Source organism: Geotrypetes seraphini, chromosome 2 (assembly GCF_902459505.1).
Source record: "Geotrypetes seraphini chromosome 2, aGeoSer1.1, whole genome shotgun sequence".
NCBI lineage: Eukaryota > Metazoa > Chordata > Amphibia > Gymnophiona > Dermophiidae > Geotrypetes > Geotrypetes seraphini.
Window position 1 is genome coordinate 41,102,034 of NC_047085.1, and position 144,179 is coordinate 41,246,212.

The 144,179-nt window shown below is 44.2% G+C and overlaps 1 protein-coding gene across 1 annotated transcript; it reads left to right on the plus strand.

Annotated features, from left to right (window-relative positions):
• The first annotated feature begins 28,402 nt into the window (after nt 1-28,402).
• TMEM65 (transmembrane protein 65) lies at nt 28,403-105,172 on the plus strand. The gene is made up of 7 exons (XM_033929747.1): nt 28,403-29,455; nt 73,573-73,617; nt 87,011-87,078; nt 92,026-92,080; nt 96,805-96,847; nt 100,567-100,672; nt 104,932-105,172. The coding sequence occupies exons 1-7, from the start codon at nt 29,212-29,214 to the stop codon at nt 105,028-105,030; spliced, it is 660 nt and encodes a 219-aa protein (XP_033785638.1). The 5' UTR covers nt 28,403-29,211; the 3' UTR covers nt 105,031-105,172.
• The last annotated feature ends 39,007 nt before the right edge of the window (nt 105,173-144,179 follow it).

Below are 144,179 nucleotides of genomic sequence, written 5' to 3' on the forward strand. Positions count from 1 at the left end.
TAAATTGGAGGCGTTCTGTTCGGTTCAGTGCCATTTCCTGCTTTGTCAATCCTTGCTGTGCCGGATGATTTGGATGGTCACAGCGCAGTCCAGCTGTTCCTGAAGAAGGGGGTGTGCACCCCCGAAACGGAGTCCCATTGGACGAAGAATATCTTTGCTGGCTGTTTGTCTTCACAGAGAAGCTAAGTACTTCCTGTTGTTTTTTGCTTAGCTGGACTTGGACGTTTTCTGGCCCCCTGGACAAGGGGCAGAGACAATCGTAGTGGATGGTAAAGTGTGTTTTTTCGATTTATGTATATCTTTTTTCACACTTAGCACTGTTGGGTGCACTTTATTGTAAAAAATACGGAGTAGAGCCCGGGGATGTTTCACAGTTAACACTCGTTTGGCTGTAAGCCATGTGACAGCCTTTTCCACTGGTTCTCTAGTGGGTGGCTGTGTTACTGAGGGCTCTCCCGTTTAATCTACTTACATCTTAAACATCATTGATAGGTTGGTGAATGTAGTTGAGCCGTCTCTGCTTTTGTCTCTCTCCCTTGTCTAGTTTCTATTCTTGGGGTTTGGGAGGTTTTTTGTTGTTGGATTTGTCTATTCACCTTCCAATTTTTTCGGGTTTTTCTGATTGCTTTACTGAGAGGAACAGTTGACTCCGCTTAAGTGCACGCCCTTCGGACCTGATCTCCACGTGCGCTTAAATGGAGTGTACGCTTAATAGGAGTGGGGGGAGGGGAGGCTGTAGTTAAGCTGGCTCAGTAAATATGGCACTTGGGCTGCTGGAGCCTAAAGGACAGAAAAGCTATGCCCTACAGCTTGAGTGCACTCACTTTTCCAGCTGTCCCAGCGCTTAAGCTGCTGTGTGAAACCTAGCCATTCCCAGTCAGAATGTGATTGCGTTTAACTGGAGTGAACATAACATGAAAGAATAAAGGTTGGACCTATGACATCAGTGCGCATAAGCAGTTTGTGTGCATATCCGAATTGCAAATATCTGGAGTTTACGTCCATTGACTTTAATGTAAAAAAAAATAAAAATGGGACCGTGGTGGTAGGGTGCGGATAACTGAAGTGTGCACTTAACCAACGTGCACTTAGGTACACAGTGGCCCTGCAGCACATTGTTAATACTATTACTATTTATTATTTCTATAGCGGTACCACATGCATGCAACGCTGTACATTAAACACGCAAGAGACGGCCCCTGCTTGAAAGAGCTTGCAATCTTTTTTTTAATTATTATTTCTTTATAAATTTCATAATACAAACACAAGAATTCTCTTGTTACAGTAACACAGAGAAATAATGCAAGAATAAAAGTAATATATATTGCATACTAATATGTATAAATTCAATTAAAGGAAATTTTTTTTTTTAAACAATAGAGTCTCGGACAATATGCAATATCCAGAAGTAACGAATCACTCTTTCTTAGACCATTATAACCCCCCTCCCCCCCCCTGGAACAAGAACTTAAGAGATAAGGAGATCTCCAACAATACTTAGTAATTTACCAAAGAAAATGGCTTAACATGTTTTTATCCGGTTCTATTCTAAATACATCTCTTACATATGAATTAACTTTTTTTTCATCAAGAAAACTACGAAGTTGCTCCGGTACAAAATAACATATTTAACCAACCATCTACAGGGGTAACTAAGTAGAAAGGTAGCACCCATTTTAATTGTTTCCTCCCTCATAGACAAGAATAACTTTCTCCTCTCTTGAGTGGACTTAGCTACATCGGGGAAAATCCATATCTTTTCTCCCAAAAATAAACTCTGGGAGAAACGAAAGAAAATTTTCATTATCATATTTAAGTCCTGCTCAAACACAAATGAGACAAGCAAAGTGCCTCAATATTGAATTTCTTCCTGGGATGTTTCAAGTATTCCAGTTAGATTTTTTTAAGTCTAATTCCTTACAAGAGGGATTTTCCAGCTTTTTTGGTAAATAGTATATTTTATTAATCGGTGGTATCGATTCCGTAAGAATTTTTAAAGTCTCCATCAAATATCTTTTAAAGGCATCAATTGGTGTAGCCAAACTTAGTTTGGGAAAATTCAATAAACGCAAATTCAATCTTCTATTAAAATTCTCTAATCGTTCAATTTTGCGTTAAAGAAAAGTTCTATCCTTGACCATAGTGGCTGAAACTGCCTGCAACGACAAAATATCTTTATCTACTTTTTCAAATTTTTTATTTGTATCAGTTTTTAGATTTTGAACGCTAGTTAAATCTTCTAGCTTACTTACTACTTTGGAAATATCTTCTGCTGATTTCGTTGTAGCAGCTTTGAGTCTCTGGAGAGTCTTCAATATATTTTCTAACACTGCCACTGAGGAATCAAATTGCACAGTTCCTCCTGGAGATGTCGACTCAGCGACCCGGTCAGCGTATTGACCCCCTCCATCTGGGGACGCCGTACTGATCAAACTCTTGGCGCTCCCGTGTCATACTCTGCCCTGCGCTGGATTCCGCAGTGATCGAGCTGTTGGGGGCAGTGGCGTACCTAGGGTATGTGGCACCCGGGGCCCATTATTTTTTGACCCCCCCCCCCATGTAAAATTTTTTTTTTTTTTTTTTTGCAATAACCATGAAATGGAATAAATGGTCAGAATAGAAACAGGCAGTGAAAATTTTCTTTTATTGAACCTCATATATGTAACCATTATTCCAAACATAACAAAACATAAATTATGTCTAAATTGTCATGACATTAGAAGTACATATGGAGTAGTTGCAGGCAGTGGCGTACTTAGGGTATGTGGCACCCAGGGCCCATCATTTTTTGACACCCCCCCCATCTATATGAAAAATATGATTTTAGTACCAATCTACATATCGCACCACAAGAGTGTACCTAGGAAAAGGCTGCATCTTAAACACTGCAGTGAGCACTAGAACACCAACACATACATTGTAAAACTAAACAAGCCAGATCCCGCACAGTCAATTGGTCCTGTAGTCAATGCCAACTGAAAACTATGTCTTTTTCATACACACAGAACAGAGATATACCCTCGCCCAAAATGGAATAATCACAAACTAAAAATAGAAATATGTAGACAAAAGTTAAACTGATCCTCCAAGAAACCAGACCCTGGATACAATGCAACACCACAAAAAAACAGTAACACATGTCCTCTAATACAGTGCAAAATATAAAGACAGTAGATGTAAATTTGAAAAAACTGATACATAACAATCACCACTTTATAAATTAACAAATAAAAATAAAACAAATAATGAGATATAAAAAAAATACAATTTTATTGGACTAATCCCCGTAAGCTCGGTCCCCATCCCCGCAAACCACCTGATTCCATCCACACAAGCCTTGAATTGTTTATATTAAAGTATAAAAAGAAACAATATTCTGTACAATTGTCAATTTATAAATCAGCGTCTTCTCCCCACTCTCTTCCCCATTTCCCTTCAGCATCCTCAGCCCACTCTCTCTCCACTTTCCTTCAGCGCACGCACATAAAAACAAGCAAGTAATTTTATATCATTTTCATTCTATTCATTCATAGAAATTAATGTCTAGATAATGCCAGTCACATAACAAAACATGATTTTACAAAAATAATTCCCTGCAGTCAAGCCTGCAAGGATTATTAGATGTCTTTCAGCAGTTCCCCTCCCTCCCTCCCCCTTACCTTTGTGGCCAAGTCAAAATGATCTACCAACAATAAAATTTTAAAAACACAAAGCACGCTGTACGCAGAGAAAATGTTAATTATCATTTATATTCCGCGGGTTTTCAAAGAGGTCAAGGCAGATGACTTTATGCAATGTCACCTCAGTAACAACTATACAAAAATAGACAAATATTCCCCCTCCCTTTTTACTAAACTGCGATAGCGGTTTTTAGCGTAGGGAGCTGCGCTGAATGCCCCACGCTGCTCTCGACGCTCATAGGCTCCCTGCGCTAAAAAACTCTATTGCGGTTTAGTAAAAGGGGGCCATAGTGCAAAATATAGACAGCAGATATAAATTTTCAAAATGGACACATTTTGATCACTAAGTTGAAAATAAAATCATTTTTCCTACTTTTTTGTCTGGTGATTTCATGAGTCTCTGGTCCTTCTTCTGATCCTTCTTCTTTCTCTCTCCCCCTGGCTCCCCTCTTTATTTCTGCCTTTCTTTCTCTCTCCTCCTGGCCCCCCTCTTTCTTTCTGCCTTTCTTTCTCTCCCCCTTGACCCCCCTCTTTATTTCTGCCTTTCTTTCTCTCCCCTTGGTCCCCCTCTTTCTTTCTGCCTTTCTTTCTCTCTCCCCCTGGCCCTCCTCTTTCTTTCTGCCTTTCTTTCTCTCCCCCTTGACCCCCTCTTTATTTCTGCCTTTCTTTCTCTCCCCTTGGTCCCCCTCTTTATTTCTGCCTTTCTTTCTCTCCCCTTGGTCCCCCTCTTTCTTTCTGCCTTTCTTTCTCTCTCCACCTGGCCCCCCCCCTCTTTATTTTTTCCTTTCTTTCTCTCTCCCCCTAGCCTGCACAAAGCCATCGTGCCGATTTCTCCACTTCCACGATTCTTTCCCTACCCTCACCCCCAAGCCAGCAGCCGATTTCTCCCTGCTCCTTCCCCGATGTCCTGAACTTCATCGGGCAGCAGCAGCATTCACAATTCACTGATGTTGCCCGCTTCAGGCCTTCCTCTCTGTCGGGTCCTGTCTTCATGAAAACTGGAAGTAGGCAGGACCCGGCAGAGAACAAGGCCTGAAGCCGGCAACAGCAGCGAATTGTAAACGCTGCTGCTGCCCGAAGAAGGTAATGGAGCACCGAGGCAGTCCGCTTCTCCCCCCTCCCAGCCGAACCCCCGCTGACCCTCCTATCTCCCCCCCCCCCGTGAACCTTTCCGACCTTCCCAGCGAGAGCAGCAAACCTCCTTCGCGGCTTTCTCCTCCCTCTGCCGCGTTACTGATGACGTCATCAGTGATGCGGCAGAGGGAGGATAAAGCCGACGCTACTGGAGGGAGGTTTGCTGCTTTCGCTGGGAGGGTCAGAAAGGTTCACTTGGGGGGGGGGAGAGAGATAGGATGGTCAGCGGGGTTTCGGCTGGGAGAGGGGAGAAGCGGTCTGCCTTGGTGCTCCAAGGCCTGGCGCCATTACCTTTTTCGATAATGGCGCCGATGCTGCTTTCGCTGGGAGGGTAGGAGCGCGATAGGGACCGGGCCAGCTGTGCACCCCCCCCTAAGGCGGCACCCGGGATGGACCTCCCCCTCGCCCCCCTTGGTACGCTACTGCCCTGGGGAAACAGCCTGCAACAAGATCGCGCGATGCCAGAGATTTTTGCCTGCTTCGGCTGTTTCCTCCGCCGCGGTCCCGCCCCTCCTCTGACATCAGAGGAGGGGCAGGACCGTGGCGGAGGAAACAGTCGAAGCAGGCAAAGATCTCTGGCATCGCGATCTTGCTGCAGGCTGTTTCCAGACGCGACACCCGGCGCAGGGGGGGGTAACTGGACCGGACCGGGAGCACCCCCTCAGGGCTTGGTACCCGGGGCGGACCTCCCCCCCCCCGCCCCCCCCCCCCTTGGTACGCCACTGGTTGGGGGGGATAACGATGTTTCGAGGCCTAAAGCTCCGGTGGCTCCTTCCAGTGGTGCAACAGCGGGCAAAACTCCCCCTCCTGCTATAACTGGCGAACTTGTTAGAAACCGGTCCATCAGCGCTTGTCCGGGTGTGGAGAGGTCTCTCCGAATAACGCCCTTGTGTTTCATGTGAGGCATGATTAAAACCACGCCTAGGAAAACTTCAGAACTAAAGGTAAGACAGACTCAGGCTTTAGCAGCTCTCATGCCGCCGCCATCTTGTTCCCGAAAGAGCTTACAATCTAATTACAATCTAATTATGACAGATACAGTGGATAAAATGGTAAAATCAATGACTTAACAGCTTTCATAAATGCTTCTTTCCTTTACCCTGCATCTGCTGTGCGGTTTTGTCTTAACTGGGCCATGGATCACCCTCGGATCACCCAGATCGGTGAGTTTAATGAATCTAGGCCTAAGACGGGCCATGTTGGTTCCAAATGAGCTAAAAGAATTGCAAATAAATCTTTCTATGTGAGGCCATGACACTGTTGAATAGTGTGTGTCAATGACATCCATCCCTTCTGGCCTGTCTTCAAGCTCTTTATTGGAGGCATCCTCAAGGAGGTTTGCATTTCCAAATGTATTATCTTTGTCTTTTTAGAAATGTTTTTAAGATGGCTTTAAATTTAATATATGATGGCTCCAGGGCTGCCTCTATGGTTGAGTGGGTGCAAGGTAGATGGGGATGCAAAAATTTCCACAATTATAGGATGTGACAAACCCAGGCCCAGTCCTATTTTTGTCCCAGGGAAAAGAAGCAAAAACATCCGTTCCCTGACATGAAGAGCTGACCAAATTAATGGAAAAAGTCAGGAGTTAGCCGACTACTCTTTTGATAGGGAATCTGAATAGGATGAAGACTGGTTTTCCAGCAACAGGCAGAAGAGCACAGCACAAAATAAACACATTATAAAGCCAGCAAGATTTACTGTTTATAGGGAAAAAGCCTGTTACCTTAAGACAGCCTCAGTATAGGCAATATAGGGAGAGCCAAGTCCCATCCCCCTTCCCAGGTACAGGGAGGCGTGGCTCTGACAGATACAAAGAGCAAGACCTGAGTCAGGAAAAGGAGGAGGAACAAAGCAGGTAGGAACCAGAAAGGCAGAGTGATTCACCAGGACCTGGATTAGGACGGGAGGAGGAAATGCAATAAGAAGATCCATCCCTGTCTCAACATAGTGTGTGTCCTGAGGCTTGGGAGGAGATGGATGTATCAGAATGGCCAGTGAATCCTGAACCCTTCTCTGAATGCATGGAGCCACTGCAGGAAGATTGTGTCTTTGTGTTTCTTTAACAAAACTGCTTTGACTTGCCAGGTATTCATGCAGAAATTGAGACTATTTTTCAGTTTAGGAAAGTTCCTGCATTTTATTTTTCTCCGATACTTAATTAAACTTGCTCACAACCTGGAAAAGCTTAATTTCCACTTGCAGTGAAGGTAATCAGGATTTTCAGTTGCAAAGCTGAAAAGCACTGTTTTTTGTTTGTTTGAAGGAAACTTGCCTCTGTGGATTCTTTTTCTTGGTGAATTGCAAGGACCTGTGAAGCACTGCCTATGTGTATGATATTTAACCTGTTTGGCCAGGACAATAAAACCACTGTGCACCTTGCATGTCTCAGCAGAAGAAAAAATGAATTCTGTTTGTACCATAACTTGCCTGAAGTTTGAACATACTGAACTGAGTCCAGTTAAAGGACAGAATAAACGTTATTTTTTGATATTGCCCACTGTTTCTTTTGCTTGGTATATGTCTGACTGAAGTTTCTTAAAGATCCTAGGCGATCGCCTGAATCAGGTACACCTGAGGGATTACCCCATTCCTAGGGAACACGCGGAGTCTCTCGAGGTTCACTACTAGAACCAGTGGCGTACCTAGGGTATGTGGCACCCGGGGCCCATCATTTTTTGACACCCCCCCCCCATGTAAAAAAATATTTTTTTGTAATGACCATGAAACGGAATAAATGGTCAGAATAGAAACAGGCAGTGAAAATTTTCTTATATTCCAAACATAACATAACATAAATTATGTCTGAATTGTCATGACATCAGAAGTACATATGGAGTAGTTGCAGGTGATGCTTGGGACAGTTCTGATTGTGTTAGTTCGGTTTTATGTGTTTTTTTAATAGAAGGGTTTTTATTTCTTTTTTGATGGTTTTGTAGTCTGTGGTCGAGGTCAATAGGTTGTAGAGTTGGGGGTCGAGTGTTGCAGCTCGATTGGCTAGGAGGTTGTCGAACAGTTTTTTTCTTTTGACGTTTTTGGTTGGAGGGTGTGTGAATGGTGCGTGAGTTCTCCTATGTCTGGTTGAGGTGGATTGAATTATTTAGCTGAAGAAATTAGTTACCCCCTCATCCCACACACATTAATTCTCTTCCATTTTTGTTCCCATTATAAAAAACACTGATAAGTTCCCAGAAAAAAAATACATTAAAATAAGAAGTGAAAACAAAGGCCCCTACAGATGAGAACATAACATAAGAATAGCCTAACTGGGTCAGACCAATGGTCCATCATGCCCAGTAGCCCATTCTCATGGTAGCCAATCCAGGACACTAATACCTGGTCAAAACCCAAAGAGTAGCAACATTCCATGCTACCGATCCAGGGCAAGCAGACACTTCCCCCATGTCTTAATAACAGATTATGGACTTTTCCTCCAGGAATTTGTCCAAATCTTTCTTAAAACCAGCTACACTATCTGCTTTTACCATAACTTCTGGCCACTTCATTTTTAAGTTTAGATCTTTCCTTTCAAACAGAGACCTTGCTAGATGTCAAATACAGCACAAGGTAACTTCACATGGACTTAGCTGTGCAGGAAATGTGAATCTCCTCATACACCCACCATATAGTGCAAAAATGTGCAAAGGTCTGTTTTTTTCTTTCGATCACTACATAGCCTAATGCCACACAAGCAGCGCTGTTACAAACATATTCTGTAGGTCAATGCTAAGGATAACAAAGTTTCCTTCCTTGGACCAGAAGGAGATACTGATAAACCACTGGAAGAGATCCCAAAACAACACCCAAAGACCCACTCAGTGTGTGAACCAGTTGAGTGGAGTGGACTAACTGGGGGGTGGAAATGGGCCCGGAGTTTGCACAGCAGAATTTCCCAGACCACCTCTTCCTCTCAACACATTGACACGCTGCCACCACCACCACTAGGAACACCTCACTGGGTAGGCCAGCTATGCTATAAACTTTATAAAACACATTATTATATTTTCTTATAAAGCACATATTTTAACTGAACTCTCTGACATCCTCAGCCTTTCCATTCACAAAAATAGAAGGAAGAAAAGTTCCCATTTCCTGCTGTCTCATGTCCCCGGCCTATACAATATTTTTTTTCTGCAGACCCTTCAAAAGTCTGACCAAATCCTCGTTTCACTTGCATTATAAAGTACTGAGGATGCCATCTCTCCCCAATCCCAGGTCCTAAAGTCTAAGACAGTAGCGCAAACTAATGCTGCCAGATTCAGGAAAAAAAATTTTGATTCGATTCAGCCTATTGAATTGGTTTTTCAATTCGATTTTCCTGCCCAGTTGGGTGATTTTTTTCAAAACTCCTGGTGGGTTTTAAAGCTTTTTCACCCCCTTTGGCTTCTCCTAATCACACTGGCGCTGTGGTGTAAATAAAATAAAGAAACAAAAAGGACTTTTCCTCTCTCTGTTAAATCCTAGCTCACGTTTGCAGTCCAACACCAGCTCTGGCAGGATACACATTTCAAATCTGACATTATAATCACAAAACAGAAAATAAAATTAATTTTTCTACCTTTTGTTGTCTGGTTATATTTCAAATCTTGTTGGTCCAAGGCTCTGGTTTTCTTCTTCTAACTTGGGGTCTCCTTCTTTCTTCTTTCTGCATGCTAACCATCCATCTGCCAACTCTGTCCTCCCTTTCCATTTCCCTTCCCTCCCCAGGAAGTCTGGTATCTTTCCTTTTTTTCATCTCCCTCCACAGATCCACCTTTTCTTAACTACCCTTTCATCCGGCATCTCTCCCTCCTTCCCCACCCGAGTCCACCATCTCTCCCTTTCTTTTCCCAATTACCCTCCATTCCAATATCTCTATCCCTCCTCCACACCATCCCTTGTGTCCAATTTCTCTCCCTTTCTGTTCCTTCCCTCCCTAAATCCCATGGTCCATCATCTCTCTCCCTCTCCTCTATTTTCAGACCCATTATTTCTTCCTCCCCCCCAAAGTTTGGCATATGCACGTCTCTTTGAACACCCCCTTCCCTCCATGTACTTCTAAGCCAGGGTCCCCCCAAAGGCCTGTCCCCCCTTAAAGGTCTGCCTGTCCCCCCTTGAAGGCCTGCACCCCCCTTGAAGGCCTGTCCCACCTCCTTGAAGGCCTGTCCCCCCCCTTGTAGGCCTGTCCCCCCCTTGAAGGCCTGCCTGCCTGTCCCCCCCTTGAAGGCCTGTCCCCCCCTTGAAGGTCTGTCCCCCCCCAAAGGCCTGCACCCCCCCGAAGGCCTGTCCTCCCCCCTTGTAGGCCTGTCCCCCCCTTGTAGGCCTGCCTTCCTGTCCCCCCCTTGAAGGCCTGTCCCCCCCCCTTGAAGGTCTGCACCCCCCCCGAAGGCCTGCACCCCCCTGAAGGCCTGTCCCCCCTTGAAGGTCTGCACCCCCCCGAAGGCCTGAACCCCCCCGAAGGCCTGCACCCCCCTTGAAGGCCTGTCCCACCCCCTTGTAGGCCTGACCCCCCTTGTAGGCCTGTCCCCCCCTTGAAGGCCTGTCCCACCCTTGAAGGCCTGCACCCCCCCCGAAGGCCTGCACCCCCCCAAGGCCTGTTCCCCCCTTGAAGGCCTGTCCCACCCCTTGTAGGCTTGTCCCACCCCCTTGTAGACCTGTCCCCCCCCTTGAAGGCCTGCCTGCCCCCCCTTGAAGGCCTGTCCCTCCCCCTTGAAGGTCTGCACACCCCCCCAAAGGCCTGTCCCCCCCTTGAAGGCCTGCCTGCCCCCCCCCTTGAAGGCCTGTCCCCCCTTGAAGGCCTTCCTGCCTGTCTGTCACCCCCCTCCTCCTTGAAAGCCTGCCTGCCTGCCCGCCCGCCCCACCCCGAAGGACCGCTCGCCCCTGGCCTCCCCGCACCACTATGAAGCAGCACTACCTATGCTCCCGGCCTTGCCGTTCAGTCCCCCCCCCACCCCCGAAGGACCGCTCGCCCCACTGACCTTCCTGCACCACCTATGAAGCAGCCGCAGCAGGATCCCGACGTCAGCGATCTCTGCGCTGCTTAGGCGCTGCTTCCTGCGCCGCGTTCCCGCCCCTCCTCTGATGTCAGAGGAGGGGCGGGACCGCGGCGCAGGAAGCAGCGCCCAAGCAGCTCAGGTATCGCTGAAGTCGCGATCCTGCTGCGGGCTGCTTCACAGGTGGTGCAGGAAGGTCAGTGGGGCGAGCGGTCCTTCGGGGGTGGGGGGGAAATGAACGGCAAGGCCGGGAACACCCCCTCATGGCTGGCACCCAGGGCGGACCGCCCCTCCCGCCCCCCCCTTAGTACGCCACTGACTAGAACCCTCTGCTGGCCAGAACAGAGGCAGAGGATAAACTCATCTATCATATAAATACACCATCTAAGCATAAAGCAATTATATCCAACCAGATTAGTCTTCAAAACTCATATTATACCAAAAGTTTTACTGTATAACTTGAATATAAACTGAGAATTTTGGACTGAAAAAATGAGGATCGGTTTATATTAGAGTCTTCCCCCTCCACCACTGCAGCAACCCCTCTGAACAGGCAGACTTTTGTTGCCGCGATAAACACATGCCTGCAACCCTGCCCATGTCCCCACTGGAATGTCAGCTAGTTCTCCATCCCTTTATCCCTCCCAAGCAAGAGTATTGCCCGCGCCCCAAACCCCACCAGAATATTAGCTACTGTTTCCTCCCAAGTCAGAGGAACACCTGCATCCCTATCTGTGCATCACAGGAACGTCAGCTAGTGCTCCTTCCTTCCTAGTAAGTGAGACTGACATCCTCCCAGGCCTACCGTGATCTCCTGGTAGTCTAGCGGTGTGTTGGAGTAGTAGTGATTCCCACTCGCTCCTGCCCATTTTTCCTCCACAAAAAATGGCTGCTGGGACTTCCAGCAGCGATCTTGTGAGGCTCCCAAGGAGGGAGCACTAGTAGACATTCTGGTGGGGTTGGAGCATGGGCGAGTTATGGGCATGCCCTGATCGCAGCAGCAAAAGTCTTCCGGTTCAGGGGAGGCTTGCAGCAGTAGTGAAGTGGTAAAGACTACTAGAAGGGAAGATAGTAGGCCATCACAAGGGAGGAATGGTAGATTATAAACCCTTGGTTTATATTCAAGTTACCATTTTTCCCCTAAAAAGGGGGCAAAAATGGTACCTCGGTTTATAGTCAAGTATATACGGTATATATATACACCATTGAAAAAATGTGGAGAAAAAAGCCTCAGTCTAAAAGAGTTAGTCCAATAATGCACAGGACATGCTCACATTCTATCATTGGCAAAAAAAAAAAAAACCTCCACATACAAAAACATTATCCTGAGTTGTGATTGTTTATTAAAATATTTATATTCTGCTACATCCACAGTTCTGAGCAGATTACAAATAATCTAAATAACCTCAATTTAAGGCACATTAAGAAAAAAACTTCCCTCTCTGTCTCAGATGGGATCATAATCTAAGCTAAAGTGCCTGGAGGAATAATGAGAATGAGCAGGATTATAAATATGTACCTATATGAGGAAATAAAATAAGAGGAAAATAAAACAAAAATATGCAAGAATAAATAAGTCTCAAAAGAAATAAAGCAGATTAAAATAGAAACACTAGACCACTAGGCCTGCCTGTTCTGTGCCCTGCCCCGGCTTACCACTAGACCACCAAAGGGGGGGGGGGCAGGGTACAGAGCCTGGCAGGGAGAGGAAGGACAGGATGCAGAGCCTGGCAGGGAGAATTTGGTTCAGAATGTTTTTTTTCTTGTTTTCCTCCTCTAAATCTAGGGTGCGTCTTATGGTCAGGTGTTTCTTGTGGAGCAAAAAATACGGTATGTTGCTGAATTTTGAACGCATCACAATTCCTTGGTTAAACAGGAGTCAATTTCACTTGTTTTTGGACCCTGCTTTATTATCTCTGGGGTCAAAACCTCACACTACTCTCCAATCCTGCACCAACATTTAAAAAATTTAGCTCTGTGCACTACATACTTGACCCCAGGATCCTTTCTGCATTAGATTGGTCAGTAGAAATTGAAATTCATCAGGAAGCCAAAGGAGGAGCAGTAGTTAAGAAAAACCCACATAGTAAATTAGCAACACTGTGTTCATTTTATCAAATGAACGTGATTTTCTTAGGAACCGCTGAGCTTAACCACATGACAACCATGGCATAAAGTATCAGGCCAACAATTTATGTGTAGTGTAATGCACACCACTTTATCATAAACTCAAACAAACAATGCTCTGCTGGCTGCCAATGGGGCTCGGATACTAAACACCTGTGCTAGCTTACACTCCACCTATTGCTAACGTCAGGCAGGCTTTTTAGCCAAACCGTTGCAAAAGAGAGATAGAGAGAGACAAAAGGCACAACCCTGATGATTATGCTCATTTCCCTTCCCCCCACCCCACCCCACCCCAGCGGGTACTGCAGTTTGAATATCTGAGCTGCCTTTGACTTCAGTCAGTGGCTGGCTTCCAATCTGAGCGTGCCTATGCTTTGTTCTTGCCAAACTGATTAAACAACTAAACAAACCCGCTCAAATGCTATCAGAGTATAAACAAGACTGCTGGAATGTGTACAGAAGGATGCGAAAGGGGAAGAGATTTTTGATGAGAAGCCTTCTGTTGCAGTGTGGATTGTGGAGAGGTGCCATGCTCACTCCCTTGTTAGAGGACTGTGAGCATAGCCATGAGCCAGTCCCCAGGCATTATTCCAGCTGAGCAACAACTCCCCAAACATGTAATGCCCCTTGAGTTTGGAAAAGCTTATCTGACAATCCCATACATATGGTAGTCATCAAAGGTTCACTTACAAAAACCTAATTATGTTGTTAACATGGCCACTGAAGAGCACCCCATTTCAAACCCAGCCTTATCAAAATGTAAGAGGGAGAAAAAAGCCTCAAGTTAATGTAGCAGCTCGTACTATCAAAGTCACATTTCAACTGCTATCAATGCTTTCATAGGCAGAAAAAAAAACCTCCCATATAACAAAGCATAGGTTTAGAAATGAGAACTGCCGCTCAGGTGCGCATTCAAGGATCCATGTGTGCACATTGCCAGCTGAGTAGTGATATGCACATAAGGATCCTCCATATTTCCCCTGATGAGCCACAGAGATTGGCGAAACAAGGTCGCCTGTTGGGAAGTCTGAAGAGACGCGGCAGCGTTGGAGCTGATGGAGTCCTTGAACGTGCCCCTGAGTGGCAGTTCTCATTTCTAAACCTATGCTTTGTTATGAGGGAGTTATTTTCTGCCTATGATAATATTGAAAACAGTTGAAATGTGATTTTGATAGTACTGTACGAGCTGCTACATTAATTTGAGGCTTTTTTCTCCCTCTTATATTTTGATAAGGCTGGGTTTTAAGTGGGGTGCTCCTCAGTGGCCACATTAACAACATAATTAGTGAGGTTTTTGCAAGTGATAGATACTGTTTGTTGTTTTCCTTCGTGAGCGTGTATAGTCATCAAAGGCTCCCATACAACTGGGAATAGTCCAAACAGCAGGATCCATACACCAAGCCTCTATAACTAGTCTTACCTGTCATTAGCAATCTTCTTTTAAGCTGTTCATCCTCATGAGACCCCCAAAAGGTCTACAAGGTAGGTAAGGGTGTGGGGTGGGGAGGGGTCTGGCTTCCATTCAGATCCTCAGTGGTCTTCACACTCAAGGCAAAATGGTCAAAGTCAACACCAAAATTCTAATAGGGATCTATACCTTGTATCTCTTGGAAAAATGAAAGGAGGCCAATTATGAGGACAATCCCCCCTTCTATAGGGAGGATTCTCCTTTCTCCCCTTTGCATCAACATTCCTACTCACAAGCAAACCAGTATGCAAATTCAGTCCTCCCAGAATGCCCCTCTTAGTCTCCAGTAACCTATCCCATTCTCTATGAGGTTAGGGAATCCAATGTACAGTAATTTCCTTACCATCCTTCCCAGGGTATCTGACAGCACCACCCCTTAGGATAGTTCTTCCTCCTCATAGGGTCTACCCCACCACTCCATGTTGTTACCCTGAGGAAAGGGGGAAGTTGGGAATTTCCCTTTCTTCCACCTCATACCAATTCTATTTCTTGGGTCTCATCTGGGACCTCTAAACCATCCCACTCCATGCCTTTGGGGGTCTGGATGAGCCTCACATGGTTCCTGTGGCACTTTTATCTGCAAGGGAGCCTCCTCCTCTATGGGGCACCTCTTCCATCTCCCATGAAAGAACTATATATTGCCTGTAAATCCATGAGGGTTCATTTTTCTGGATAGTTCTGTACCTAGCAGAGTGTTTTGGGTCTGGTCTTGGGAAAGGGTCTCCCTCTCCTGATTATGACAATATACATACATAGTATCTGCTGTCTCCACCTAAAGAAAAAGGGATATTCAGATAATATTTTGTTTCATTTCCCTCAGGAAACAACAAACTCTATGTGAATTCAGCTCTTATAATCTTTCACACCTCTCTAATCTGTATTCTGCACTCACTGAGCAATTCCACAGAACTACTAACAGAATTCACTCACTGATGTTCCCCCCTTAGATAACTCCTCCCCTTCCCCCTTAGATAACTCCTCCCCTTTTCCCCAAGCAACGGTTGCTATGGAGAAAAGACACAATTCTGTGTCAGCATACTGTTATTTCACAAACAGGCCTCATGAAATACTTCAAGCCGAAATGCCAGTCTGATCAAGTCACAAGCCCATGTCCCACATCAAAAGTGAGTTTTGAATTGAGCATTTTAAAAATGCTTTTGGCTCTTTCAACCTTTGCTGCTATTCCTCACTGACAGAATTCAATCCTCACATCCTCTCAAGGGCATGTTTTACTTTTTCAGCTATTGGCTTCCCACAACTTGGCTTGTTTTTTAAAATTTATTTCTTCATCCCTTCTTCGATTTGAAATATATGCTACCAAAGTGAAGCAGAGGAAGCGAGCGAATCTTCTCTTATTTACTAAGAAGAGAGAGAAAGAGAGAAAAAAAAAGAAAAATTTGAAGATACTTCCAAGGTTGTTTGTCTCCTGGGCTGCAAATTGGATGCTACTGCGCTGGTTGGGGGTGCCGGGCTGTGACTGACTAGTGCTGGAGGGATTTCATCCCCATCTTGACTGGTGCCTATAAGGGGGTGGGGGGGTTGAGAGAAGAGGAGTCCGGAATAGCCATGCTGCCCTTGCTGTGCCGGATTGCCCTGCGGCCTGCTGCCATCTCCCCGAAGCCCTGGAGCAGCCTGACAGCGAGAGTAGCCCTGACAGGCCGGGCACTGGGCACGCGTCCAAGCAAAGACGTCATGGAGCCACTGAACACTATCTCTGGAGCCAGGGATTTCATTTACAGTCTGAACTCCTCGGAGAGGAACTGCTTGCTGCAGGAGCTGCAACAGTTTGAGTCCATAGCAAAACAAGGTAAGGGCAAGGAGGTGGGCACTGAGTCTGGTTCACTGACAATCCCATGACATTCTCATTTCCACAGAGGCAATTTGGTGTATGGGTGCTAGAACCAGGAGTGTGGGTGTGGGTGTGTTTTGTTTTGGGGGGTTTTTTCACACGCCAAATTAAAAATAAAAAAATCATTGTACAGTACTTTACAAAAACAAAAGTTTGGTCCAGTAAGTACCCTTGGTGCTGTGCGATCAGGGTTGGTTAAAAAACACCAGAATGGGCCTGACCTCAGGTGACTGAGAGAGTTCATCTGTTTGAGTTGCTCTTCCAGCCTCTGCAGCTTCCCTACGGACTGTTTTTGGCAGGGACAAAACTACCATTGAGCAAAACTGGCAAAATGCCTAGGAATATACAATGACAGAGACTGCCTGCAGCTGAATCCTTCCTTCTGCATGCCCAGGTCCAGCACCTTTGCCCCTTTGCTCAGTTGCTTACCTGCACGCCAGGTCCTCAAAATGCTACAGCGGCAGAGACAGCGCTAAAGGCTGCCTCTCTGGTCAGCGGGGTTTTTCCTCTGCCACATCCCTCTCACAGGAAGTTGCATCAGAACCGTAGGGCATGGCAAAGAAAAGGCACTGCTAGACAAAGAGGTAGCCTTTTGTGCTTTTTCGGATGCTATAGCAGTTGGAGGACCCAGCAGGTGGGTAAGCAGCTGGACCCAGGGAGGAGGAAGAGGTGCTGGAAATGGTATGTGGGGATGGGTTCTTCTCTTCCAGGGCCTGCCAAGTCCCAGCTACACCACTGGCTTTTGGTGTGGCTTACTGTTAATAACTGAAACACTCCTTAATTAGAACCCCCTCTTCTTCAAAAAATCATCAGCAACATAAAAAAGGTTCTACTTGTCCTTTCTGAGAGAGTGTGAGTGAATATGTTTTATGGGAGCTTCCCAATGTGGGTGACTGATCATGTGATCATGTGACCACTCAGCCTGATCATGTGATCAGGCTGAGTGGTCATTACCCATCATCTCTCCATTTCCAAGGTGCTTCTGGTCTTTCTCCTCGCCACCAGGCACTGTTAAAACAAGAACACGAAACACACACTTCATTCATATTCTTCTAAAAATCTATGACCAGGTCCCTCCAGACTCCTCCTGGTCATCACCGGTCCTCCCTGGACTCCATTCTTCTCCAGGTCCTCCACAGTCCTTCATTATTCCTCCGGGTCTTCGGGTATCTTTCGGTATCATTTACCAATCTCTCCGTCGGTAACCACTAGCCCCACTGGTCCCTTGCCAGTCACCTTTAGCTAATGCCCTCAAGGTCTACAGGCTGCTTTCTACGGGGTCTTCTGACAGCTTCCGGTACCATTACCGGTCTCTCCGCTGGTCACCACTGGTCCTGCCGGTCCCTCCACCTGTCACTCACCAGTCAGCTTAGAACCTTGGACTCCCTTAGCTCTTTTGGCTGCTTGTGGGGCCACCACCGGTTCCTTATTCCCAAACCTCTTGGGTCCCAGACACTCTTCACCAGCTCCTTTGCTGGTTATCAAGCTTGAGCCCTCCCTGGACTCGAAGCTCTACCAGGCCTTGTGGCTACTCCTTTTTCAACACCCTTTGTTGCTCAGGTATTTTTTCCTGGACTCATGCCCTGAGGACTCTCCCAGTCCCCCCGTCATCTTTTCCTGAACTCATGCCCTGAGGACTCCTTTTAGTCACTCAGTCTTCTCATGCTCTGAGGACTTTCCCAGTCTCTCAGCTGCTCTTTGTGAGGACTCTCCCATTTGTTCACTCTCCTGGTCACACACACAACTCCACCAGGCCCCCTGTTGGAAAGGAAATGGAATGACTTCCCTGAGGAAAGGCTACAGCCACTAGGACTGTTCAAGCTTGGAGAAGAGTTGGCTCAGGAGATATGACAGAGGTCTATAATATACTGAGTGGAATGGAATGAGTAGAACTGAATCGTTTGTTTATCCTTTTCAAAAATACAAGGACTAGTGGGCATGGAATAAAGCTAGTAAATAGTAATTTTAAAGCAAACCAGTGAAATATATCTTAACATGTATAATTACACCCTCAAATTTGTTGCCAGAGAATGTGGTAAAAAACAGGTTTCGGTAATTTCCTAAAAGTCCAAAGGCCATTATTAAGATTGACTTGGGAAAAATCCACTGCTTATTTCTAGGATATTTCTGTTTTATTCTTTTGGGATCTAACTTGTGTCTTGGATTGGCTACTTTTGGAAACAGGATACTGGCCTTGTTGGACCTTCTGAAGAAACATCCAAGTCCAAAAAGAAAGGCATTTTTATTTAGACCTGTTTCAGTCACATCCAGGGTTTAAAAAAGATGCTCTGATTGAGCAGCTGACCAGTAGAGGATAATGGTTCCTCATGAACCACTCACCCTTTGGTTGCTGTCCCCTTTCTCTCCCCTGAAAATGAAACTAAAAGGAATATCAAATAAAGAATATAAAAAGAGACATAAGCACTGGCAAATTAGATGCAAAGCACTGATAAAGAAAGTTTAAAAGAATATGAAGAGAAACTTGCTAAAGAGGCATAAACTCATAGCAACAATTTTTTTAAAGTTATATCTCTGTTTGAATGGTTGTATGTATTTTGTAAACCGCTTAGGTTTAAGTGGGTTAGAAATTTTATAAATAAATAAATAATACATTAAAGACACGGTGACAGAATTTGTCCTCATCCCCGTGGATAACCGCAGGAAATCATCCCCATGTCATTCTTTAAGGAGAGAAAGAAGAATCAGAGTATGAATGAGCACAACCACTGACCCTCAAGCCTTGCAATGCTGGTGTAGAAGGACTGAGGTTGAGTCAGACACTGAAAATGACCCAGGATGATTTCCCGTGGTTATTCATAGGGATGGGCACGATGACAAATTCTGTCACCGTGTCATTCTCTAGTTTTTTTAAGGCTTCCTTGTGAGTTCCGTTTTTTGTAGGTTTTGACCCCTTTGTTTCTCCATAGTTTGTCTCTGGATATTGATGTCACATTTTTGAGACCTCTTTTTGCTTATACCTGCTCTCTTGTGGTGGTTTTCAAGGTTTTTCAGAGCTTCGTTTTTTTGTAGTTTGGTCCCTTTGCTTGTCTCCAGATAGTGACATCACACTTTTGGGTCTATTTTTGATTACAGCCAGTTTCCCCACAGAGTCTTTTTAGTTGTGTTTTTCAATTCAAGAGAGCACATGTTCAATTTTGTGTTTATATATGGGTTACTTTGCCTATTTTATTTTTCTCAGTCCTGCAGTGTTTCCGTGGTTTGTTATATATGTTTAGCCCTCCTTTTACTTATGGATCATTTTATGTTTTTATAATTAGTCCATACATATTGGTTACATTTTACTTTCCTATTTGCTCTCATTTATGCATTGTTTTATGTTTTCTTGCAATGGTCATTTTACATTTAGCTAACATATATATATGTATGTATATATATATACTAGTCTTATAGCCCGTTACATTAACGGGTGCTAGAATATATGTGTGTGTGTGTCTGTCTTTATTTATTTTTCTCTCTCCTTAGTCGCTTTCTGTGTTTTTTTTTTGGGGGGGGAGGTTTCCTTGGCTGTCCACAACCACCCCTTGCCTGCTCCCCATCCATTATCCCTTCCTTTTACCTCCCCTGTGTCCTCCACCACTCCATCACTGCTCACCTTATCCAGCAGCAGCCCCTTTGTTTTACATCCCCCCTGTCCATCATCACCTTACATTAACGGGTGCTAGAATAGATTAGTCTTATCCAGTATGGCTATTCTTCTTATGTCTTACCCCCTCTATTCAGGCTCCCATTTCCCCTTTTACCCTCCCTATTTCCACCTTTTTTCACCAACTTAAAAATCTGTCCCCTTTCTCTGTCCTTCACCTCCATAGAACTCCCTCTTCATTCCCCCTTCACTTATTCTTCCAGCTCCTGTCTTCAGCCCCTTTCTCTCACATGCCCCCTTTTGTAGCCCCCCTTCTCCCATCTCATCCTTTTTTCATCCCCAGCTCCCTTCTCTCACATATTCCTTTATAGCCCCCAAACCCAACCCCCTTCTCATACCTACTCTTCCAGCCCTCAGTTCTCCTCGAACGGTTGGGAGTGATCTAATGTGTGCAAGCGGCTGTAACACCGGCTTCTCCACCCGGACCCTGAGCACGCGCCGCGCTCCGCCCCTTAGCTACCCGGAAGTACCGGGCTTCACTCGCCTGCTCCCAGTGGGCCAAGAGAGAGGGGGGAGTGGCTGCCGTGGTGATCTGGTCGACTCCCTGGTGACAGGAGCCGCGGCGGCACCTTTAAAGTGAAAAAATAACTGTGGCAAGGGAGCCGGCCAACTGGCAGTTCAAGTTGGAGCTTTGGTCTGGCCTGCTCCCTGCCCGCCTTGCCATATTGTATTTTTTTATTTGAAAGACGCGGCGGTGGCTCCTCTCATGATCCCCACCTACGTCGGAAGTCTGACCCAGGCGGGGATCGTGAGATGAGCCACCGCCGCTTCTTTCAACTAAAAAATACAATACGGCAGGGAGCAGGCCAGACTGAAGCTCCAACTTGAACTGCCAGTTGGTCGGCTCCCTTGCCACAGTTATTTTTTCACTTTAAAGGTGCCGCCGCGGCTCCTGTCACCAGGGAGTCGGCCAGATCACCACGGCAGCCACTCCCCCCTCTCTCTTGGCCCACTGGGAGCAGGCGAGTTCAGCCGAGTAGAGGAAGCATTGATTGAGTTTTTCCCTATGTGTAGAATAGAGAGTTGCGCGGGGACAGAAATCCCACCCGTCCCCACCCGTCCCCGCCAAAATCCCACCCATCCCCACCCGTCCCCGTGAGGAATCCCTCCGTCCCCACCCGTCCCCGTGAGGAATCCCTCCGTCCCCACCCGTCCCCGCGAGGAATCCCCTCCGTCCCCACCCGTCCCCGCGAGGAATCCCCTCCGTCCCCACCCGTCCCCGCGAGGAATCCCCTCCGTCACCATCCTTCCCTATAAACTTCAGAAATAGTTATTTTATTTAATTATGCTACTGAATTAAAGGCTCTGGTAGAGACCCATTTACAAATAAGCAAAGAGACTATTAATTTGGAAATATTAATTGGGAAGAATACATACTTTGTAAATGGGTTTCTACCAGAACCTCTAATGTAAATATAAAATATAAATACTCAGCTGATGAGAACCCACAAACTGTCAGCTGAGGACTTCCTTTGCAGTTGGCCTGGGGTCCCTTTTGCCAAGCTTGGCAGGCAGCAGTAGCGTCCCTGAGTCACAGATGCTGGCACCTCAGTGGCTCATGGATGCTGCCAGCGACTGCTGCGCTTGGTGGAGGGGAGTTCTGACCATCTCTAGAGGAGGTCCTCTGCTGGCGGTGCTTGGGGATCCCCACCAGTCACAGCAAGGGCCAACAAGTACTTCAACACTGTAGAAATAAAACCAGAAATGCATTTCCTTTTCTTTTGAACACAAAACAAAGATATCTGCCATATACATTTCCCAAGGCAGATGACTCTATGCAATGTCACCTCGGTAACAAAATACAAAAATAGACAAATACACCCCCTCCCTTTTTACTAAACCACAATAGTAGGTTTTAGCACAGGGAGTTACGCTGAATGCCTCGCGCTGCTCTCAATGCTCATAGGCTCCCTGCGCTAAAAAACAATATTGCGGTTTAGTAAAAGGGAGCCATAGTGCAAAATATAGACAGCAGATATAAATTCTCAAAACAGACACATTTTGATCACTAAATTGAAAATAAAATCATTTTTCCTATCTTTGCTGTTTGGTGATTTCATGAGTCTCTGGTTGCACTTTCTTCTTCTGACTGTGCATCCAATCTTTCTTCCTTTCTTTCAGCCTCCTGTATGTTTCCTCTCCTCCAGACCTCATTCTCTCCCCCAACTTTTTCTTTCTGTCTCCCTGTTCCCCCTTCTTTCTGTCTCTCTGTTCCCCCTTCTTTCTGTCTCTCTGTCTGCCCCCTTTCTTTCTTTCTCCGTGCCCTCCCCCAAGCCACTCGGTTTGCTGCCACCGCCATCGGGGAATAGTCCCCAAGCCACCGCTGTCCCAAGCTTTCCCTGCAGAAGCGTCGCGCTGACCAGCATTCCGCTCCCTGACGTCAATTCTGACGTAGGAGAGGAAGTTCCGGGCCAACAAGGCATTTCTCCTCATTCCATCCAGCCTGAGCCCCATCTCTCCTTGATCCAGCATTTCCCTTCTGTGTCTGTCAGAATTACCATTCCACCTATTTTCCAGCATCACCCTTCTTTGTGTCCATCTCACCTATATCCGTATCTCACCACTTTTTCAGAATCTTCATTTGTCTCTGTCCTTGTCTTTACCCCATATTCACCATTTGCCCTTTCAATGTCTTTATCTCCCCCCCCCCCACACACTTTTTCAGCATTACTTCTATGTCTCTATTTCACCTCCTCTTCATGTCCCCTCTGTATCTCTATCCTTATTCAGAAGGTCCTGCTTACCCTTTCTCTTCTTTGTGTCACTATCTCCATTTTCAGCTTTCCCCCCTTTTCCTTTGTTAATGCACCCGGTAGCCAGAATCTTTCCACTCCAATCTTTCACCTCCACTCCGGCCCAGCCCAGTATGAAATATTTCCTTTTGTTTCCCTCCCCTCTCTCTCTTCTCCTCCCTCACCCACGAGTCCTGCATCTGGCCCTCTCCCTTCTACCTGCACCTGGCAACACCCCCCTGCTCCGCGGCTCTCTTAAGCAACTCGTCAGCAGCGGTGATCAAGACAAGCTGCCGACATCGAGGCCTTCCCTCTACGAGTCCCACCTTTGTGGAAAAAGGAAGTTGAAACAAGCGGGACTCGCAGAGGGTAGGCCCCGACGCCAGAAGCTTGTGTCGATCGTTGTTGCCGAAGAGAGCCGCAGGTAGAAGGGAGAGGGAGATAGGAAGGCTGTAGAAGCTCCGGAGCATGACACCGAACCCGGCCAGGATGATTTCTTTTTCAGGCTGCTGCTGCCGCTGCCGCTGCCGCTGCCATCCCCCACCCGAAATGACAAAAAACAGCCTAATGCCCGCGTCGGGAAATAGCCATGCTGAGCAGTGAGCTCAGCACGTACACAGATGAAAGCCTTGCTTGCTGATTGGTCCGGCGGCACGGTGGGGCGGGGCCGCCGGACCAATCAGCAAGCAAGGCTTTCATCTGTGTACGTGCTGAGCTCACTGCTCAACATGGCTATTTCCCGACCCGACGCCAGACTTGTAAGTGCATGCTTGCATCGCCAGAATTTAGGTAGGTTGTTTTCATCCCCGTGGGAGTCCCGTGGGCAAGGGGGCGTCCCCGTGGGAGTCCCGTGGGTCAGGGGGGCATCCCCGTGGGAGTCCCGTGGGCCAGGGGGCGTCCCCGTGGGAGTCCCGTGGGCCAGGGGGGGAACCCGCGGGATCCCCGCGGGACCCGCGGGATCCCCGCGATCCCCGTTCCCGTGCAGACCTCTAGTGTAGAAACCGCCGTGACAGGAGAGCAGGGAGTGAGTTTTTCCTATGCGGTTGTTTGGGGGGGGGGGGGTTGTGAACAGGAAGTCGAGCAGAGGCGGGAGTGAGCTGTTCAGCTTCCCCTATCTGGGCAAACCGCTCTGGCGAAAATGGAGTGAAGTGCCGCGTGGGGCCGTAGTAAGCGCGGGGCATGCTGCAGTCTTGGCGGCCACGGACATACGGATTACGGAAGCACGCTGATAAGACTGCGCATGCGCCGCCTACGGTTTTATTATATAGATATATCTTTAGCTTACACATATGGTTTGTTCATTTTTTTATCTGTTTCACTTCATTAGATATTCATATTGTAATATAAGATTAAGTAACTTCTTGCTAGCTTTAGTTTTTATTTCCCTTCATTCTAGACAACACAGCATTGATTTTTATGGATTATCATATCACATTCGGATTAATTTTATGTGGAATCAGTCAGTGGTTTTCCTTTCTTTTTTTCTTTGTCTCTCTCTCTTTGGCCGCTGTCTGTATGTCTGTCTCTCTGGCCCCCTGTCTGTTTGTCATTCTTTCTTGTCTTGTACTTGGTAATTTGATTTAAATAAAATTATTTTGTTTCTGCATCCAGTCTAGTATTTCATTCCGGTATGGACTTTCATTATTCACTATGTCATAGTTTATTCAATAATTTGGTACAATTTCTCAGTATCAATTGCACTTGGATAATCCAGTCATCACTTTTTCACATTCACGTCTCACATTATTTCATCACTTGCTGCACACATTTCCATAAAAGACATTCTCACTTTACCCTTTTCACTAGTGAGGTTTCATTTTCTATTCACTATACACAAGTATATTTCACATATTAGTCTTTAAGCCCGTTACATTAACGGGTGCTAGAATAGATGTATCTGTCTGTCTTTCTTTCTTTCTCTCTCTCTCCTTGGCCGCTGTCTGTCTCTCTGGCATTATTTCTGTCTGTGTCTCTCCCTGGCCCCCTGTCTGTCTTTCTCTCTCTCTCCTTGGCCTCTGTCTGTCTGTCTTTTTTTCTTTGTCTTTCTCTCTTTGGCCGCTGTCTGTATATCTGTCTCTTTGGCCCCCTGTCTGATTGTCATTCTTTCTGTCTGTATCTCTCCTTGGCTCCTTCTCTGTCTGTCTCTCTCCCTGGCCCCCTGCCTGCCTATCTCTCTCTGTTGCGCCATGCCTGTCTGTCTCTGTGTGGCCCCCTTCTATCTCCCCCCGAGCAAACCAAGATTGCTGCCTGCCCCCCAGCACACCCTTCCCCCCAAAGCAGCCCCCTTTCCCTCTCCACTTCTCTGTGCAGCAGTAGCAGCTGGATGTCTCGCAGCACCCGCACCCTGTCCATTTTGTCCAGGCCGAAGGACATTCTCCTGCCATTGTTCTCACCGTCACATGCGCCGCACGCGACACAAATTGAACATGGCCATGGAAGCACACAGCACGGCGGCAGGGATCACGGCCTCCTAAGTGCGCATGCGTGCTTAGGATTTTATTATAGAGGATTAGCACCTTATATGAACTTTATGCAGATTCATATATTGACATATACGCATTTTCATAGGACCCCCGAAGAAGGCGATTGTAGCTGAAACACAGACCATGTCAGGTCTGCACCACATCCAGACTGTGTTTTACTCCCTATTGATTTTATATTATCTGCATCATTTAGATAATTGATTGCATATCATTTTTGTTTCATCAATACATTTTTATACCAAGAACATAGTTCCCACAGTGCTATTTTTTATTTTGGGTTTCCCTGTTTTGCCCTGTGGAACTCAGTGTTGTTGTTGATTGATAAGGAGGACCAGAATTGGGAACAATATCCTAGCAGAGAGCAAAAAAGCATAGACAAGAGTTGGTGAGGCATGATGACAGCACAGCAGATGAGATGCACAGATAGAATGGGGATGGTTGAATGAGAGAAAGAAAATGTTGAAGATTTTGAGCCGAGAAGAACATAGAAGGCAAAAGGGAAAGTGAGGTGATGAATTCAAAAGGTGGGCAATGTGGTCTTGAGGAATGTAGTAGTTTGAGATGGAGAAAGAGATTAGAAGTCAGCATTAAAATAAGAACGTGTACTGGAGACAAGGATAAAGAAGAAAAGGAAAAGAAGTAGAAATAGTATGTTTCACACATCTAATAGCATCAGATATCATCATTACATTAGTGACTTTTATTCTGCCTTGAACCGCAAGGTAATGGCAGAATAAAAGTCACTATCTGGATCAGGGTGGATCTGGAAATCACCCTCAAGAATACTGGGAGAACTATACAGATAGGCTGCAAAACCTTCGCAGTATCTGGAGCAAAGGCCTTAAGTGGATTGGGGTGGACTTGGGAGTCACCCCAGAGAATGCTGGGAGTAATATGCAGATGAATTAACACAGTTCTTCAACCGCCAGTCCGCAGAAAATTCCTACCGGTCCGCACAGGACCGGCGAGATCAACCTCTCCAATTTCCTGCCGGTCCGCGCAAGACCGGCAAGATCGACGACCTGTAGTTCGCGCAGGGCTGGAGAGATAATGGGGAGCCTCCGACAGTGTGCTCTCTCCCCTCCCAGCGGCTCTCCTTACTTACAAGCGCAGCGATTCAGGAAGGAAGCCTTCGGGCTTTTGCTGAGTCGCGGCCGCCTCTGATGATGCAACTTCTGCTTTCCTCAGAGGAGGTGCGACCCAACAAAGGACCCGAGGCTGCCTTCCTGAATCGCTGCGCTGGCAAGTAAGGAGAGTTGCTGGGAGGGGAGAAAGCCACTGTTAGAGGCTGGGAAGCTGCTGGTCATGGTGAAAAAAAAGGGGCAGCTGCTACTGGACCTGGAGAGGGATAAGGAGAGATGCTGCTGGGAGGGGAGGAGGGAAAGGAGTCTGGGAAGCTGCTGGGCAAGGGGAAAAAGGGACAGCTGCTACTGGACCTGGAGAGTGATAAGGAGAGATGCTGCTGGGAGGGGAGAAGGGAAGGGAAGGGAGTTACTGCTGGATAGGGGGAGGAGGGAAGGGAGAAGAAAAAAGGAAGGAAACAGCTGGCAGGGAGATTAGAGGAGGGGAAGGGGAGAGACAGGAATGAGATGGGAAGGGGGGTCAGCAGAGAAATTGAGAGGGACAAAGATGTTAGATCTGGTGTAGGAGAGATAAAAATGAAGAGAGCAGTGAATCTGGAATGAATCATGTAAAAAGGAGAGAGGGGCAAAGGCTGGATGGAGAGGGGCATAGAAAGAAGACAAATACCATATGGAAGGGGGAGAGGTCAGATAGTAGATGGAAGGGGCAGATGCTGGATTGAAGAGACAGAGAAGGCAGACGCTGGAAGGAAGAGAGTGAAAAGAAGATGAAAGCAGAAACCAGAGACAACAAAAGGTAGAAAAAAATAATTTTATTTCTAATTTGTGATTAGAATATATCAGGTTTGAAATATATATCCTGCTAGAGCTGGTGTTAGACATAACTGGGGACTGCAAAGTCCAGGCAGTGGCTTAGGGCTCTCTCTGACCAGAGGGGCAATTGCCCTAGTTGCACTCACCTAACCCTATTCCTGCTATGTGTGACTGCGGTATTTTGTTAGCATGATATTTCTGTGTAGCATTCTGTAATAATTTGGCTTATTCAGTTTTCTTGATAGTAGAGGGGATATATGTGAAGGGGAGGGGAGACAAGGGTTTTGTTGATCCTTGCTCTGTATTATTTGTATTTATAAAATGACAATTGTACAGAATATTGTTTCTTTTTATACTTTAATAAAATACATTCAGTATAAAATCATAACTGAGGCTTGTGCGGATGGGATCAGATGGTTTGTGAGGACCGAGCTCGCGGAAACGGGGTTTTTAAATTTCAGTCCTAGTAGTTTGCTGGTCCACAAAATAATTTTTTTTTTCCACTGGTCCATAGGTGCAAAAAGGTTGAAGAACACTGAACTAAAAGACCTGCTCAGCACATTTACTGACAGTCATACTTTATCACTCCTGGGCATTCATTTGCTCCCTCCTTTATAGAGCTCAGCTAGCTCATAAGCAGAGCAAGGCACCTTCCCCTTCACTATTCTGACTGTCTTGTTTTGCACATCTCTTGTCCAGGGTCTTACCATGCTCTGCACTAGAAGGCCTGAATTGAAAGGCAAAGCATCAAAACTCTTGGGTTTAAACAGGAACCTACTTCTACTTGTTTTTGGACTCTGCCTCCATCATCTCTGGCGACGAAATCTCACTTGCACACTGCTTTCCAGTCCTGCTGGACACTTTGAAAACAACCTTAGGGATGACGCTGGAGGTGCACAAAATCGATTTCTTTTTAGATCTGTAATTCATCAAGTCGCTAAGACTCTAACACTTCCAGTCCTGCACCAACATTTTTAAAATTTGGCACAGTGCATTAAAACCTGATCCCAGGACCCTTCCCGCATTAGACCGATTAGTAGAAACTAGTATTTATCAGGAATGCAAAAGAGAAGCAGTGATTAGGAAAAATAACCTACAGAGCAAATTAGCGACACTGCGTTTTCCCAAACGAAGATCATTCTTAGCATCAGCTGATCTCTAACCACGTGACAGCCCCGGACTAAAACAGCAGAGCTGGCAATCTAGGCGTAGCCGAACACACCACTTCATCACAAACTCTAACAAACAATGCGCCGCCGGCTGCCAACGGGGGTGCAGGAGACTAAACACTACTCACGCCCGCAGACGCTCCACCCACCACCGACGTCAGGCAGCCTTTCCAGCCAAACAGCTGCGAGACCGAAAGAGACAAAAGACGCAGCCGTGATGACGTTGCTCATCCCCTCCCCCCCCCCACTCTCCCATCCCAGCGGGCCCCGCCGCTCGAATTGGTGGTTCTGTCAGCGACTGGCTCGGAGTCAGAGCATGCCTGCGCTTTGTTCTTTGCCGAAACAATTACAGCCAATAAAGAGCCCGCGCAAACGCAATCAGAGTAGGAGCAGACTGTTGCTGGAGGGTGTGCGGAGGGATTTGAAGGGAGGGGGGGGAAGAGATTATTGAGAAGTCCCTTTAACTGTGGGAAGGGCAGAGGCGCTCTGCTCGCTCCTTTCGTCTGAGATTTGCACTATTTTTTTTTAACATTGCTGCTCCTGCCTTTTGGGGTTGGTTTTTTTTTTGTGTGTTTTTTTTTTTTAGTGTTTTGGGCATTTGCATATATTAAAAAAAAATGTTTTTAGTGGGTTCAGCCCTTGCTGCTCCTCCTCGCTGACAAGCAACCCTCGCATCCTCCCAAGGGCACTTTTCACTTTTTCTACCGCTGACTTCCCGTGACTTGGCTTGTTTTTTTTTTTTTAATTTATTTATTATTATTTCGCCCCTTTTCTGATTTGAGCTATCCGGCGCCGAGGCAGAGGGAGTGCGTTTTCTCTTATTTACCGAGAACCCCCCCACCCCCAAAAAGGGAGAAAGAAGTAAAAGCTACTTCCAAGGTTGTTTCCTCTCCTGGGCCCGCGGATTCAATGCAGCCGCGCTGTGACTGACCTAGTGCCGAAGGAGTATCTCGGGGAGGGGGGGATTTTACGCCCGCCCCCGACCGCTGCCTGCAGGGTGGGGGGTGGGGGGGGGAAGGAGCGGAACGCGGCGTCGCTATGTTGCCCTTGCTCAGCCGGATCGCCCTGCGGCCCGCCGCCGCCTCCCTAAAGCCCCGGTGCGGCACGAGAGCGGCTGTAGCGCTCTGGTGCCGGGCGCTGGGCACGCATCCGAGGAAAGAGAGCATGGAGCCGCTCAACACCGGTCCTGGAGCCCGGGATTTCATTTACAGCCTGCACCCTTCGGAGAGGAGCTGCCTGCTGCGGGAGCTGCATCGCTTCGAGTCCATAGCTATAGCACAAGGTAAGAGGGGAGGGGAGGCGGGGGCTCATCGCCGATCCGGTGACCTTTATTACTAGGTAGCCAGTTTGGTGTATGAGTGCTACAGAACCAGGATGTTTGTGGGGGAGGGGGAGGGGCTTTAAATACAACAGATTAATAAAAAGAATTATTGCACTCTACAAAAATAAGTTTGGTCCAGTATCCCGGATGCGATCGGGATTGGCTACAAACCACCAGGATTTGCCTGACCTCAAGTGACCTCTTTGTAAGCTGCTCCTTCACCCTCCTTAATTTGATCTCTCTCCTCCATCACAAAACAGTCGTAGGCAGCAGAGAGAGAGGTCTTTTCCGAGGTGCCATTGAAGCTATTTTTATGGGATCTTTCCAACGTGGGTGTGACCATCATTCGGAAAGTTTGAAGCATGGAGGGTGTGGCTAACGAGCAGCTTGTTTTCCTTTTCCCTTCATCCTTTGAGGTCGTTTTGTGAGTGAAGGAACGGGGCAGAATTCATCTGGAGATTCTATTGCCATTCGGGGAGCAAAACCTTTTGGCCAACTAAGCATCTGGCTGTCGACCACAAGGGAAAGCAATCATGTGCGCATCTCTTACTTTTGCATTGCATTAATGGCTTCTATTCCGCCCCTACCTTGCAGTTCTGGGCCGATTACAAAAGAAATAGCTGGACATTTCCAGGAGAATTACAAGAAGATTGGAGAATTACAATTTAGGGATTAGGATACAGAAAAGATGACTGGCTATTCCAGTAGATTTACAATATGGGGAGCTGTACAATTAGGGGATAGTGCAATTCCAGTGGATTTACAATTTGGGGAGCTGTACAATTAGGGGATAGTGCAATTCCAGTGGATTTACAATTTGGGGAGCTGTACAATTAGGAGATAGTGCAATTCCTTACTGCAGAACAATATTTGTTCGTTGCTCAAGATTCAGGCTATATTGTAGTCGCTTGATTTCTATTTTAGGGCGGATTTAAGTTTACTCGCCAAAGAAACAACCAAGAAAGTATAACTGCATGCAATTTTTTGGGGTTAGGTCTTTTGCCTTTAATGGAGTCATATAGTAACGATTTGGATTCAAGTTGTTCGAAATCGATATGGTCATGTGGGAACAATGGGCGTGCAGTATTTTTGAGGTGTCAAAAGTAATATCACGCTCCCATTTCTCCTTATTTTGAAAAGATACGAGGGGAGGCAGTTGCTCATTTAGAGACTATGGGAGAAACCCTTCTAAGTAGGCTGATGTTATGCAAGGTCATGCCAAGTCTTTTTGAAGTTCAGCAAGTTTGTCCTTGTTTTCACTAATTGGAGTGAGAGGTTGAGACCCTCATTGGCCAGCCTGACCTGTTCTTTTTAAATTTATTTACCTTAATGAAAATAAGGACTGGTTGCAATTATTGTATAGATATTTTACAGGAATTCAAGGACCCATGTAGAAAACTTCCCATGCAGTTAATGCGGGCGTAGTATAGTTAGAGTGTAAGTAGTAGTGCAGGAATGGTTTCTGTGTGAATGTTAACTTGTATGAAAAGCCTTACCACAGACCTCATTAAAATGCATGTTAATGCGGCCATTGCAGAATTTTTTCTTCTGCTAGGTCCAGGGCAGCAAAGAGTATCTAGTAGCATTCCCCTGACCATATGCTTTGAATATAGTGGCCTCATTAATTTCTCTCCCTGACCTGATGTGAATCTGCCCCTCAGTAGATTTAAAAAAAAAAATTATATGGTGGTTTCCCCTTAATGATCTGATTTCACTTCTACCCTCAACCCCAGATCTACATAAAAGACTTTGGTGATTGTGTTCCCCTCCAATCAGATCCCCTTTTCCAATTTTATAAAGAAAATAAAGAAAATAATCCCTGGTGTCTAGCTGTACCCCTCAACCCTTCTTTACCCCCCTCCCTGATCATACCTCAAAAGAGGCAGGAGTGATATCCACTTGCTCATGCCTATGTAATTGCCCTCTTCAAACTGGCAGAGCCCTTCCCCATGTGGGGGGCACATAATGAAGCAATTAAGTAGTACATTTAAAACAAATTGGAGGAAATATTTCTTTGCTCACTGTGTAATTAGACTCAAATTAATTTCCAGAGAATATTATAAAAGCAGTTAGCTTAACAGGGTTTAATGAGAGGTTTAGACAAGTTCCTAAAACAGAAGTCTATAAGCCATATTAAGATGGATCTAGGAAAATCCACTGCTTATTTCTAGGATAAGCAGCATAAAATCCGTTTTATACTTTTAGGATCTTGCCAGGTACTTGTGACTTGGATTGGCCACTGTTGGAAATGGGATACTGGACTTGATGGACCATCGACCTGTCCTAGTATGGCAATATTTATTATATAAGGGAAGGGAGTTTTTCCCTTATATGGCAAATTGATTGATTGGCAAATTTGGGAAGGGTTGAAGATACTAGTTATTTTTGTTTTTCTTTTAAAAATGGGGGGTGGGATCTGGTTGGGGAGAAGGGGCACTAGACCACCAGGGACTTTTGTGTAGATGTTGGGGACGGAAGGGGATTGGATTGGTGGAGACCATTGGCTAATAACATAGCACTCCATTTGTATATGGTAAACACCTCGCAGTTCTATGCAGTTAACTTAAAAAGAACTGTGTATTACAAAATATGATTTAAATTACAAAATAACAATGGAAACATTACATCATCTACATCAGTGTTCTTCAACCACCGATCCATGGACCGGTGCTGGTCCACAGAAATTTCCTGCCGGTCCTCAGAGCCGACATGTGCACCAGGCCCAAAACTGTGTTCTTCAACTGCCGGTCCGCAGTGCGATTGATGCGTTGTTAATAAGATTATAATGTGTGTGTATATATGAAAAATGAATGGAAAAAATAGTGTTACAATTAGGACTAGGGGGGGCAGGGTCTGGGGTGGAGATTGGGTAGAGATGGGCAGAGTCTGGCCCACGACTTAGCCCAGTGTTCTTCAACCACCAGTCTGCGGACCGATGTCAGTCCACAAAATAATTCTTTTATTTCTTTCGGTCCATAGCTGTAAAAAGGTTGAAGAACACTGATCTACATTATTCACCCCTAAATTGCTTAAATAAGTAAGTTTTAAACATTTTCCTATAATGATCATAAGATACAGATGCTTTTATTATAGGGCCTAATTTTCTCTCCCAACCAACAGCCTGAAAAGGGAGAACCTGCTTCTGTTCATTTGATTAAACCATCAGTAATCACTTTGGATGCAGTTTAATTAGCCCTAGTTCAGATGGACTTTTAGGACTAGATTCACAAAGCTTACCGATCATGTACTGATTGGTTTGCAACCCTGACCCAATTCACTAATCTCGTGGTCGATCCGCTTCCGATCTGCGCATGCAAATGAGGGGAAGTGAGGGGAAACGGCATGCAAAGCAGGAAGGACACGATTCACTAAACTTTTTCAGGAACACTGGGCTGGCCGATCAAAAAAGACCAGTCGCTCACGACCTTTCCTGCTCTCTGCCGACTTCTCCTGCCTTGCCGCCCCACTCTCTGCCCTGATGAGCCGCCCTGTACCCCGAATCTGTCTTGCCGCCCCGACTCTCCTGCCCTTCCCCCTCAGTGCGAGCCCGTGGCTTTAACCCGCGGGTTTAAAACGGATTAAAACCATGGGCTCGCGAAGTATTAAAAAATTAAGAGGAAAAAAAAAAGCAGCTCGCAGCTCTGTAAGCATGCACAGACCATCTACAGACAAAGAAGATGGTCTGTGCATGCTTAAGGATCGCTCACTAGCGATCCATGTGGGGGGTGTTCCTACGATCGCCCCCATTTGACTGCTGACCCTTGGTGAATTTGTTGGCCTGCCGCGGTTCGGCTTTGGATCAGGCACGATAGGGTAGGTTAGTGAATCTAGCCCTTAGTTTCTAAATGTTCTGGAGATTTTGTCACGCTTACTAATAGATATGACTAAATTTGGATACTAGGGAGAGAAGCATGGCCAGTAGAAAAAAGGAGGTATTGAAGCCCTTGTATATGACCCTGGTGAGACCTCATTTAGAATATTGTGTGCAATTCTGGAGACCTCGCCTTCAAAAAGATATAAAAAGGATGGAGTCGGTCCAGAGGAAGGCTACTAAAATGGTGCGTCATAATGCGTATGGAGACAGACTTAAAAGATCTTAATACGTATACTTTGGAGGAAAGGCGGCAGAGGGGAGATATAGAAATGTTTAAATACCTATGTAGCGTAAATGCGCATGAGTCGAGTCTTTTATTTGAAAGGGAGCTCTGAAATGAGAGGGCAAAGGATGATGGTAAGAGGTGATAGGCTCAGGAGTAAATCTAAGGAAATACTGTGGTAGATGCGCAGAACAGTCTCCCGGAAGAGGTGATGGAGAAAGACTGTCTGAATTCAAGAAAGTATGAGATAGGCACGTGGGATCTCTTAGAGAGAGGAGGAGGTAATGGTTACTGCAGATGGGCAGACTGGACGGGCTATTTGGCCTTTTATCTGCCTTCATATTTCTGTTACATCCCCTTCCCTCTCCTCTAAGTCCCACTATGATTGTTAGCATACAGTTCCAAGAAACCTTCTCTTAATGCAATGTAATATTTCTTATTTGGATGTAAAAAAATATGTCCAGATCTCAAATTTAGTCAGTTCCTTCATTTGTTTCAGATACTGTTGTGTGGGAGGGAGAGGATGGGGGAGGGGGTTCTGACACCCGATATGTCAGTATCAATTTCTTGATCGTTATCAGCACATTATAGATAAACTCGTGTTGGAGAGCTGATATACCCTTTGTTATCAATGAAACTTAGAACAGTGGAAACTTAGAACAGTGGCCAACCTAGGTGCTAAGTATCTAGCTAGATCCCAAGTAGAAAAACAGATTTTATGCTGCTTATCCTAGGAATAAGCAGTAGATTTCCCTAAGCCATCTCAATAATGGCCTATGGACTTTTTTCTCTTTTAGAAAATTATCCAAACCTTTTTTAAATCCCGCTAAGCTAACTGATTTCACCACATTCTCTGCAACAAATTCCAAAGTTTAATTACACATTGTGTGAAGAAATATTTTCTCTAGTCTGTTTTAAATCTACTACTTAGTAGTTTTGCATGTCCCCTAGTCCTTGTATTTTTGAAAAAAGTGAACAAACGATTCACGTCTACCCTTTCCACTCCACTCAATATTTTATAGACTTCTATTGTATTGCCCGTGAGTTGTCTCTTCTTCAAGCTGAAGAGCCCTAGTCGCTTTAGCCTTTCCTCATAGGGAAGTCATCCTATCCATTTTATCATTTTGTCACCCTTCTCGGTACCTTTTCTAATACCTCTACATCTTTTTTGAGATATGGTGACCAGAATTGCACACAGTATTTGAGGTGTGACCATACCATAGAGCGATACAAGGGCATTGTAACATTTTCATCTTTGTTCTCCATTTCTTTCCTGATAATTCCTTTTGAGGTATCTGCTATAATAAAACCTGTGTTCAGGTGGGAAACCTCATAGGCACAAAAAACCTCCTACGGCTTTCTCAAGATGCTGTGCAATGCCATAAAACTGTGGGTCAAAACGGTGATCAGAGTGATACAAGTGGCAGCTTTACTAAGATAAGTCAGAGTTGCATGCCACTTGAGAGACCCGCGGGAGGTTTTTTGTGCCTATGAGGTTTCCTGCCTGAACACCTTAAGCCACTGCTGTGAGGGTGGGAGAGCTTGTCTGACGCTTTCTCCTCCCGTTTGGGTCTGTTCCTTACTCGTGCTTAGCGATGGTCTTCTGTTGCACTGCCATTTGTGAATGTGTGTTTTGTAAACTTAATCCATAAAAGGACATTACCTCCAATCCCATGACTCACTAACTTCCTCAGAAGTCTTTCATAAGGTACTTTGTCAAATGCCTTTTGAAAATTCAAATACACAATATCAATTGACTCACCTTTAACCACGTGTTCATTCACCCTTTCAGAGGAATGCAGTATATTGTACAGTTCTGCGTATGCTTTTCAGAGCTATGGAAATGATAAATGGTAGTAGTAGAGCCAAAGAAGAGTACTCCATGGTCATAGAAACATGATGGCAGATAAAGGCCAAATGACCCATCCAGTCTGCCCATCCACAGTAACCATTATCTCTTTCTCTATAAGAGATCCCACGTGCCTATCCCAGGCCCTCTTGAATTCAGACACAGTCTCTGTTTCCACCACCTCTTCCAGGAAACTGTTCCATGCATCTACCACCCTTTCTGTAAAACAGTGTTTCCTTAGATTACTCCAGAGCCTATCACTTCTTAACTTCATCCTATGCCCTCTCATTGTAGAGTTTCCTTTCAAATGAAAGAGACTCGACTCGTGCGCATTTACATTACGTAGGTATTTACGGTAAATGTCTCTCAAATAAATAATAAATGGTAGTGACAGAAAAACAACAACATATGAAAATGTCACCCACCAGCAGTGGACTCAATTTCTCAGATTCCCCATTCAATCTAAAAAGGTGGAGAGAGAGCCTCAAGAAATACTTTATCACGTAGCAATCATTGATGATTTTTAAGCTAGTGTTGTTTTTGTCATTGGCAAAAAACTCACACCAAAAGGAATGGTTCCATCATATCTCAGGTTTCAGGTTTATTTAAAAATTTGATATTCCGCCTTATCAAAATTCAAAGCGGATCTACATAATATAAGAACAAAATATAAAAAGAGCGTACGTTAAAAACAAATTACAAATAATGCTACAAACAATCAAACGCACTGACAAACATTAACTTACCGATACAGGATGGAAAAGGGCGGAAATACAATTTGTAAAAAGAGAAAGCGGGGGAGAAGGACCAGAACAAAAGGAAGGGGAACAATAAAATAGTCTAGTATTTTGTAAAATAGGCTAAAGTGATTAAAAAATGGCATGGAACTGGTTTCCATTACCGTCCTTAGAAGGACTATTATATCTTTAAAAAGAAAGGCCTGCAAGTTACTTTTAAATTTATCAAGAGATGTAATACAGATTGAGATCTTTAAGTATGTCCCCATACGCCTTATCATGAAGACCACACACCATTTTATTAGCCTTCCTCTTGACCGACTCCATCCTTTTTATATCTTTTTGAAGGTTCAGCCTCCAGAATTGTACACAATATTCTAAATGAGTCTTATATAGAGTCACCAGAGTCTTATATAGAGGCGTCATTACCTCCTTTTTCCTACTGGCCATGCCTCTCCCTATGCAACCTAGCATCCCTCTAGCTTTCACTGTCACCTGTTCAACCTGTTTGGCCTCATTAAGATCATCACATTAAATCACCCCCAAGTCCTGCTCTTCCGTCGTGCACATAAATTCTTCACCTCCTAAACTGTACCGTTCCCTCGGAGTTTTGCAGCATAAATGTATAACCTTGCATTTCTTAGTATAAAATTTTAACTACCACATTTCAGACCATTCTTCAAGCTTTGCCAGGTCTTTCTTCATGTTATTCACCACATCCAAGGTGTCGACTCTATTGCAGAATTTGGTATCATCCGTAAAGAGGCAAATCTTTATAAAAATGTTAAAAAAAGATCAGGCCCAAGAACAGAACCTTGAGGCACACCACTGGTAACATCCCTTTCTTCAGTGATCTCCAACAATCACTATTCTCTGTCGCCTTCCACTCAACCAGTTCTTGACCCAGCCTAGCTCTTCACTTTGGGACCCATCCCAAGGGCACTCAGTTTATTTATTAGACGTCTGTGTGAAACACTTTGCTAAAATCTACCTCTAGCGCACATCCTCTATCCAATTCTCTAGTCACCCAATCAAAGAAATTGATCAGATTTATCTGACAAGACCTACCTCTAGTGAATCCATGTTGCCTCCGGTCCTGTAATCCACAGGATTCCAGAAACTTCACCATTCATTCTCTGTTTTTAAAAGCGTTTCCATTAATTAGCTTACCACAGAAGTCAGACTTACTGGTAAGCAAATTAATGGAAACGCTTTTAAAACAGAGAATGATGAAGTTTCTGGAATCCTGTGGTCCCACTCCATTGGGCAGTGTATGCTTTGTTCAATCATGGGTAATGCTTCCATCCATATGGTCAACTTATAACATTGTCTGCGCTTCTGTCACTGTATATTCTTACTTGGCAACATCTCTTAATTGTTCTTTTAGATTATTTATTTATTTAATTTTTTTTAGTTTCTTGAAATTCCATGTTTATATTCATAGGCCTGACCTAATGGAATCCTCTTCCATGACTTTTGTGTACTGTACTGAATCCTCTTTTTAAATTTAAAGCTCTTTTGAAGAGTTCTCTTTCAGAAAGCTTATGTTGTCTAGTTCTGCTGTTAGTGGACACTGAGTAGGGACAGTTTGCCACTGGGGGTTTGTGACACAGCAAGTGGGAAAGTCTATTCTTACTTAATTATTGAGAATTTCTTTTCTCTCTTGGCTACCTTGGAAAGATGTATGGAGGAAAAGACCAATAGAGCTATCTGTTTGGCACTAGAATAGGTTCAAAGAAGAGCAACCAAGATGTTAAAGGGAATGGAACTCCTCTCATATGAGGAAAGACTAAAACGGGCGCTTCAGCTTGGAAAAGAGTTGGCTGAGGGGAGATATGATTGAAGTCTACAAAATTCTGAGTGGAGTAGAACGGGTATAAAGAGTAGAGGACCCTCGAAGTTACAGGGAAATACTTTTAAAACCAATAGGAAAGGGAGGCCTACTGCTGGACAGGGGGAGCAGGAAAGAGGTGCTGCCGGACAGGGGGGAGGTAAAACAAAGGGAGAAGAGCTGTTGCTGGATAAGGGGAGCAGTGAAGGGGTGGTGGTAGACACAGGGGAGGTAAAAAGAAGGGAGAATGGACAGGGGGAGCAGGCAAGGGGTGGTGGTGGACAGCCGAGGAAAAAGAAATACAAAAAGCGGCTAAGGAGAGAGAGAGTAAGAAATAGGTAGACACACACACATATTCTAGCACCCGTTAATGTAATGGGCTATAAGACTAGTATATATATATTTAACCAATATGTTAACCGCATAGTTTTATTCAGTATATAAATTTTTAAAATAAATACCCAAATGATAAAAGACAAAATCAAATCCGAATTTTGGTGAAACAATAAGAGAATGATGCCTGATAACAATAAAGAGCTTAATGTACATTGTAAATACACAAAGCTTCCAGTGCAGGTGATCGAGGCAGACAGCGTGCCAGACTTTAAGAATAAATGGGATACCCATGTGGGATCCCTACGAGGGTCAAGATAAGGAAATTGGGTCATTAGGGCATAGACAGGGGGTGGGTAAGCAGAGTGGGCAGACTTGATGGGCTGTAGCCCTTTTCTGCCGTCATCTTCTATGTTTCTAAAGCCACATGACATAAATATCACAACGTAAGAATATCACTCTAAATATATGAGTAGAATGGACATACATACCTAAAAGATAAAAACAAGCCACAAGTTGCATCCAAATTCTGGTAAAAACAATGAAACAATGATGCTGGATTACAATAATGCGCATGAAGATATAACATCTAAAGAGAAAGCAGGCAATACAGCTGAAAATTGTTCTCCGTAATACAATTGTAGCCATTTGATGGAAGACTATGCATCACTATTAAGGACTTGCACAATATTTAAACAATGTGACCTAACTCATAAACAAAGCATCAATTTTAAACAATGCAACGTTTTAAACAGTAGCTCGTAGACATTGCAGGAAGTAAGTACTGTAGTCAAAAAAAGAAGCTCAGACAATGCCCAAGACAAACCAGTATCACCATCGCCATGGGGGCCATGCCCAGTAGCCATGCAACAACAGACTTGGGTGGGTTTCTTTTCCACAGGATCCCAAGCCTGCATTGTCTGGACTACTTGAACTTTCATGAAGCTTCATTAATCTGCAGCTGATTAACTTCAGGAAAACTATACTGCCGCCCAGATGATGTCACTGATAAAGCTAGAGTAACCACAATGATATGCTGCTGTGGAACCCAGCAAGTATCACTTTTTGAAGATCATTAAAAAAAATTTGCTGGGCCATGCAGATGCATAAAGCTTATTAAGGCCTCTTTCTGTTCAGCGGAGGGTTCACATACGTTTCCAAACCACCACTCTTTGTCAAAAATGCAAGCAATATATTGCCCTGGCTGAAGGTCTTCTATTAGAATTCCTTTTTCATCATTGTCGCTAATCTTGGCTAAAAAATGATGTTGTATCATTTGAAACCCTGCTGACCTGAATTGTCGGTTCATTGATTGGCAAAGAATGATGATTTTCTCTTGCTAGTGTGGCCATGCTGGAATTTTTCCTCTTACAATGTTCATTCTTGTTCAGTTTCCTCTTTGCTGATGAATGCAAATTTAACTCCATGAATACTTTTATTGCAAAAGTCAAAAAAAAAATCTTTAGGCGTGAGAATCCGGCATTCAGGTGGATACTATAAGCTTGCTTTAACTGCTAAGCGCTTTGTTGTACCTCCAGTGCCATCGCATGGTGACTTACCATGACTTGTAGCAAAAAATTCTATTCAGCAATCATTCCAAAATCTTTTATGATGGCAGAAATTAAGAAAATTATTGAAAGTTTTGTATTGCGCACTAGAGCCAATACTAAAGTAGTGGATGTGGCATATTTGAGCAAACGTTGCCTTTTATATACTTGATTAATTATTTCATGAAAATATGCACAGCAATTGTATCATGACACAGGCAGTCACCGATAACAAAAAAATTTTTACAAATTGCAATAAATGATGAACTGTTGCAAGAGTAGTGCTGCCCGATTCAGTGAAAAATTTTTTGATTCGATGTGGCCTTTTGAATTGATTTTTTTTTTTTTTAATTCACTTTTCCTGCCCAATCGGGCATTGGGGGGGGGGTTTCCAAACAGCCTGGCGAGTTTATTTTTGTAGCCTCTTCAACTCCACACCGGTGCTGTGGTGTAAACGAAGCAAAAAAGACTTCTCTCTCTTAGATAGCGAATGTGAGCTAGGACCTAACACCAGTACTGGCAGGATACATATTTCAAATCTGACATAAATTTAATTTCTGTTTTGTGATTATAATATTTTTTCTACCTTTTTGTTTGGTCCATTTTATTTTTCAAATCATGTTGGTCCCTAGGCTCTGGTTTTTGTTTGTCTTCTGTTTGCTCAACAGGGTCTCCTGTCCATTTGACATTTTGTTCTTTCTCTGTTCTCACCATTCATCTTTCATCTCTGTAGCTTCCCTACCACCTCCACATGCAACATTTTCTGTTTCTTTCCTACTATCTACCATTGCTCTCACTCGCTCTCACATGCTCTTTCTTGCTCATTCATGCGCTCTTGCTCTCTCATGCCCTGGGTCAAAACTCTCTACTCTCCTCCATTCAGCATCTCTCCCTTCCTCCCCTCCATTATAATTTGAAACATTTCTTTCTCTCTCCCTGCCTTCCACCCTATGTTCAACATTTCTCTCTCCCTTCTCCATGCATGTTTCTCTATCCTGCACCATATGCAAGATTTCTCCCTCACCCCTTTCTACCTCTTTGTTGCATCTTTCCCTTCTCTCCCCATGTCCAACAATACTTTCTTTCTCCTCTCCCCCATATGCAGTAGTTTTCCATCCCTCCCATCCCCCTGTGCAGCAGCCTTCCATTCCTCCTTATCCCCCTGTGCAGCACTTCCTGATCAACACCCCCCCCCTACTATGAGACCTCAACTTTCCGGCCCCCAAAGCAGCAGCAGCAGTGAACAGGCTATTTGCAGCCTGCCTGCATGGGATTCCCTCTGTTGCATCATCAGTGATGCCATCAGTGATGTGGCAGAGGGAAGGCCCCAGCAGGGCAGGGCAGGCCAGGAGCAGCTTGTTCAGAGTGCTGCCTCTGCCGCTTTAGGAGGCCTGAATTGGTGAGTCCGATTTTTTTTTTTTTTCTTTTTTTCCCCCCCCAGCAAACAAATTGATTCACCAAAGTGAATCGGGTAGCACTATGCCCAACTATTCTCCCAATGGAAACCTTGCCCTGAGTCTTCAACAAGAAATTAATAATTTTCAACAAAGTCCATTAACACAATAAGCTTATATCTTCCTTCAGGTTGCTTTTAAGAGTTTTCAGATGCAAACTTTGATGCTTTGCTATGTAGTGATGGCATGACAAATTCTAAATTTTTATTGCAATTTCCTGAGTAAATTCTTCTGTTGTTAGATATTTAATTTCTAAGGTATTCCGATCAGTAAGAGCCCACTTGTACTCAATCAGTTCTTCTGGATTGCTATCTTCGAAATAGCTGGCAAATGCAGATTCCACCTCTTCTGGTCCAGAGCACTCTTCACAGCAATGGAGTATACATTCCTTGGATTCCAGGCTGCAAACTGCTTTGCCAAGAAGTTCCTTGTAATTCTCATTGATTGATTGCTCCACTAAGCATAAGCTTTACATTCTGATGAAGTGCACAAATACCAATGGCATGTCATGCCTGCTGATCCAACTGTCACACACCACTTTGGTCTGAGTTCATAAAATTTTGAGAATCCAATATCTGGTCCATTTTGATTCCAGTAGCAAACATACATTTCCCATAAATTGCAAAACAGCAACTGTTTCTGTTTGTATGTCTCTATTCCTGAAATTCTCACAGACATATATTATCCTTCTTTTCAGGCCCTAGTCTGCTGAATTCATCTTTAAAAAATACGTCTATACCAGTGGTCTCAAACTCAAACCCCTTGTGGGGCCACATTTTGAATTTGTCAGTACTTGGAGGGCCGCAGAAAAAATAGTTAATGCCTTATTAAAGAATGACAATTTTGCATGAGGTAAAACTCTTTATAGTTTATAAAACTTTCCTTTAACAGTTAAAAGGAAAGATATATAAACTATAAAGAGTTTTACCTCATGCAAAATTGTCATTTCTTTAATAAGACATTAACTATTTTTTCTGCGGCCCTCCAAGTACTCTATTTTTTTCTGCAGCACTCACATTTACAGTTCAATATCTTTTCTTTCTCAAAACTGGCACATTTCAATCACTAAATTGAAAATAAAATCATTTTCCTACCTTTGTTTGGTAATTTCATCAATCTCTGGTTGCACTTTATTCTTCTGACTGTGCATCCAATACTTCTTCCCTTCTTTCAGCCTCCTGTATGCTTCCTCTCCTCCAGACCTCATTCCCTCCCCCAACTTTTTCTTTCTTTCTCTGATTCCATGCCCCATTTTTTGCTTTGTTTCTGGTTCCCTGTCCCCACTCCTTCTTTCTTCCTTCCTCCGTGCCCCATTTTTTGCTTTTTTTTCTGGCTCCCTGTCCCCACCCCACCTTCTTTCGCCGCCGCGGAATAGGCTGCTGCTGCTGCTATCGGGAACAGGCCATCTCCCTGCTTCTCTTCTGCACGGGGCCGACCAACTCTCGCTGCCCGATATCAATTCAAACGTCGGAAAGGACGTTCCGGGCAGCGATAGGCTATCCAAAACGTCCTCTCGACGTCAGAATTGATGTCGGGCCGCCAGAGTTGGTCGGCCCTGCAGGGAAGAGAACAGTGGACCGCCCCCCCCCCTTGGTACGCCACTGGAGAAGCAGCGTGTCTGGCTGGCTCGTTCGTTCAAAGCCGCGGGTGGTGGCTCCTTGCGAGATCCGCGCCTGCATCTGAAGCCTCTCTGATGTTGGTACATCAGAGAGGCTTCCGATGCAGGAGTGGATAGCGCAAGGAGCCGCCAACCCGTGGCTTTGAGTGAACGAGCCGGCTGCTGCTCCAAAAGGAAGAGAATGATGGCCTCCAGACTGCGGGCCGCAAATAAAACCTGGAGAGCCACATGCGGCCCGTGGGCCGCGTGTTTGAGACCGCTGGTCTATACCATGCTGACAACTTCTGCTGATAGCTTCCTTCCTTTCTCTTGGGGCCAAGTTTTAAAAGTTGAATATTTTCTTTGTGATTGGATTCTTTTATCTTGTCTTTCAGTTATTCTAGGAAGTACTGGAAGTCGGCACAATTTTCACATTGCTTACTTGAACTGGGTTGTTCATTTTGCAAATTTAGACTTGTGGCACGTGCAATTTGATTTCCAGTTACATTTTGTGCCTTTGTAATCTTTTTTTTTTTTTCTTTCACATATACAGGCTTATCTCTAGTGCTGATTTTTATTTTAGATGGTGAAATCCTAATTGATAAGCTTCTGTTTATCACTTCTTCTGCTGCGAAATCTTCATCAGATTGAGATGATGATGCAGATAATACTGCTTCCAGCTTTTTATTTAATGCAGTCTTGCAAGATCAGGTTTTTTTGTCTTGTACTAGTAGTGTCTTCTTCACCAGGGCACAAACTTTATCTGCCATTTCAAGATCGACTGCTCTAATTCCTGTCTTTACATTATGGTTTATCTTGCCAAAGATTATAGCATTTCTTCTGTAAAGACTCGTATTCAGGCCCAGACTCTCAAAACTTTAACGTCGTCGCTAGACTGTTTTCCAACTGTTTAGTGGCGGATTATCCAAACCGATTATCTCTATCTTTAGCGAACTGCTCGTGCTGGGTTTCTATCGGGTTTTTCAACACAACAGCTTTTGCAACCAACTGCTACTGCTACGTGTGTCGCGCGCATATGACATAAGCATATTTTATGCTCAAACAAGGCACGTGCTGATTGCGTTGGCATTGCTTTCCCGGGACATGCACACATTCATGCCTCTTTCCTTCTATATTCTGCGCAAGTGCCGATCACTTTCACCAGCAGCTTGACGCATGTAAATTTAGCGAATCTTGGCTGCTGTCCGCCGACCTCATTTGCATACGTGATTTTTATTTTTTTTTGAGAATTACATTACATTACATTACATTAGTGATTTCTATTCCGCTTGTGCCTTGTGGTTCTAAGCGGATTACAATTAGAAGAGATCTGGACATTACCAAGAGAATTACATAAAACAATGATTCAAGTAAGTTACATGTTATGGTAGAATGTTACAAATTTAAAGCTATCAGGAATTTATCCGAGAGAGTTACATAGCAAGATTCAGGTAATTACAGGCTACAGTGGGGAATAACATTAAATTCGGGTAACAGAAGAGAGTTACCTAACATTGAGGTTATTAAAGGATACAGTGGGGAATTTTTCCGATAAAATTACAAAGCAAGAATCTGGTAATTGCAAGATACAGTGGGAAATAACAATATATTCGGGTAACCGAAGGGAGTTACCTAACATTGAAGGTAATTACAGGATACAGAGGGGAATAACAGTATATTCGGGTGAAAGAAGAAAGTTGTCTAACTTTGAAGGAGAAGAGGTATTGGATATAGGTGGTACAGGATACAGTGGGGAAATTTTTCCGATAAAATTACATAGCAAGAATCAGGTAATTACAGGATGCAGTGGGAAATAACAATATATTCGGGTAACCGAAGAGAGTTACCTGACATTAAAGGTAATTACAGGATAAAGAGGGGAATAACAGTATATTCGGGTAAAAGAAGGAAGTTATCCAACATTGAAGGAGGTAATGACTCGCTTTCTTGAATTTGCTATCAAAACGGCTGCATTAGCAGACCGTCATTTTTTAATGCATTTTTTTTAAAGAATCCTGGCCTCAGTGAGGAAAAGAGCTTCATGATTAAGGCAATCTTGGTATGCTTGCGCTAGCTTTGCTCCTGATCATGATCAGTATCCTCAAACCTTTTTTCAATGTAGTCTTTTTTGCACGGAAAATTACATGACACTTTAATGCACCAGTACCTTGCCCAATTGAACAGGGAAGCAAAGTTTTATATCCTTTTCAAAATCTGATTATCTATAACCTAAAAATCGAAGCACACAATCTGAATCGGATATCTTAGCACAGGTTCAAAAATAAAGCACTAAAGCACATGAATGGAGCCAAAGCAATAAACGGTTAAAATGATTGGTAGTAATGGGTTCAACAAGGCCTACTTAAAACCTATCAATTCTGAGTGTAAAAACTATTTTAATACCTGGAAAATATGACTGATACAGCAACCAACTGATAAACCCAGTGCTGCCTTCACTGAAAAATGAACAACAAATGAAGCACAAAATATAGTACCAATAACCAAACTCACTCGCCACCAAAAAACACATATTACAACAATATTGTGGAGCCTTTAGAAATCTTTGACAAGCATAAAACAGTTAGAAATACAGAGATATTCAAATTATTAAACATAAATGCAAATATTGCATGACACACTGCCAAGCATTCCTAACTTGAGGTGAATTTGTACATTTATAAGTGGCCATTGCAAAGCCAAAACCAAAAGACTATTATAGAGTAAAAGTTTCTCTTTCAAACAGTGTTGATTTTAGGAAGATAATAGGCAGACTTTTTTTTTAATAATTGACCCTGAAAATTGATGAATTTCAGTCCCTGTGTCAAAGATGCCAAATTTGAAGGAATGTTATGATGCAGCTATTCATACTGAATTGCTGCAAATTTGACAGTGTAGTATCTAGTGCAAGGATAATCTATGATAACATCAGAAGTCTGTATCTACTAGTGCTGCTCAATTCAGGAAAATAATTTTTTGATTCGATTCAGCCTATTGAATTGATTTTTTTTTTTTAATTTGATTTTCCTGCCCAAGTGGGTGCTTTTTTTTTTTTTTTCCCCCCAGATGTTCTGGTGGGTTTATTTTATATTCTCTTCACCCCTTTTATAGCCTCTTCACCCCTTTTGCCCTCTCCTACCCACACTGGCACTGTGGTGTAAACAAAATAAACAAAAAAGACGTCCTTTCTCTGTTAAATCCTAGCTCACGTTTGCAGTGTAACACCAGCTCTGGCAGAATACACGTTTAAAATTTGACATATTATAATCACAAAACAGAAAATAAATTATTTTTCTACCTTTTGTCGTCTGGTCATTATTCAAATCTTGTTAGTCCCAGGCTCTGATTGTCTTCTGATAACTTGCTTGCCAGGGTCTCCTTCTTTCTTCTTTCTCCGTGACAACCATCCATCTTCTATCTCTGTCCTCCCCTTCTGTTTCCCTTCCCTCCCCCGGAGGTCTGGCATCTTTCCTTTTTTCATCTTCATCCATACAGTTGCAGTGATAGACCCCACCATCCCCAGATCCGCCATCTCTCTTTTTCTCAACTACCCTTTCATCCAGCATCTCTCCCTCCTTCCCCAGTGTAACATTTCTCCTTCCCTCCTTTCTGCCTTCCCATTCATCTCGGCCTCTCCATGAGTCTAATACTTTCTGCCTCCTGCATGCTTTCTCTCTCTGTCCTTGCCTCTTCCCTCGAGTGGCAACCCTCCTTTCCACCCCCCAACCCTCCTTCCCACCCCCCAACCCAACAAACTCTCTCCCCATGCACCATCTCACCCTCCCCTCCAGTGTGTAGCACCTTTCCTTTCCCTCCCTTTCTGCCAGGTCCAGCAGCACCTCTTCTCCCTTCCTTTTATCTCCCCCCCCCCTGTGCAGTAGTACCCCTTCTCTGATCCCCCCTATCCAGCAGTACTCCTTCCCTTCCCTACTTCTAGACTAGGGCCCCCCCCTGAAGGCCTGCCCCTCACCCTTCTTTGCAGGCCCTTCAGCTTCCCTCCGGGCCTCCCACTCTTACCGCAGCCTTTAGAGAGGATCACCGGTGCTCTATGTGATCCTTGTAGGCTGTCACCGTCCTCAGAAGCACATTCCCTCTGACATAATCTTGCCCCTAATGTCGGAGGAGGGGCGGGACTGCATCAGAGAGAACGTGCTTCTGAGAACGGTGGCAGCCTACAAGGATCGTGTAGAGCACCGGTGATCCTCTCTGCAGGCTGCGGTAAGAACGCCAAAGCAGTCAAAGTATGGAACAAGGTAGAACCAGGATTTTTGCAGCTCTTCCCAACTGATCCTCCCTCCTGAAACAGGAGCAGTAGTGGCAGGCCAGCAAGAGGCAGCGCTGCCACTCCTGCTTTAGGAAGGCACGGGGAGGAGGGTCAGTCACCGAATCAGCCAGGCCGTTTTTAAAAAAAAATCAAATCAATTCAACTGAAGTGAATCGAATTGGAAATCAGGCAGCACTAGTATCTACTTTTACTCTGGAGCAGGGGTCTCAAAGTCCCTCCTTGAGGGCCGCAATCCAGTCGGGTTTTCAGGATTTCCTCAATGAATATGCATAAGATCTATGTGCAGGCACTGCTTTCAATGCATATTCATTGGGGAAATCCTGAAAACCCGACTGGATTGCGGCCCTCAAGGGAGGGACTTTGAGATCCCTGCTCTAGAGCTACAGCAGCTGATAAACTGGTCAAAATCTGTTGCAACAAACTGCAACAAATGTTTGGGCACACTTGGATTAAACTTTTTAGGTCTGCTTTTGTATCCATGATGCTCATACTAGTATCGTTGCAACTAGCACCAAAAGTTGTGCTGTACTACTAAAAATGAGCATTTTTGACCAATTATCTTCAATTTTACAAGCAGCTAAAAATAACACTTTATTTGTCACTGTGCACAATGCTGCCAACATCCAGCCAGACAAGTGGGTCTAGCTCAGTGACTATTGCAGTTAGGAATCTAAAATCTTAGGAAATTTCTCTTAGTACCCTGAGCTCCCCTGGGAGAACGGTATAGAAATTGAATGACTAAGTAGTTATGATTGACTCTCTGAATCAGATGAAATTAGTATTTCCAACATGTAAGGGTACAAATTAATTTTCTCTAATCATTTCTTTAACAGCAAAAATGTGAAATAGATAAACTATATGTGTCAATTAGCAAATTTATGATTTTAGGAAATTTAATAAGACAATGCTATTTAGAAAAATAGCTTTGTCTTAATAGTTTATTGTGAGTTGAAAATTAATTATCTTAATATTTATTTATATTTACTGTATTTTTTTGGACCATAAGACATTCTTTTTCCACCCCCAAAAAGGGAGTGCAGGTGCGTCTTATGGACAGAATAAACTGTGCGCCCCCCCCCTCCCTTCCCTGGTACCTTTTTTTAATGGCAGTGGTCCAGCTTGGTTTCCTGGACGGCTGCTTGTCTTTTAGAAGAGCGCCGCAGGAGCGTGACCTTTGCACTTTTGCCTGGTCGTGCTGCTCTGTGATTGGCTGCAGTCAGTTACTGACTGCAGCCATCACATAGCGGTGCGGGACCAGGCAGGAAGTGCAAAGGTCGTCTCCTGCATTGTGTGTTGCTCATCTAACGCACAGGCAGCCATCCAGAAGATCGCGCTGGACAACCGCCACTAAAAAGGTACCGGGGGGGGGGGGGGGCAGCTGCATGCTGCGGGCGGCTTCTGGCAGCTTCAGGCTTTGGGTGACTGCGGGCGGCTTCTGGCGGCTGTGTGCGTGCTTCCCAGTAGCAGACCACCAGAGGCACATACAAGCAGAGGAGGAAAAACCAAGAGCAAAATTCTGAACCAAATTTTTGTTTTCTTGGTTTTTCCTCCTCTACAGGTGGGTGCATCTTATGGTCCGGTGCGTCGTAAGGTCTGAACATTATGGTAAATATTGATGTGCTTTTTTGTATATTCCAGAATTGTTTCTGGTTTCTTCATATAGAATCCACCTTGAACTTAGCAGTATAGGTGGAATATAAGGAATGAGAAATGTATATCTATTCTTGCTTGGTGGTAGCTGTTGTCATGACACGTGGTTATGGTTGTGGCTGTGGCACTGGTTAGCAGATGCAGCATTTGGAATGAGTGGTTATTCTCGCTACCTCCATTAGCTCGTAGGAGGGGGATAACTGGGTTTATTTTTTCCAGTGAGCTCGCTGGTATAACTTGCTGGTGCTCAGTGGAAAATTTTAAAGTATCTTTCTCCACCTATAGCAGATGATAGGCCTTTGGTGTAGCTCCCTACCCTGCCAGCCATGGCCATAAAACGAGGTTAAGCCTAACTGCTGCTTCCAAGTTCCTGTTTCTTAGACCGGACCCAGTAAAATGTTTTTAGCTTGGCCTTTCAGGGCTCCCGCCAGAGGAGTGTGAGTCTCTGTCCACCCTGTCTGGGTGTCTTTTCTCTGGGCTGCCCTGCAGCTCCTAGTAGGAAGCGCAGATTGTGTTTTTCTAAAAAAAAATTCATATTTTTGTATTTTACATGTAGCTTTACAATCTAAAGACAATATATAGAAGCGTAACAAAATTTGCATTGAAACTGTTTTCTCTTGAAAAAAATTCTAGCATCACGATATCCAAAACCTTGGCCTTTCTCTGTTCAGAAGCAGATGAGACAGGTGACAGCACCTGAAGAAAACAATGGTTTTGGTATGGTGAAAAACTTTATACGTTTGGCATGTTGGGCTGAAGCAAATAACCATTGCTGTGTGACAGATTTGCTGCTTGCTTGATTTGATATAATTAGCATGATTTTTTTTTTTTTTTTGCTAGAAAAATAACTCAGTTTGGCTAAAATTTGCAGAACCCAGTTTTAACTTAATGAGAATGTCCTTTCATTTTTTGACTTGCGATTTCCATGAGAGAGAGAGAGAGAGAGAGAGCCATTTAAAGTGGATAAATGTCAAGGATTTAAAAATAAGAACATAAGAATAGCTTTATTGAGTCAGACCAATGGTCCATCTAGCCCAATAACCCATCCTCACTGTGGTCAATCCAGGTCACTAGTACCTTGCAAAACCCCCAAAAGTAATAACATTCTATGCTACCGATCCAGGGCAAGCAGTGGCTTCCCCCATGTCTGTCAATAATAAACTATGGATTTTTCCTCCAGGAAATTGTCCAAACATTTCTTAAAACCAGCTATATTCATCGCTCTTACCACAACCTCTAGCAATGCGTGCCAGACCTTAACTATTCTCCGAGTGAAAAAATATTTTCTCCTATTGGTTTTAAAAGTATTTCCATGTAACTTCATTGAGTGTCCCCTAGTCTTTGTAATTTTTGACAGAGTAAAAATTGATCCACTTGTACCCATTCTACTCAACTCAGGATTTTGTAGACTTCAGTCATATTTCCCCTCAGCTATCTGTTTTCCAAGCTGAAGAGCTCTAACTTTTTTAGTCTTTCCTCATACAAGAGAAGCCCCATCCCCCTTATAATCTTGATTGTTCTCCTTCGAACCTTTTCTAGTGCCGCTATATCTTTCTTGAGCTAAGAAGACCAGAATTGAATGCAGTACTCCAAGTGAGGTCACACCATGGAGCGATACAGAGGCTTGGTTATAGCATTCTTAGTCTTGTTAATCATCCCTTTTTTAATAACTCCAAGCATCTTGTTTGCTTTTTTGGTCGCCGCCACACATTGGGCAGAATTTTTCATCGTATTGTCCACAATGACACCCAGATCTTTTTCTTGGGTGCCAACTCCCAAGGTGGATCCTAGCATCTGGTAATTATGATTTGGGTTATTTTTTCCCAATGTGCATCACATTAAATTTCATCTACCATTTTAAATTCAAATTATTTTATTAAATTGAAAATTATAGTGAGGTTTGCATTAAATATACACTTGTTTAAAAATTCATATTATTAAGAAACAGATGTATGAGAAGTGTAGAAGAACATGGTTAAAGTCAACACAATTATATTATAAAAACTTGGTGGTACAGAGCTTGTAAGAAATATGTTTACAAAAGCCCATTCCATAGCGTCCTTCTCATTATTCCAAACCAGTGGATTAGTTATGTTCATCGACCAGCAGGTGAAGAAAGAACACACTTGAAGAGCTGTGAGATATATAGGACCTATCTCCAAGCAGGTGGGTGGATGCAGCTTTTTGCTCTGTACCTAGATAGGCCACTCCTGGTCCAGTTGGTGAACTGGTTTCTTGTTGAGCTCCCTGGGGAATGCCTTCAGAGTGCATGTTTGGTGTTGCCAGCCTCTGCCTCCTGACCCAGTCTTTCCTCCTGGGCAATTCTCCTACTGCCCAGGATTTCTGCTACTTGTTAAAAAAAAAAAAAAAAAAAAAAAAAGAGAAGGTATTCGAGTGGATAGGGGCTGCTGAAGTTTCTGGCAGGCAGAGGGTAGACTTGGGCACGTGTGGCAGTGCTGATTCCTCAGGTTGCTGTCGGAGGGATTTTCCTGGCCTTCTTTGGAAGGATTTCCTGGTTCAGTGATGGCTGTAGCAGTTTGTGACTTCAGGGATTTCCTTTCCTGTAGCCAGAGGGAGTCTCCAAACTGGCAGAGGATGGATTCCCCATTCTGCTGGGCCTGATGCTTTGTGGTCTACCTCGGGGATTACCTTGCCAGTGGCTGGAGGATTTCTCTGAGACAGTGGAGGAAGGGTTCTCTGTTCTGCTGGGCGGTGGCGTCTTCCTTTGTCAACGGCTAGAGGGTTTCCCTGAGCCGAAGGAAGAAGCATTTCCCTGTTCTGCTGGGTCACAGCTGTAGAAGCTTTATGGCTGACCTCAGGATTTCCTTGCCAGCTGTTGGAGGGATTACCCAGTCTGAAGAAGAGCTGGGTTGATGTGTCGACTCCAGTGGAGTTGGCATAGCACTGCAGAGCATGTCAGGAAGCCTTGGGGCGGGGGGTGCCCTGTAGGCAGTTTGAGATGTGTGCATATTTCTTAGGGGGGCTTGCTTGTGATGGCAGCCAGCAATGCAACCCTCTGGTTCAGGGGAGATGGCAGCTGCAGAGTCTGTGAGGTGGGAATGGTGGCCATTTTGATACCATATGGTGGGAATGTTCTAGTGGCTTTGTGACCTTCTGAATTCAGAGACGCTTTGTCTTCCTACTTCCTCCTCTTTGGGCTTGGATCAGTGTTTTCCCTGATTTTGTCCTGGTGTTGCACGAGGCCTTTCTGTGGCAGCAGGCTCAAGCTGAATCTCCCCTGTCGCTGTTCCTTCTGCTCCTAAAGGGCCAGATTGCCCTTTACGAGGATGTATGCTGGGAGGGTATCTCGGTTCTTCTCTCCTTAGACTGCAGTCTCTCTAGGTTCTTAGTGTATACCTATGTTTGGGAGCCTTTGGAGTCGGGGAGCTTCTCCTGGAGAGGGGATTGTCCTGAAGGTCTTTGGGATTTGCTGTGGAGGTAAACTCTGTCCTCTCATACAGAGGTGTTGACAGTACTCTCCATAGAGAATTTATCTGCTGCTCCCATGAGTGCTGCTGAAGAGCCTTTTGGCATCCTCCCAAAGACTTTCCCAAACATCCCGACATTCGGGACCTGATGGCAGCAGAACAACTGACAGATTCCAGAGATGAGTTTGAAAGTGGTTTGGCTGATGATTTAGTTCTATTCCCTCTTGCAGGAGGAAAAGGAGAATTTCCAACTTTTGAGGTAGTTCCTCTGGTAGTGGCGGGGGCGAAGAAGACTACACTTTGGTGGAAGGTGACATCGCCCTTGGAGATCTCCAAGACAAGATTAAGCATGCCTAAGGCTGTTCATTGTGGTGGCATCTTTGGGTCTTCAGACCCTTGTCCAGCTTATCCTAGGGGACTTGAGCATGTGTAAAGTGGCATCAGTGGTCACAGGAGCAGGATCCGCATTTTCCTGTGCTGATGAAGGTTGGGCTGGCCTACCTAGCAGTTGGAGTCTGACATTCTTTGCATCCTTCAAGGGGGGAGTTTTCTTTGCAGGAAACTCATTGCATAACTGGGCTGTAGATGCAGCCCCTAAAGCTGGACTCTTGGATTTTACCTTCAGGAGTTGTCCCTCTTCGGTGTGGACCTTATGAATTTTTGGTCAGGGAGCTTAAGGAGTTCAGGCCATATTGTTTACCCAGGTCCATGACTAGGGGAACATTTTGCCCAGACTCTAGTTCTGAGCTGTCTCTTTATTGGAAGAGTAGGCTCTGCAGGCCTTGTCGCCAGCAGTTTGGCCAGAGAAGCAGCTTACTTCCTTTCGGATGGATGGAAAGTTTGGAACGCAGACTAATAAGCCCTCTGCCACTTCTCATAAGACATAAGAATGCCTTCTCCGGATCAGACCGTAGGTCCATCTAGTCCGGCGACCCGCACACGCGGAGGCCAAGTCAGGTACTCCCAGATTGAGAACCTGATTACCCGTATCCCTCAATGTGTTTTGTAAGGAGGTGTGCATCCAACTTGTGCTTGAAACCCAGAATGGTAGTCTCCGCCACAACCTCCTCCGGGAGAGCATTCCAAACGTCCACCGCTCTCTGTGCAAAACAGAACTTTCTGACATTTGTCCTGAGCCTGCTGCCCTTCAGTTTCAGTCCATGACCTCTTGTTCGTGTCACATTTGACAACGTGAATAACGATGTTTCTTGCTCTTATGTCAAATCCTTTTAGTATTTTAAAAGTCTCTATCATATCCCTCAATGAGAGGTGGTTGGTTTTCTCCTTTCCACTCTGGTGGAAGTCAACTTCAGTATTTTTCAAAGGAGGAACCGCCATCATATCAGACCAGGATGTCTTCAGAATTCTCAGCAAAGAGTTCTAGCTAGAGCTGTCCCACCTGGTCGCTCCCTGCTCCTGGAAGTCTCCCATAAGGAGAGGTGTCGCATAGGCTGTCATTCGGGAAACCGGGGAGTCTGGTGGTCATGTGCCCGCCCCTCAGGAAGAGTGGGATATGGGGCTATATTCCATTTATTTTGTGGTTACCAAGAGGAGGGCACATTTTCTTGGATCTTGGGGAACTGATTCACTGGCGTCAAATCTCAAGGATGCATCGTTCCACTTTCCATTTGGCCTTCTCATCAGCAGTCATGAGGCTTGCAGTTCTGGACTGACATTTTCAGTTCAGGGCCCATAGCCTTGTTTTTGCCATAGTGTCGAGGACGGCTTCAAAGGTGGGCAGTGGTCATGGTGGCCTTTCTGAGATGCCAGGAGATCAGAGGGCATCTTTCCTTAGACGATTGACTGATGTGAGCCTTGTCCTTCAGGAGGAACAGGCCGCAACAGCAGAGGTGGTTCGTCTGTTGCAGTCTGTGAGCAGAGTGATCCATTTTGAAAAAGCAGACTAGTACCCACTCATCGGTCAAAGTACCTGGGATCCCTGTTTGGCATACATCAGGAGAGGGTTTTCTGAATGAAGCGGTAGAGGTTGCTTCATTCTTGTACTATCCTTTTGGGGGTGGAGTCTCTGGACATGGAACTATGTTCGGCTGTTACGTTTCATGACAACAGCAATGGAGGTGATTTCATGGACACAGGCACATAGTGCTCACTTCAGCAATCTCACCTCAGCTGCTGGATTTCAATGTTCCTCCTCATTCTTCCCGCCCAGGTGTAGGGTTGGTGATGGAGGTATCATAGCCCACCAATCCCTGGGAGATCAAGGCGATTTGGTTGACCTGCAGGAGTTTGCTTAGTTCCTTGGGCCTTCTTTGGTCTGTGTGTTTTAGGAAAGTGCCACAGCTGTGACGTAGGTCAGCAAGGAGGATGGAACTCGTGGCCAAAGTGACTCTCATAATGGCCTGGGTGGAGAAGCGTCTACTGTGCTTATTAGCGGCCCACTTTGAGGGGTCGTCAAATTGGCAGGCAGATTTCTCAATCGTAATACTATGGATCTGGGAGAATGGGAGCTGTTAGAGGAAGCATTTCCATTGATTAGCCTTTGTTAGGGTCATCCAGGGTATGACTTGAGACCCTCCGGAAGCAATGTCGTGATTATTGCCTTATTCAGTCTCTGGAGGAGCAGGGCAGTAGAGGCTGGGGGCGTGGTTCTTAGGCCTGGCTGTTGGTTTCTGGAATGTATGTATGCCTGCCAGGGCTGATGGTAGGTCAGATACTCAGGAGATTCACTTTTCATTATGGCCCTGACTTCTTGATGGCTCCTAAGGCCATGCTTTGTGGTCCTAATTTGACTGATGGACAGTCAGCTGCTGCTCCTGCCTTTTGGTGGGGATTGCTTTGCTAAGGGCTAGGGCGGATGGAGATCCTGTATGCTTTGGTCTTGTAGCTCGGCTCTTGGGTCACGGTTGAGACACAAGGCCTCTGATTTGGTTTTGCTCCATTGTTGCAGGCCAGGATGTGCTTCACATCTGCCACATATGTGAAGATGTGGAGGACCTTAGAGGTCTGGTGTGCAGGGGGAACAGTGTCTTTGCTTTCAGCTTCAGGTCTGAAAATTCTGGTGTTCCTCCAAGTGCATAGAGATATGGGCCTGGCACAGGTGTCGCTGAAGATACAGGCACAGTGTCAGGCTGCCTTGGAGGTAGAGTGCAGCAGATGTCTTTGGCAGCTCTCCCAGAGATGGTCTGGTTCTTGCGTTTTGCCTGTTCTCTGGTCCTTTTTGTCCTGAGTGGAATTTTGTGCATCGCGCATTGGAAATATCTCCCGAGTCGTTGAAAAAGGGCTGGAATCTCGTAGTTCCAGGCTTGGTCTTGTCAAGACCCATGTCTCCGATTTTGGAGGCAGGCATGTCTTTGGGGGTAGTTCCCTTCTATTTTCCCAAGGTGGTGTCAGCATTCGCATTAGTCTGTCAGAGGAGCTGCCCTACTTTCAGCGAAAGGAGTCAGATGATCAGTTGAGAGCCTGCAACCTGGATTTTGGTTGTATGTTCAGATGTTTGCAATCTTACATGGAATCTCATAGATCTGATCTATTGTTTGCCCTTTGGGGTGAGCAACAGTGAGTATTGACGTTGTCTCACTCCTGCTAGCTATGTGCTTGAAGGAGATGGTAGCCTTGACATATTTGGTAATGGGGCAGTAGCTTCTTGGTATCTTGTGGGCTCAATCTGCCAGGCATTTCTCGGCATCATGGGCGGAGGTCAGCAGATATTTGCCAGGCAGCCTTCTGGTCTTCTCTCCATTTCTTTATAAAGCATTACTAGGTTAATATGGCAGTGTGTATTGATGATAATTTGGAGGCATCAGTGCTGGGGCAGCAGCTCCAGTAACCCACCCTTAATGAGGTCTGCTTTTGAATATCCCACTGGTCTGGAATAGTGGGAAAGATGCTATGGAAGAAGGAATTAGGTCTTAACTGATGATTTTCTTTCCATTAGTGTTCCAGAGACCCTCCCTCTTCTGGTTCTGAGGCTGGTGATGCGATTCAGCCACATTGTGGAGTCCTTTCTTGGGGTGTGGCTCTGTCTGCTCTGTAAACAGCGCTGAACTGTTTGTGGTATTGCGGTAAATAAAAATAAAGTTATTATTATTTGTGGACAAACAGCTGTAATATATGTCCGTAGAAATTTTGTAGAGAGCTTTGAGCAAGTTGGGAGAAGGTTGAAAGGATTGCTAGCCTCTCTTGTTTTTCTTTCTTCTGCTTGTTTGCGTTAATACTGTCTCCACCAGTTGGTTGATGGACATAACTAATCCACTGGTCTGGAATAGTGTGAAGAACTAATGGAAAGAGAATTTTCAGGCAAGAAACTAATTTCTCCATATGCCTGCACTGGGGCAATTAGAATTCTAGTCATAAAAAATCTCTCAATGGATAGAGGTTCATTCCTATTATAAAACTAACCTATTTGAAGACATTGCCTTCAAGACATAAACAAATCCATATAAAGTACCATTCAAAAAAGCTCGGAAATGAAGGGGGGGAGGTCTGCCCCGGGTGCCAGCCATGGGGGGGAGGGGGGGAGGGGGGGTGTTCCCTGCCTGGGAGTCATGGTCTGGGAACTTCCCTTCTCACAGCCTGGTGCCAAGGCTCTGGATAGTCCCCGTGGCCCAGCACGTTTCCAGCCTTCTCTCCCTTTACCTTCTGTGAAGCTGAAAAAACTGCCAGCCTCGGCAGTGATTCAGCTACGTCGCCCGCAGCTCCTTTTCCTGCTTTCTGCAATCCACCCGAAACGGGAAGTTGCATCATTAACAGACGTGGAAAGCAGGAGGGGGAGCCGCGGACGACGTAGCTGAATCACTGTTGAGGCCGGCAGTTTTTTCAGCTTCACGGAAGGTAAAGGGAGAGAAGGCTCGGAACATGCTGGGCCGTGAGAAGGGCCGTGAGAAGGGAAGTTCCTGGACTATGACTCCTAGGCCGGGAACACCCACTCATGGCTGGCACCTGGGGGGAACATTACTAAAAATATTTTTTTTACATTGTGTGTGTGTGTGTGTAAAAAAAATGATGGTGTCAAAAAAACAACGCGCCCTGGGTGTCACATATCCTAGAAACCAAAGAAAACGGTAGACAAGCTGTTCCTGATGCAGGTCTTTATTTAATTGATTAAAAGATACTATAAGTAAAAATCCACATTTGCATAAAATAAGGACCCAACACGGTCTGTGTTTGACAAACACATCTTCAGGAGTCCAAACTGGAAGTGTAAAATCAGAGAAGGCAAGTGTGGATATAATCATAAATCCAGAGCTTTTGCTGCAGGGGCTCTCTCTCTTACACTTCCAATTCGGACCCCTGAAGAAGACGTGTTTGTCGAAACACGGACCGTGTTGGGTCCTCCTTATTTTATGCAAATATGGATTTTTACTGGATTTGGACATTTATTTTTTTAAATGTATATACCGCTTACAAAACTAAGCAGTTTACAGTCAACATACAAAACATTTAAAAGATAGTACATCTTATATCTATCAAAAGCTGCTGCTCACATTGCGGACTCTTAATTGATTAAATAAGAGAGTCCGCATCAGGAACAGCTTGTCCAATTTTCTTTGGTTTTTGGAAAATAAAGTGTCCAAAGGTATAAAATAAAAATAATATACCTTCAAGGGTACAATGACAAGCATAAACATTCTTGAACCAATCAAGGCAAACTGTAAAACAAATGATTTAAATCTAAAAGCATTAACACAAAAACTGAAGTGGTGTTGCGAGAGAGAGCAGCCTGATCGTGGACCTCCCCACTGCAATGATTACTATAAATAATGTATTAAAAGCACATGTATCTATGGATGGTATCTCTTTGTCTTGTTTTTTTTTTCTTCATTTCTGTTGATTTTTAAAAAATGTTTTGCCCGTTGAAATATTCCATTGAGATATCTGCCCCCCCCACCCCATCCCGTGGTTTAGATGGCCCTATTTTGCTCTAGCGATCAGTCCTCTTGAATCATCTAAATGCCTCTAGCAGATGTTTCCATTTCAATCCTCTGAAGCAACCCGCTCTATTCTGTAACACCTCTGGACATGTCCAGAAATCCTCTTCTGAATCCGCCTTGAACCGCAAGGTAATGGCGGAATAAAAATCACTAACGTAATGTAATAATGAACTTGTTGAGCTATTATAAATACAATCATGCAGATCGTATAATAAAGGCGTCAACTTAAGCCTGCTTTGGTTTTTCTCAACTGCTCTTTTGTACTTCATATTGATACCTGCAGCTGTTTTTTTGCTGCTTTTGTTTGGAAGAATATATCCAGTAGCACAATAGAAATTAATAGTAGTAATTTTTCTTTCCTCATTGCCCTTCAGAATTTACCTACAGTGGTTTATACTTGCTTTTTCTTTGGTTAATGTGTTTTTAAATAATCAAAATTATGCATTGTGCTCTGTCCTTTGCCTTCTCCCTGTAAATGCACATGCATACTAAGTCATTCACTAAGGGCTCCTTTTATCAAGCCACACTAGCGTGTTAACCCCCGCGCTGGCAAGGAGCCCTAACTTGTACTGGCAGTTAAAATGGGCAATCTTTAATCTTTCCAACCCAACAGATGTTAAAAAGAAATTGTACATAAGGGGCAAGAATGTGTGGGGGTAAAATAATTATGAAAATTTAAAGGAAAGAGATCAAATTTTGCTATGGGTGGAAGATCCAAATTTGAAAATGGGAGAGAAACAAAGGTTCATTCCTTAGTGTCCAGGCTGCATTATCCTGACTAGTGAGTTGTATTCTCTGCCTATCAGCAGATGCAAGCTGACTTTTTCCCAGTGAGAAAACGCACGCTCTATACAACTTCAGTTTCCTTGTCTAGTATACTGTTCTGAGCAAATGGGATTATCCCAGGACAAGCAGGCATGATATTCTCACATGTGGGTGACGTCATCTACGGAGCCCCGGCGCGGACAGCTTTTCAAGCAAACTTGATAGAAGTTTCAAGTTTGCACACTGCACCACGCATGTGCGTGCCTTCTCGCCCACTAGAGGGCGCATCCAACCTCGTGGTCCTCAGTTCAAATTTTTCCGCGGAGCAAGAAAGCCCTGTGGATCTGAGCTCCAGTGTTTTTGCCTTCTAGCTGCCGCGTTTAGTTTGTTTTTCCATCGAATTAGTTCGCGGTGCTGCCTTTTTTCTTTTCGGTTCTTTTCAAAAAAAAAAAAAAAAAAAAGTATTTCGTTTTCGTCTGGCTCCGGGGGCTCCCGGAAGCCGCGGCCGGGGACGTCGGTACGTTCCCGGCCTTCTTCTTTTTCTTCGTGGATGTCCCGTCCTGTTACGGGATTCAAAAAGTGCAGCCGGTGCGAGAGGTTGCTTTCCATCACTGACCCTCACCGGTGGTGCATTGTCTGTCTGGGGCCCGAACATCCGACAGAGTCGTGTGATCGCTGCTCTACCTTCCAAAACAGGGCCCTACGTCGCCGCAAGGCCAGAATGGCGGATTTGTTCGCCGTCGACGCGCCGCCTAAGGCCTCGACGTCGGCCCCGGCTTCGGCCCCGGCCTTGACCTCGGCCTCGGCTTCCTCAGGGGCCTCGGCCTCGCCCCGACCCTCATCCTCGAAGGCGTCGTCAGTGAAGCAAGCTTCGGGTAAGTCCTCTGTTCCATCCCCTTCAGCAAAGAAGCCATCCTCGAGTCAGGCCAAAGCGGGTGGGTCGACCCCGGCCCCGCATCGGACCTCGACTCCGCACACCCCGAGGGAATACTCGAGACCGAGGTCGCCCTCCAGGGAGTGTGCCCCGGACTCGGAACTCCCCACCTTCGTGGGGATTCCGGCCTTCCAGGATCTCCTCCGAGCTCTGATCTCATCGGAGCTATCGGGAGCCCTGGAAGTGTTACAGCGTGCTGCGGTCCCGGCGGCCTCGACCTCGGCCGGAGCGCCTTCGGTCTCGGAGGCCCCGGCCTCGGCCCCCTCGACCGCGGGAGCCCCGGCCTCGGCGACCTCGGTCTCGGGTACAGTGACCCCGTTCACCTCGGTCTCGGCCCCGCCCCGGACCTCGACCTCGGGGGAACCCCCTGAGCGGAGTGTAAGGCCCAAAGAAAAGTTGCGCAGAGTGCGCCGGCTTTCCTCCTCTTCCTCCGGGTCTTCCAGACACGCCTCGCCCTCGACGCGACCTCGGACGGGGCGTCGATCGAGGAAGTCTAAGCGACCTCGAGGCTCGCCTCGGCGCGACCGTTCCTCGTCGTTCGGGGGCGAGGCGCTGCAGGTGTCGGAGTTGCGCCTCGACAATCCGAGGCTCCTCCGCTCACCTCGTGGGAAGTTTTCCCGGGCCGCCTCGCCGAGGAAACGGGAGAGTGTCCCACGAACCCCGGGGTCCTCACCCAAGGGTTCTGCGAGGAGGACAACTTCCCCTTCCCCCTCGAGGGCCCTCGAGAGGGGATCCTGGGATTCGGGATCGGTTAGGGATCCTCATTATTCCCATGAGGCCTCCCCCCTCTCCTCGGTGGGGCGGTCGAGAACCCCGTCTCCCCAGGCTAGGCCGTCCTCATTTTCATCCTTCGTTCAGGACATGGCCCAAGCCCTGGGGATTGACCAGATGGTATGTTCTCGGTATTCCAAAGAATTTTTGGAGGAACAGGACCTCCCCACTCCTCCTAGAGAGGTGCCTAGACTCCCTCTCAACAGCGTCCTTCTGCAGACCTGGCTGAAGAACTTGTCAAACCCTCTTACAGTCACGTCTGTACCTTCAAAAATGGAATCGAAGTATAGAACGATTCCCCCTAAAGGGTTCGATAAGGCGCAGCTCTCACACCAGTCCCTTCTGGTGGAGTCAGCTCTTAAAAAATCACAGCCCTCACGGGTTTCTGCGACGGTTCCACCAGGCAGGGAAGGGCGGACCCTGGACAAGTTTGGCCGTCGCCTCTATTCAAATTCCCTGATGGCCACCAGGGTTCTAAATTACGCCTTCACCTTTTCCTCCTATTTGCGGGGTATGGTGAAGGATCTTCCTCAATATCGAAACTCGTTACCGGACTCCCAAAGAGCAGGATTCGACAAGTTTATGTCCAACCTGTCTCAATTGCGATTGTACCTATTCCATGCAGTGTACGACGCCTTTGAGCTGGTTTCGAGGGTGTCGGCCCTCGCGGTGGCCATGCGCCGCTTGGCCTGGCTTCGCACCCTCGACATGGACCCAAACCTGCAGGAACGCCTGGCAGACTTGCCTTGTGTGGGGTCCGAGTTATTCGACGAGTCATTGGATGCGGCGACCAAACGCTTGTCGGAACAGGAGCGCTCTCTAGCATCCCTGGTCCGCCCCAAACCTAGGCCCCCGCCTCAGAAACCCTTTCGGCCTCCGCCGCGCCGATACCCTCAGAAGTCGACCCCGGCTTTCTCGAGACCGCCTCCGAGACGTCCGTCTCAGCGAGGCAGAGGGGGACAAACCCAAGCCCCGGCGCAGGGCCCTTCTAAGCCAGCGCCTTCCTTTTGACGGGCTGAGCGGACGGGGCGGGTTCCCCTCCGCACTTTCACAGGAATCCCTTCCTATCGGGGGCCGTCTCCGGTCCTTCCGGGAGGCATGGACCGGGATTACCTCAGACGCTTGGGTGCTCCGGATCGTCTCCGAGGGCTACTCGCTCAACTTTGTGTCCTCGCCGCCGGACAGTCCCCCGAGTTTAGTCCCCTGCAACCGTTCGCAGCTACCGACCCTTATAACCGAAGCCAAAGCCCTCTTGAAGCTTCGGGCGGTCGAGCCGGTCCCCAAGGACCAGTGGGGTACGGGGTTTTACTCCCGCTACTTTTTGGTCCCAAAAAAGACCGGGGACCTGCGCCCCATATTGGACCTCAGGAAGCTCAACAAATTCCTGGCCCGGGAGAAGTTTCGAATGCTATCTCTCCCGGTTCTGTATCCCCTCTTGGAGGAAGGGGACTGGATGTGCTCCCTCGACCTGAAGGAAGCATACACCCATGTTCCGGTGCACCCCGCCTGTCGAAGATTCTTACGATTCCAGGTGGGGGACCTCCACCTCCAGTACAGGGTACTGCCCTTCGGCCTGGCCGCGTCCCCACGAGTATTCACGAAGTGCATGGTGGTGGTTGCAGCAGCCCTCAGGTCACGGGGACTCCACGTGTTCCCTTACCTGGACGATTGGCTCATCAAAGCCCCGACCAGGGAGGGGGTTATCTCAGCGACCCGACAGTCTATTACCTTCCTGCAAACTCTCGGGTTCGAGATAAACTTCCCAAAGTCTCAGTTGAGGCCGTCGCAGTCTCTTCAATTCATAGGTGCGGTGCTGGACACGGTGCGCCTACGCTCCTACCTGCCGACCCAGCGGTTGGAAGCCTTGGTACGGATGAGTCGCCAGTTCTCTCAACTGTCGAAGGTGTCGGCCAAGCACATGATGATGCTGCTGGGCCATATGGCCTCGACGGTACATGTCACGCCGTTTGCGAGGCTACACCTGAGGATCCCCCAGTGGACCCTCGCATCCCAGTGGCGTCAGGAGTGCGACCCGGTGTCCCGCCTCATTTCGGTGACCCCGCTTTTGCGGAAATCGCTACGCTGGTGGACAGACTCTTCAAATCTGTCCAGGGGGCTATTGTTCCGCACTCCGCCTTTTCACAAGGTCCTGACCACGGACTCCTCGGAGTACGCGTGGGGAGCCCATCTCGACGGTCTTCGCACGCAGGGCCTGTGGTCGGCAGAAGACCGTCGGTGTCATATCAACGTGCTAGAGCTGCGGGCCATCTTCCTAGCACTTCGAGCCTTCGTTCACATGTTGCAGGACCAGGTGGTCCTCGTCCGCACGGACAATCAGGTGGCAATGTATTATGTGAACAAGCAGGGAGGAACGGGGTCATGGCCCCTCTGCTCCGAGGCCCTTCGCCTCTGGGAGTGGGCGGCCTCCCGGAACATCTTCCTCCGGGCGGTCTACATCCAAGGAGAACGGAATTGCCTGGCGGACAAACTGAGTCGACTTCTGCAACCGCACGAGTGGACTCTACACTCAGCAGTTCTACGCGAGGTTTTCGCTCGCTGGGGAACGCCACAGGTGGATCTGTTTGCCTCTCCGGAGACACACAAACTACCACTATATTGTTCTCGGATGTACTCGCAGGACCGTCTGGAAGCGGATGCCTTCCTACTCGACTGGGAAGGGAGGTTCCTGTATGCATTCCCTCCGTTCCCTCTGATCATGCGAACGTTGGTACACCTAAAATCGTCCACGGCCACGATGATTCTCATAGCACCTCGGTGGCCGCGTCAGCACTGGTTCTCCCTGCTGCTCCAACTCAGTGCCAGGGAGCCTCTTCCCCTGCCTGTCTCTCCTTCTCTGCTGTCTCAGAGTCAAGGATCCATGTTACATCCCAATCTGCAGTCATTGCACCTGACAGCCTGGTTTCTTGTTCCCTGACTCCTCCGGACCTGTCTCAATCGGTGAAGGAGGTGTTGGAAGCCTCCCGCAAGATCTCGACGAGGCTGTGCTATGCGCAGAAATGGACCAGGTTTTCCACCTGGTGCTCGTCTTTTCACCTGGATCCGGTATCAGTTCCGGTATCCTCGGTTTTAGAATATTTGTTTCATTTGTCGCGCTCCGGCTTGAAAACCACTTCGGTGCGAGTTCATCTCAGTGCGATTTCTGCTTTCCACCAACCTCTGGAGGGACGCCCTCTGTCACTCCACCCCTTGGTGACACGCTTCATGAAAGGGTTACTCAGGGTTTGCCCCCCTCTTAAGCCTCCGCCCGTCGTGTGGAATTTGAATGTGGTTCTGGCTCAACTGATGAAACCCCCGTTTGAGCCACTCAACAAGTCCCTCTTGAAATTTCTGACTTGGAAGGCGGTGTTTCTAATTGCCCTCACCTCCGCCAGGCGGATTGGGGAGTTGCAAGCCTTGGTTGCGGACCCTCCTTTCACTGTCTTTCATCACGACAAGGTGGTCCTCCGCACCCATCCTAAGTTTCTACCTAAAGTTGTTTCTGACTTCCACCTCAATCAGTCCATTGTCCTTCCTGTGTTCTTCCCGAAGCCCCACTCCCATCCAGGCGAGACGGCGCTTCACACGCTTGACTGTAAGAGGGCGTTGGCATTTTATCTTCAACGCACCAGGCCTCATCGAAAGGTTCCTCAATTGTTTTTGTCCTTCGATCCCAATCGATTAGGGCACCCAGTTTCCAAGCGCACTCTGTCTAACTGGTTGGCCGCTTGCATTTCCTTTTGCTACGCTCAGGCTGGCCTTCCTCCCCCGGGTCGAGTCACGGGGCACAAGGTCCGAGCGATGGCAGCTTCAATAGCTTTCCTCCGATCCACCCCGATGGAGGACATATGCAAGGCTGCCACTTGGTCTTCGGTTCATACATTCACCTCTCATTACTGTCTGGACACCTTGTCCAGAAACGATGGCCGGTTTGGCCAGTCGGTATTACGTAACCTGTTTTCATAAATTGCCATCCTCCCACCTACCCTTTTTTGGTTGGCTTGGAGGTCACCCACATGTGAGAATATCATGCCTGCTTGTCCTGGGATAAAGCACAGTTACTTACCGTAACAGGTGTTATCCAGGGACAGCAGGCATATATTCTCACAACCCGCCCACCTCCCCGGGGATGGCTTCCTTGCTAGTTATGGAACTGAGGACCACGAGGTTGGATGCGCCCTCTAGTGGGCGAGAAGGCACGCACATGCGTGGTGCAGTGTGCAAACTTGAAACTTCTATCAAGTTTGCTTGAAAAGCTGTCCGCGCCGGGGCTCCGTAGATGACGTCACCCACATGTGAGAATATATGCCTGCTGTCCCTGGATAACACCTGTTACGGTAAGTAACTGTGCTTTTTATCCCTTCCTACCAGCAGTTGGTGGTAGAGAGAGACGTTTTTTTTTTTTGTGAACTCTGGGCCGGATTCTCTAATATCGCTGGTAAAATCCAACAGGTCGCTGTAGCAGTTGTAAATCTAATGATTCTTTTTTTTTTTTTATAATTCTTTATTCATTTTTTAAAAACTTACATCAAGTGTACAATTAATAAAACATTTAAGATTAAATACATCACTTGAATTTTCTTAATATATTCAGATACATAAGTTTATTCCCTTCCCACCCACCCATTCCATTTATATTTAATCAAAAATATATAAATACTCTTATTTATATGTTAAAACTTCCCGTATAATTTAGACAACCCCCCTCCCCTACACCCCCCATTTGCAAATATACTTCCAATAGAAAACGGCATCTATTCATTACAGTAGGCTGTCAATGGCCCCCAGATCTTTGTAAATTTATTATAATTACCTTTTTGTAAAGCAATTATGTTTTCCATTTTATAAATGTGACATAATGAATTCCACCAAAAGCTATAATTTACTGATTCTAAAAAAAGAGCCACTCTCAAAGAACCACACATGCAAATGAGTTTTGCGGAGGGTTGCCAAATTTACATGAGATCAGTCACTGGTGATGATGATCGGCACATGTGCAGAATAGTCCATGGAAAAGAGGCATGGGTAGTTCGGAGGGGCAGAGAACTACCAGCAAACGCTACATCATTGTCAATCACAGATGTGCCAGCACTATTGGATAGAGGGGAAGGGAGGGGAGATGCAATCGTCTGCTTTCAACAAGCGCTTATAAGACACACCTTTAATACACATAATTTTATGTGAATAGTGTTTGTGAGCAAATTAAAAAAAAAAAAAATTTATCATGAGCCACAGCCGGAAACATGCGCCTGAGATTCGCTTTTTCACAGTACTGGCACCCCCGGACTAGCCAGTAATTTTTGTTAAAAGCTGGTGCTTCATTTGGAGAATCACCTAGCGATGACAGAGCCCTAACCTTTTTAGTCTTTCCTCATACGAGAGGAGTTCCATCCCCTTTATCATCTTGATCGCTCTTCCTGGTCTTATACCCAGACCAGATGTATTCCATGTATTAACAAAATTGGAAAGAAGAGCAAACAGCCAGCATGGTTAAAAGGTGACATGCAAGACATTTGAGGGCCTTTAGGCGTCTGGGTCAATCAGAGCCTTAGGCCTCTCCCTTGTGCATCCCAGGATGCATCAGGGAGGAGAAGGTCCGCCTTTTTGAAGAGGCGGGCTTGTTGGCCAGAGGGAGTAAGCATCTCTCCGGCTAGCCATTGTAAACAAGGTAAGGGGGAGGGGGCGGGGGTTTGTCAAAAGCATGGGGGTGCAGTTGTATAAAGGCGGGAGGGAGTGGGCATCTTTCCTGCATCCGGGGAGGGAGTAGTGGTGGTATTAGAGGGCATTGCTTGGCGGCAGGAGGGAGTGGGCTTCTCTCCCACCACTGGGGGTTGGGTGTTGGTTGCTTGATGGTGGCAAAATTTTCTGACAGATCTGAGCTGTCAAGCCTTACTTTCCTGTCTGCGTAAGCCAATCAGCACACAGGCACTGATCAGAAATTAAGGCAACTGCTCAGACCTGTCAGCAAATTTTGGCCGCAAATATGGCACAGCAAGGTTAGAGAATGACTCGGCAATTATAGAGAATTGCTCAAAGTGCTCATTTTAATATTAATGACCTCGTTGCATTACATTTGCATGGCAGTATCGGAGACTGCTAGAAAACTCAGAAAAGACCACGGTAAGCTGTTTTAATAATCTGCCGCTAAAATACATGCACGCTAAACTGTCTGGAACTGGTCTAGCGAGCACATTAAAGGCAGATTTTAGTTTAGAGCAGTGGTTCCCAAACCTGTCCTGGAAGACCCCCAGGCCAGTCGTGTTTTCAAGATAGCCCTAATGAATATGCATGGAACAGATCTGCATTCCTGGCATCTCCATTATATGCAAATCTCTGTCATGCATATTCATTAGGGCTATCTTGAAAACCCGACTTGTCTGGGGGTCCTCCAGGACAATTTTGGGAACCACTGGTTTAGAGTATCTGCCCCTAAGCTCTGTAGTTGTCTTTCTTCAGATTATAAAATGCTTTCTTCTTATTTAGTTCTAAAACCTTGACACATTGATTGAAAGTCTCAATAAAAGGGTTCAGGAGTTATCTATTTAGACTCTAGTTTCATTACCGATGTGTCAATATTATCAATGTTATTAGTGGAGAAGAAATGTTTAATTTGAAGTTTTCTGATAAATCGAAAGAGATCGATCCTTGTCTGTAAAAGTTCATATCTAGCAGTGAGTACAAATGATGATCCTTTTTGTAAAACTTCAATTAGTGAGAGGTTAATGTTTGTTAAATTGAAGATGGGTATAACATTTGTAGCATCATTTGTCACTCGTGGATGACAGTTTTCTGTCTCTTCCTGCCTCTTCTTTTTGGGAAAAACTGTCTTGTTCTTGGAAACTGATTCTCCATCGCATGGTGTTTATTGTTGTGGGATATAATCTTGTCTTTCCTGTTCTCTGGCCAAAGCTTTTTTTTTTTTCTAAAATAAACTATCTGATGGTACTGTTTCTGTTCTTTCAACCACTGGTAGGCGTAAGGAAGTGGAAGGGAGGAGAAGTGAACAGTTCATCCTATTCACTTTGGATTCTTTTACAACCTCTGATAACTGTTGGAGATTGTATAACTAGGTTTTCTTGGTTCACAAAATCCTTGGATCCACTTGGGTCATGCGATACATAACCTTTGGTCTTGTGGGTAAGCCTGCATAAGGAGAGTTGCAGTAGTCAAGATGAGTTAGGACCAGCATTTGAATCAAGATTGCAAAGTGGTTGGTGGTGAAATATGGTTTAATCAGACTTGGAGGTTTTAGGTTGTAGAAAGTTGTTTTTGTTTTTGGGTTTTTCCCCCCAGAGATTAGTTATTTAGGGTACATAGGACAGTGTGGAGTCAAAGTAGGATTCCAAGCATCTTGGAGGCCTTTTTGATATTTAGCATCACACCGGAGGGTAGAGTTAGGGCAGTGGGTGTTGACGGTGTGACAGTGTAGAACCAGAGAAGCTTGGTCTTGGTAGTGTTTAGTTTTAATTTGTTGGAGATTGCCCAGGAGTATATTGTTTCAATGCCGTTGGCCACTTTTTTGGAGGGTTCAATAAGCATACAACTTGTACATGAAACTAGTTTCTCATTTAGACCAAGCATTCAGTCTGCACAGATGCAGAAATCCAAACACACAAACAAAACAGTAAAGGTGACCAAAATTGCTGGGATGCTTTTTTCATCAAATGACTCTGCATCAAGAGTCTCTCTGTATCTATCTGATATTTGATTAAAGCACACAGCCACTGACTTCGATACCTGTTTATGAACTGTCAGCCATGCTCTTCAATCTCTCCCTAAGTACGGGGAGAGTCCCCCTGGACTGGAAAACAGCTAACGTCGTTCCTCTGCACAAAAAGGGCTGCAGAGCGGAGGCTGCGAATTACAGACCAGTGAGTCTCACATCAATAGTGTGTAAACTCATGGAAACACTACTTAAATGTAAATTAGACATGATTTTGGATGAGGGGAATCTAAGGGATCCTAGTCAACATGGATTCACTAGGGGTAGGTCATGCCAATCCAATCTTATCAGCTTCTTTGATTGGGTAACAGGAAAGCTAGACTCGGGAGAGTCTCTGGACATAGTGTACTTGGATTTCAGTAAGGCTTTCGACAGCGTCCCACACCGTAGACTATTAAACAAGATGAAATCGATGGGGTTAGGTGAGACACTAATTGCATGAGTCAATGATTGGCCGAGTGGAAGACGTCAGAGGGTGGTGGTCAACGGCACCCTCTCTGAGACATCGGAGGTGACTAGCGGAGTGCCACAGGGCTCGGTTCTGGGTCCACTCCTTTTTAACATATTCATAAGGGACTTGACCCGAGGGCTTCAGGGTAAAGTAACTCTATTCGCTGATGACGCCAAACTATGTAATATAGTAAGTGAAAGCAATATGCAGGATAGTATGACGCAGGATCTGCTTACGTTGGAAAACTGGTCCTCGACATGGCAGCTGGGCTTCAACGCTAAGAAATGTAAGGTTATGCATCTCGGTAGCAGAAATCCATGCAAACCTTACACCTTAAATGGAGAAACACTAGCTAGGACTTCAGAAGAAAGAGACTTGGGAGTAATCATCAGTGCAGACATGAAGGCCGCCAAACAAGTAGAGAAGGCCTCATCCAAAGCAAGGCAACTTATGGGATGTATCAATAGAAGCTTCGTTAGCCGCAAATCTGAAGTCATAATGCCACTGTACAGAACCATAGTGAGACCTCATCTGGAGTACTGTGTGCAATTCTGGAGGCCACATTACCGTAAAGACGTGCTTAGAGTTGAGTCGGTTCAGAGGATGGCCACTAGGATGATCTCGGGGCTCAAGGGTCTCTCTTACGAAGAAAGACTAAACAAATTGCAGCTCTACACTCTAGAGGAACGCAGGGAGAGGGGGGACATGATTGAGACATTTAAATACATCACGGGACGTGTCGAGGTGGAAGAAGACATCTTCTTTCTAAAGGGACCCTTGGTCACAAGGGGGCATCCGCTCAAACTCAGAGGAGGGAAATTCGATAGTGACGTAAGGAAGTATTTCTTCACAGAAAGGGTTGTAGATCACTGGAACAAGCTTCCAGAGCAGGTGATCAAGGCCACCAGCGTGCTTGACTTTAAGAATAAATGGGATGCCCTAGTAGGATCCTTACGAAGGTCGAGTTAAGGAACTAGGTCATTAGTACTCAGACTTAATGGGGTGGGTCAGTAGAGTGGACAGACTTGATGGGCTATAGCCCTTTTCTGCCATCATCTTTCTATGTTTCTAATCTTTTTTTAACAGTTTGATTGTTCAACATAGCTGATTATTCAGCAAAGCAATACTCATTCTCGGCTCTTGCTCCTGAAGCAGCCCTTTTTGGTGAAATGTGTCGGGTATTATTGCTGGGAGAATCATCAATAAATTTGCCCTAATCTGATTGGTCTGTCTACTGATCTTTTGTTCCATGAGACCAAGGAAATGCAAACTGCTCCTGCAAGTACCCCAGTCGGCTCTAACCTTAATTGCTCCTCCCACATCTACTGCTCTGCCTTGTACACTGCTAACAATCTGTAATGCTGTCCCACAGCAGCCTTCATATATGATCAAAGTCCCACAAAAACTACTCCCTGTATGTTGGGAAAGGAATTGCACTTTTTAAACTGCTCCTCTCTTTCCCGATAAACATAGAAAACCAACACCATTATAGGCATCCATAAACAGATATAACATTAACACTGTCCCCGACAACACACACTGAAGCATGAACTCCATGAACCATGCTCTGCATGTTTTCCATTGTTTCAACCTAGACCACCTTCATTGTGACACCTTCATCTACCTAAAGTCAATTATATAAAACTAGTTTGTTTGGGTTTTGTTTTGTGACACCCCCTCTATTATATTGCATCTGTAATGTTTACTATAATAAAAATGTCAAGTACGGTGTATTTGAACATACACATGATTGGAAATAATCTCCATTCTGAGCCCTTATTTCAGCAAAAAAATAACAAGTTTGTGAATCTGCATACACATCTGTGGTCAATGGTGCTAACTAAGGGCCTGTTTTACTAAAGCATGTTATTTGGGCTTTTAGAAAAGGGCAGATTTAGAGAGTAAGGACATAGAAGGCATTGGATTGGTTGGGTGGAGGGAAAGGATAATTGGAGTCATCTGTTGTCTTGTCAGGGTGCTGGGACGAAGGTGGAGGATCCAAGGCTGTGTACTGTCCGTGGGGTGCCAGAATGGGGGGAGGGAATTGGATATGTGGAGGTGCAGTGCCTGCTTAACTTTGATAGTGCACTGTACTACCAGATTGCTGTTAGAGCAGCTGCCTTATGAAGTGGTGGTAAGTTCAACTGTGCTAACAACCAGTACGCTAGCTATCACAGCCAGCCATACTTCCACTCACCCATGTTATGCCCAGATCCCACCCTTTCCAGCATTAAGTAACAGGGTGGATTTGATTTAAATTGGTTTAAATCAGTGGTCTCAAGGGCCACATGTGGCCTGCCAGGTACTATTTTGAGGCCCTTGGTATGTTTATCATAAACACAAAAGTAAAATAAAACAGTTTCTTGATCATATGTCTCTTTAGCTATAAATTACAATATTATTAATAAGACTTAGCCAAAAGGAAAGATTTATAAACTATAAAGAGTTCTACCTCATGTAAAATTGTCATTTCTTTAATAAGACATTAACTATTTTTTTCTGAGGCCCTCCAAGTACCTACAAATCCAAAATGTGGTCCTGCAAAGGGTTTGAGTTTGAGGCCACTGGTTTAAATCATTATATTCACTACCACTCAGTACTGCCCAAAAAATGAATATTTGCTTATTTCAGCTCTTTTTCTTCATAATAACGGTATCAAAATGATGGTAGCATGCAGTAATAATACATATTTTGGCTCAAATATGACAATTTCTCAAGGCAGTTTTTAAGAAATATGATGAAATCAAAACATTTACCAACCTGAAGATCCTGCCTGTTCAAACATGTTCCTGTTGTCTTCATCAAAACACTTCTTAAGAAGTTGTTTCATTCGGGACACCGGGCCCTGCATTTCTTTGTTGCAGTGTTTACATTTTGCACATATGCCTGCTTAACCTATAGACAGAAGAACTTCACTAAAATTTTCCCAAACTGGGTCTCTCTTACAGCCTGTTGCCATTATAGGTTTTCTTCTCCAAGGAGAGAATACTATCATAAACCTCAGGCTTTACACGCAAAGATCCCAAGAGTTGTGGAGTATTCAGCTCAAAAGATTTCACTTTCATTTTTACTGCTAGCCTCTCCCTTCTCACACTTAGCTCCTTGTGCGGATATATAAAAAAACTTAGCACTTAAGAGGTAAGGGGTTGATTCTGTGTACATCGATTTACAAATGAACAATGGGGTTAAGGTCTTTTTCTCAAATCTATATATTTTATAATGTCTTTGCTGTGAAGAAGCCACATGTTCTCTCTACAGACACAAATTCACAGTTTTGAAAAATGCAGAACCCAAGCATCTGTGATATCTTCTAGATCAGTGGTTTCCAACCCTGTCCTGGAGGAACACCAGGCCAATTGGGTTTTCAGGCTAGCCCTAATGAATATGCATGAAGCAAATTTGCATGCCTATCACTTCCATCATATGCAAATCTCTCTCATACATATTCATTAGGGCTAGCCTGAAAACCTGATTGGCCTGGTGTTCCTCCAGGACAGGGTTGGGAATCACTGTTCTAGATCAGTGGTTCTTAACCTTGTTGGAGGTACTGAACCCCACCAGTTTCATATGCGTGTTCACTGAACCCTTCTTTATTGGAAAAATAAAATATGATTTTTACAAATTCAAAACATAGGTATACAGTGAGGGAAAAATAATATCAATTTTGAAAACAAAAAAGGTTCTCCTATATTTCAAATAATAATAACATAATAATGAAATTTACTGTAAATCAGTGTGACTTCTGCTGTTGATTGATAGATCAAGAAACCGAGTACACGATCAGTCTTGATCAAAATCACTGAATAACTGATAGATGATTGAACGTGACCGAAGCGCTATATGAGTCGGAGGTGTGTTTTGACCTCCGCCGAACCCGCGAGACTGACTCACCGAACCCCAGGGGTTCGGTCGAACCCAGGTTAAGAACCACTGTTCTAGATAGAAAAATTGCCCTTGATATTATGAATGGAGTCAATGGAATTTATTTACCAAAAAATGTAAATAAACATTGCATGAATATATAGCCGTATGCTACTTAATTAAAAACGAATTCTTATTTTATGATGAATAACTTTTGGTCTATAATGTATCTTATATAGAATACTATCTTTAGATAGAAATTTTTTTTCCCTGAAAAGTATTTTATAAAAACAAATCCAATTTAAAAAATTGATTAAAAAAATCATCATTTTAAACTCTCCTTGTTAAGTAGCTAACACAGAGGAATTTTATCTTAGCAGCTACCTTGTTATCACAGGAGCACAGTAGTATAGGTCCATTCTACTGTCCACTTGTGAGCCTGCTGGGGACAGATACAGAAAAATGCTTGTGTACCTGAATGTAAACCACTTAGAAAAACTCCATTCATAGGTGGTATATATAAATAGTCAATGCTGCAAAAACTGCTTAATGCAGCTTGGTAAATTGGCCCCTAAATGTATATAGTGCCACTGAATATATGTATAATTTTGAGACAACTAGATGTCCTGCTGAAAATGTACCTGATATGCAACTGATCCCTGAATGAATAGAACATGAGTATATCACTAAAATAATATTTATCAAATTTTCTTTTATGTAAAATGAAGTTCAAACATTGCATTCTTACTTCATTTTAATGTAAATAAGTGAGCTAGTTTTGCACATAGAATGGCACATGTTTAGTGTGATATTAGCAATTTTTAAAAAAGTTACTGTTCATTGATTTAATTGACATTTTTTCTGATTTGGTTTTTTTCAGAAAAATTAGAAGTTGAACCACCAACAACAGAACAACTAAAATATGGTAATTTTTTTCTTTATTTAAGCTAGCCAAGAATTAAACCATATTTAATTTGATCAAGTAATATATATATTAATGATCAATATGTTGAATTGTAGTTTTTCAAAATTGTAGAGATGGGGAGATTTTGTGGGGAAAACGAGTTGCCTGGTAATGCTAAATTTCACTTTCCTGATTGGTAGAACATTCTTGAAGGAGATTCTTTTTTGTTATGCAAAGCTACCAGCTTAGATAAAGAGAGAGAGGAGAGAGAAATGTGGAAAACGATTGACAGGATAAATTAGAGTGGCATAACATAACTGGCTTAACTTCTTTTCACTAGTCTTCAAAGCAGAGCTTTTGTAATTTATTTGGACCTACAAATCAAGTCAGATTCTCAGGTGCCAGATAAAAAATACTGTCTGGCTGGCCCACTAGAAAATGGTATTTATATGCTTCCTAATTAGTTTAAAAGGTACACTTTAGTCATTGGCTTCTCTCTTCCTTTTTGGTAGGCTATTCACTAGCAGTATATTCCTATATACTGTTGAAAGTGAGCCACTGCCATTTTCCAACTTGGTAGGCCTGGGACAGGAACAATTAGGAATCATTCCTGCTCCTTATAAAATTGTACACATTTAGGCCCGGATTCTGTATAGGATGCCTGGTCTCAAAAGCTGCCTAAGCGGCTTTAGAGAACTGCACACGGGCGTCCTATAGAGAATTGCGCCTAAGCCCGCCTAATAACCCTTCTCTAACCGATGTCCATGTTACTGGCACCGGTTAGAGAATCGGGTTGCTGCTGAGCTTATCGTAGCAATCCGTCCCCACCCCCATGAAGACTATTGGCAGAAGGGATGCCCAGTCCCTCCTGCCGGGCACCCCTGAACCCACCCCAAAAAGTTCACTCCCAGCAGGACCCCTTCTAACCTGATTCCATTGGCCAGCTGGCTAGCTCCAGCCAGCGTCTAGCTGGCAAGCCCGCCTTCGAAAGAATGGTGGGCCTGCCCCATCTTGGGATGCACCAGGGAGAGGCCTAAGGACTGCATCAGACTTAGGCCACCCGTCCATAGGAGTGGCCTAGGGGATATGGCCAATCGGAATCTTAGGCCACTCCCAGTACATCCCAGAATGCACTGGGAGATAGGCCAAAGATTCCATTTGGCCCGGGTGCCTAAGGCCTCTCCTACAAGAGGGGCCTTTAGCGTCTGGGCCAATCAGGCCCTTAGGTCCCTCCTCGAAGCATCCCAAGATTGTGGTAGGTACAAGTTAAGGGGGGTCCTGGTGGGGGTGGGGGCGAACTTTCAGTGAGGTATCGGCAGGATGGACTGGGCATCCCTCCTGCTGCCGCGATCGTTTGTGGGTGGGGGGTGGGTGGTGTCAGCAGAAGGGACTAGGCATCCCTCCTGTCGTAATCATTCAGGGGTGGGGGGAGTTCCAGCAGGAGGGACTGGGCATCCCTCCTACCGCAATCGGGGAGTTCGTGGTGGGTGACAGCAGGAGGAACTGGGCATCCCTTGTGCCGCGATTGTTCAGAGGGGGGTTCCAGAAGGAGGGATTGGATATCCCTCTTGCCGGTGATGTAAGGGGGGATGGGCAGCTGATAAACTTATCACAGCAGGGAGATCCTTTGCCGCGATAAGCTCAGTGGCCCTGTCTGCTTACAATGTAGGCCAGCAGGATGTGGCCGAAGAGGCGTGACCTAAGGGACACGGAAGGTCCCTTGGGAGCCGCTTGGAGCCACGAGGAGCCATAATAGTTAAGAATTTGACTTGATTGTTTTGTTTTTCCTGGTAAGATTACTTTGTCATGGGTAAGAGAAAAATTAAACCAAAAAGTTCAACACCTGCCATGTCAGGTCCTATTGATAAACATTGTAAGTCAACTAATATGATGTTAGAATTCCAGATTTGCTCTCCAGAGCCTCTTTAAGCCCCCTCGATAGGACTCCTCCGCCTCCACTGATATCGAGTGTTAGTAGGCCCAAGTTGGATCCCACTACTTTTTCTGGGGTAGTTGGTGCCTCCAGTGGTGCCATTAAATTAGTATTTTCCTCATTACCTAAGCCTATAGCTTTTGAGGAGGCTACTAAGGAATCGACTACCCCAGAGATCACACAAGATGTTATGATCACAAAAGATTTATGGCTTCTTATTTCCAGAGTGGAAGGTTTATTATAGTCAACAGTTAAACAATCATCTGATTTTTCTCAGGCTGTTTTCCAGAAATTTGAAAATATTGATACTAATTTAGGCCCCTGGATAAACAATTAAATATAATGGAACCGTAAATTATTAAGAACATAAGAATAGCCTTATTGGGTCAGACCAATGATCCATCAAGCCCAGTAGCCCGTTCTCATGGTAGCCAAAACCCAAAGAGCAGCAACATTCCATGCTACTGATCCAAGGCAAGAAGAGGCTTCCCCCATGTCTTAATAACAGACTATGGACTTACTTTGCAACAAGTCTCTACTTCTGCAGTTAAAGACTCCTGCATTATTTATTCCAAATTGGAATCAGTGGAAAACATATATAGATCAAAGAATCTCTGCTTGGTTAACTTTCCCAATTACTCATCTGTTATCACCGGAAATTTTTTAAGGTGATATTGGGATTGCCCAATGCAGAGAATCTTCCCATTCTGAATTATTATATTCCACAAAAAAAAAAAGAAAGTAGAGTTGATTCAGGGAGTGGACCAGCTGGCACCTATTGAATTAGATTTAATGGGGGTTTTAGAGGATAGCCAAGATGTGATCCAGTCATGATCCACTCTATTGATAACCTGCATGAGTGAGATGGATAAAATTCTGATAATGAAATCTTGTGGTGACACGGTACAAATTTTTCCTGATGTCTCTAGAGCCACTCAATTAAGGAAGAAAGAATTTCTAAAGTTGAAAACTAGAGTAGTGGCTCTTGAGGCATCTTTTCTCTTGAAATTTCCTTGCATGTGTTTAGTTAAATTATAAGATACTGAATTTATATTTTGGGATCCTATTCAGTTACAGCGATTTCTAAGTACATGGGAAAAATACCCTATTTGTAAATGGTCATTTTTGTCCATTTGATATTTCCTAATTGGTCATTTTGTTTGAAAATTTAAGCTGGTTTTCTCATTGTGGGCTAGAAAGGAATTTCTTATTAGATGTTTATTATTGAAGATGATTTACTTTTGTCTTTTTTTCTTTATTTTCCTTGTGAAATGTATATATGAAAATTAATAACTAATTAAAAAACAAAACAGTGCTGGCACTGTACCCGCACTCCTGGACCAGTCGCTCATTTTTGTCGCTAAAAGCCGACGCTGCTCTTAGAAAATGGCTTGGCGATTTTTTCAGTAATTCACCGGAGTGCTCATTTCAGTGTTGAGGAGTCCATTTACATGTCATTGTTGTTGAGTGCTAGAAAGCTCGCTAGAGATAGAGATAATCTGTTTTGATAACCTGCCGCTGAAATGCGTGCAGGCTAAACCGTCAGAAAACAATTTTGAGAATCTGGCTCCTAATCCTTCCTTTCTAGAATTCTGTTACAAAATCTCATAGTAGAGTACTTCATAAATTGAGATTTGATAGTTTCACAGTTTCTAAAATCTCTGCACTGGCTTCCTGTGATATCTAGAATGGGGTTTAAAATTGTTTAGTGTATGGCTCTTGTCCAGAATACATGTCTCAATGAATTCTCTGCACTGGCCCTCATTTCTAATAGATTGTTGCATATCAAGCTGTCTATTCCTTCACTTAGACTTTTTTTCACATTAACTTAAATTTCACAGTGATTTCACTATGGAAATGGTTGTTGTCTGAATTGTAATGTAATGTAATGTAATTTATTTCTTATATACCGCTACATCCGTTAGGTTCTAAGCGGTTTGAAGAAAATATACATTAAGATTATAAATGAGAAGTAAGAAGGTACTTAAAAAATTCCCTTACTGTCCCGAAGGCTCACAATCTAACTAAAGTACCTGGAAATTAATAAAGAAGAGAAAATAAAGATGGTTGAAAAAAGAAAAATTCTATGTGAATTTATAGGATGGAAATTAAACTGAGATGTGAACTCAAGTTTTTGTAAACTACTATAGTTTTGTTTATTTAAAAAGCACTTTTTTCTTTAGCTATTTAAATTTATTTTTAATCATATAATTATCATTGTTGTGTTTTCCAAGTTCTTAACATTGTAAACTGTTCTGAGCTACTGGAAAGATATATAAGAATTGTCATGTTATGTTGAAGCTGTCCTCGGGTAAGCTTTGACTTCTCCCACCCAGTAGCTCTGCTTGGGTATATCCCATTTGTTCAGAACAGTTGCAGCCAGATGACAAAGAACATAAGAAGTGCCTCCGTTGGGTCAGACCTGCGGTCCATCGTGCTCAGCAGTCCGCTCACGTGGCGGCCCAACAGGTCCAGGACCTGTGCAGTAATCCTCTATCTATATCCCTCTATCCCTTTTTTCAACAGAAAATTGTCCATTCCCTTTTTGAACCCCAATACCGTACTCTGTCCTATCACGCCCTCTGGAAGCACATTCCAGGTGTCCACCACACGTTGGGTGAAGAAAAACTTCCTAGCATTTGTTTTGAAGCTGTCCCCTTTCAACTTTTCCAAATGCCCTCTCGTTCTTGTATTTTTCGAAGGTTTGAAGAATCTGTCCCTCTCCATTTTCTCTATGCCCTTCATGATCTTGTAGGTCTCAATCATATCCCCTCTAAGTCTCCTCTTTTCCAGGGAAAAGAGCTCAAGTTTCTCTAATCTCTCAGTGTATGAAAGGTTTTCCATACCTTTTATCAGACATGTCGCTCTCCTTTTACCCTCTCGAGTATCGCCATATCCTTTTTAAGGTACAGTGACCAATATTGTACACAGTACTCCAGATGCGGACGCAACATCGCCCGATACAATGGCAGTATAACTTCTTTCGTTCTGGTTGTTATACCCTTCTTGATTATACCTAGCATTCTATTTGCTTTCTTAGCAGCCGCTGCGCACTGTGCCACCGGCTTCATTGACTTGTCCACCATTGCCCCCAAATCCCTTTCTTGGGTACTCTCATTCGATAACATCCCTCCCATTGTGAAATTAGTCTGTGCTGTGCTTTTCTGAACATGTGGGTGTTATCCTCTCCCACTAGCAGATTGAGAGAGAGAAAAAAAGTAGGCTTTTCCTGTCAGCTCACTAGTATGAATGCTGGGACTCTGGGAAATTTCTAGAAATTTTCTCTCTAGCTTCCAGTATTTTTCTCTATCTCTAGCAGATGATAGGTGGTTTTGGTCCCTGGTCTTGGTCCCTGGAATAGCTCCCTGCTCTGCTGGCCAAGGCCATACAACAAGTTTGAGTCTAATGGCCATGTTACAAAGCCTCCAGACCGAACTTGGTCAAGCTTGGTCCTCAGTTGTGCTGCTTAGACTCAACTGGGTGAGGCATTAGACTTTGCCCTTGGGATCCTACCAGAGGGGTACAGGTCTCCTTTCCCCTGCTCCTCATTGCCTCTACACTGTTTCAGTGTTTATCCTCCAGCATTCTCCTGCAGCTCCTAAGCATTGATTAAAAAGAAATGGTGCTGCCAGGCTGTGCTTTTATTCCCTGTATTAGTGAATAAAGCTGTTTTCTGGGTCATGGGTGGTTGGATATTGTATTTTTTTTTTTTTTTTTTTAAAGTAAGTTGAAACTTCCGAGTATACCTGCAGAGGAATAGTGGAGATGCCAAAGCCCTAGGCCAAAGTTCGTTGTGCACGCCTGCTTGCGAGAGCCAACAGCTGAGTACAGCTGCCGGATCTCTCTGCCCCTCCTGTGATGGGCTGTTCCTGACACTAGAAACTGCCTCAGGGGCACCAGAGTGAGTTCTCTTTCCTGTGCTGAAGCATTGGGACCAGTGGCCATGTATATTCACTTTTTCTCCTGTGGCAGTTTCAGTGCAGCAGGAGAGCTCTTCAAGGTACAGTATTCCCCCCCTAAATTCACAGAGGTTCTGTTCCAGGAACCCCCGCAAATTTTGGAAAACTGCGAATAAGGTTTTATACCTGTCAAAAGGCAGGAGAAGGCAGCTGGGGCGCCGGCGAGTGCAGAAAATCACTTTGACACGGAGCTCCTGATTGGTGTAGCCTGACTTTAATACAGGAAGAAGCGGTCGGAGCATACCACAAATTAGTGAGTCTGTGATTCATAAACTGTAAATTCGCGGGGGAATACTGTAAAACTAAAAATTTTTAAAATATGTGTTTTATTGTTTTCAAACAATATACCAACAAACATCTCAGAAGCAGGAATCAAAATACAAGCAAAGAAATACATAGCAAACCTCACCCACCCACCACCCACAACCAATCCCACCCAAGTACAGAGTATAGCAAAAATGGTCCAGAGGCTTAAGTATCTACTATATCATGGATTCAACAAATGGCTATGAGCCTTGGGAGCCAATGTGAATCAAAAAGGCTCCCAATTATTACAAAATAAGCGTCCCGATGTGGTGTCCAAAGAAGTACAAAAAAGACGCTCCATGGAGGCTTGCTGTATCATGAGAGTGCACCAATGGGACAAGGTAGGCGGATCCTGTTTTTCCCCTACAAAATAGCTCGTTCCAAAAAACCCCGAAAACCCTTTGGGGACGCATGAGGAAAAGTCTCCAGCGTGAATAACATCTCGGGGCTAGTAGTAAATGCATAGTGCCACATGGCGGAAATGTGTTGGCAGACTTGGTTCCAAAAAACTTACATCAAAGGTCAGGTCCAGAATTGATGGCTCAATGTAGCCACAGGGTGATGACACTTGAGACATTGGTCAGTACTGCTTAGCTTTGCTCTGTATAAATACGCCGGAGATCTGTATAGGTAGAGCAGAAATTTATAGTTCATTTCAATTAGTGTCACCTGCGGCGTAATGTGTGCTGTCCGGTGAAGGCGTTTCTTGAGTATGGGACCAGTAATCACACAATTTAGATCCCCAGACCATTTGGCTGTGTAGAAGTCATAAGGAAGCTCCCCCAGGCTCTCTTGAAGGAACCTATGATGGAACTGCAATGGGATCTGGGTCTGAGCAGACAAACTTAACGCCTCTGAAAGAAACTCCCGTCATTGGTCAGTAAGATTGTCCCGAGGTATAAACCTCGCATAAGAAGACATCTGAGTGTAGGAGAACCAATCCTTAGTTGTCCAATGTAGATCTACTTGTAATGCAGAAAACGTATCTAAAGAGCCCATAGACTTCACAACTGCGTGGTAGTGGTCCACCACACCGATGAGGGGAACTGGGACGTTCCAGGTGGAAAATCTCTGTTGTCCAAAAATGGCAGAAAAGGCGTTGTTGTATGTGGAATCTGTAGAGTTTTACATAAGCTCCTCCACACAAGACGCAGAGGCTTGAATAAAGTATCTCCCATAGGAGGAGGCTGCACTGGGAGGCGCCTGGTGTGTAAAAGGTAGCTAAAATGATGGGGTTCACATAAAACAAGTTCAGAAGTTGTTGCTGAGAAGTGGTTCATACCCCTGAACCAATCATTTAAATGTCTCATTTGACAGGCCTGAGAAAACAACTTTAAACTCTGCAGTCCCAAACCACCCCGGTCCTTAGGCCTCATCAGTGCTAACAATGATAATCTAGCACGTTTCCCATTCCATAAAAACAAACTCAAACTTCTCCCCATTTTCTTATCATGTTTAACAGATAGCAATACTGGAAGCATTTGAAATACATATAGCCACTGAGGCACCAACACCATATTATATAATGCAATCTTTCCCATTAACAAGAGGGAAAACCCTTCAAAGATGCAAATTCTGTTTAGTAAGGGTCACAAGTGGTCCGACGTTCAAAGAATACAATTGTTTAAGGTCTACCGGAATCTTTATACCTAAATAGGTCAAAGAATCAGACGTCCATTTTAATGGAAACTCCCCCTCCAATTGCAGGGTATATCCGGGGATAGAGGTAATACTATAGAGTTTTGAGAATTTAGAACCAGCCAGAATACATACTGTATTCATCTAAGAGTTCCAATACCTGAGTTAAGGAGGCCTGAGGATCTGCTAGCGTCAACAGCATATCATCAGCAAACGCCAGAACACGCAGTTGAGAGGTACCCTCTGGAAGACCCCGCAAATCCTCATCCCGCTTAAGGGTTCTCAAAAAGGGATCTAAGTATAACAGGAACAATAGGGGTGAAAGGGGGGCTACCCTGTCTCATCCCTTGTGCTATGGGGAATGGCAGGGTCCTTGTGCCATTAACCAAAATGCAAGCTGTTGGTTCTGTGTATAATAATCGCACCACCTCCTGGAACCATCCTGTAATACCCATATAGGTAAGAACATGAAATAGATACCCTCAGTTGACCTGATCAAAAGCTTTAGCAGTATCAAGACTCACAAGAATCCCTTGGGTATGAGTCATATGGGCTCTATGCATAGCTGTTAGCAATCTACGAACATTCATCACAGAGTGTCTCTTCTGTATGAAACCCATTTATTCAGGCACAATTAACAAGGCTAAACGATTGGCCAATATTTTATCTAAAATTTTGATATCCACATTTATAAGGGAGATAGGGCGGTAAGACTCAATGTCAGTATTTGGCTTCCCCAGTTTTGGAATTAATGTGATATATGCCAAATTTGCACCCTCTGAAAATCTACCCTGGGACAATGCTGCAGCATAATAAGCCTCCAGCAGGCCACATATTTGGGGGAACAATAATTTGTAAAACTCTGAGGAGTAGCCATCAGGGCCTGAGGTAGAGCGATTCTTGAGTTGCTTAACTGCCACCTGAAGTTCTTGTCCTTGAATTGGCTTATTTAATTGGAAATGCATTGGAGAGGACAGCCAAGGGACCCCCGCACTTTCCAGATAGTCTCCCACATCTGGGCCCCGATCACCCTCCACCGAAGAGTAAAAGGACTTATAGTGATGAAAAGAGCGATCAGCTATCTCAGCAGTGGCAGTTACTGTAGTGCCTGCCATCTTTAAGATGCAGGCATGGGATGTATCGATTTGAGCCGTTTAGGTGTAGTGAGGGCTGCCAGCAACCTGCCAGGCTTGTTTCCATATTTATAATAGTGAAACCAAGTATGGTACAAAGATTTTTTTCGTACATTCGTTGATGAGTGTATCAAGGGCCACCTGAGCCGACACAAGCGATTCTCAGGAAGAAACCGTGGGTTGAGCAAGGTGTGTTTTCTTCAATGCAATACATTCTTTCTCTAAGCACATAATGCCCTGTGCAACTTGCCTCCTATGTGCCACCACATAAGAAATGATGTCTCCACAAAGGACAGACTTTGCAGCCTCCCAAAACAAAAGTGGCGTCTCCCTGTGCTGTGCATTGAACTTGACATACTCCTCCCATTTTCCAGTGATATATTTGATAAAATCTGGGTTATTAACCAAATAGGAGGGAAACCGCCACCCACCCTGGAAACAAAAGGAGTCCCCCAGAAGAACATCTACCCATATCGGATAATGACTTGACACAGAGAGGGGGGCCAATCTCAGAGGAATGAATAGAATAAAAATAGGCAGAAGAGATCAGTATATAATCAAGTCTAGAAAAAGACTGGTGAGCACGAGATTGGTGGGTAAAATTCTTCTCATTAGGGTGTAAGAGGTACCAAAGATCAATCAAATCCAGGGCGTTGCACAGAAATGGGAGCCCCCTATTCAAACTAGCATGCAGCGAAGGCCCCAGCCCCGTTCTGTCTTGGGCTTGATCCATTACTTGATTAAAATCACCTAAAACTATCAATGGTTGCATCTGGTCCTTAAGACAAAGCTGAGCCAAGGATGAAAAAAATTTACGATCATATTGATTAGGTGCGTATGTAACTAACTTGGCTGGACAGAATAATATGACAGAAAAGATATCTACCAGAGTCATCAGCAACGAGCTGTTCCACCTTCCCCGGGAACCCCTTTCTCACCAATAAGGCTACCCTCGCTTTTTTATGAGGAGAGGAAGCAAAGAATACCTGACCCACCCACCCCTTCTTCTGTTTGGGATGTTCCTCATGGGTAAGTCGCGTCTCTTGTAGACAGGCCAAATCTGCTCCATGAAACTTGAGCCTATTAAAGATCTTGGTTCGTTTAATTGGGGAAGTTGTGCCATACACATTCCAGGATAAAATTCTGAAGATCTTACCACTCAAAACCCTTCAACAAACATTTTAACACAACAACAAAAATAATAAATCCCCCAGGTGCCCAGCCCCCACCCAAGGGAAAGCTCCACAGAAACCACACCAAAACAGACCCATGACCATAACATAAAACATACCCCATAGGCACTCTGGAACACAAAACGCATTGCAGATCCCAAACTCCCTTCCCCACAACCCTCCACCCTTCCCCAACCCCTTCCCCATTACCTTTCCAGTCCCCCAAGGCATTGAAAGCCATCCAGCAGCCCAGTGGAAGCTGGAAAGCAGATCACGGTACTAGTGCCATCGGTACCCAGCCCCTCCAAATAACAATTCATTTTCACACTATGTAAGAGAGCAGCGCATACAGTTCCAACAAACCAGCAGAACCTTCATTTTCAGCCATATAGAAGTTCCAAGCATTCCTCAAGTAGGTGATTGGGGAGAAGCCTCCATAGTTTTAATGAATTCTCCCGCTTGTGCCACTGACTCAAAAACATGCCACTTGCCTTCGTTTTGAATCTTCAGAACCGCCGGGTATAAAAACATAAAATGGCGGTTCTGATCCACCAGCTTAGAACAGATCGGGTAGAAATCTTTCCTTTTTTTCAGACAATGCTGCTGAGTAATCCTGCCCAATCCGAATAGGAGCAGACTCATATAGCAGGGACTCCTTTTTCAAATGATAAGCTCGGAGAAGTTCAATTTTGTGGCAATAATTATGGAGCTTACTGATCCGTGGGCACGGATCTTTCCCAGTACGAGGCCCCACTCTGTGCACGCTTTCAAAGTGTGCCGGGCCTAAAGATGAAGGCATGGGCAGTTCACTTGCAAGCCAAGATTCCAACACAGAAAGTAGAACCGAGTCCACTATCGTTTCAGGAAACCCAATAAAACGTAAGTTTTCCCCGACAGGATCTATTCTCCAATTCTTCTAATTTATCTTGGTGCTGGCGCAGCTGAGTTTTAATAAGCGCGACCTCAGTTTCGGTTGCATGTGCACCATCCTCCACCGTGGACACTCTGCTCTCCAGTTTGGTAACCCGAGTTAAATTATCTTCCAAAATGGACTCCAGTTTTGCTAGTTGTGTCGAACGTTGCTCCATGCTGGGACTTAAAGCCTGTGAAATTAGCTGTTTTAACTCCGTCAAAGTCTCAGTAGTAAACTGGGTTAGCTCACCACGAGCTCTCCGCCATCTTTTGCTCTCCAAGTTTGCCCTTGTCTCGGTCTTTTTTCACTGTTTTAGCTGCCATAACTGAGTGATTCTTAGCCAAATACCTGTCCATACAGTGGCTATCAGGAACAAGTGCAATCGAGGAGTCCAAGCATGCTGATTCTCTCACTAGAAAATAAAGTAGGGGATAAGGCTCTGGAGCTGGCAAGGCAAGCTGCTTACCCACTCACAGCATCACGCGATCTCCTAAAACTAAAATTTTAAATAGTACAGGAGTTCCAAACTCTTTTTTTTTTTTTTACTGCTTGCTCCACTTCCGTTTTATTTCATTTTTGATAAGAAGAAAAAAAAAGTTCACAGAAAGTATAGAAAAGTGCTTACCTAATGTTTCACCATGGTGCATTTCCCCTGACCCATGCACATAAACATTACCAAAGTTAGATTTGGCTCAGAGCAGCAAGGTTTTTATAGGCGTGGGTCCGTGCATGTTCTTCTTCCGGACCGTGCTTGATGTACTGAACCTAGGAGGGGATAGGACTTGGCAGAAGAATGTGCACTGACCACTGAATACCTCTCAACACCTTATAGCTGCTGCAGCTACCAACACCATCAGGCCCTGGACTAGGTTCAGCTTTTGTTTCCTGTGGGCAAGGGAGAATTGAGGAGAGAGGATTTTGGGGATAGCTGCTGCTAATTGTTTTTGAGTTTACTATAGTATATTCAGGGATATTAACTATAAGCCCAAGGTCAGAAAAAGTCAACAATATCAAATTATGCAACTGACCTAAGTTGGTTACAGAACCTATGGAGAGTGATCAAAATTGAAAGTATATACTATACAGTGACTTTCAAGTACATCAGCAAGAAACATCTATGTGAAATATTTTTGAAATAGAGCTAAACACTACCTCTTGGAGTTAGTGATCAAAGTTTTTATAACATAACAATGACTGGAAGGTGAACTCTTCACCCAAGGGAGGTTTTCCAGCCTTCCTTAAAGAGTTTCAATATCTCTGAGTGTTTTTATAAATTCAATTTTGATCACTCTCCATAGGTTCTGTAACCAACTTAGGTCAGTTGCATAATTTGAAATTGTTTTTGAGTGGCAGGGCTTGGGCTTCCTTCAATCATTACAGCTCCTGGCTTCTGCCTTCCCACTGTGTTTTTCTGACCTGAAATATAACATGTGTGGTTAGACAAATAGACAAATGATCCATCTTTCAATGAAAGAAGCTCTTGCCTACTGTGAAATATCTAAAAAGGCAGAATACTTTGGTTTGGAATTTTGTAAGCCTGATTATTTTCAAAGCATTTACACTTATAAATTGCATGCATGTGTAAATAGTAGTTTCAGAATGATATTTACACAAGGAGGTCCACTTCATGCAGAGATTTCAGGGGGACATGGTTTTGGGCATGCCTTGGGTGGGACAAAAATCTATACACATTTTTTGTTTTAGAAAAGAAATACATGTTTATGGGGAAAAATTTCCCTGTTGGGTTTTATACCATCAAAGGCCATGTACAGATCTTAAACAGCACTAGTTTAGGCCTGGACTTAATCTCACTTTTATTTCTCCCTCTAAAATGAAAACTAAAATAAAATTATGGTCTCCTTAGTTACCTAGTGGCACTTAACAGTTCTGAGTTTGAAAAATGATACAGCTATGTGTAGAAGTGACACCACATGTGGTAGCTGCAGAGTTTGTTGCTCACCTGTGCATGCCTGTACATACACACTTTTGCATGTCATTAGGAGTATTTTTGTGGAATTAAGCATGTCTGATTTGAGTGTTTGAAACTTTGCCCTTCCCCCTTTTATTAAACCGCAATAGCGCTTATTAGCGCAGGAAGCCGCACTTAATGCTCCACGCTGCTTCCGACGCTCATAGAAACTGAGCATCAGGAGCAGCATGGCGCATTCACCGCAGCTCCCTGCACTAATAACCACTATCATGGCTTAGTAAAAGGGGGGGGGGGGAAATGGATTAGTGTTCTATATAGAAAGGGCCTTTTAAGTCACTTAAACTTCTAAGCTCCTGTGATTTGTCAGTTTATTGATACCAATGCATTTTTACGGTAGTATTCTCATTTTTATATGACTTATCTCTTTCAGTGTTCATCCACAATGCATTGCCTTTCATAGGTTTTGGTTTCTTGGATAATGCAATTATGATTGCTGCGGTAAGTTTTTTGTTTATTCTCCCCCCCCCCCCCCTTGGACTTGTTGAAAGAAATAAACTTTATGAAAATTAGAAATTCTGTCTATTATATTTGTAAGAATCATATGTGAAGCTGGGGAGGCTAGCACAAAATGCAAATGGGATAGGGAGAATGCACCACAGGGCCTAGGCCAGTAAAAAAAAAAAAAAAGTCTTAATTTCTTTGTTGAATTAGAGGGCGAGACAATGAACAAATTCCTGTGAAAGGGGTGAGACTTGGAGCATGGTTGGATGTGTGCCTGGTGGGAGTGGAACTTGGGGGCAGAGCCTTAATGTGACGGACGTATTGGCAAAGATCACCAGCCTTCGTTATCAGCATGAAGGAGAGATGTGTTGCCACCTTCTCAGGTCTAGGGGGATACTTTGGCTGCTGCTCCATCTTCCATACGCAACATTGCTGCAACCATGTTTTAAAACTTGCATCTGGTTGTGCCAACCTACGTTCCCTCATGTGAGCAATTGCTCATACATTTTAGGAATGTCGCTCATAGATTTTACATGGTCACTCACAAAACAACTTGCAAATCTAGAAAATTGTTAGTTTTTTAAAAAAACTTGTTTCTTACACGAAAATTTTTTTTTAGAATTTTGCACACTCTTGGCCAATCCTTAGAGTATTGGTGCAGACCTCATGATAGTCCCTTGTTTGGATTATTTTTCCCCTATATGCATCACTGGGACAAGTGAAGTGATGCGTAGAAAAATAAACCCAACTATTTAGGTACACAAGTATTTGGAGTCATTCTGTGGACAGTACATTGAAATTCTTAGCTCAGTGTGTCACGCAAATCGTAAAGCAATTCTGTTGCAAAGACATAGGATTCTGTACCAGTGTAGCCGAGAAAGGAGCATAACAATGAAGAGTTGCAGATTTTGTAAATGTTTAAGTTGGGGTGAAGTAATGCCTGCATATGCCTGTTGCAGTAATCCAAATGGGATATCACAGTGGCATGAATAAACTGTATGGAGTGAAGCAAAATCAATGAAATTACACAGACAGTGGATAGTACAAAGAGTACCATCACTTCAGAGATTTACCTTTTGAAAGGATAGTTGAGAATCTAACCAGATGCTGAAATAGCGAACAAATGGAATGATAGGGAGACCAAAAAGGACTGGGTTAATCTTCAATTGTGAGAGAGACAAGTCTTGCCAGAATTTAACACCAATTTATTGGATACTAACCGGGAAGTAAGACTAGTCTGTAAATATTGAAGATTAATCCTACGTAGAGAGATAGGAAAAACTAATAAAACACCATAAGCATTTTGAAATATCTTAATACTGAATGATTTGGATCAATGTGCTAGTGGATTAATGAAAATGCTGAAAAGGAGGTGCGAGAGCATGGAACTTTGTGGTATTCTGCAGGAAAGAGAGTAATGGGTTGAAGACCCTGTTGAGTGGACAGTAAATGACTGGCTTTTTGTTAAATGAAAAAAGAGAACCAAGCCAGAACTGTTCCAGAGAGGCCAATAACTGGCTAAGCAAGTAAGTGGAAGAGAGTGGTCAGCCAAACCAAAAGCATCAAGTCTACAGAAACAACCAAAGCGATGTCACCATTATCAAGTATTGAGGATATGTTGAAACCCTCAGCTCACATGTATGGCGCAGCTAAGAAAGCAAATAAAATGTTAGGAATTATCAGGAAAGGAATGGAAAGCAAAGATGAAAATATTATAAGGTCCTTGTATTTGCTTTATGGTACAGCCGCACCTCAAATACTGTGTGCAATTCTGGTCGCCATATCTCAAAAAAGATATAGTGGAATTAGAAAAGGTACAGAGAAGGGCGACGAAAATTATAAAAGGGATGGGACGACTTCTTTATGAGGAAAGGCTAAAGTGGCTAGGGTTCTTCAGCTTAGAGAGCAAGATAGCTCAGGGGTGTGCTGGTGGATGCATCACTGAAGCCATCTGCACAGTGCACAGCAGCCTCGAAAAAAGCCAACAGGATGCTGGGCATCATAAAGAGGGGCATAACAACCAGGATGCGGGAAGTCATCATGCCATTGTATCGAGCGATGGTGCGTCCACATCTGGAATACTGCGTTCAGTATTGGTCGCCGCAGCTCAAGAAGGACATGGCGGTACTTGAGAGAGTCCAAAGGAGAGCAACGAAACTGGTAAAAGGGCTGGAATACTGCCCATACGCCGAGAGGTTGGATAGGCTGGGGCTCTTCTCTCTGGAAAAAAGGAGGCTCAGGGGAGATATGATAGAGACCTTCAAGATCATGAGGGGCATAGAGAGGGTGGATAGGGACAGATTCTTCAGACTGAAGGGGACAACTAGTACGAGGGGGCATTCGGAGAAACTAAAGGGAGATAGGTTCAAAACAAATGCAAGGAAGTTTTTTTTCACCCAAAGGGTCGTGGACACTTGGAATGCACTACCGGAGGAAGTGATCAGGCAGAGTACGGTACAGGGATTCAAACAGGGATTGGACGGATTCCTGAGGGATAAAGGGATCGTGGGATACTGAGGGAGGAGCTGGGATGTAACACAAGTATAGAAAGCTAACCAGGTAATAAGTATAGAAACCCAACCAGGTCGTGCATGTGCAAGACCGGAGGGTTAGGACTTCGATGAGAAGATAGGACTTCAATGAGAAACCAAGGTGGCAAGGGAGCCCCTTCTGGTGATTCAAACAGGTCGTGACCTGTTTGGGCCGCTGCGGGAGCGGACTGCCGGGCAGGATGGACCTATGGTCTGACCCGGCGGAGGCACTGCTTATGTTCTTATGGGTGATACAATAGAGGTCTATAAAGTATTGAGTAGAGTGGAAAGGGTAGATGTGAATCATTTGTTTACTCTTTCACAAACACTAGGACTAGGGGACATGCAATGAAGCTACTAAGTAGCAGATTAAAAAAAACAAACAGAAAATATTTCTTCACACAACGTGTAATTAAACTCGAATTCCTTGCCAGAGAATGTGGTGAAATCAGCTTTGGGGGGGGGGGGGGTTATTTGGAGCACTGATTCAGAAAATTGCATTGGATAAACCGCATCAACTCTAGTTTCTTAGATTATAGTTGAATTTATTAATATATTTTTACAGCTATTTAAAAGAGCCAGTCATGAACATTGGGCAAAAAAAGATTGGCCTTCAAGGGAATATATGGTGGAGGACAAAATGTAATCAGTGAACCTTTGGTAGCATAAGAGAGAATCATACTGTCACCACTACATATAAAGTTAGGCCTATTGAAACAATTTGTAAAGGCTTTGAATAAACACGGTTTGTGCATTGAATATATAGCGTATGTTACCTGGACTTACCATGGAAAAAATGAAGGCAGGAATTTTCGATGGTCCACAGATCAGACAATTTATAAATGATCCACATTTCATAGCATCAATCATTTTGTTCTTATTGTGAAAAACTTGCTTGGCAACAAGAAGGCAGACAACTACACACAATTAGAGGATATGCTCTTTCATTTTAACAGGCTTGGCTGTAATATGAGTGCTAAAAGTCCATTATTTGTACAGCCACTTAGATCGTTTTCCAGAGAACCTTGGTGACTTAACTGAAGAGCAGGGTGAAAGATTTCACCAAAACATAAAAACTATAGAAACCAGATACCAAGGAAGATGGGATGCACACATGATTGCAGACTAATGTTAGAATCTTATGTAGGATTGTCCTGGCAGATCCCACTCTTGGAAGTTTTACCAAAGGAGCTTCTTGTGTATCAAATGTCAGGAAAATTTGTATCATAAACTTGAATTTTGGTATGAAATAAGTAGATTTTCATGTTGTACACTTTTAATTTTGAATATGTTTCCTTCATGCTTAAAAGATATTAATTTAAATGCTACATTAAAATATCCTGATTTTTTTAATGGGTGAGCAGAGTGGTATATGGCATATGTTCTGTATGTCAAAAACTAGAGCTGATAAAGAGAAAACTGTTGTGCCATTTTTGGAATCAGCAAATCAAATATACCCAGAAACAGGTCCAACATTTGAGGCACCAAAATGAACATTGGCCAGAGTAATTTGCATTCAGATTTCTTGGCTGTTCCAGAGTCAGCCAAAACAACTGGCCAACAGCGACCCACATGGTCTTAATGACCATGTTTTGAGCATCTAGCCCTAAGACAGGAGTTCTCAACCCAGTCCTCAGGACATTCTCAGCCAGTCTAGTTTTCAGGACTTCCACAATGAATATGTGTGAGATGATTTGCATATATTGAAGGGAGTGCATTCAAATTTATCTAATTCATACTCACTGGATGTCTTGAAAACCAGACTTGGCATGGTGTGTTCTGAGGACTGGATTACTGTAAGGAAAAGCAAGCAACAGGCTAGCCTGAGGAGAAATAATGCCCTGGGAATCTTGAAAGAAAGCAGTAAATTGCAATCTGCTCTTAAGCACCAGCCTATTTCTTATCTAAATTACTCTCTCCAGAGAAGTCATAGGCATTTAGAAACAGTTCAAAAAAGTAATACCTTCAGGGCTGGATACCTGCTGTAAAGTTCTTCCTCAATATTACGGTACATCAAATAAAGCTGAAGAAAATTTAAAAAAACTTAAAGTTTATTAATACAAAACAAACTAACAAGTGTTTCCAACACAGTGGAGAATAAAGTTATCCTTTAAAAGAATGGAGCTAAATGACAAAAGGTTTAAGAAACCTCAATTACCATATGGAAATTGTATGTTGATGAAATTATAGCATTTCCCCTTCCCACTAAACTGTGATAGCAGTTATTAGCGCAGGGAGCCGCGCTGTATGCTCCGTGCTGCTCCTGACAATCATAGAGTTCCTATGAACACCGTGGAACATTCAGCGCTGCTCTCTGCGCTAATAACCGCTATCATGGTTTAGTAAAAAAGGGTTTTATTGTTTGGGGAATATTGGCATAATTGAGAATAAATGTTCTGCTTTCTCTTTCTAGGGGACCCAAATAGAATTGTCTATTGGAGTAATTCTAGGAATTTCAACTATGGCAGGTAAGTAACATAAATCACTTACTTGCATGACAGTATTTATCAAGTGGCTAATAAACCTGTTTTATTTTCCAGAAATGCTTGGAATGCATCAGGAATATTTTTTTCTCATTTTCAAACGTTGCAATGTCCAGGAAATTTTTTAAAAAGCTTCACCTCGTTTGTAATTCGATCTCTTTCTCCGAGGGCTGTTTTTCTTTAGGGATGGTTATGTATTTATGTATTTTTTTTTCTGGTCCTCTGAGAGCAGGGTGTGTTTGAATACTGGATTGTTTCCATTCCTGGATTTTTGGCTCAAATGTTTTTTGAAGTATACTGTAAAAGATGTTTTAAAAGCTATAGATCTCACATACAAGAATTTGCTTGCTGTACATACATTCAGGTGGTGATTTAGTAAAATATTTCCTATGTTAAAAAAGGCCTTATCTTGCAATACTCAGAGCCTTATTTCATAATGTTAGTAGTAAATTGATATACAATGGAGAAACAGCTTCTGATTGTTTTATTGATTTTTCAGCTTAATTAGAACTGGTCTCTGTTAGTACTATAATGATTTTTAAGAGTGAGCAATATCCTGGGTGTTAGAACAGCAGGCAGAGAGCCAACTAAGCTGGGGTTCAAATTCTCCTTCTCTTATTGTGTTTCCCCGAAAATAAGCCCTAGCATGATTTTTAAAGATGCTCTTAACATAAACTCTACCCCAAAAATAAGCCCTAGTTAAAATCGACTCCCAAAGCCCCTCCTGAATGTCTCCGACACTCCCTGACTCCATCCCTGACACTAGTGCTGCCCAATTCACTGGCAGCAGCCTTCCCCCCCCATGTGCAGCATCTTTCCTCCCCTCTCACTCATCCTCTTGTGCAGCATCTTTCTATCCCTCCCTCCCATTCCCTGTGCAGCAGAACCCCACCGACCCTCCCACCGTGAGACTAACATACTGTAACTCCGAGGCCTCCAAAAGCAGTGGCAGCAATGCTCTGAACAGGCTGCTTTGCGGCATTCCCCGCTGGGGCCTTCTCTCTTCTGCGTCACTGCCCATTCAGAGTGCTGCTGCTGTTTTTGGAGACCTTGGAGGTATGGTATGTCAGTCTCATGGTGGGAGAGTCGGTGGGGTTCTGCTGCACAGGAGGGACATGGGCGTGATTGCAGGTGCTATCGGGGTGTCCTGGGGCACGGTTTTGAACCAGAATTCATTAATATGATATATGAAGCATATTTGATTAACAGCGGTCGCATGGAACCATTGGAGGTCATGGCGAAGCTTGTGCCGGAGGGGGGGGGTGTCTCTCACCCTAACAATGCAATTCTCCCTCAGCAGAGCCATGTGCAATAGATGGGGGTTCAGTCAGAAGAGGACTGGCATGATGATTATTTTTCCATGTCTTTACTTTCCCAGACTGGATCCTCAGTAATAGGTGATTCTGGTTCATGTCTGAACAGGTGGAGGCTCTGAATCTTGGAGAGAACTCTCAGCATTTTTGAAGATAATTAGGGAGTCTCTTCAAGAATTAAAGATACTCTGCAAATCTCAGCTGTACAGTGCTTGCTTATAAGCAGCATTAAGGCTCAGACCACATTCTTTCCCTATTACCAGAGGCCTCGGTTACACCCCCTCCTCTGCAGAATCATTTTCTTTTAGCGGGGAATTTTGGGTATTAAATCTTTACTGGCCTTTGCTTAATAAATAATTTTTAGGATCAAGTTATTTAGAAGTCTGAAAACATAATTTTAACTTAGCTAAGTTTGCATCTTCATTGACTCGGAGTGCATTCATTTGAATATTGAACGCTGTATAGCTACGAGTATAAATAACAATATAAAGTTGACCATCTTTGGAAAGAACATTCCCTATTACCAGGACATTACTAAAATGTTAACTGACCATTTAAGGTCCCAGAGGAGGCATGGTAGCCAGGGTCATTGCAAAACTTTGTCCGATGGATGCTGATTTTAACCAGTTATTTATTCCACTGAAGATAGATTCCCTGCTGGTGTAGGTATCCAAGTGTACCTCCCTGCCCAGGGATGGTTGAATGGTATTGAAAGATACCCAGAACCTCAGGTTGGATTTTGTTCTCTAGAAATAATTTGAGGTCGCAGCTTTGGGACAGAAAGCAGTGGCAACAACATCTTACTTTGCACGGGGCAGGGGACTCATTCTCCAAGGAAACTCTGAGCAAGTTACCCTTTAAAGGACAATTGCTCTTTAGAACTGGACAATCTCATGGCAAATGTGCAGGATTGAAAGCCAAAGTCTTTACTAGACAGCAGACCGAGAACCCCCTAGAGGGTCACGTCGAGGTAATTTTCGTAGCTCTAGGCATTTTCGCCAGTATTTGGGAGGACCATTGGTCCAGAAATCATTTCAAGGCTCGCAACAGATTCAGAGATGCCAGTTGCCCCCAGTCTTCAGGATCCCGCTCCACTGCTGTCCCCAAAAAGCAGTTATGACACCAGGGTAGAAGCTGGACCTCCAAAGATCGGTGGGAGGTTAACTGTCTATTGGGAGGTGTGGGTGGGGATTACTTCAGACCGCTGGGTACTGGAGATTATTCAGGAAAGGTTACAAGCTTGAGTTCTTTCATCCCTTTCCAGACCTTTTTGTGTATTCTCCCAACAGGGAACCAAAGAAAATGGTCAGAGTCCAAGTGACTGTGCAGAGGCTACTAGATATAGTGACCACAGAAGCCATACCAGAGAAGAATCTGGATTAGGCAGATACTCCATATACTTTATAGTGCCCAAAAGAGACTAAGACTGGAGGCCAATTCTGGATCTCAGGTCAATAAATGTGGTCCTCAGATTACCCCGCCAGGGGAATTTCTTACCTCTGGATTTGGCAGAGGCATATTTGCACAGGAAGTTCTTATGGTTCCATGTTCTGGAGCAGCACTTCAGTTCTCGGCCCTGCTGTTTGACTGGCCACAGCACCATGCATCTTCACCAAGTAGTAGAGCATTATATGATGCGCCATACAATGTACGACAATACATGGTGTGGTAGGATGAAACACATCAGTGTTTGAGAGTCGAGACAGTGGTGGGTCAGTGCCCTTTCTCAGAAGGTCTGGGAAATTTGGGTTGGTGCAGTCTCCTAGAGGGTAAAGGGAAGCTATGGGTTTTTATTGCCTTGAATTCAGTAGACCACCTAATGATCTTATGTGGGTCAGTAGTTCCAGAGACGTGGTAAATATTTTGAGTAAGATCTTCGGACGTTCTCAAGGAGGATGCTAACTGAGAGGAACTTGGTGGAATTAGTTCTGCCTCTTTCTCTATTTAAATCCGTGAAGCTTCTAACCTGCAGGATGGGTGGAACTTGCTCCCATACTCAGCTGAATGGTAGCATTCAGAAATCAGCTGCTCTTTTAATAAGTCTCAACCAGTCACCGAGGTGTATTATATTTTGTTCCCTTTTTAATAATGCTTAATGAATGAAAATTGCATGCTTTTTAAGTTAAATTTTCAGGACCATTTTTAGAGAGGATTTATCTTTTGGGAAATGCTAAAGATGCTGCTGGAATTCAGGACCAGTTTCTCAAAACTAAAATCGGCCTTCAACGTGCTCATTAAACTGGTTCCAGCCGGTTTAGCGTGCATATATTTTAGTGGCTAATTATTAAAACGGCTTTACTATGTTAGTTTCTGAATTTTCTGGCAGTCTCCGAGCAATTCTTTATAATCGCTGAGTGATTCTCTGTGTACCACGTTTGTGGCTAAAATTTACTGTCAGGTCTGAACTATCATTGCCTTACTTTCTGATCAGTGCCTGAGCATTGATTGGCTCAGGGACTGACAGGAAAGTAAGGTTTGACAGCTCAGATCCCACGTAAGTTAAAATAAAAAAATATTTAAAAATTGAATATCGGCAGGAGAGATACCCATTCTCTCCTGCCTCATTGAATAATCACCCAACACTGCTAAGCCCCGCCAAATTAAAATAATTAAACAAAAAAACAAATTGTGTAACGCAGCAGCAGAGATTACACATCTGATCTCTTTAATCCCCTGGCACTGCTAACTTCCCCCCCCTCCTGCCACCATACAACGCTCCCTCCCCCCCCCTCCCCGACACCACCCATACCTCTGACAATCCCCTGCTCTGATTGGTCCAGGTATTTTAAGTCCCCTCCTATGGGAGGAGCCTTAAGCAACCTGAGCCACTTAAAGCCTTAGGCACCTCCCCAGCACATGCCAGGATGCACCGGGGAGGGAAAGGCCCATCATTTTGAAGAGACGGGTCTGCTGGCCAGAGGGAGTAGACATCCCTCCGGCCAGTTATTGTAAATAAGGTAAGGGAAGAGGGGTCAAGGTTGTGTGTATGTGTGTGGGGGAGGGTTGCTTGATTTTGGCGGCCGGAGGGAGTAGACATCCCTCCTGCTGATCTTTGATTTGTGGTTTGTTTGTTTTTTGCATTTATTCTGCGCATGTGCCCATCACTATCAGCGATGGGCACATGCAAATTTAGTGAATCTTCGCTACTCTCCGCCAACCTCATTTGCATGTGAGGTTTTTGGAGAATGACTTGCCTTTTTCAAGTTGCTACAATAACTGTTGTGAGAACAGCCCATCAGATTTTACCACAAAGTATTTTTTAAGAATCTAGCCCTCAGTCTTTGCCAGCATGTCAGTTTCTTTAATCTGGATTGACTTTTGATACTCGGATACTAAAAGATAACAAAAATCTTAATTGGAATATGCTGTTGACAATCTGCTTCTTTAACATTTCAGCTGCTGCTTTGGGAAACCTTGTATCAGATTTAGCTGGATTAGGGTAAGTTTAAAGTAATTTTTAAAAAATAGTTCATAGCTTTTAGCAAGATCATATTCCTATTGTAGGTGTAAAAAATAAAAACCCATGTACATCAATCCTAACATTTCAAACAAACTTAGGACTCCTTTTACAAAACCATGGTAGAGGTTTATGAGCGTCTGAGCATTTATCTTGCCGGTTCGCAGAAAAACCTCTACTGTGTTTTTTTTAAAATCTTGTGTTATTTTGGAAAGTTTATTTATATATATATTAGGTATTTATATACCGCCTATAAGTTATCTAAGGTGTTTGCAATCAGGTACTTAAACATCCCAGGACAAGCAGGTAGCAGCATATTCTCATGTATGAGTGATGTCATCCACGGAGCCCTGATGCAGACAACTGCAAAAGTGCTTTCGCTTTAAGAACTTTAGAAAGTTCGTGACTGACCTCACCGCACATGTGCGAGTGCCTTCCCATCTGACGCAGGGCACGTGTCTCCTTAGTTCTCTGTTTTCTGCCGAGCCACAAAGTTGTGTTAGTAAGTTCTGTGTGCCTTTTTGCCTTCCCGCCCACAAAAACTTTGATTTTTCTATATCTTCCCTTCGTGTTTTTTCTTCTTTCTTTCTTGCCATTTCTGACGGTGGGGCCTTTGTCTCCGCCTCAGCCCTCGGGTTTTGATTTGGCTGAGGCAGATTTCCCTCCCATGTCCTGCCCATTAACCGGCTTTAAAAAGTGTGGCAGGTGCCTGCGCACTATTTCTCTTAATCGATCCCCACAAGCGGTGTATCCAGTGCCTGGGCCCAGACCACCATGTATAGTCTTGCTCATGCTAGTCTACTCTTTGGAAGCGTCCATCAAGATCATCGTTTTCATCAGAAACAACTCTTTGGTACCATGGATGCATCACAGTTATCTTCGACACTGACTAAGCCCTCGACATCTAAGGCATCACCATCGGCAGAGGTACCTGCTTCCATGTCGGTGTCAGAGTCTATAGCTCCATCAGGTAAGCCAGCTAAGAAGTCACCAGCTTCCCAGACGGAGTCTCGGGCACCGAGTCAATTAGTAACGGCCAAGCAGAGACATTTGATGCCGCTCACGTCCACTTCAAGTGGTGCATCTTCTTCAATGTCATCCTTACCGGAGCGAGCTGCGGCACCAATGATACCGGCATCTACACCCCAAGTATTGGTGCAGGCCTTTAAAGAGAAGCTCGATGCTCTCTTTGGAGTTTGGGGACATTCAGATGCTCACTCCCATGTTAGCTCCTCCATGCGTTTATGTTCAAGATTTATGTTCAAGATTAGGCTTATCGATTCCTGATTTGACACCCAAGCAAGCAGATATGTGGCAAACTCGTCTCGGTGCACACCTGGTGAGTGCTTTTTATTTTTTAACCTTGACAGTATCCAGTACCAGCCCAGCCTGAGCGTCACTCCATGCTTTTCATCAACTACAAGAAGGTAAACTTTTTATCAGCGCATCCTGTAGTTTCCAAATTTATGAAAGGACTTTGCAATGTTAAACCACCTCCACCTCGTGTACTGATCAGTTTGTGACCCCTTAACGAACAAATTTCCCTCCGGCCTAATTCACTTACCTCTCCTGGGATCCACTTCGAAACCATGCTGTGAATGAGGAGAAACGCATGCAAATTGGACAGCGACCCGATTCACCACACAAAATTTCACATTGGACAGGGCTGGCTGATCAACGGAAGAAGCGATTTCTGGGGACCAGTCGTTCAGTGGTTTCCAATTGCATATCCTGCTCTCTGCCCCAACTCAAGCACAGATCTCCTGCCTCGAAGTCCTGCCGCCTTGCACTGCCCCGAAGTCCTGCTGCCCTGCACTACCCCGAATCTCCCTGAAGTCCTGCTGTCCTGCACTGCCCTTTCCCGCCCTGCAAGCCTGTGGTTTTAACCCGCTTGCAGGGCTCAAAACTACTAAAAAAAAAAAAGATTGCGGGTCCGATGGACTGAAAGTTGGGAGCAGGAGGAGTGCTCCTGCTTCTAGGCCTCCCACTCCCCAATCAGTGCCTTAGGCCTCTCCCCGTGCATCAGATGATGTGCCGGGGCGGGGCCTAAGGCCGCTATTGGGCGACGGCGGGTAGCAGAGTAGGAGCAGGAGGAGTTTCCTCCTGCTCACAAAGATTTTGCAGCAGCTTAGAAGCAGGAGGAGGGTTGGGGCAACCCTCTTGCTCCCGAAGATGTTGAGGAGCCTTGCCCAAGGAGCAGGAGGGACTGGGCAACCCTCCTGCTCCCAACTATTTTACAGGTACCGGGGTGGGAGGGCCGGGCCCGAATGCTTGGCCCGACCAGGCCGAGGCCGGGGGGGTGGGAGGCCTAGGAGCAGGAGGGACTGAACACTCCTGTTCACAACTTTTTACTGCTGGGGGTGGGCCGTGCCAGTCGGTGAGGGGGAGGCGAGGGCCGTGCTGCATGCATGCAGCATTTTTTTTTTTTTAACACCAATGGCAGGAGGGAGTTGGTATCCCTCCTGCTTTTTTCTCTGTGGGGAGGGAGGGCGGATGCGGCAGAGCAGGGCAGGCAGGAGAGATTGGGGCCTTGGGCAGATCTCTCTTGCCTGCTCCTGGATTTTCCTGCTCTCTGCCGCCGTTCTCCGCAGTGCAGGCCTGCTTTAAAACCACGTGCTTGCACTGCAGGGAACTGCGACAGAGAGCAGGCGATTCCGGGAGTACACAAGAGAGATCTGAGCTGGACTGAGCCCTGACAGCAATGACAAAAGGCTGCTTCTCCTGTCACTACTGTCAGGGTATGCGCATGAGCGGGGATCGCTCTGGCCGTGGGTAGGGGGCTTGTAGGGGGCATGCTAATGATCGTCCCCATTTGCATGCAAGCCTTTACTGAATCAGTCGGTCGGCATGCAATAAGAAACGGATCGTGCACGGTTTGAAGATTTACTGAATCCTGCCCTTAATGTTGTGCTTGCTAAACTCATGAAGCCTCCATTTGAACCAATGTCTACAGCTCATCTTAAATACCTCACTTGGAAAGTAGTCTTCCTCATTTCTCTCGTGTCTGCTCACAGAGTTGGTGAACTACAAACTTTGGTAGCGAACCCACCATTTATAGTATTCCATCATGACAAGGTGGTACTCTACACCCATCAAGCCCTTCTTAGGCCCAATTTTATTCCTTTCCAGGCTGTACCTTCATAAGTGGTCTTTATTCTTTTTTCAGGTTAATTTGCTTCACATTTCGAGTCCCTATTGTCCTAGCTTTCTTTCTAGTGAGCCTGGTAGCTAGGGATATGCAGATGTGAGAATAGGAACACCTGTTTGTCCTCAGACAAAGTGAAATTACTTGCATGCAGCAGGACAGCAGGCCAAATGTTCTTGCATACCCTCCCACCTCCCCTTGGAGTTGTATTCTTTATGCTGTTAGGAGACTGATCAACCTGAGCTGGACAGGAAGACACTCGCTCATGCACATTATGGCACTGCTAAAAACATCGAACTACAACTTGCTGGGCTCTGTCAGATATTATTACCCAGATGTGAGAGTATTCAGCCTGCTGTCTTCGGAGAACTCCTGCTAAAGATAAGTAACCCTGGGGTAACTGTGTTATACTGTCAAATCATTTCTAACCACGCAAGTGGTCCACAGTCAAGTAAATAGCAGAACAGAAAATAAATTAATTGTTTTTATTATTTTCGTTTGAAGCTAGTTTTAAAACAACTCTGAGATGAGCATGGCAATTTTTTTTTTTTTTCAGTCTTGCAGGCTATGTTGAAGCATTATGTTCAAGATTAGGCTTATCGATTCCTGATTTGACACCCAAGCAAGCAGATATGTGGCAAACTCGTCTCGGTGCACACCTGGTGAGTGCTTTTTATTTTTTAACCTTGACAGTATCCAATGGTTGAATTTAATACTTTAGAAAAGGAAAGGAGTTCATGTAAAAGGGCTTTAGATGCAATTTATGGGCATTTGTAAGTCCCTGCGTCTCACTACTTATACATGGTACTGATAGTGAAGAAGAGATTCTCTTTCTCAAAGGACCCTCAGCCACAAGAGGGCATCCGCTCAAACTCAGTAGCGGGAAATTTTATGGCGACACCAGGAAATATTTATTCACCGAGAGAGTGGTTGATCCTTGGAACGAGCTCCTGGTGCATGTGATCGAGGCAAACAGCGTGCAAGAATTTAAGAGCAAATGGGATGCCCATGTGGGATCCCTTAGAGGGTTAAGCCAAGGAAACCTGTCACCAGGAGTGGGATCCCTAGGATAGTAGACTTGGGGGTGGGTCAGTAGAGTGGGCAGACCTGATGGGCTATGGCCCTTATCTGCCGTCATCTTCTATGTTTCTATGTTTCATGTCTCTCAGCCAGCACATAGCTCTGATATCAGAGCAGTTGTACATTCTTTTTGGGATGCATCTATAATTTTTTTGAGAGAATAAATCTGATGAATTTCTGAACTTCCTGTGCTCTTTCTCCCTGGTCGCAATACAAGCCTCAGGATAGGAATATCTAGATCTGTATATGAGAAGAGAGAATCTTGGAGTGTGTCTGAAGATTTTCAGGTTGGAAATCTGGTAGAGATTCCAAGAGAATGGGATGGAGTGATATTCAAAACCAGTTATAGTTTTGCCAGCAGCTAATGAATGCAAAATTGTTTTTGTAGACTTTGAAAAGGTTGTATAGATGGTATTGGGATAGTTAAATTGCTATATACTACTTGTATAATTGTTGACAAGGTGAGGGCAGACCTAATAGTTACTGCCACTACAGTAGACTCTCGGTTAACCTGCACCCATGGGGATTGATAGATGCTGGATAAATGTAGTTTCTGGTTGCTTGAGAGTTACTATTAAAAATAGGCCTAGCTAACTGTGCCATATCATAAACTGTGCCATATCATAAACTGTTCCAGACAAACTATCAGGCATGTGATAGGCATTGTCATTTAAAGTATTAAAGTACTTCAGTATTTCTTTGATTTTTTATTTATTTATTTTTTGCTGGTTGCTTGACAGTTCTGGTTAACAGAGTCTACTATACTTATTTCTATAGCACTACTAGATGAATGTTATCTTGAGAGTGATATAACAGTGCAACAATAGTAAAAATGATTAGTATCAGAAATATACATATTAAAACAGTACAGTAAACCATTTTTCTTGTACAATCCCACTCTGTTCCTGGACAAGTGGGTTATGCATCCCATCTCTAGAGAACTCCTGTAGGAAGCTTCATTTATATATTTTTGACCCTCTCCTCTTACCTCAGGACTGCCCTCTGACTCCCAGTTGCTTCCCTACAAGTGAGATAGTAGGAGCTAGTCTTATCTGCTTGTGTTTATTTTCAGTGTTTACACAGCAGAAGTTCCCTGCAGGGACTGCTATGGCTGCGGAAGATTGCATACTTTGTGGGTAAAGTCTGCTTCCGGGGGGGTTGGCTACTCTACAGTGCTCCCAACTGGACAGCCTGCATTCACAGATTGGGGCTCAGGGACCATTCCCTCAGGAGCTTGGCTCACCCCAGGTTCGCCCGCTAGTGGGTTTGAGCGCAGGCTGCATGGAGTTGTATCCAGGATCGGGACCAACTGTTAGTCTACCCTTTTACGTGTGCAGCATTCTTTGAGTGCTGTAGAGATCTCTGGCTAAAGCGTCGTGCCAGCGTGGCAGTCAGAAGACCAGCAGTCCAGGTTCCAAGACTTGTTGAGGCAGAGGATCTCCCTGTAAGCTGTTTTAGCTTTCATTCTGCAGCTCCCAGCACACAGCATTGCACAGTGAGTAAGAGGCTGACAACCTGTTAACATCGATTTGGGGGATCTCTGTTTTTTAAGGGTTTTGGGAGTAAACCCCACACCAAAAATCCTAAAATTGCTGTGTTTGGGGGGGGGGTCATTGTGGTTTTCTTGGGCTGTTTTATTAGTAAAATAGCTCCTGTGACGGCCATCTTGTAATTTCCAGATTTAATTTAAAAAAAATATTTTTTGCCTCTACAAGTTTTGGTTTTGCAAGAAAACACGTCAGATGGACACTTCAGGGCAGGATACTTCAAATTCATGCCCCATTTGCACGGATGGCTGACTGGCGAGCAGCCGTGTTCCACGTTCCATGCAGCCCGTGAGGGGGAGTGAAGTGATGTCAGCCTTGGATCCCTCAGCCCCTTTAGGGGGTACTCCTGCCCAGTCCATCTGTGGCCAGTTGAAAAAGATAAATAGGGCCCAGGGGACAGCATACCCATGTCCCCAGCAAAACACAGCCGCAATTTGGCATCAAAAGTGCGCAAATCCTCCAAGAGGTTCAAGAAGGGCTCAGGAGGTGGCTGTTCCTCCGGATGAGGGCTTCCCCCCAGAGTTTATTAACATGCTCTTTCAGGCTTATCTAGCCAAGAAAAAGCCTCCAAATCCACCTGCAATGGTACCCTTTTGGCATCGGGGGTACCTCCCTCAGGATGTGGGCCTCCAGTGCAGAGCTCCCAGGTGGACGAGGGACGATCCGTCAATGGTTGATCTGACCATGCCTTTGCTTACTCAGGCAGGTACCTCCGCTGTGGGGGATTTAGCTGCAGTCACGGATCTTCACAATCTGGGGGATGTTCCAGATCTTGGAGAGGACCCCAAGGAGACTTTTAAGCCTTCTGCTGTACTTGAGTTAATTTCCGAATCCCTCCAGGAGTTGAAATTGGAAGCTAGTCAGTCTGCGACAGGAGAATGCTGTCTCATGAGTAGCACAAAACCGCAGTCCTCCACTTTTTCTGATCATCCAGACATTGCAAAAATGCTCATGGATCACTGGGAGGTGTTGGAATCTCTTCTGAGAGTGGTGAGGGCCATGTCCAAGCTCTACCTGATGGCTGAGGCGTTAACCAGTGCTTTGTGTCACCAAAGGTGCATTCGTTGGTGGCACAGGTCACCAAGCGTACTTCTCTTCTTAGTGAGGGAGGGGTTGTGCTGAAATATGAACAGGTCTATAAGACTGATTTTGTCCTGAAATGGCTATTTGATTTGGCAGCCTCTGGTTTGAGAGCAGCCACAATGGCGTCTTTTGTCACTAGAGCCTGCCACTCCGAACTTTGCCATGATCATGACACTAAAGTGCTTCAAGATTTGGTTTCTGGTGTGGACTATGTAGCTGATGCCTTATATGATCAATTCAGAGTGGTGAATAAGCTCTCGGTGTACTCTATTTCCGCGTGCTTGATGTTATGGATCAGGTATTGGTCCAGTGACTCGTCATCTAAGGCAACCCTCAGTAAGCTGCCTTTTAAGAGGAAATTGCTGTTCGATAAAGGTCTGGATGACCTTATGGCTAATCTGCAGGACCGTATACCTAAGTTCTTGCTTGATAACAGGCCCGGGTCCTCTGGGTGGGGGATGGTTCTAGTTTTCATTCCTCCGGGTGCTGCCATCAGTACTTTGGAGAAGTGGCGTAGTAAGGGGGGGCGAGGGGGGCAGTCCGCCATGGGTGCCGTCTTAGTAGGGGCATAGCACCTGCCTCCTCTCTGCCTCTGTGGCTCCTTCCCTTCCTCCCACTACCGTGCACGTGCCCCCTTCTCTTCCCCCGAACCTCTTTAACATTTGGGGCACGAGCAGTAATCCCAACCTGCTACTCGTGCCAGCGTCTGCTTTCCTGGACCCGCGCCTAGGAAGGGACAACAGAAGAAAAGCTGACACTGGTGTGAGCAGCAGGTTGGGGTTGCAACTTGCACTCTGAATGTTAGAGGTATGGGGGAAGGGAAGAGGCGCAGGTACATGCGGCAGGAGGGTGCAGAGAAGGAGCGGGTGGGGATGGAGAAGAGGGCGGGGGAGATGTGCCACCACCCTGGGCGCCTCTCACCCTTGCTACGCCACTGCTCTGGAGTTTCCTCGGGTCAGGGAGAAGGAGGAGGCTTCAAAAGCTGTGACTGACATTTTTCTGCAGTATGCTCACAGGAATGGAAAGGAAAAGATATTATCAAGGTAAGAATCTAATCTTTCTTTATGATAGGTTGTAATATTTCTTCCATAACCAACTAAATATCCAATTTTGACTATCGGAACAGTAAATATAAACTTAATTTTGGTGTTTTTGAATGATATAATTCATTGTATTTTCATTTCATTTGCCTTTTTTTTTTGTTTTCCTAGGGCAAGGCTGTAGGTGTGACTATTGGCTGTATTTTAGGAATGTTTCCTCTGCTGTTCCTATCGGATGAAGAAGAAACAAATCTGGACAATAAGAATTAATATTATAACACACATATATAAACTAATGTACCTCAATGACTCAGTATGCTGTCACACTATTTAGAAATTCATAGGTAGTAACAATGTATAGACATGGGAACAAAGAGGACATAGTAAAAGATTAGTTTTATGAAAATACCAATTTATTGTTGCTCTGTTTTATTCAGTACACCCTTTTATAAATAATCGGTATGGAACTGCTTTTTACTAATGGGAGTGGATGTTCGTTCCCCTTTCCCCTTGCCCTGTATCACAGGATTACTAATGTAACTGCCTGCCAACAGTAGTCTATTGTCTTGGGTTTTGCATCTTTGCTACTGATTAGAAAGTTGTTTGCAAACTATATAATTTGAAAATGTTCTTTTTGGTCTCACTTAACCATGTAAGTCTTAAGTGATGCTCAGTAACTGTTTGGTGCTTGTCCTTTCTGTGATAGCTATAATACGACGTTTAAAATTGTTTTCAGCTATGAAATTCCAGTAGGCTTTACTATAATTCTTGATCATGTTCATAGACAACGGCGCGAAAGACAAAGGCGCGCGCCGATAACTGAGTGCAAGACGGAGGTGCGCGCCGAAGAAAATTACAGTTTTTAGGGGCTCCGATGGGGGTTTTTGTTGGGGAATCCCCCCCCACTTTACTTAATAGACATCGCGCTGGCGTTATGGGGGGGTTGGGGGGTTGTAACCCTCCACATTTTACTGTAAACTTAACTTTTTCCCTAAAAACAGGGAAAAAGTTAAGTTTTCAGTAAAATGTGGGGGGTTACAACCCCCCACAATGCCCCCACAACACAGCGCAATGTCTATTAAATAAAGTGGGGGGTTCCCCCCCACACCCCCCCCGTCGGAGCCCTAAAAACAGTAATTTTGAGCGGCACGCGCCTCCGCGCTACACTCAATTGTCTGGGCGCGCCTTTGTCCCGGCGCGCTTTTGACTTGACACCCTTTTGCACATGGTCAGCAGCAAGTGCTTCAACAACATATAAGAACAATCAAGACTGCTAAATAACTTATTGGCACTTTTCCTCCATCACATGTAAAATTATGTAGGACTATAATTATATAATAGAGCATTTCTTGGCCCTGCTAGACATACGTTTGATAACCATGTTAAAATAGGTACCTAAAGTTGGTTTAAAACTAGAGTATTCCCTTGTGGCTGGTGCTGGCTACCAGAATTTTGAACCTGTATGTCCATAGTATTTTAGACTTCTCAAAATTACTTTTTATTTGATATAGCAAACGTAGCACATTCATCATTTTTCATCATTTTCTACTTAATGTGACAGCTCTGTTCATCTCAGTTGCTAATAAGAGATCCCTCTGAAAGTCTTAGGATTTCACCGGAACAGAATCAGTACCTGAATTCCAGCAGTGGGAGAAGGAAGACATAGGGCTCCTTTACGAAGCCGCATTAGCGGCTTTATCGTACGCACCTTTTTAGCGCACGCTAATCCCCGTGCTTGCCGAAAAACTACCGCCTGCTCAAGAGGAGGCGGTAGCGGCTAGCTAAGCCGGCGAATTAGCGTGTGCTATTACGCGCGTTAAACCGCTAACGCGGCTTCCTAAAAGGAGCCCATAATCTATGCACAGTCATTTTTATAAGATGAATAAAATGGCTATAATGTCTTTATAGTTGTATATTTCCCACTTCTGAAGCAGTTTTACTTTTGAGAAACCATATTAAGTTACTAGGATTCTTTTCTGAAAACTGACTTTCTAGAAGCAAATTTGACAGACCCATACCAACAATCACCGTATTTTCACGCATATAACGCGCGCGTTATACACGATTTTACAAACAGTGCATAACCATGCGCTTTATACGCGTGAGCGCGTTTTACAACTTTTTTTTTTTTACATAGTTCACCCCGCAGGACCGCTCACACCCCCACCCCGAAGGACCGCTCGCACCTCCACAGCCTCCCCACCCCCCCCCATCATGGAGAAGCTCCTACCATTGTCCTGCTGCTTCCTCTGCCGGCGGTCCCGACCTTTTTTCAGAGAAAGGGCGGGACTGCCGGAAGAGGAAGCAGTGCAGACGCAGGGCTCACAGAAGGGCCGGGACCGCCGGCAGAGGAAGCAGCAGGACAATGGTAGGAGCTTCTCCATGATGGGGGGGGAGGCTGTGGGGGTGCGAGCGGTCCTTCGGGGTGGGGGTGCGGGTGCGAGTGGGGGTGCGAGCAGTCCTGTGGGGGGGTGAATCGGACGTCGGGGGGGGCATCAGGCTTTCAGGGTGGGGACAGGACTTCAAGGGGGAGAGGAGAGTCGGGATGGCCAGAGGAGAGTCGGGGCGGGCGAAAGGAGAGTCGGGCGGCGACGGGAGAGTCGGGGCGGTATGCGCGGTATACGGGTGTGCACAGTATATAAAAATTTCTTTACATAAATTACAGTTTCTCGCGCGCTATACCCGTGTGCGCGTTTTACACGGGTGCACGGTATATGAGTGAAAATACGGTAGGTGAAATCGTATTAAATGGGGTATTTTTCAGGCATTTTAATAATGAATTTGTTCTGTGATATATGGCTGTCATCTTCCCTAGCCAATTCAGAACAAGTGCTATGGAGTGGTGCATGCATATAATAAAAAATCATGGCCCTCCAACAGTATCTCTTCCTTTTTATTAATAGCTACGTTTATGCAATCTTTGGTTATTTATCCATTCAAATTGTATTCTATCCTCTGTAATAAATTTTAAAGAACTGAAGACGATATAAAATGTAATTTTTTAAATGTGAAAACTTCTGGTACATTGTAATGTGTTTACATGTCTATTTTTTAAATTTTCTGTCTGTCTTGAGCATGCAGATAATGTATCGAGGGCACATGGACTTGGGTCCTTGCCTCATCAGCAGTAGCTCTCGCCATCGGAAGAAATCTGACTCCTTCAGAGTTTAGTGGGGGGGGGGGGGGGTTGCACTATTGAATTTCACAGCAGTGTTTCCCAAAACAATCCAAATCTTCACCCCATTCATTAGAGACCTTTAAGCTTCTTTGTTTTAATAAAGAAGAATGGACACATGCAGCCAGACAAACTGCTTCAGCAGTTCATTGCATACACTAACCTGTATAGTATCTTTTACTATGTAAATTGAGTGCATATAGTGACTTTTGCATGTAAATTTGAGTGCATTTTGATGCGATATATATATGCTAAATAATTTTACTTAAAGCTGTTTTTAACAACTCAAAACCAATTAATATGCTTTAAAAGTTCAAATTCAGATTTTTCTTTTAAAAGTATGTAGTTGGAGAGAAGTATTATACTTTAAAAGTAAATATACTGAGGGGCCTTTTCTTATGGTATCTAATTATTTCTTATGAACTTTGTATTTAAAAATGGGCTGAAATGTAGACTTGTTTAAACATTAAAATGTTTGTTCTGGAACGAGGTGTTTTTATTTCAGTTTTAGGGGTATCTATTGAATTCCTTCCTCAACACAAGTTAAAACAGATATTTAAAGGGACCTTTTACTAGAGATTAGCATATAGAAACATACCCCCATTTACTAAGATATGGTGGAGGTTTCTGCTGTGACCCGGCGCACTAAATGCTCCAACGCTCATAGAAACATGATGGCAGAGAAAGGCCAAATTGCCCATCCAGTTTGCCCATCCACAGCATCCATTGTCTCCTCCTCTCCCTAAGAGATCCCACATGCCTGCCTTACTCTTTCTCAAACTCTGACAGTCTGTTTCCCACCTCTAGCGGGAGATTATTCTTCACATCTATCACCCTTTCTGTAAAAATGGTTATTCCTGAACCTATCACCTCTTAATTTCATCCTATGCCCTCTCATTCCGGAGCTTTCTTTCAAATGAAAAAGGCTTGCCTCATGCGGATTTAGTCACATAATTATTAATATGGTAGGTATTTAAATGTCTCTATCATATCTCACCTCTTCTGCCTTTCCTCTAAAGTATACATATTGAAATCTTTGTCCCCATACGCTTTATGACAAAGACCACCGACCATTTTAGCAGCCTTCCTCTAGACCGGGGGTGTCAAACTCAGGCCTGCGATTTGGCCCTCTGTCCTTCCCTCCCTCCCTCCATCCCGGTCTCACCTTCAAACAACCTGCAGAGGATTGCCGGTGCTGTAGCGATCCTAAGCAGGCTGCCGTTGACCTCCGCAGCACGGTCCCTCTGCCACGATCCCATATGTCAGAAGAGGGGTGGGACCGTGGATCCAGAGGACAAGGAGGACAACTCAATTTATTAGTAGCATAATCTTATTGGTAGAAACATGGGAAAAAGATGTCCAATTCATTAGATTGAAACACGTTACCATTTCATACTATTTTAATACTTCCTTAGAAAAATAAACATAAGTGTTGACCTCATCACACGTTTGCAGAACTTTTTAAAAAATTCCTACATTTGTTCTTTGACCTTTTTTTGCCAGATGGATATTTGTGCTTTCCAAATCAGAAGTTCATTAAATTAGATGTTCATTTTAAAAGAGGTGAAATTTGTTCTTACCAGGGCTTTACATCAATTAAATGTTTAAATTACGCTGTTCAAATGAGAGAGTTGAAATAAATTTTGCATATACAGCCTTACTAAAAACAATTATAAAAATAAAATCACCAGCAACAAATTTCCATTACATTATACTGTGAACACTTCTTACAGATTACACACACACTTTCGTACATAAACACTCGCAGGGAGGCTGGAAAGAATTCCAGAATGCTTTCCCACCTTGTTTCTGCAGTTTAGCTTGTTTATAGCTACTCTGAATTTTACTCAGATACTGGGTGTATAGCACAGCTTAAAGGGAACACTGCTCCACCTGTACAAGCACCACTCTTAAAAAAATAAATAAATAAAGGGTACTTTGGAACACGGGGAAGGAACCTTTCATTGTCTACCAACCATCTTCCTCGGTACCTCTGTTACGGATGGTATTATGCACACTATACAGTAAACCCCTGTGACTCAGTCTTTCGCGGTATTTTCTGACCGCCTCTTCCAGCAACTGAAGTCAGACTGCACCAATCAGGAGCTGCTTTGATGCACCAGATAGCATGTCAAAGCAGCTCCTGATTGGTGTGGCCTGATTTTAGTTCCTGGGAGAGGCGGTTAGAAAATATTAAGAACAATCCCACACCCGATTTTCAGCACCCGCCGCCGCCCTCTCCTGCCTCAGATCCGCTCTTAAACCGCATATGTGTGGGGGGGTTTAAATTCACGGGTGCTCCTGGAATGGAACCCCTGCAAATTTGGGGGAAATACTATAATACACGTCAGGGAATAATGTACCAAAGAGATCAAAGTAATGAATGGGAAAACAATACAGCATATTTAAACAGAAAAGTATTTTTAGTATTCTGGAAATATATGGATATACTTTAATATTTAGCTTGCCAGTCCAGTATCTTTCTGTTGTCTATGAAATCCTGAGGTTACCAGCAACCATAAAATGATTTACCTATCAGTTGGTAGTTGCCAAATGGTCACCAGACTTCAGCTCTGCTAACCTTTAGTAAGCGATTGAGTTACCAAAAACTAATTACAGCTAATATAGACAGTGTTATCTGTATTAGCGGAGCCTAATAGAGCTGCAAGCTGAGAAGTAGGGGAGGCCACTCTTGCTCCTTGAAATCTTGGACAAGTCACTTAACCATCCATTGAATCAGGTATAAAACTTTAATTTTAAGCCCTCCAGGGCCATGAAAATATCTACATAGAAACATAGAAAGATGACGGCAGATAAGGGCTATAGCCCATCAAGTCTGCCCACACTATTTACCCACCTACTGTAATGAAACTTGCCTTATGCTATTACTAAGAAAGGTGTGATCTAAATCCAGTACCAGGTATACTGTGAATTAATGCTCCAAAATATCACATGTAGTTTTATTCTCCCCAAAAATTCCTTAAATTCAAAATGATAAAAATATATTTAAAATAAATACTATCATATACCTAGTGTTTATGGTGTGCTCAGTGCTCCAACATATAAATTGGATGAGACTACACTTCCCCCTCCCGATTCGCGGTTTTAGGACTCACGATTTTGAATGTTCGTGATATCTTAAAACCAGAATCACCCCACCTCTCAAGACCTTACCTGGTGGTCTTGCAGGAGCGATCTTCCTATGCTCCTGCCCCGTGGAGATCACTCATCCAAAATGGATACATTAATTCAACAAGTTACAAGAGCCATCATTGATCCAATCATTTTTTCAGATCATGGTGGAGTGTGGATTGAAATTCAAATGAATGATAAGGATTGTTGCAGACCTATGTGGAGGTTCAATAATGTTCTGCTAGCTAAAGAGAACTGTACTGAAGAATTACAACTAAAAATGAATGAATATTTTCAAATGAATGCTTCAGAAGAAATCTCTTTAAAAACTTTGTGGGATGCTTTTAAAGCTACTATGAGAAGGCATATTATCTCCTTTTCTGCTCATATAAGGAAAAAACTTAAATTGGAATTTTCTAGTTTGAAAAAAAAATTTAAAGATTTAGAATTAAAACTAGCCATAAAATGGGAACAAAATACATTGCAAGAGTTATTAAAAAATAAATACAAATAAAATGAGATTTCCTCTAGAACACAGCCATCAGACTCATCTACTGTCTCAGCAAATTTGACCACATCACCCCCGCTTATGTAGACTCTCACTGGCTTCCGATAAAAGCAAGAACTCAATTCAAGTTCTATTGTTTACTATTTAAAGTAACCCATGGTACTGCCCCCTGTTACCTAAACAACCGCCTATACTGCTACCACTCACCCAGACCAAGGAGAACTCAAAACCTTTTCACCTTCCCCCCTCACAATGGTACCTGACGTAAGAAACTATACGACAGCCTTCTAGCGACACAGGCAGCGAAAATTGACCCCACCATCACCAAACTGATGATCAAAACAACAGACATCAAAGTGTTTTGAAAAGAAATCAAAACATTTCTATTTAAAAAAACACGTCCCCACTAACTAATCTCCTCCCCCTTCGCACAAGCTCACCCTCTAACACATTAGTCGACTCCTAGAACCTTACCTTCCGAAAATATTCTGATTCCTAAATAAGCATCTACCTTCAGTATCCAACAAACTTCCTCCTTCATTGTTAGGTAACTTTTCTTCTGTAACCAGTATATACTGATATTCTCCACTGTACCCGGTTATTACTTGATTCTCTACTATGAAATTCTTTCGGAAAAATCCAGATATCTTATAATTTATAATCCTCAACCACACCATGTAAAGTACATGAATCAATGTTATGTAATTCTCTCGGTAATGTCCAGATCTCTTCTAATTTGTAATCCGCCTAGAACCGCAAGGCACAGGCGGAATAGAAATCACTAATGTAATGTAATGTAAATGGCTAGGAAAGAGCTGTTTCATCAGCAAGCATTGTATTACGGGAATTCTAATAAGGCAGGAAGAATGTTAGCTAAATATCTTAAAGCAAAGAAAAAGAAAGTAAAAATTGTAGTTATAAAAGATGAGAGAGGTGATAGTCTTTCTTAAATTAACAATATTTTGGAACAATTTTTGAAATTTTATAAAGCTTTATATTCTTCTGAACTTGATTTAAATAATGAAACTGATGGTGTGGAATTTTTAAAAATTAATTGAAGGACCAAAAATTCCTGAGCATTTAAAGAAATCTCTAGACATGCCTATTACACTAAAGGAGTTACAAGCAGCATTGAAATCCCTTAGAGTGGGATCCGCTCCAGGTGGTGATGGATTTACTGTTGAGTTTTATAAATCATTTTGAGCCACATTATTACCCCAATTACTAAATTTATATCAGACTCAACTAAAAATGGCTGCATTACAAGTACTATGGCGGAATCTTTAACTATTGTTTTGTCCAAGCCAAATAAAGATCCTACTTTGGTCTCAAGCTACAGGCCTATTTCATTGATTAATATGGATGGAAAATTATTGGCTAAGACTTTGGCTATGAGATTAGCTAAAGCTCTCCCATATATCAATGGAATGCATCAGACGGGATTTGTTGCTCAAAGGCATTCTTCAAATAATACCAGACTGTTGTTTCACATGTTAAATATATCAAAAGCCTTAAATGATCCGGCCTTCTCTGTGTCTCTTGATGCAGAGAAGGCCTATGATCGTGTGGACTGGATCTTTATGTATCAGACAATGGATTGGTTTGAGATTTATGCAAATGATACAAGCCTTGTATAGCTCCCCTTCTGCTAGACTATATATTAATAATAATTTTTCAGAGAGTTTCTGTCTGCAGAGGGGAGTTAGACAGGGTTGTCTATTGTCTCCTTTATTGTTTGATATTGTATTGGAACCTTTACTGTTAGCTATTCAACAATCAAAGGAGATTCAGGGTATTCCTTATTCAGGTCGGGAATATAAAGTTTCTGCATATGCAGATGATATATTACTTCATTTGAGGAATCCATAATCAATTATTCCGAGCCTTTTGGAATTGATAAATAAATTTGGAAAAATATCAGGATACAAGATAAATTGGGATAAATCAGAAATTCTTCCATTAAATGTTCATTGTCAAAAAGGTTTATTTGATTCATTTTCATTTGTATGGAAAGATGAAAGCATTAAATATTTGGGAGTTTGGATTCAAAACACATTAGAGGAAACGATGAGGATAAATGAAAGATCATTATTGACAAAGGTTACAGAAATGTGTGAGCAATGGAACCCAATGCATTTGTCTTGGTGGGGGAGAGTTCAGACTGTTAAAATGATGATTTTGCCTGTGGTTTGCTATCAAATGAGTATGTTACCAGTCTTTTTTTCAGGGGTCCTTTTACAAAAAATTATACAGTATTCTAACAAAATTTATTTGGCTTGGGAAAACGGTAAGAATTGCTATGGTATCTTTACAAAAAACAATTATGGAGGGTGGGGTAAATTTTCCCAATTTCTATAGGTATCATCAAGCCTATATTATGCGTCAGGGTATGTATTGGATCCTCCCTGAGCTCATGAAAGAATTCCCAGATTGGTTGACGTTGGAATGGCAACTCATGTTTCCTCTGAAATTAAGCCATGTTCTTAGCATCAAAATGCCTAGATTATATAAAGAAAATAGAATATTTGTAGATACATGGAAAACATTAAGATACGTTAATGATTTAACACCTATTTCAAAACTTAAATCTACATATCAGACCCTATGGCTAAACTCCAAGATTAAAATTGGCGGATTTAAGGTCATCTGGAAATATTGGATGAAGGCAGGTATACACATTTTAGATGATGTTATCTCTAATGGTAAACTGCTGGAATTTTCACAATTGCAACACAAATATGGTCTTAATAAATCACAAAATTATAAATGGTTGCAATTGAAGCAAGGTCATCCAGGTAGGATTCCCTGGATGGAAAAATCTTAGTAATCAGTATAGTTTGCCTTTCTTGTGTTTTTAGGTGGACTTTCTGGGACACCAGGCTGCTCAGTGGTAGAAATTGATATCTGGATTTATGAATAAAAAACCAAAAACTGGTCTTCGGGACATTTGGAGCATTGAGATTAAGCACCAAATTACTGCGTCTCAATGGCCACAAATTTGGTCTTGGAGGATGAGATGTACAGTGTCTGCATCTATGAGACAAATTTGGTTTCTTCTGTTACATAGAGCATTCTGGACCCTGGTGTGTTTACAAAAATTAGATTGTTCCAAGTCTAATAAATGTTGGCACTGCCATCTTGAAGCTGGGACATTAGATCATTTATTGTTTTATTGTCCTTTAATACATTGTTTTTGGAAATCTATTTGGGGTCAAATTAATAATTTGCTTGAGAATCCGGTAGTGCTCTCATATGAAACGATATTATTTGGCACATCTATGAGGGCAAAGAGTCAAATATCTGTTAAAAATAATAAACTTTTACTCATAGTGACAGGAGTTGCTGTTCAACATATTACAAGGAATTGGAAAAATTATGATAGATTAAGTTATAGTTTTTGGTGGAATTCATTATGTCATATTTTCAAAGTGGAAAGAGTATTAGCCATTCAGCAAGGACGTTTTAAAAAGTTTAATGATGTTTGGGAGCCATTAACAAAATATTGTATGGATTGATTATAATTAATAATTTATTTTTCCCCTTTTTTATTTCTTAAAGTACAAGGGGGGGAGGGAGGGTTTATTTTAGTGACATCTTGAATTAAAATATTATTATGGGGGGAGGGAGGAAATGTGTCATGTATAATCTTTGCTAGATTAATAAGTGATATTAAAGTGTATTTGATTGTAATTTGTTACACTTGTTGACAGTTTAAAAATGAACAAAGAATTTAAAAAAACAAAACAAAATGGCTGCCGTGAATTCCCCTAGTCTCTCGAGAGTGGATGAGTGATCTGCAAGGGGCAGGAGTATAGAAAGATCGTTCCTGCCCCAAAAGACCACTAGACTACTGGGTAAAGTCTGGTGCACTTGGCTGCAGCCTTGGGTATTAATCAACTTAAGAAATGAGGTGGGGTGGTCAGAGCCAGCCTAAAAGTTGTTTGCGAATTTGAATATTCGCAGTCCGGGTCTGCTTTTAACCCCTGTGAATATTGAAGGATGAGTGTAATATGAAGAGGAACTATCACCGCTCCACCAAAGTTCCTCGGGTAACAGAGTTACTTAACTGTTACCTAAATTGTTATTTTGTTTGTAAGAATTACAGTATATTGTAATGTCTGGGTAGGTATCAATGACATTTCAGCCATTATGCTGTGGCTTTCTTTCTGCAGGGTATGCTGTGAGGTCTGCAGTTTGTTTTTATATATATAGTAGGTCCAAGATTTGTATGTTATTCCTCCAGACTGTACTACACAAGATCTTGAAGATAAAAAGCCATGTATCCATTTCAGGACATTACCTCATATCTAGTTGTGAAAGAAGAGCTATCAGAACCTTGTGATCAATTACATCAGATGCAGCTGATAAATCAAATTGCAAGAGTACAGCATGTCAATTTTTGCTTAATATACTTTGGACCTTAGACATAAGTGACAGATGCAAAGTCTTTGCACTTTAACTAGGCCTGAAACCAGGTTGGAAAGGATGTAGAATGGAAAATTTATCTAACAAGTCAGATAATTGTTTAGAAACTATTGATTCCAAACGTTTTGTCAATAGAACAATATTGGCTATTGGTCGATTGCTTGCTAGTGCTTGTGGGTCTAAGGAGACATATTTCATCAATGCTATAGAAATAATTAATAGCAAGAGTAGTGTACGCATCATCAGACCCGTAGATGAAGGAAAAATCCTTGGGCTAGAAAATGATTTATTAAAGAGACAACAATCCATGAGCCAGCTTCAATAGGTGAATGAAGAAAAAAAAAAAAAAAAGTAATTGCTGGATAAGGATCCAGAGTTCAAGAAGGGCAACTCAGTTTATTTAATAGTAGCATAATCTGATTGGTAGAAACATGGGAGAGAAAGATGTCCAATTTCTATCAATTGGTGCGTGGCAATGGAGCTGAACTAGCTGATTAGTGCAGAAGAGTTCGCTTTCTGTCTCGGACAACCTCTCTGCAGTAAAATTGAATTTATTCTTTAGCATGCTGTGCACACAGATTGCTAAATTACCATGGTGCATCCTAGCAAGCCCTTTTCAGCTGCAGTAAGCACATGTTAATGTTTACCGCAGCTTTGTAAAAAAAAAAAAAAAAAGCACTATAAACTGCAAAAGAGCTTCCTATTTTCTTGTCCAAGGAAGAGACATGTTTTGAGGTTCTGCAGCAATATTTTCTTTCTTTAACAACAGTTAGCCTTTAAACGCTTCCTTGGCATGACCCCTGACTACGTAGCAAGGAAGCTCCCAATCTACCAACCTCGGCGGTCCCTCCTATCACAACTTGGACTTAGGCTGTCCACCTCTGCCCGGAAACAGCACAGAAGCGGTCGTACTCCTACAGCATGCCTAAACTATGGAACCAACAACCTCCTGCTACCAGGGAAATTTACAACCTACTGTCCATCCAGAAGGCAGTAAAGACGCTACTGTTCATGAACCAACTCACTCCTGGTCTCAAACTTTAACTGGCCGGGACCTGGCCAATACTGTTATCTATTAGTTATGCAGAGTCACTTCACTGGCTCCCTATCTGCCATCACATGCAATTTAAGATCTTATTGCTGACCTACAAGTGTGTTAATTCTGCTGCCACTCCATATCTCTCCTCTCCTCTCTGTCCTTATACACCTCCCAGAAAACTCTGGTTCTCAGATAAGCCACTCTTAGCTGCACCCTTCTCCACGGCCAATTCCGGACTTCGTTCCTTTCATCTAGCTGCCCCCCTATGCCTGGAATAAATTACCCAAGTTTGTCCGTCATGCCCCTTCCCTTGTTTAAAAGCAGATTGAAAATTCACCTTTTTTTAAATAGCCTTCAATCCTTAACCCTACTCCTCTGCCCTCTTACCCAGCCAGCTGATTAACCCCTTAACTGTATCCATGACATCCTGTTTGTCTATCTTGTCTGTTTAGATTGTAAACTCTTTCAAGCAGGTACTATTTTCTTCTTCTTTGTGACTGTGCAGCACTGTGTACATCTGGTAGTGCTATAGAAATAATTAATACCATGTTTCCATGACAATAACACAGTATCATATTAATTTGGGGCCCAAAAAATGCACTAGGGCCTATTTTCGAGGTAGGTCTTATTTTTATCATGTACATGATCATCTCTCCTTTCCTTCACCCCAATTCTTCCTCTTTCTCTCCCCTACATGTGCAGCATCTTTCCTCCTCTCTCACTCATCCCTTTGTGCCTTCCCTCTACAGCATCTTTCTATCCCTCCCTCCCTCCCATCCCCCTGTGCAACAGAGCCCTTGCACAACTTCTATCCCTCCATTCTGTAAAGCATCTTTCTATCCCTCGCTCCCTCCCATCCTTCATGCAGCAGAACCCTTGCACAGCTTCTATCTCTCCCGTGCAGCAGAACCCTTGAGCAACCCCACCCCTGCTGACCCATCCTTCCATCTCTCCCTCCCAGCCAAACCCCACCAACCGCGAGACCTCTATACTTCCCTCCAAAGCACAGCGTTGTGGCTTTCTCCCGCCGGGGCGTTCCGTGCGCTGAGTTAGATGACATCAGTGATGCAGCAGAGGGAATGCCCCGGCGGGAGAAGACTGCAAAGCAGCCTGTCAGCCAAATCTGCTCTTTGTAGGTCTCATTGGAGGGTTGGCAGGTTCGGACGGGAGGGAAAGATGGGAGGGTCAGCGGGGGTTCAACTGCGTGGCAGGGGGGAGCGGGGGGAAGCGCTGCTGCCGGTGACTCCTATATTGAATTCCCAAATCCAGGAATAGCTTACCAATAGGAGCCAAGAACAAGTTAAACAGCATAGCTGATAACAAAGAGCCCTGTGGTACTCCACCAGTCAGGGCATAAAATTCAGTTTTCATGCAACCATCAGCTACACTGAAATGTCTGTTATCAAGAAAAGCACCAAACCATCTGAGCACCGAGCCAGCACATCCAAATGTATGCAGCTGCTCTATAAGCACAGAATAGTTTACTGTATCAAAATGCAGTAGTGACATCAAGAGACACCAATAGATAACACTTCCCTTTGTCGAAGCCCTTCTGCATCTCTTCATAAAATGACAGTAAAAGCAATTCTGTATTATGACCTTTCTGAAATCCAAATTGGAAATTGTCTAAGCAACCACAAGTAGTTACAAACTCAGTCACATGTTCTTATGATAGGCAACATATGGGAAACTAACACGCTAAATCAGTTTACTACCAAAGCATGATTGACATCAAACATTATTAAATAAAATATAATATATGGATTGATGTTACCTGCACTGTAAACCAGCACTGTATAACATTTAAGGATATTGGAAGGACTAGATTCTTATTATACAGAGCAAGTTTATTTATAATATTATACAGGTGATGCAGTAATTTTAGCTCTCAGTTTAGGGATCTTTACACAAGAGGAACGTGTTACAGGATAAATATTGTTGTTAGAAAACCTGAATGATTAATTATGCTGGATTAGGAGGAGCTCACTCTGATTAAGGCCTAGATCAGGGATCTCAAAGTCCCTCCATGTTCCACTCCCAGCCATTCTGCAAATAAACTTCTCTTCCAGCAAGGACCATCACCTCAATATCCTCTTTAGATACAAGACATCTTTCACCACTCCAACCAGAAGTAGAAATAAGAATAAACACGTGTTTATTCTTATTTCTGCTTCTGGTTGGAGTGGTGAAAGATGTCTTGATCTAAAGAGGATGTTGAGGTGATGGCCTTGCTGGAAGAGAAGTTTATTTGCAGAATGGCTGGGAGTGGAACATGGAGTCTTGGGTGCAGATCCAAAGAGGAACCATAGGCTCAGTGATATACACTTTTATCATTCTTATGGGCTAGAGCAGGGGTAGGGAACTCCGGTCCTCGAGAGCCGTATTCCAGTCGGGTTTTCAGGATTTCCCCAATGAATATGCATGAGATCGATTTGCATGCACTGCTTTCAATGCATATTCATTGGGGAAATCCTGAAAACCCGACTCGAATACGGCTCTCGAGGACCGGAGTTCCCTACCCCTGCCCTATGTGGACCTTCAGTTGTGTATCACAGTGGTTCCCAACCCTGTCCTGGAGGAACACCAGGCCAATTGGGTTTTCAGGCTAGCCCTAATGAATATGCATGAAGCAAATTTGCATGCCTATCACTTCCATCATATGCAAATCTCTCTCATGCATATTCATTAGGGCTAGCCTGAAAACCCGATTGGCCTGGTGTTCCTCCAGGACAGGGTTGGGAATCACTGGTGTATCAAGGGGTCGCTCAAGACTCTCCCTGTAATGGTAAACATCTCTTCCCTACCATAGTTCAGCATCTATCTCCTTCCCTACCCCTTCCCATGTCTTTAGCAGCTTCCCTCCCCTTCCTACTACCTCTGGGTTGGCACTGGCATTGACATGGCAGTAATGGTGTCTATAGAAGAGTCATCGTGTGCGTCTTTTTTTTTGAAAATATGTTTATTAAAAGGATCAATGCACACGAGAAAATACAAATTATGACCATACAAGAAAGACATCATATACAACAATCAAGGGTTCAGGTAAAAATAAACGTCAATACATCCACAACATATCATCTCCCATGCAGATCCAATTTTGAATGAAACCCTCCCCTCCCTCCCCTCCCCCCCACCCTCCCTGTGCACCCATGATCTCTAACCAGCCCTAAAAGGAACTCCAATAATCCAAATAGGTCCTAGATTTCCAGCTCGCAGCCCCCCTGCGGTGCTGCCGCTCCCACCCAGCCATCAGAGACATATTAGCCCGCCACTGTTGCACCGATGGCCGCATGGTGCCAATCCAGTGGCGAAGAATTAGTTTCTTTGTGAGTCCTAAGGCCACTAAAAGAAAGCGCCTTCCAGAATCGCTAACACCCGCTTCCACCAGGGGACCTGTGACACCCAACAGCAACGTCTTATAAGACCAGTCTATTGATATTCCTATAACTTTCTCCAGCTCTCGAAGCACAAAAATCCACAGGGGCCCTACATATGAACACTCCAAAAAGTGATGTACCAAGGTGTCCCGGCGAGCCGGGCAACGGGGGCAACAGTCATCAGGCCAGAGCCCCATCGTTCGTTCCTTACATCTCGTTAAATAAGATTGGTGCAGAATCTGCAGATGTACTTCCCGCAAACTCACATTAGGGGAGGCAGAAGCACATTCCTGAAAACACAGAACTAATTCATCAGCAGTGACCTGCTCACCCAAAGCTGAGGTCCAATCCGTTGCCATAGCATCAAGAAACCTATCAGACCTTCATTCCCTCCCCACTTTATACCACTCCGAGAGCGTGTTAAATTCAGATGGGGCTGACAAAAACTGTTGATCCAAGGAAGTGAAGGTGGGCAAGCTGCCCTCCGGCGAACGGAGCACCAAACAATAACTACGCATCTGCAGGTGCGCAAACATAGACCCTGCGGTCCAACCCCAGCGGTCCCGGCATGCCTGAAAAGAGGGAACCGATCCCAACCCCACTTCAGCAACCTGCCCCACAAAACGACACCCAGACGTCCGAACTGAGGCAAAAATAACATGTAACGAACCAGCAGGAAACGTAGGGTTACCCACCAATTCCGTAAAAGGCGAAGGACCCACCGCTCCCCCCCAAGGAAGACCGCCTCCAGCACCAGGCCATTCGTAAGGGTCGAAGCATAGAAGGGCAGGGTCCCGCCCCATGCCACAGGAGGTTAAAAACTGACACCGGAGCAGACAAAATGTACCAGAATCCAACCGGGGCAAACTTGGCAACTCCCGTATATAATTCATGCACCCATCTCAACAAAGCAGCAACATTATAAAGACGCAAATTGGGCAAGTTCACACCTCCGTGTTCACGCCAGCGGCGTACCAAGGGGGGGGCGGGAGGGGCGGTCCGCCCCGGGTGCCAGCCCTGAGGGGGTGCTCCCAGCCTTGCCGTTCAGTTCCCCCCACCCCCGAAGGACCGCTCGCCCCACTGACCTTCCTGTACCACCTGTGAAGCAGCCCGCAGCAGGATTGCGACGTCAGTGATCCCTGAGCTGCTTGGGCGCTGCTTCCTGCGCTGCGGCGCCTAAGCAGCGCTGGGATCGCTGATGTCGCGATCCTGCTGCGGCTACTTCATAGGTTGTGCAGGAAGGTCAGTGGGGCGAGCGGTCCTTTGGGGGTGGTGGAGGGGGGGGACTGAACGGCAAGGCCGGGAGCATAGGTAGTGCTGCTTCATAGGTGGTGCGGGGAGGCCAGGGGGGGCGAGCGGTCCTTCGGGGTGGGGCGGGCGGGCAGGCAGGCAGGCTTTCAAGGGGGAGGGGGGTGACAGGCAGGCAGGCAGGCCTTCAAGGGGGGACAGGCCTACAAGGGGGGGCAGGCAAGCCTTCAAGGGGGGGACAGGCCTACAAGGGGGAGGGACAGGCCTTCAAGGGGGGGACAGGCCTTCAAGGGGGGACAGGCAAGCAGGCCTTCAAGGGGGGGGACAGGCCTACAAGGGGGAGGGACAGGTCTTCAAGGGGGGACAGGCCTTCAAGGGGATGGGATAGGCCTTCAAGGGGGGACAGACAGACCTTTAAGGGGGGACAGGCCTTTGGGGGGACCCTGGTTTAGAAGTACCACGGAGGGAAGGGGGTGTTCAAAGAGACGTGCATATGCCAAACTTTGGGGGGGGGGGAGGAAGAATAATGGGTCTGAAAATAGAGGAGAGGGAGAGAGATGATGGACCATGGGATTTAGGGAGGGAAGGAACAGAAAGGGAGAGAAATTGGACACAAAGGATGGTGTGGAGGAGGGATAGAGATACTGGATAGGAGGGTAATTGGGAAAAGAAAGGGAGAGATGGTGGACTCTGGGGTGGTGGGGAAGGAGGGAGAGATGCCGGATGAAAGGGTAGTTAAGAAAAGGTGGATCTGTGGAGGGAGATGAAAAAAAGGAAAGATACCAGACTTCCTGGGGAGGGAAGGGAAATGGAAAGGGAGGACAGAGTTGGCAGATGGATGGTTAGCATGCAGACAGAAGAAAGAAGGAGACCCTGGCAAGCAAGTTATCAGAAGAAAACCAGAGCCTTGGACCAACAAGATTTGAAATATAACCAGACAACAAAAGGTAGAAAAATTAATTTTATTTTCTGTTTTGTGATTATAATATGTCAGATTTGAAATGTGTATCCTGCCAGAGCTGGTGTTGGACTGCAAACGTGAGCTAGGATTTAACAGAGAGAGGAAAAGTCCTTTTTGTTTCTTTATTTTATTTACACCACAGCGCCAGTGTGGTTAGGAGAAGCCAAAGGGGGTGAAAAAGCTATAAAACCCACCAGGAGTTTTGAAAAAAATCACCCAACTGGGCAGGAAAATCGAATTGAAAACCCAATTCAATAGGGCAGGCTGAATCGAATCAAAAATTTTTTTCCTGAATCTGGCAGCATTAGTTTGCGCTACTGTCTTAGACTTTAGGACCTGGGATTGGGGAGAGATGGCATCCTCAGTACTTTATAATGCAAGTGAAACGAGGATTTGGTCAGACTTTTGAAGGGTCTGCAGAAAAAAAATATTGTATAGGCTGGGGACATGAGACAGCAGGAAATGGGAACTTTTCTTCCTTCTATTTTTGTGAATGGAAAGGCTGAGGATGTCAGAGAGTTCAGTTAAAATATGTGCTTTATAAGAAAATATAATAATGTGTTTTATAAAGTTTATAGCATAGCTGGCCTACCCAGTGAGGTGTTCCTAGTGGTGATGGTGGCAGCGTGTCAATGTGTTGAGAGGAAGAGGTGGTCTGGGAAATTCTGCTGAGAAAACTCCGGGCCCATTTCCACCCCCCAGTTAGTCCACTCCACTCAACTGGTTCACACACTGAGTGGGTCTTTGGGTGTTGTTTTGGGATCTCTTCCAGTGGTTTATCTCCTTCTGGTCCAAGGAAGGAAACTTTGTTATCCTTAGCATTGACCTACAGAATATGTTTGTAACAGCGCTGCTTGTGTGGCATTAGGCTATGTAGTGATCGAAAGAAAAAAACATACCTTTGCACATTTTTGCACTATATGGTGGGTGTATGAGGAGATTCACATTTCCTGCACAGCTAAGTCCATGTGAAGTTACCTTGTGCTGTATTTGACATCTAGCAAGGTCTCTGTTTGAAAGGAAAGATCTAAACTTAAAAATGAAGTGGCCAGAAGTTATGGTAAAAGCAGATAGTGTAGCTGGTTTTAAGAAAGATTTGGACAAATTCCTGGAGGAAAAGTCCATAATCTGTTATTAAGACATGGGGGAAGTGTCTGCTTGTCCTGGATCGGTAGCATGGAATGTTGCTACTCTTTGGGTTTTGACCAGGTATTAGTGTCCTGGATTGGCTACCATGAGAATGGGCTACTTGGCATGATGGACCATTGGTCTGACCCAATTAGGCTATTCTTATGTTATGTTCTAATCTGTAGGGGCCTTTGTTTTCACTTCTTATTTTAATGTATTTTTTTTCTGGGAACTTATCAGTGTTTTTTTATAATGGGAACAATAATGGAAGAGAATTAATGTGTGTGGGATGAGGGGGTAACTAATTTCTTCAGCTAAATAATTCAATCCACTTCAAACAGACATAGGAGAACTCACGCACCATTCACACACCCTCCAACCAAAAACGTCAAAAGAAAAAAACTGTTCGACAACCTCCTAGCCATTCGAGCTGCAACACTCGACCCCCAACCCTACAACCAATTGACATCGACCACATACTGCAAAACCTTCAAAAAGAAATAAAAACCCTTCTATTCAAAAAACACATAAAACCGAACTAACACAATCAGAACTGTCCCAAGCATCACCTGCAACTACTCCATATGTACTTCTGATGTCATGACAATTCAGACATAATTTATGTTATGTTATGTTTGGAATATAAGAAAATTTTCACTGCCTGTTTCTATTCTGACCATTTATTCTGTTTCATGGTCATTACAAAAAATATTTTTTTACATGGGGGGGTGTCAAAAAATGATGGGCCCCGGGTGCCACATACCCTAGGTACGCCACTGGTTCACGCCCCCTAATCAGTTTGTTATAGCCAATTTTCACCCGGCGGGAGCGCCATATAAAGGACGAAACGATCCCCCTATAGGCCTGCACATCTTTCTGTTTGATCCGAATGGGCACCATTTGTAGTGGGTACAGGATCTTCGGCAGGAGGACCATTTTAATAAGGGCAACGCGTCCCAGGAGCGAAAGGGGAAACTCCATCCACTTTTTACACATAGCTCGGACTGCCTCAAATTTATCAAGTACGTTCTTCCGATAGACCACCCCCGGATCTGCAGGCAGATATATTCCCAGATATTTGAGCGTACCCTTAGACCATTGCAACGGAAAGGAAGGATCCTGCTATAGAGTACACGGGGGGCGGACCGCCAGGGCCTCTGACTTATCAAAGTTAATTCGCAACCCAGAAAAGGCTCCAAATCTCTGTATAAGATCTATTAAGCGAGGAACCCCCTCTGCAGCATCTCCCAGAAAGATGAGCATGTCATCCGCAAACAAATTAATTTTAAATTCCTGGGTACCCAACCAAATACCACGCAAGTCGGTGCTCTGACGGAGCTTAGCCGCGAGAGGCTCTAGTCTAGAGCCAAGACAAAAAGCATCGGGGAGAGGGGACAGCCCTGGCGCGTCCCCCTCTCGAGTTCAAAAGAAGAGGTAAGTTCCCCATTAATCAGGATTTGGGCCGTAGGGTGAGCGTATAATGATCGAATCCCAGTCAGAAAGCTCCCCATAATGCCGAACTGAGGAAGAACCCAAAAAAGATAATCCCACAACACTTTGTCGAACGCTTTTTCTGCGTCTAAACTAACTATAAGAGTGTTCTGCTGTCCCGGGTGTTGCCCAACAAGCCCAGGATTCTGAAGCACCGAAAGCGCCCTCAGCACATTAGCAGATGAATAGCGGCCCAGCACAAAACCTGCCTGGTCCGAATGAATTAAATTGGGCAAAACCCGACCCAGGCGAGCCGCCATAATAGCAGCGAACAACTTGATATCTTGATTGAGCAGAGAAATAGGTCTATAGGATCCCAGCTGGTCTTCTGCTCGACCCGGTTTCGGTAGAACCACAATATTGGCGTGAGTTAGTCTATGCGGAAAGAGCCCCACATAGGGCTTGAAATGGGCCCACCACTCGTACCCCCAACAACTTATAATATTCAGAACCCAGTCCGTCAGGCCCAGGGGCTTTAGCCAATTTTAAGGCCCGAATAGCTTGTTGAATTTCCAACCCACGCACCGGGGCATTTAGCACCTCTCGCTGCTCATGTCCCAGGGACGGAAGCTGTAGGTCTTGAAAGAAAGTTGTCCTCTGTCCTGTGTCACAGGTCCCCTTGTCATATAGCGCCCTATAGTAGTTAACAAAACTCTGCTGTATTCCAGCTTGGGCAGTTACCTCACTACCATCAGGCGCCCGAATCCTTGAAATAATGCGCTTCGGAGCCCTTGAGGTAACCAAAGACGCAAGCAGCTTCCCGGCTTTGTTACCCCAGCGATGGAGGCGATATTTATACAATCTGATATCTCTAAGGGCTCTTTCCGCTAATAAATCATTAATTTGCCTACGTAGGTCAGAATATTGAGATCGAGCTGTCGTAGCACCCGGAGCATGTAAACTCCCACGCAGCGCGGCCAGACACTGTGTTAAGTCCAACAGTGTCTTATCTTGGGCTCTGCGCTTGCGGGTAGTGTATTCAATAATTTTACCACGCAAGACCGCCTTGCTCGCCTCCCAAAACACCACCTCTGATACATCAGAAGCAGGGTTTTCGTTCACAAAGAAATCCCATTGTTGTTCCAGGAAGTCCTTAAACTCATCATCTTCGTATAATGTGGGATTCATACGCCAGCTAGTAGTCGACCCCTGGGACCCCGGCCTATCAATGAGCTCCAGCCAAACCAAGTGGTGATCTGACAAAACACCGTCTTCAATCACCACTCGTGGAATACCCGCCATCAGAGAAGGAGCCACCAGCAGATAGTCCAAGCGACTATGAACATCATGCACATGAGAGTGAAAGATGAAGTCAGATTCAGTAGGATGCAGTGTGTGCCAGACATCAATCAGACCCAGTTGGTGTAGCACAAAGTTCACCCCCTTGTGATCGCCTCCTTTCAATCGAGGCTTAGGCGGCTTGCAATCAACAAGTGGGTCTGCAGTGATGTTAAAGTCCCCACCTAGTACCAATTGGTATTCAGAAAAAGGCGTTAAAGCCGCTACTATTACAGAAAAAAAATCTATGAGAGTATACATTAGGTGCATAAAGAGAACAAAACACATATTTCTTCCCCAAGAAAACTCCGGCCCAGATCACATATCGCCCCTCAGGGTCCTGTATCACCTTATGCATAGTACAAGGGTGCTTTTTATGAAAGAGGAGAGCAACACCTCGCTGTCTGGAGTTATATGAAGCAAAAACTACTTCCCCTACCCAATCCCTCTTCAGTTTAACATGTTCTGTCACGCTGAGGTGAGTCTCCTGAAGCATTAAAACATCTACTTTTAATTTCTTACAGTATTGAAATAATTTGCTGTGCTTCACTGGGGAGTGCAAGCCATCAATGTTGAAGCTGGCAATCTTAACAGAACTCACAATAGCAGTTGGTAAGAAGTAAGTCCCCCCAGAGACAACAGATCTGTGGGGCAGCAGCGCCGGCCTCCCAGCCAAACCAGCACGCCACCCACTGAATTATCATTACATTCCTGATCAGAGACCCCAGGTGCATCCCACCCCCCACCCTGCCCCACCAAAACCCCCCTCCCACCCCAATCTTGTCTGCTCTCATCCCCTCAACCCTCCCCCCAGGTCCCCCATGCATCTCAACCATTCTCACAACAAACAATCCCCACACACACAACCAAAACCCCAACTCTACCTCCATTCCCCTCTCCCTTCTCACACGAACACTCTCGTCCTCCCATCCACCACCCAGCCCCCCGATTGAAAACTAAAGTGAGAACCCCCACAACAACTCTAGAGGGCTAAAACATCCAAGTATATGGAAAACACATTAAAGTAGTGCAAAGAGAGCTGCATAAACAATAAACTGGCAACTCTCTCAAGCAGGCACTCAACATAATTTCAAACCAAGCGTCCAGAGGCCAGAAGTCCTTGCAGCGCAGGTCCCCCTGCTCCCGATGGGTGTCGAGGCGGTATGGCTTCCAGTAGCTCAAGGAGACTGTATAGATAGGAGTCATGCCGCGCAAGCAAGTCACACAGGCGGCAGCAAAACATAGGCCCCCAGCATCGGTGATCAGGACAAAGTCAGCACCACGCTGTCAGATGACCAAAATGACTTGATAGAAGAAACACCACCAGAAACCACACGACAGACGCCCATCAGCGCTCCTGATGTGCCGGCAGCCTCTCGAGGAACTTTTTCAGCTCATCCGCTGTGCTCATGGTGAAAGTCCGATTTTCATGAGTTAGTCTCACCTTAGCGGGGTAAAGAAATGCAAATCTTATTCCCCTCGTGACCAACTGCGAGCAATACGGCGTAAGGGCCATGCGCTGCTCCGCGACCTTGGTGGAGAAATCTTGAAATATCATAATCTTAGCCCCTTCATAGGACAGAGATCTGTTTTTCTTGAACAGGTCCAACAGGCGCGCTTTGATTGCATAATTGTGGAATCTGGCCAGCACCGGCCTCGGACGGCCCGGTCCGTCTCCATCACGACATTGCCCAACACGATGGACCCGCTCTACCACCACCGGGCCAGCCTGCTCCGCCAGGCCCAGCTCCTTCGGCAGCCATCTTTCCACCACGTGGAGAAGCTCAGAGTCTTTAACTGACTCCGGGAGCCCTATCAGACGGAGGTTCTTTCTGCGGGCCCTGTTCTCCTGGTCCTCCACTCTCTCGAGCAGTTGGCACACTCGGGTCTCCAAGGAGTCAAGCCTGCTATCTGCGACCCCCGCTCTGTCTTCTTGTGCCGAGACCCGTTCCTCCATCTGTTGGATCTGCGTCGCATGGCCAGCCAGCACATCTTTGATTTCATCCATGGAAGCATGCAGCTTGGCCAATTTGTCATCTAATAATTGAGAGAGGTTCCGCATGGATACCTGGAGCACTTCATCCGAGGTGCGGTCCACTGGCGCCTCTGTTTGCGTCCCCGCCATTTTTAGAGCCGGTGCCACGCTGTTTCTAGGGGCCTTCAGGGCTCGAGTCGGCATCCCCCGCGCCGCCACCGTGAGTCACGCGCCAGACGCTCCCGACGCTCCCCAGCTCAGCGGGAGCTATCCCGGAAGTACAGGAGCCGAAATAAATACAAATTTACCGGCAGCGGCAGGCGTTAGGGGAGCCGAATGGTGCAGGGAGGACGGAGCTCCGCGTTCAGGCGTCCGCTCAGGTGCCGGCCATCACATGACCCCCCTCATGTGCGTCTTTGAGCATCCATGCATGGTCAAGATCTGCCTCTTCCCCAGCTCAATGTTCCATGGCCTGTGATAGCTTAAGCTACATTTTAAAAGATACTTACCTATTAGTTGTTAATGAACACAGGAACAATAAGCAGTGCCAAAATGTCTGTCTTCTGAGGACTTGTCCTGTAATCTTAATAAAGGATCTCTTTTATTGTAGAAGTACAAGGTAGAGAATGACACGGTGACAAAATTCATCACCGTTTCCGTCCCCGCGGATAACCGCGGGAAATAATCCCATGTCATTTTCTAGTGTCTATTTCAATCTCAGTCCTTCTACACCAGCATTCTTCAAAGCAAAGCTTGCGGGTCAGTGGCTGTGGCCATTCATACTCTGATTCTTATGTGAGCCAAGGATAATGAAACCATTGTGACATTACTGATGTGATTGGCTCTTAGGCACTGGTGGAATGAGACATTATGACATCACAATATCTGCTCTGGATACCAGAGACTGTCATTCTGTAGTGTCTATCTCAACTTCAATCCTTCTACACCAGCATTCTTCAAAGCAAAGCTTGCGGGTCAGTGGCTGTGGCTATTCATATTCTGATTCTACTCTCTCTCTTTAAAGAATGACATGAAGATGGTTTTCCGCGGTTATCCGTGGGGACGGGAACGGTGATGAATTTTGTCACCGTGTCATTCTCTAGTACAAGGAATGTATTCCCAATAAAAAATTGAAACACTCCTCCTCTGAAATAGGAAGTTCTGGGGTGGAATAGTGGACAAGTTAACTTTTCAGACTCTAAAACAAGAAGAAACTCAAAACCCTGACCAGCAGATTGCAAACAAATGACAGAAAATGTTTTGTCACATTACATGGAATTTGTTGTTCAAGGACATAATTAAGTACCTAAGCCACGGGAGCAAATGCCATTTAGCAAATGTTCCATTGCCTATTCAATCCCTATGGGCATGAGAGTATTTAATGTTTCAGCTTGCACTATGGGGCTTAGTAAAAGAGGGGGATATTGAGGTTCAAAGTTTACATTACTTCTTCATGGACTTTGCCTTGAGGAACTGTTAGCCAAATAGGCTTGGGAGTGTGTGGCACAGTGGTTAAAGCTACAGCCTCAGCACCCTGGGCTTTTGAGTTTAAACCCACCCTATTCCTTGTGACCTTGGGAAAATCACTTAATCCCCCAATGCCCCAGGTACATTAGATAGATTGTGAACCCACCGGGACAGACAGGGAAAAATGCTTGAGTACTTGAGAATAAATTTAAGCAAACTGTTCTGAGTTCCCTTGGGAGAATGGTGTAGGACAGTGTTCTTCAACCTTTTTACACCTATGGACCGGCAGATATAAAATAATTATTTTGTGGATCGGCATCGGTCTGCAGACCGGTGGTTGAAGAACACTGAGCTAAGTCGTGGGCCATCTGGAAGCCTTCCCTCTGATGTTGCGACATCAGTTCAGGCGCAGGACGTGTGTAGGAGCCGCTGCTTGTGGCTTTGTGCACTGAGTCAGTGAGGAAGAGGGAGCCGGCCCAAAGATAAGAACACTGTTTTGGGCCTGATGCACATGCCGGCCCTGTGGACCGGCACTGGTCCATGGACCGGTGGTTGAAGAACACTGGTGTAGAAAACTGAATAAATACATAAATAAATTCTCCCTATAAATGAGCTATTGGAAATAGAATCACAGTTCTGGAATCTGCTGGGCATAAGCAACCTAGGCTAGCTTGATGGACCTTGATCGGACTCAGTATGGTTTTCCTAATGTCCACTCCAAAAAAGTCACCTTTCTTTACAAAAAGGGAGAAAAGACCTCAGTGTCTAATAGGGGCTCTTTAAGCTTCCCATATAGACAGGCTAGTTTTAAACAGAATTTAATCCTAGCAGACACATCTTTGGTCAGAAAAACTCCCAATTAGTAAGTGAACCTCTATTCTAATTTTCTAATAGTTTTATATATTTTCTTATAGTTTTATATATTTTTTTAAACTTTTCTTCAAACAACAATTGTCAAAAATAGAAGTCACTTATCTGAGCACTTCGATATTCAGGTGTAGTCCTGGAGTAAAGCAAGCAGGAAAAACTGCTCTATGGAAAAAAGCTATCAGTCAAAACATTCTTCCAAAATATCCAACAGGGGCCCCTGTTTCGCAACAAAATGCTTCGTCAGGGATTTGCTGTAAAACATGAAAGACACATTGTAGAAAGTTTTCAAAGAACTTGAGAAAACAAGCAGAAAAAGGATAGCTATACCCACAGCGATCACACACCCGCTTCCACTCCTGTCATAAAAATGGCCCCTCAGCGTTCTCCTTAAATAGGCACCTCCCAGTGACACCACATCAAAGTGTGATGACATCATCTTTATGCAAATCATGCAAAAATCATGTTTTTGAAGATTTGCGCTGCTGGGTTTTGGAGAGAGTGTCACCGTCTGCACGGGGTGGTGATTTTAAACAAGTTTTATTGAAAAGGGAACAACGCTGGATATTTTCTTTGCAAACTTTTACCCCTATGGGTTTGAATAGTGGGGTGGATTGGAAAGCCTGGTTTTGATGTCACCACGTTTTTTGCATGATTTGCATAAAGATGATGTCATCACACTTTGACGTGGTGTCACTGGGAGGTGCCTATTTAAGGAGAACGCTGAGGGGCCATTTTTATGACAGGAGTGGAAGCGGGTGTGTGATCGCTGTGGGTATAGCTATCCTTTTTCTGCTTGTTTTCTCAAGTTCTTTGAAAACTTTCTACAATGTGTCTTTCATGTTTTACAGCAAATCCCTGATGAAGCATTTTGTTGCGAAACAGGGGCCCCTGTTGGATATTTTGGAAGAATGTTTTGACTGATAGCTTTTTTCCATAGAGCAGTTTTTCCTGCTTGCTTTACTCCAGGACTACACCTGAATATCGAAGTGCTCAGATAAGTGACTTCTATTTTTGACAATTGTTGTTTGAAGAAAAGTTTAAAAAAATATATAAAATTATAAGAAAATATATAAAACTATTAGAAAATTAGAATAGAGGTTCACTTACTAATTGGGAGTTTTCCTGACCAAGGATGTGTCTGCTAGGATTAAATTCTGTTTAAAACTAGCCTGTCTATATGGGAAGCTTAAAGAGCCCCTATTAGACACTGAGGTCTTTTCTCCCTTTTTGTAAAGAAAGGTGACTTTTTTGTCCTGTATTTTGGAGGGTGCAATTTTTTGTGATTTATTTTGGGCATCCTTTTCTTGATTTTTTGGATATTTTTGTTTCCTAATGTCCAAACATTTCAAAAGAATGGGACTAACTTTGTTATACAGTGGCTAAGGCCAGACAAGATTTATGTGGTGGTAGAGAGGGGTAGCCCAAATGAAAACTCATACTCCAGACCCCCTGCAAAATAGAAGAGGCCACAGAAGCACAAGGGGTAGGGGAGGAAGATGACTGTATAATGTGGTTTGTTTGTTTTTACTGTATTTTTTGCTCCATAAGATGCACCCTAGATTTAAAGGAAGAAAACAAGAAGAAACCATTCTGAACCAAATTGTGCATCCAGCCTCCCTCACTCCTTACCAGGCTCTGTACCCAACTCCACACTCCTTGCCAGGCTCTGCAACCTGTCCCCCCCTTCCCTGCTAGGCTCTGCACCCTGCCCCTCCTCCTTGCCAGGCTCTGTACCCTATCCCCCCTTCCCTGACCTGTGACCTACCACCCCCTCACCTCTGATGGTCTAGTGGTAGGCTTGGAAAAGAGGGATCCGTCTCAGCTGACTAATAATTCCCCCCCCCACGGTACTACTTTTTCAAACACGGCCCTCCCGCCCTTCCTTTTAAAACACCCCCACCCCGCAGTACCTTTTTAAGCACCCCTTAAGCCTGGTGGTCCAGCTGTGTATGGGCCAGCAGAAGCGTGCTGTCTGCAGACAGCATGCTCCTGCCAGCCCATACACCGCTGGGGCACTTAAAAAGGTACTGCGGAAGGTGTTTTAAAAGGAAGGGCGGGCAGTGTTTTAAAAAGGTACGGGGGGTTGTCATCTTCACTCCATAAGATGCACCTCCTTTTATACCCCCTTTTTGGGGATGGAAAAAGTGCATCTTATGGACCACAAAATACAGTATTTCAATAAAAAGGTTAATACGTTGCAAATTTAACTTGGTTTTAAGGTAGAAAAGAGCAGACTGAATACACTGAAACTGTTTATGTGATCAACAACAAATACATCCTGTCATTATGGGAGAAAGGGAGCCCAGTGGGATAAGTCAAGTGGCCTAATCTAGCTCTAGAGGTGCCAGCATCGTGGCTGCTTAGTTGCTGGGCTCCTGGGATCCTTCCCTATAAGAGGCTTGTCATATTTGCTCTGCTTTTGCAAGTATTCCAGGCGACCTTGTTGTGAAGGACAATCACTTTCAATTAGTGTTTCAAGTTTTTATTGGGAATACATTCCTTGTACTTCTACAATAAAAGAGATCCTTTATTAAGATTGCAGGACAAGTCCTCAGAAGACAGACATTTTGGCACTGCTTATTGTTCCTGTGTTCATTAACAACTAATAGGTGAGTATCTTTTAAAATGTAGCTGAAGCTGTCACAGGCCATGGAACATTGAGCTGGGGAAGAGGCATTCTGCTAGTCTGGCTGTCGGTCACAGTATTTCTAATGCCCTGGTGATTTAGTTCATTAAGGAGATGTGACTGATTCTTTGATATCCTTTGTCAAAGAAGAAATACAAAGTCTGCATTAAAAAGATAGCATAAATCAGCACTTAGATGACTTAATTGCCAAAGTGTCCAAGTGCTGATTTTCAAAACCGACTTTCTAGACATCTTGCTAGGCTTTTTGTCTGCAGTGCATCCACAGTTCAAGGGGGTGTGGTATGGGTGGGCTTAGGGCATCCAGGATGCCATTTAGATAGCTAGAGCTAGGCCTGTTTTAAAAGCGCCTAAGGACCCAAAAGTTACCCAAACTGAGCAGATAACCACTGGAAGGATTAAGTCATGACCCTCCCACACTCCCCCAATGGTCTCTAACCCCTCTCCAACTCCCCAAAGATCTTAATGAAACAGTACATAGTCTCTATAACAGCAGTAGAGAATGACACGGTGACAAAATTCATCACCGTTCCCGTCCCCGCGGATAACCGCGGGAAACCATCTTCATGTCATTCTTTAAGGAGAGAGGGAAGAATCAGAGTATGAATGGCCACAACCACTGACCCGCAAGCTTTGCTTTGAAGAATGCTGGGGTAGAAGGACTGAGGTTGAAACAGACACTACAGAATGACAGTCTCTGGTATCCAGAGCAGATATTGTGATGTCATAATGCCTCATTCCACCAGTGCCTAAGAGCCAATCACATCAGTGATGTCACAATGGCTTCACTATCCTTGGCTCACATAAGAATCAGAGTATGAATGGCCACAACCAGTGACCCGCAAGCTTTGCTTTGAAGAATTCTGGTGTAGAAGGACTGAGGTTGAAATAGACACTAGAAAATGACATGGGATTATTTCCCGCGGTTATCCGCGGGGACGGGAACGGTGATGAATTTTGTCACCGTGTCATTCTCTAAACAGCAGCACCTGGTATAGGAAATCCTAGTAAAGCAACAAGCAGGTGTCTGGAGTCACCTAGTGGGTAGTGTAGTGAACCATAGACAGGGGGACCCAGGCCCATATCCTACTCTAACCACTATGTTTAAGGTGGAAAGTGTAAGCCCATCAACATTCTAATGTTCTCCCATAAGAGCTGTAGGCGTTGTAGACAGGTATAGTAGGTTTTGGGGGAGCTTTGGAGGGCTCACCATAAATTATAAGGGAGTTATGGTGAGATGTGTATCTGGCATCCTTTATGTAAAGTTCACGGCAGTGTCCTTCTGTTCCTTCCATAATGCGCTAGGAGAATACATAAAAGGATTACTGAGAGAATTATGGGCAGATAAGTTTGTGCTCTAAATGAGATTTATATTAAGATAAAAATGATTTATTTATTTATGGATATATTTATAAAGACTGATAAGAATATAGAACATAATACATGAGCACTTTAAAATAGGAGCCGGTGATGATGGGACCACGTAAAGTTCGCCGCAATGAGAAATTTTGAGGTGGTGGAGTGGTGGGGCCGAGGCTCAGTGAATATTTAATATATTACAAGTGAAAGTAAAAAAAGAAAATTTAAGAAGAAGGGGTTTAGAGTTAATCCCTCCAGTGGTCATCTAGTCAGTTTGGGCACATTTTTAGCATTTAGATGCTTTTAAAACAGGTCTAGCTCTGAGCATCTTAAAAAAAAAGCCCAGGACCCTATGTTACAGGTTTAATTATGTCTGATGAGCATCCAAGTCCTAAGCCTGCCCTAAGCCCACCCATAAACACGCCTCTAACATGCCCCCTTAAGATTTGGACGCACTAGAGACAAAACAACCAGAATGATGTCTAGAAAGTCTATTTTGAGAATGCCCACTTGAGCATTTTGACTAGTAAGACGTCCACGTGCTGGTTTATGCCGTCTTTTGGATGTCTATCTTTTTTTTAAATGAGCCCCATACCCCCTAATTCAATATATGGTTTTCAAAATTCTGTACACTTTAATCTGGTATCTTATTCCCAGTGATAGCTAACAGGATTTGCTATAATAATAATAATAATAACTTTATTTTTATATACCGCCAACAATCTTGCGACTTCTAGGCGGTTTACAATATAAGAAACTGTTTACAATAAAAGAAACTGTAAATACAATAAAAATAAAGAGAAACTTTACGTACAGCGAGTTGAAGAGTATAGCAGTGAATATCTCGTACAACGAATTAAAGAGTATAGAGGTGTACATTTGATAACATTAATAATGTTAACGTCAGTTTGTGTGTTGCAAGGCCAGGAAGTGCCAAGTTGTTTACATAGAAGTAGAAATGTTCCGTAAGTTGAATAGAGTGTTCATATTTAGTGATTGGGGGTTGGGTTAACAGTTTGCAAGTTCAGGTATGTGGTGATGTTACGAGGGGGGTTGATGTTTCGGTTCGTTGCCTAGGTATTTCAGGAATAGGTAGGTTTTTAGGTGTTTCCTGAATTCTTCATAGTTGTTTGTGTGAGCGATTAGTTTTCCTAGGTCTTTACCCCATATGGCTGCTTGATATGATAGCAGTTGTTGATGGTGTCTCTTATATTTGCACCCTCTAGCCGGTGGGGAGACAAATTTCATGTGTGTTTTTCTTTCATGTCTATTGGTTGGGAATGAGAAGAGGTCTGTGATGTATTTTGGGGCTAGACCATTTAATACCTTGAAGCAGAGACATCCTAGCTTGAACTTCATGCGCGCTTCCATCGGCAGCCAGTGTAGGAGTCGGTAGGAAGGGGTTATGTGATCGGACTTCTTCAGCCCGAAGATCATCCTGACTGCTGCATTTTGTATCAGTTGTAGTCTTTGCATTTGCTTCTGTGGGATTGTTGGATGGGTGATGTTGCAATAGTCCAGGTGGTTTAGTATTAGGGATTGTACTAGGATTCTGAATGCTGAAGTGTGGAAGTACGCTTTAATGGATTTAAGTTTCCAGAGAGTGAAAAACCCTCTTTTGATTAAGGAGTCTATGTGGTCTTTCATGGTTAGTCCTTGGTCTAGTATTACTCCTAGAATCTTCATCGTTGGTTGAATGGGGTAGTTTAGATTGTTAATGTGTAATGATATTGTCGTATTTTGTGCATGTGGCGAGGCTATGAAGAATTTAGTTTTTTCTGAATTTAGCTTCAGTTTGAAATCTGTGGTCCATTGATCCATTGTGTTTAGCGCTTCAGTTGCTATGGGGGTGATTTCGGAGGGGGATGCTGTAAACGGGATTATGATTGTGAAGTCGTCTGCATAGCTGAATACTTTATGCCTCGCTGGGTTAGCTTCGTGCCTAGTGTAGCTATATAGACGTTGAAGAGTAGTGGGGATAGTGGGGACCCCTGTGGAACGCCTGATGGGTTTCTCCATGTTTTAGAGAGATTGTTATTGAAGCGGACTTGATAGGTGCGGGTCGAAAGGAAACCTCGGAACCAGTCCAGCACTTCGCCTCCGATGCCGATTGTATCTAAACATTGTAGTAGTTTTTTGTGATCTACCAAATCGAATGCTATGGTGCAGGACATTGAAAAAATATACTTAGACTTAAAAGAGTTCAAAATGTCGCAGTACGCTTGATCTTTGATTTGAAAAAAAAATCAGATGATATTATATTTTACTACAGAGAACTTCATTGGCTTCCGTTTGAGACTCGCGTGTTATTCAAACTGGGCACTCTCTGCTATAAAGTCTTACACGGCCAGGCGCTGGAGTATTTACTAGAATTATTGGTTCATAGACAACAGCGCGAAAGACAAAAGCGCGCGCCAACAATTGAGCACAGCGCGCACCACCGCGCCGCTCTAAATTACAGTTTTTAGGGGCTCTGACGGGGGTTTTTGTTAGGGAACCCCCCCACTTTACTTAATAGACATCGTGCCGGCGTTATGGGGGGTTTCGGGGGTTGTAACCCTCCACATTTTACTGTAAACTGAACTTTTTCCCTAAAAACAGGGAAAAGTTAAGTTTTCAGTAAAATGTGGGGGGTTACAACCCCCACACCCTCCACAATGCCCCCACAACGCGGCGCGATGTCTATTAAGTAAAGTGGGGGGTTCCCCCCCACGCCCCCCCGTCAGAGCACTAAAAACAGTAATTTAGAGCGGTGCGGCGGCGCGCGCTGTGCTCAATTGTCTGGGCGCACCTTTGTCCCGGCGCGCTTTTGACCTGACACCGAATTATTTACTATATTTACAAACTGTTCTTTACGCAACTCTACCCTATTTGTCTTCCCCCCCTCCCAGCTTGAGGTTGTACTCAAAAGAGATTCCAGCAGCGTCTGCTTGCTTGTCAGGCCGCGAACTGGGACAGGGAGTGGCGCTCTTTATTCACAAAGTCTTGTTCCTATTTACATTTTAGAAAACTACTAAAATCAATATTATTTACCAAATTTCTAGAGCACCAATACAATCATATGACAAGTTTTGTAGATCACTGGGAATGTCCAGTCCAGCCAATGGAGGCACGAATAATGTTCAAGTTTGCCTGTACTTGTTTCAAGCAGGTCTGGGGACTGGCGCCTTCTTACCTACTACCACATTCCGTACTACACAACCCCACACGGTCAACCAGAAACTGTAACATATTTACATACCCAAAGATCACAGGCTGCAAATACAAATCCTTTTTGGACAGGTCCTTCATGTTCCAAGCAAGTAAACAGCAGTCCTGGCTGGGTAATTACATCAATGGAGCCAGGCTGACCTATGGCGCCTTCCGGAGAGCAATTAAAACCATACTGTTTGACAAATTCATCTCCTAAACAGAAGCCTCACTACTTACAAAGTTATTTTTTCCCTTTGTCAATTCCTGTGTAATATGTTGTTTTTTCACTTTCTGCATTTTGCAATCCTCTGATTGTCCAGCATTATTCCTTGGGTTGCATACATGAGACCTAAATTACATACTTAAGATTCATATTTTCCTTTTAACTATTTCTTGTTAATAAGTTATACCCTCACTACTTGTATTCTGTAATTCGCTGACTGTCCAGTTTTATTTTGTAATTCGCTTTATTCGGTATTTCGCTTTATTCTGTAACTTGCTTTATTCTGTAATTTGCTTCATTCTGCAATTCGCCTTATTGTCCAGCTCTATTCTAAAATTTGCAGATTGTCCAACTTTATTCCTTGGGTTGCATACAAGAGACCTATACTACATACTTAAGATTCATATTTTCCTTTTATCTATTTCTTATGTAATAAGTTGTACCGTCATTTCCTGCACTCTGTATTTCGCTGATTGTCCAGCCTTCTTCGCCATGAACCGCCTAGAAGTCATTCAACTGTGGCAGTACAGAAGAATAAAGTTATTATTATTATTATCTTTTTGTGAACCGCATCGATCCATAAGGTTTTGCGGTCTAGAAATCTAAATGTAATGTAATGTACAGGAGGCTGAAAATTATTTTTTTTTTTTGAAATAATGAATTTTCTACAGACCTAGTAATGATAAATGCTTCTCATGGTTGTGAGTTTGACAAAGTTAAAGGCCATTTATTTTTTATTATATATTTCTCTCAAGAACCACTGCTAAATATTTAAACTATCTGCTGGCGAACAGCCAAAGACTGCAGAAATATTATTGGAAATGAGCCTAGGACTTCCTGGGGATAGACAACATACAAAGACTAGGAAGATCATCTCATTTGCCTTTCTTCCTACTGGAACATGGCAGACACTTGGTCTATGGTTTTACTTCTTTGTCTCTTTGTCCCAAATTTTTCCTGCATGTTATGTTATGTGCAGTCTTATATCACGCTAAATCCTCACAAATTGGAGTTCTAAGAGGGTAACAAGTAGGGTTACCAGATGGCTTCAGGAAAAGGAGGATGGATTGAGACATCTGGGTTTTGCTTCCATTGCTTTCAACGAAATCAAACGTAGATGTCTCAATCTGTCCTCCTTACTTCCTTTGCTTTCAATAGAAATCAACAGTTTATGGGTCAGTTTATGTTTAGGTTACAAATACGAAACTGATGAATACTTATATGTTGGGGAATAGCAAATTATTTAAATTGGTTTGGGGCCCGTTGACATCCTTTGTTACTTCAACATAGTTGTTTTTGTTTAAATTTTTGTTTGTTTTTATACATACCCAGGACAGGGTGGGTGGGTGGGGGGGTATATCTTTTTGGTTTATTTCTTGATTAAATGGGAGGGATATTTTTCTTCTGCATTGCTACTGATGGAATTTAAGTGCTTATTTTGTTTATTAATGTCTATATAATTCCTGGCACTTTGTATTAGTTTTGAAAATGAATAAAGATTTAAAAAAAAATAAAAAATATATATATATATATATATATGTATATATATATCAACAGGCCATTTTTCCAGGACACTACATGGATTGTCCGTGAATTTAAAGATGTGTGGACATTTGAGGAGGAAACTGTAAAGTGAAACGGTTGGGCAGCCATCGGGCAAAAGCTAAGGGTTCTTCTTTTACAGATTTCAAACACACAATCAATTTCGAGCCTGTCACTAAAAATCAACATTAATTTTTGTATATGCCTAAAAAGACCTGTAAGGGCATGAAAAAAATGTTGGAGTAGTGCTTTGGGTGTTTGAGGTCTTGTGGTGAAAATAAATCACATCAAGTTTAGATGTTGAAAAACTGTCGTCCCAAGTTCAGTGCTTCTTAGCTGAGTCCCATTCGATTTCTTTTGTTGCCAAAAGTGGCGACCAGACACAAGGTCTAAATGCTAAAAAGTGGCAACAAAAGAAATCGAATGGTCCTCAGCTAAGTAGCATTGAACTTGGGACGACAGTTTTTCAACATCTAAACTTGATGTGATTCATTTAAGCAGCATTGAATTTATAATTACAATTTCTTCAATGTTTTTTTCAATACCAGTGAATTAATTTTTTATGAGTAAAATAATTTTTCCGACATTATATTTTGGGAGTTTTAAAGCGCTCTAAAATTCCTTTTTCTTCCCACTTCGAACACACACCGTTCTCTATAATTATTTGGAAGTTGTGTACAAAATGATGTACAGGGCAGGGCTTATTTAGACCTTGTGTCTGGTGCTAGTTGCCTATGAGTTTCTGCCCGAGGCCTAATGGTGACTAAAAGGGATAGTTGCGCCCGTGCGGATGTCCTATTAATATTTAATATATAATTTATATACCCAGGCTGGTGTCTTTTTGCATTGGGAGCAAAAGGGTTCTTACCAATTGCTTTTTTGCTTTAGCTATTTTCATTATTGGTAATTTTTTTTGTAAGCCTATGTTACAATGTGAACAGAATGCATGATAAAACATTTTAATAGACAGCACAGAGTGTAAGCAAAGAAGGAGTATATAGATAGAAGAGATAGAGTAACAGAGGTTAGAAAAAAAGGGACTAAAGGCACCTTTTACAAAGCCGTGATAGAGGTTTCTACCATGGGCCGGTGAGGTAAATGCTTTGACGCTCATAGGAAGTCTATGAGAGCATCTACCTTGCCAGCCCATGGTAAAAACCTCTACTGTAGCTTTGTAAAAACCAGCGTAATTTGAAGAAGGTTTCACATGAGGTCAGACTAGTGCTTGAAAATCTAATCTAGGGTAGGAGTGGATAAACATGTCCTGCTACAGTATGCGCCTAATTTAATTGCCAAAATGACCTTAATAGCTTCAATTATGAACTAAAAAAGGTAGGCACCTAATGGTGCTGAATCTCTAATTGGGCATGTTTTGGGGGTGGAGACAGATATAGGCACTGCTAGGCGTGATTCTCTAAAGAACTTAGGCAACTGCAATGTTGGTCAGTAAAACCCCTCTATCTCCCCTTCCCTTCTATCTAGCGCCTGACCCCTCTCTCTCCCCTCCCTTTCTATCCAGCACCTGACCTCCTTTCCCCCTTCCATCCATCGTCTGCTTCCTGTCTCCCTTCTATCCAACATCTGCCCCCTCTCTCTCTCCCTTCCATTTAGTGTCTGTATCCTCTCTCTCTTTTCTCTTCCAACCAGGGCCTGATGCTTCTCTCTCCCTTCCATCCACCACCTGACCGTCTCTCTTCCCCTTTCCATCTATTCCCTGACCCCCTCCCCCTTCCATCCAGTGTGACTCTCCCCCTCTCTCCAGTGGCGGCAAAACAAAGATAAAAATATCGCAGGGCCACTCTATTCATCCTCGTGGAGCTGGCCCCCTTCAGATATCATTTTCAGTTCTGGGGCAGAGCAAAAATGAAATAGAGCAGTCCCGTGATGCCTTTATCTTTGTTTTGCCGCTACTGAAACAGCAGCAGCTGTAGCAGGGTATGGGAGGATTTTGTGATTCCATGGCACCCATGACTCCCCCTGTTCCAACGCCCATGGCAGGGACCATTTATAACATGATGGCAATTAATCTGTGATGAACCACTATGTAATATGAACTGCTTAACTGATGTGAAATGGAAGCATTCAGCAGTTTAAAAGGAGTGAAAAACACTGAAACAGATGGGTATTGTTTTAAGTGTTTGGCTAACCCCATTTATTGCATTATTAGCTAGTTCTAAAGAGCACTTTTGAATGTGGGACACAAGGGTACAGAACAAATAAGCAAAATCATACAAATGATAACCAACACAGGCATGCAGGTATTCATTTATAACAAGTATGTACTTGCTGAGATTTCACCAGAGACAAAACAGCAGTAAAGTGCTGTAATTTAAGAAATGATGATTTTACTTCATGAAATTTTTGTGCTTTTGAAATAGGAGACAAATCTGTTTATGAATGTTTAGGGGATTTGGTACTGCAAAAGACTCCCGTAATGCACGGTGTGGACCTTCTTCCTATTAATTTAGTTTAGTTTATTGCAATCTCTTGATATACTGTAATATCTGAACCAGTATATGAACAGAGTTTAAGATTTTCAGTTATATTCAAAAATCCCTCAAAATAAACCTCTTGCAGAGTTCTGATGACCTCAACCAACTGCTATCCTTACACGAGTCAAGAAGGGATGTGAAAGCAATGACTAGAAGTCACTAGAATTAGTGGGAAGTCCAAGGGCTACCACGCAAAGAAGCACCACCCTGGGGTGAGAGAATAAGCAAAGAGAGCTGAAGGATGTGTGTGAGCAAGGGAAAAAAGGAGCTGAGTGAGCTTAGGGGGCTGCCATCTTAGCCTGCCAGGAGGAGGAGAGGTAGAAGAATACCAGGGTTTCCTCAAGTTTCAAGTTTATTAAATTTTGATTTAACGCAATATCCAATATTTCAATGCGTATTACATAATTGTAATGTACAATAAAAGCCAGGGATGACAAATACAAATACAAATGAGACAAAATTATACAGACTAATCATTATGTTCTATTAATACAAACTGGAACAAGTAGGTAAAAGGCAGAAATACAATTTATACAATTCCTCTTTAAAGAAGGAGGACACATAGCCCCACCCTCTTCTAGCCCCAGCCCTACCCTGTTCCACCCCTGGTCCCGCCCTGTTCTGCCCCCAGCTCCTACCACACACAAACCTCGTGTCTCCTTCCACGCGCTCCGGACTGAATCTAGAGAATCTCCATGCATACATGGATGTAGGATTACTAAATGAAATGTACGGTTTTACTGTGTCTGTTATTTTTTCTTCCATTTCATCTTTGCTTTCCTGACTACTCAACCAGCCTCTCTTAACTTTTCCAGATATTTTTGCTTGTTTTCTTTTTTCTGTGATCTTTTCTGGTCTAAATGAAATATTATTCTGCAGCCAATGCATAGAGGTTTTCGGCCACTGCTTTACTGTGCATGGAAGCAGTGACTGAATATCCCATGTTAATGAGCTCAGTAGTATTAAAATGAGCTCATTAGCAGATCCATGCAATGCCCAGAACAACAGATGCACAGAAAACCTCTGCTAAACTACTGAAAGGTCCCCTGCCTTACATTCCTGTCAGTGCCTGAGAGCTGATTGGCTCAGGCACTGGTAAGAAAGTCAGGGGAGCACTCCCCCAAACCTTTCCCTAACTCTGACTCCTTCAACTAAAATAAATTCCTCGATGGTCCAACAGACCCTCCTCCTAACCTTCCCCAAATTAAAAAGCATCCTTAGTGGTCCAGTGGGCCCACTGACTCAACCCAATCTGGATTTTTCTCCTTATGTGGTACTTAAACACTTCTCAGTGCATCCTGCTTGCTTGCTTTTTGGCAAAATGTACATGGGGAAGGAGGGTCTGGGGGAGATTAGGTGAGTATTGAGCTGGGGGGTTGGGCCTGACCCCAGGTCATTGGAACTACTGGACCACCAGGGATTTTTTAGTTGAGGGGGAGGTTGGAAGGGGTCTATTGGACATGTGCACAAGAGCTGTGGCTACCACAGAGCTGTTGTGGGAATGTCCCAGGAACATTCTGACTCCTTTAGTGACCAATGCTCAACACTAACAGTGTGCATATAATTTGCATGCGATTAGTACTGAATATTGGTTGCAAAAAAAAAAAAAAAAGACTGGTGTTATTCTGGTGCTGGTGAGTTCTCAAATCTTGTATAAGATAGGAGGTAGGACCAAAACCTCTGGATTTATCCTGATATGCCTGATCTAGAGAAAAGGGGAGCGCTGGAAACCAAAGGCCATAAGTTGTACAGACTAGAAAAAAACATATTAGGAATACTTAATCTAACTATTGGAAACCAAGTCGAGCTCTCTTAGATTGAAGTCTTGGTATACAAAACCAAGTATTAGATTAGAAAGAGTGAAATGGAGAGAAATACAGAGTCTAGCCTATA

What these genes read in the sequence shown, in the direction of transcription:
- TMEM65 (XM_033929747.1), top strand. Translation starts at nt 29,212, where the DNA reads ATGTTGCCCTTGCTCAGCCGGATCGCCCTGCGGCCCGCCGCCGCCTCC. An exon ending in GTCCATAGCTATAGCACAAG is followed by an intron (nt 29,456 to 73,572) that starts GTAAGAGGGGAG and finishes GGTTTTTTTCAG; the next exon opens with AAAAATTAGAAGTTGAACCA. An exon ending in ATGCAATTATGATTGCTGCG is followed by an intron (nt 87,079 to 92,025) that starts GTAAGTTTTTTG and finishes TTCTCTTTCTAG; the next exon opens with GGGACCCAAATAGAATTGTC.